This window comes from Candoia aspera, chromosome 4 (genome assembly GCF_035149785.1).
Source record: "Candoia aspera isolate rCanAsp1 chromosome 4, rCanAsp1.hap2, whole genome shotgun sequence".
Classification (NCBI taxonomy): domain Eukaryota; kingdom Metazoa; phylum Chordata; class Lepidosauria; order Squamata; family Boidae; genus Candoia; species Candoia aspera.
This window is the reverse complement of record NC_086156.1, coordinates 34,655,888-34,764,715: the sequence shown is the minus strand read 5'-3', so window position 1 is coordinate 34,764,715 and position 108,828 is coordinate 34,655,888. Positions and strand designations below refer to the sequence as shown.

General features: G+C 43.9%; 8 protein-coding genes across 14 annotated transcripts; all 8 read left to right on the top strand.

Annotated features, from left to right (window-relative positions):
• Nucleotides 1–6,451: 6,451 nt before the first annotated feature.
• On the top strand, nucleotides 6,452–9,076 carry HOXA9 (homeobox A9). The gene is made up of 2 exons (XM_063303799.1): nucleotides 6,452–7,361; nucleotides 8,501–9,076. Exons 1-2 carry the CDS (start codon nucleotides 6,827–6,829, stop codon nucleotides 8,737–8,739), a joined length of 774 nt encoding a protein of 257 aa, XP_063159869.1. The 5' UTR covers nucleotides 6,452–6,826; the 3' UTR covers nucleotides 8,740–9,076.
• A 7,858-nt stretch (nucleotides 9,077–16,934) lies between these two features.
• HOXA7 (homeobox A7) lies at nucleotides 16,935–19,512 on the top strand. The gene is given in 4 exon segments (XM_063303812.1): nucleotides 16,935–16,980; nucleotides 16,983–17,087; nucleotides 17,090–17,476; nucleotides 18,647–19,512. Coding segments are annotated over 4 exon segments (828 nt in total). The 5' UTR covers nucleotides 16,935–16,943; the 3' UTR covers nucleotides 18,946–19,512.
• A 2,098-nt stretch (nucleotides 19,513–21,610) lies between these two features.
• HOXA3 (homeobox A3) lies at nucleotides 21,611–71,491 on the top strand. 7 transcript variants are annotated; one of them, XM_063303802.1, is made up of 6 exons: nucleotides 21,611–21,867; nucleotides 34,498–34,594; nucleotides 49,205–49,383; nucleotides 54,229–54,310; nucleotides 66,971–67,589; nucleotides 70,082–71,491. In XM_063303802.1, the coding sequence occupies exons 5-6, from the start codon at nucleotides 67,088–67,090 to the stop codon at nucleotides 70,837–70,839; spliced, it is 1,260 nt and encodes a 419-aa protein (XP_063159872.1). In that variant the 5' UTR covers nucleotides 21,611–21,867; nucleotides 34,498–34,594; nucleotides 49,205–49,383; nucleotides 54,229–54,310; nucleotides 66,971–67,087; the 3' UTR covers nucleotides 70,840–71,491. The 7 variants fall into 7 exon arrangements, with proteins under 7 accessions (XP_063159872.1, XP_063159870.1, XP_063159873.1 ...); XM_063303800.1 differs by lacking the exon at nucleotides 21,611–21,867 and adding an exon at nucleotides 31,818–32,240; XM_063303803.1 differs by lacking the exon at nucleotides 21,611–21,867 and having other exon boundaries at nucleotides 33,684–34,594.
• On the top strand, nucleotides 24,801–28,649 carry HOXA6 (homeobox A6). The gene is made up of 2 exons (XM_063303811.1): nucleotides 24,801–26,507; nucleotides 27,922–28,649. The coding sequence occupies exons 1-2, from the start codon at nucleotides 26,048–26,050 to the stop codon at nucleotides 28,179–28,181; spliced, it is 720 nt and encodes a 239-aa protein (XP_063159881.1). The 5' UTR covers nucleotides 24,801–26,047; the 3' UTR covers nucleotides 28,182–28,649.
• On the top strand, nucleotides 29,904–33,286 carry HOXA5 (homeobox A5). Its single transcript, XM_063303810.1, has 2 exons — nucleotides 29,904–31,137; nucleotides 32,304–33,286. The coding sequence occupies exons 1-2, from the start codon at nucleotides 30,495–30,497 to the stop codon at nucleotides 32,552–32,554; spliced, it is 894 nt and encodes a 297-aa protein (XP_063159880.1). The 5' UTR covers nucleotides 29,904–30,494; the 3' UTR covers nucleotides 32,555–33,286.
• On the top strand, nucleotides 45,378–47,660 carry HOXA4 (homeobox A4). The gene is made up of 2 exons (XM_063303809.1): nucleotides 45,378–46,060; nucleotides 46,536–47,660. The coding sequence occupies exons 1-2, from the start codon at nucleotides 45,445–45,447 to the stop codon at nucleotides 46,865–46,867; spliced, it is 948 nt and encodes a 315-aa protein (XP_063159879.1). The 5' UTR covers nucleotides 45,378–45,444; the 3' UTR covers nucleotides 46,868–47,660.
• A 5,058-nt stretch (nucleotides 71,492–76,549) lies between the features above and the next one.
• HOXA2 (homeobox A2) lies at nucleotides 76,550–78,806 on the top strand. The gene is made up of 2 exons (XM_063303796.1): nucleotides 76,550–76,972; nucleotides 77,682–78,806. The coding sequence occupies exons 1-2, from the start codon at nucleotides 76,597–76,599 to the stop codon at nucleotides 78,452–78,454; spliced, it is 1,149 nt and encodes a 382-aa protein (XP_063159866.1). The 5' UTR covers nucleotides 76,550–76,596; the 3' UTR covers nucleotides 78,455–78,806.
• Nucleotides 78,807–83,120: 4,314 nt separating this feature from the next.
• Nucleotides 83,121–86,187, top strand: HOXA1 (homeobox A1). The gene is made up of 2 exons (XM_063303797.1): nucleotides 83,121–83,977; nucleotides 84,466–86,187. Exons 1-2 carry the CDS (start codon nucleotides 83,329–83,331, stop codon nucleotides 84,819–84,821), a joined length of 1,005 nt encoding a protein of 334 aa, XP_063159867.1. The 5' UTR covers nucleotides 83,121–83,328; the 3' UTR covers nucleotides 84,822–86,187.
• Nucleotides 86,188–108,828: the final 22,641 nt, after the last annotated feature.

Genomic DNA, 108,828 nt, shown 5'->3' with positions numbered 1-108,828 from the left:
AGATGAACCAAAATGGAGACGCTGTTCATATTTTATTGAAAGAATAAAAAGATGTGGAATGAGTTTTCATAAAACAACAGCAACCACCACCACCAAAAAATAAACAAATAAATAAATAAACTGGTTTGGTGGCTGCTTATTCTCAGAATCCTACTTTTAAATCTTCAAGAACTTCTACAATGAAGAATAGTTGGACCGAGCAGCCTGCAATTACTTTAGGAATCTACTTGAATACTACCTAGACGGTCGTGATCTGTCTGGGCCGTATAGCAATGGTGCAGTAAGATTTGTCAGCTTTTGTTCAGTTTTATGACTTGCTAGTATATCTGGATTGCAGCCGTCTGGGAGGAAGAAGTGGTTTTGGTTGAGCAAGGAGCTGTAGAGGACTAAGGAAGCTGAGAATCCTATCTCTGAATGTAGAGAATTATTATTATTATTATTACTATTATTTCATGAGTATGACTCTCATTAATTTGGTAGAGTCTCTGAGCATGAACTCCAAAGCAGAACCTAAAGGACTAAAAGGAAAACAGTGTGAAAAGGTGAGCACTGAGGATTTGGATCTTAAACTTCACTTGCCTGTGTTGCAGGTCTTCTGCCAGGATCCACCTGGCTGCAGGATGTGACTAGGCAGAAATGTATATAAATGCATATTTATCAACTCTAAAATCCAGACAATGAAATCAATGGAGTGGGGAGGAGAGAGAGAGATAAGGAAGTAGGGTGGGGTTGGTTGGGGTGAGGTTGATGGGAATTTGAATAGTAGCTTCCAGCCAATCATCTCCTCCTCCTCTCTTCCTCTCTTCTTCTTCCTCTCTTCCTCCTCCTCCTCCTCCTCCTCCTCCTCTGCAAAAGCAGACTTTAGATCCGATCATCTTTTTTTTATTATTTGACTATTAACGGCAGACTTTTAATCACTCCCGGCCTAACTCCCCAATCTTCCTTTACTCCTCATCGCGCACCTCTTTTAAGTTCTAAACGATTTTGCTTGTGCAAAAAAGTTTCTGCCGAAACGATTAAAAAAGACTCCATGATATTCATAACAAAGAAGTTTGGTAAGTGGAGATGGCGGGCGGATGGTGGGAGAACGGGGGGGAGGACATAAGGAAGGGCTGGGCTCTAGTTACTGGCTTGTATTTATTTATGTACTGGGCAGGGCTCCCCCCTTCTTTCTTTCTTTTTAATTTTTCCCCCCTACCGGGGCTCTTTTGCTTAAGGGAAAGCGGCCACGGGGAACCCTGTTAATTAGAAAGCTGAGAACTGGTCGGTGATTTAGGTAGTTTCTCGTTGTTGAGGCTGAACATTTCTCTCTCTGCAGCACGAAACTGCCTTCATCACTTCAGTTTATAATCATCAAATGGGTCTAATCCCAAACAGACGCTTAAGGAGGATAAAAACATTGCCTTTAACCACCGAAGGAATCCGGGGGGGGGGGGAGGAATAGGCACCCCCCCCCACGCTGTCTCCTGGAGGCGTCAAGTCCCAACGCCATTGTTTCTTTCTGCGCGCCGAAATGCTGCTTCCAATAAGCCAAGGTGGGGGGGCATTAAAAAAAACCGCATGGAAGAGACCCTCAGGGCTAGGCAGGATCCGTTCGCTTCGGATTTCTATTTCTAATTGAAGGGGGATCCTTCCCCCAACCCCAGATTCCTTTCAAGGTCAGGGGCATTAAAGAATTATTATGCTGGTCCTGTTGGAGGAATCCACTCGATTGCTTGTCCTTGCAATGTACTGCTGGCCCTGGCTGCAGGCTGTGCTGTAAATGGGACAATATTATCGCCTTTCCTTTTTATAACTCTACCGATTTCAGTTCGCTTCCATTTACGGGAGGGAGGGAAGGAGGGAGGGAAGGAAGGAAAAAATTGACAACGATTTTCAGCCCAGCTTCTTGCAACTGTTTGTCTCTCGCCGTCTGTTCTTAAGCTATATTGCGTTAAGAGGTGCTCGCGGGGGCGCGCGCGCACTTCGACGCCTCCCTGGCTCTCCCCGACTTCCAGCTCGGGTCTTCAGACCCCCACCCCCACCCCCACCCCTGCGTGGCAGTTTGTCTTTTCTCGCCTCCTTCCCAATTCGGTTCGCCGTTCTCTGAAGCGGGTAGGGGAATGGGGCCTCCAAGGCGCGCGCGCGCGCGCACGCACGCATACACACACACACCTGGGTCTCGGCAAGGTGGAAGGAAGGCAGAGGGCCCCGAGAGGTGAGAACGCAGCGATTTCTCGAGGGTCGGCAAGGCCTCGGTTACGATCATTATTGGAATGGGTCCGGGCGCCTGCATTCCAGTGAGGCGGCAGAAGCAACAGCGACCTCGCTCGGGCTGAGGCGGCGTGCCGGCCCGTCGCCTTCCCTTTTATGTCCGGCAGCCCCGCGAGAGGGAAGGAAGGCGCTGCGGCGTCTTGTTTACATCCCGTACACCCGTTGTTTACCGCTAGTGTAAATGAACAAGACCTCTCCCTTGGGTATCAGGGGTGCGGGGGAGCGAGCGGGCATGGGGTTGGCAGGAATAGGCCGTTTCTTGGTCTCTGTTTCGTCTCATCCCACTTTTAATTATGAAATACCTTTCAGATCTCAGACTTCAATTAAAGGAGGCCCGGAGGTGGAAATCCGATTTTTGCTTCATTTTGTTTTCCTCTATCTTGTTTGAAAGCCGGGGCTTCTGCCCTGTTTTAACCATTTTAATGAGAGGCTCACAAGTTAGGCAGGCAAAGTTTTTCTTGCCTATAATACATGCATATGTATAAATACACAGACACACACACACACACACAAACCATATATTATCCAGATTGGTTATGAAGCAATCATAGATTCATACCTACCCACACACACACCCTACATACACATATACATACATAAACATGCACAGTATAAACATGTGTCGGTGTGAATGCAAATATACTTTGAACTAGGAATCATACTTTTTAATGAAATATATAAACAGGACATGGCTCCCCACAATCCCATTCAAGGGCTATTCTTGGGTGTATATGCCCTATACCTCTTCTCTACTGTTTGATAAGTTCTTATTTACTTGCTGTGGCCCCAAAAGTCTCAAAGCAAAACTCCTGAACTCCCTAGAGCACTGTGCAGTTAGGGCCTCCTGGAAACTCTTTCTCTAAATCCTAAGTGCTTTTGGATGGGTGTTGGAGAAAGTCTTGTCTCCCTGTATGTGGAGAGGGACAGGAACGGGAGCCTAAATATAGAGGCATCCAACCTCTATTTGGAAGCAGTAAGTTTATGAAACCTCTTATCAGTTGGCAGACTGTACTAAGAAAAAGAGAAGAAAACAGACCTCTATAACTCAAATGGCCATATGAAAACTTACTTTCGTTTGCACTGTCTGGGAGGCAGGTTCAAATATTTTGTCTTTAAAAACTAATAGATATTTTAAATGGCCCAGTGCTACTCCATGGATATTAAATAGGAAATCTGTGCACACTTGCTGAGGTGGAGCCCGTTGAAATCAGTGGGGCTTACTTTGGAGTAGTTATGCATAGGGTTGGGTGCTAGATTACGGAAAAAAATGGCTGAGAACTAGTATTTTAGAATTAGGAAATAAATGTCCCAAAACACTCTCTATGAATTCCTATACTCTACATGAGTGGATTGTGTTTAATGACTGCATGCCTAAACACACTTCCTTGGAAATAAATCCCAAATATTTTTGTTCAGGGTAAAGAAAGTCTGTTAGCTGCCCGGCACCACATTAAGTAACTTAATACTTACTTAAAGGATAATAGAATTATAAGTAAAATCAAACCAGCCAGTTTCATCCTGTTTCATATTGTTAGTATATTAAAATTATCCAGATTGGTTACGAAGCATATTTACGAAAATATAGATGTTACTGAAATAAAACCTCGTCATAGAGAAGAATACGAGGAACATAACATTAGAAGTGTCTGCTTATCCTTCGCTATACATTATCCATTTCTATAATTTCAAACTGAAATATATCCCCTTTATCTACATTTCTTAATTGCAATTGTTCCACAGCCACCCATTTAAAGAATTTATGTAGACTTTATTCTTTTATTATAAATAAAACTTAATTCTTCTAGTTCTCATTTAAAGAGGTCAATGAGAAATAAATAACTGTAGCTTCTAAAATGCAATACAGTATAGAATATAAATATTGAGGAACCCTGCTGTTAACATTATTTTTTTTTTCTTCTAGGAGGAAGTTCTCTACACACATTTCACAACATCAGACTCTAGATTTTAAACAAAAATTAGGTAAGGCTTCCATGTGCATACATACCCAGAGCATTATATGAGTATATGTATAGGAGAGAATGAATATATATATATATTCTCTGCTAATTTTATACACACACTCATTCATTCATGGCCTATACCCTGTCTCTTGCTAAGACAGCCATAGAGTTCAATTATTTTGCTATAGAAAAACCTTTGTCTGATTTTAAAATAACTTTGGGTGGGGGTAAGATGGCCAATAATACCCCCTTGAAACTTTTTCTCTTCATATATGCAACATATTAATTATTTCTTATAATTTCAAGATCTCAGGTCAAAAAAATATATGGCTGACCGCTAATTTTAAGAGTTTTTTTTTCAACTTTTAGCCATTGGAGGGTTTTGAAAAAAGAGCAAAGAACACTGAGGCATGTAAAACAAATAAGAAACATACCTTTTGCGTGCTGAATATTCACACATGAATTTAATTAGCACACAGTTCCCCCTACTCTCTGAATAAGTCTTTTTCCCCCAAAGCATTTTTTTTAAATAGAGGGGTTGTAGAGATCTTCTTTTTCTTTCCTTCCACTGTTGAGTCAGGTTCCCCACGCCAGGGGGAAAAAAACGGGGAAAGTGCAGGAACCCTTCGAAGAAGATAATGGATTCAAATGTCAGAGACACCCCGCATTTAGCCCTTACTTTAATTCACAACACTGGACTTGATCTGAGGACCGAATCACCTTTTTCGTTTCGCGGGGTGGGGGGTGTAACCCTCCGCTCAGTCCCGAAGTGCCAGGTTCTGTTCAGAAGCCGCAGAACATACCAGGAAAGAAACAACCACTTATATCCCAAACCCAGTGGCTTGGGACTGAGTTCCTGGTTAAAAAGCCCAACAGGGAAATGCTTCAACCAGGCGAGAAAGGCGGCTTCTGTTTCTTATGGCTTCCTTTCATTCTTAGGAATGAACCATAGATAGAGACACAGATATTATATAAATATATATGCCGCAGACATCCCAGGCGATCGATATGCGTGCAATACCCCCCCCACCGCGCATACACACGTATGGTGGGTATATGTGTTTGTATATCTATAACTATCTCCCAAGCGCACAATACACCCGTCCCACATAACCTTTCCGTGCTTCCGTCCTAAGGAGAAGGTGTCCTTACACTTCAGGAGGAGGCTTACAAACCTCGGGGCGTGGATTCTTCTTGCAGTCAACTTGATCGAGGGTGGGGGTCTTTATTTCCTCCGCAAAAAAAGTCCGGGTCTTGCCTTCAGTTTACGCGCGCTCTCTCGCTCTCTCTCCCCCTCTCGCCCTCTTTTTCCCCCTTCCTTTCTCCTGTTTAAAAACGCGTCCTTTGCTGGCTTGTCCACGTGCCGGAGCCCGGAGCCCGAAGCATATCTCTCTTCTACCACCACCCTCCAACACACGGAGATGTCAGGGATAAGATTGCGGAAGTGCCATAGAAATAAAGAGCCAGCCACAAATGCGTGTGTGTGTGCGTGTGCGTGTGGGAGAGCGAGAGAGCGCATTACCTCCCACACACCTGCAAGTTACCTAACCTTACTGGCAGAAGATACAGGGATCGATTGACCCCCCTGTCGAAAAAGTTATTTTTTTTATGGGGGTGGGGGGGCAGGCAGCCCCCCAGCTTCCTAGCGCGTCTGTCGGGAGCTCCGGCGACTCAGTCCGCCCTGTGACTCGGAGAAGATCCGCGTCCGAGGCGCCTCTGAAGAGGAAGGTCTCGCTGGGGGCTGGAAATCGCTCCCGCGCCTCGCCTCCGCTGCTGGGGCGCCCGAAAGTTGGGAGCGGAGCGTCTTTCGGAAGGAGCCCGGGGTTAGATTTGACTTTTTCCTGCCAACCCCGGTTAGCTCTGAACTCTGCGGCGCGCTATTATTTACAGTGAGTTCCCAAACTAAACACAATAGTATAATTTAACCTTTCCAGGCACTCGTAAATTTTTACGGCTGTGAAACAGAGCAACGCAAATGAATATGCCCGTAGTTACTGACTTAATAACAGCCCGTGGCTCCCGGAACAATAACTCCTTATGAAATATAATAAATATGTATTTAAATACAGATTGCCGCCAATGTTATTTTCTTTCTTTATGGCTTAAACGATGGTATAATTTTATGTGAAGGTCTCCGATCACAAGGAGAGCAGCATGTCTACGCGGTGCCCTCTTTCTCTCGCTCCCTTTCTCTTTTCCCAAGGAACAAGAACCATTGATGGAATGATTAATTATGATATAAAATAGTCCACTTAAAAAGAGTGATCATAACAGACCCCCTCAAAATAGTCTGATCCTTTTATCTCATTTGGCCACAATTAAAACAAACTTTGCCGTACAACTTGCTTATTCCTTTGCATTAAAAAAAAGCATATGGCTTTGCTATAAAAATGATGACTGGAAAACACTGACCCATTAATAGCCTGCGGACTGATTTATTCTTTATTGTTCTGCTGCCCGGGCACGTGACACCCGGCAGCCAATGGGCTGACAGGCAGCCTTCAACTTATTAGGTGACTGTACTACTTCGCAAGGACCAAGTTGTTACATGAAATCCGCAGTTTCATAATTTCGCCAGGGCTCGCCTCTCCTTTGGCTCGGCTGGGGCGGCGATGTCTTCGTCGGGGGCGCTCAGCAACTACTACGTGGACTCCTTCCTCCTCCACGAGACCGAGGAGCTGGTGCAGTCGCGCTACGCCTCGGCGCCGCTGGGCCAGCCGGCCAGGCAGGCGACCCTCGGCGAGCACCCCGAGTTCACCCCCTGCAGCTTCCAGTCGAAGGCGTCCGTCTTCAGCACTTCCTGGAACGCCGTGCACCCGCCGAGCGCCAACAATGTGCCGGCCGTCTACCACCCGTACGTGCATCACCAGCCACCCGACGGCAGGTACATGCGTTCGTGGCTGGAGCCGATGCCGGCCTCCTTGTCTTTCCCCGGCTTGCCGGCCAGCAGGCATTACGGCATTAAACCTGAACCGCTCACGGCCAGGAGGGGTGACTGTACCACCTTTGACACGCACGCACTCTCTCTGACTGATTATGCTTGTGGTTCTCCTCCAGCTGATAGGGATAAGCCAGCCAACGACGGGGCGTTCTCGGAAAACAATGGCGAGAGCGAGGCAAACGGAGACAAACCCCAGCTGGATCCAAGTAAGTGCACTTGCTGCAGGGCCCCGCTGGACTTGAGGGGGGGGGGCGAGCAAGAGAGCGGGGGGAGGCAGGGTCTGCTGAGGCTGGCTTCTGAGGCGGGATCCATCTTGAGCTATGCGGCAAGGGCTGGGGGGGCAGATAGGTAGGTAGGTAGGTAGGATGGGTGGGTGGGGGCTTTTCTGGTCAGAGAGGGGAGAGGAAGTGCTGCGGCTCCCCGGAGCTGGGGTGTGCGAGCTCCGGGGTGTGTGTGTGTGTGTGTCTGCGCGGGCGTGCGCGCCTCTCTTTCCCTTCTCTCTCCCTTCATTCTCGGAGTCAGCAGACACAGTAGGCATGGTAGGGCAAGACCGTTCACAGAGATGGTCTGATTCTCAGCTTCAGCCTGCCTCTCTCAGTGTGCACAGAGTGCACAGTGTGCAAGGGAGCGTCACATGCACGGTTTTCCCTGGCTGTGGCTTCCGCTAGAAGGCTGGATAGGAAAAATCCGGGTGGGGCAGGGGAAAGCGGGGGAGAGAGCGGCGAGGGAAGGAAATCCAAAACATTGGGCGTGAGTCTGTTTTCTGAATCTGAATCTGTTACCTCACAAAGCCAAGAACGCCCAGGCCAGGGAAAATTCATCCGCTTTCTCTCCCGATTTTTGAGAGGAACACACCCACAAATCAGGTTCATAGGCAAGTCCGGTTTATCATTAAAAGCGGAAACATGGGTAGGTTCTTTTGTCCCCTCGTCCCCACATACAAGTCAAGGGAGGTACCAGAGAAGGTCGGAAAAAACGGACCCACTTGCAACGGCCCCTCTGTTCTTATGGGTTGTCCACCACCATCTTTTTAATAGCTGGGGGGTGGGGTGAGGAGGAAGGAAGCGAGAGCAAGGACTGACTGGGTGGGGAGAAAGCCGGAAATGCCGGCTTTAAAATTACACTCTGGATAAACAATATGAAGGAAGGTGGCCGCTGACATTTCGCTGCGACTCCGTATGACTCTCCAGTGTGTCCCAATCTGAAGTCTGTTGCCCCTGCGAAAGAAAGAAAAAAACATGGGAAACTAGCAATATTTGGTGTGGGTAGCGATTGGGTCAGAGAAGTATACCCTTGTGTGGGAAAGTCTTCGCTTCCTTCAACCTGTAGTGTCGTTCCCCTGCAGATAACCCAGCGGCAAACTGGTTGCATGCGAGGTCCACCAGGAAGAAGCGGTGTCCTTACACCAAACATCAGACGCTGGAGTTGGAGAAGGAGTTTCTGTTCAACATGTATCTCACCAGGGACCGACGATATGAAGTAGCCAGGCTCCTGAATTTAACCGAGAGACAAGTGAAAATCTGGTTTCAGAATCGTAGGATGAAAATGAAGAAAATTAACAAAGACCGAGCGAAGGACGAATGATGCTGGGAGGCAGGTTTAATGGTGTGTCAAAACAGCGAAATCCGCCCTCCCCCCCACCGCGGTCCTTCAACGCCACACAACGCAGTTCCCCTCCCCCACACCCTGAAACTGTGTCCAGGCCTCACATATTTTTATTTTTCCATTGCCATTTGTTCTTGGTCAATGCAGCTCTTGAATGTACCTCGCCAGCGTGCAGAGAGACCGCCGTGCCCCGGTGCTATTTCGGAGGTACCGTGTTTTTTTCCGTTTTTCTATTCATAGGAAAGCAAAGGAGGGACATTACCGCACCAGGGTGATATGTTGCTTTGTCTAAATCTACCTGTCAAGAAAGAAAGAAGAGAAAGAAAGAAAAGAAAGAAAAAGAAAACTACCTTTTAATGCACAATTCTTTATGGACTGTATAGGTTAGTTGAAGTAGTTAAATTTATTTGCTTGTCGCACAGCAGAGAGAGGTCTGCTGTAATACTTGAACACTGTGTTTTATTGTGGTATTATATTTGTGACTCAATTTTTGTGCTTGGGTGCTGTACCAGATGTGATTGTGTAAGCTAGAATACAATTTGAACTCAGGTTGTTTATTATAAAGATTGCATAGAGTATAGCTCTGTAGTGTAAGGACGGAAGTCTTTTTTTCTGTACCATTGAACAGTTAACCCTGGATTGTACGGGATAAAAATTATGAATCGTTCATTTCCTATCCTAACTTTTAAACATAAAAGAAAAGCAAATATTAAGTGGAATAAAAAGGAGCTTATTGGTTCCTCAGTACCTCTGAAACCAGTCATTTTAGTAGGCACACTATCTATCTATCTATCTATATAGTACAGTTTTCGTCAGTTGTATATATATAATCTATATATTAAAGAAAGGAACCCTTAATAATCAAATTAGCTTGAATATTGTTTTTGCACCCGTGAGCAGTTCTCAGATATCGGAGCTATACCTATATGTGAAAAAGGTAACTACTACCTATGGTTTACGTTTTAAGATTAATCAAATAATTTGATTCCTATTGTAATGAAGTTTAATTTTATTGATAATAAATTATACACTAAAAAAACTACCTTTGGTTATTGCAGATGTGTATTAATTTTTTTTAACAACCTGAAATTTATGTTTATGCAGAAGCTACACTTTGTATATTTTGCAAGACTTACCTCGTGGCTTACTGACCAAATAGTTTTGTCCAAAATGATATTTAACTTTTTTGCTAAATAAAAAAAAAGTATTGATTCTTTTATATTTTTGTGCTGTTTTAAGATTATTGTGGGCACTGCTCCACAAGCTCAGCCCAATGATGGCATCTCTTCTGGTGAGCAGCCAGCAGCGTAACCTTGATTCTAAGCCCAGTTATTCAAAATTAAGTCCCTACTCTTTTAATGGCACTTACTTCCAAGAAATTATGCTTTGCATGTTAGGAGCCCATGAATGTAATTGCCTATAAGTCAGTGCATCATTTTCCTGACATCACAGCATTAAAAATGCTGCCAACCCAACGGACTATTGAAAAATAATAGCCAGTTCGCTGGAAGTCCTCAATTCTTGATGATGCATATACAAAAGGAGGCTTTATTTAAAAACAACACAAAAGACCAAGCAGCTTTGTTTGTGACCGTCTTGTCTTCTTCAAGGGCAGAGAACAGTGCTGCTCCCATTCCTGGTTTCATTTTGAACTATCATACAAAACCAAATTGGTTCTCAGAGGCAAATAGCTGTATAGCACCTGCATGAAATATCACTTTGTACCTTCCCAGAGAATGGTCTCCCTCTGTAAAAGGTCCCGTTTGCACCTCCATCTACAATGTCTCCCAGAATCAAGGTGTGGTTGAATCCAAGGAAAGATACGTGTTTATTCTGGTAACAATGAAAATCAGATTCTAGTATGATTCCCTCAGTGGCTGTTTAAGCCCAGTCCACAAAATGTCGTTCTACCAACAGCTTGCTGGACATAGTCAACAGCTAAAGAACAAATATGAGAACGGGTGGGGTGAAGTGGTGGTGGGGGTTGGATTCAAGCCAATAAGCAAGACAAGGAATTACACTGAGATGAATGCCAGGTGACTCTCAGGGAGGCAACCAGGAACTAGTTTTAGAATCCACAAAGTACTGCACTTGAAGAGAATTTTGCCCAGTACCAGAAACTATTGGAATGCCCCACTTCCTTTCAAAACTAAAAACACAAGGACACCCTCCCAGCTCGCAAGTCTGGGATGAAGACGGTGTCAGCAACATGCGGGCCACCGAGGGCAATAAAAGAAAACGACGGCTGTAACCCTTTCTGGGTGTAAAGGCCCGGTGGGTGAAAGAGAACCCCGTCCGGGTCTCAAGGTCTGTAAAAGCTCCCCCCACCCAGGAAGGCCCGGGTCGGGGTCTGGCTGGCTGTTATTTTTTGTTTTTGTTTCTGGCTACGCCTTGAGTGAAAATAAAAGGTGGGAATTATCTCTGAGCTATGCTTGACAAGTGGAAAAAACGGGATCGGCGTTGGCGACGAGAAAGGAAGACAGGAGGGGCCGGAGGAAGCTGGAATTGCTGTCTGTCCGGGCCGTTTGGGATGCTGGGACGCCCCCTGTTGTTGCGGACGGGGGGACTTCAAAGCACCAGCCTTCGGAGGGCCTAATAAACGGCGGGTCTGCAAACTGTCTGGAATTCGGTCCTTAATGAGTTTACAACTGTCCAGCCGCAATTAAGTTTTTCTACAAAAGCCCTTTCATTTGTTTTGTCTGGCTCTTTTAGATAAAGCGGGACTGCGGAAATAGCCTGCCTTTATGAGTCCCCTTCCTCTGAAATGTCGGCGGAACGGTAGACGTTTATCTATAATGAATTTGCCGCCGGGATCTTTTCTTATAATAGCCAAGGCATGGCGAGGCGAGGCAGAATATTTAAAACGTTTGCGGGGCAGGGAGCGCCTCGGCTTTTACGCATTTGTAGGAGTCCTGCACCTTTTGGATCCTTTGCAAGGGCCAAGAAGCAACAGCAGATGGCAGTGTTGTTCCATGGAAACGAGAGCGATTCCCTAAAAGCCACGGGAAGATTCTAAAATGTCGACTTTCTAGAAGCAGCATATGCGGGTTTGAATCTGCTGATTGGATTTTAACAAAGGACAAAAGTGCTCACTGCCTATTTACCCCTAAGAACACCTTAATGCTTAGAAAGGAATGTAGCAATGCTGGGTTGGATGCAGATTTAGTCGTACCAAAAACAGACGCACAGTGGGAATTTAAGCCGGTTTTGATTAAAAATGGATCCAGTTATTCATCAGTATGTCATTTACTGTCAACCTTAACTTCAGCACTCGGCGCCATTAAGTTGTTGTTGTTGTTGTTGTTGTTATTTTACAAATGTATCAAAGATCAGATTTTGTGTTTTTGTGACTTCAGACTTGTGAGCAATATGTGATATATATGTGTATGTGTGTGTGTGTGTATATACACATACACATACACATACCTATAGATGTGTACACATACAGACACATCTATATGAATATACTTTACAGGTATAAAAATGGCTCATTTCAGCACGATAAAGAAGCTGAAATGGGTTCTGTCTCTATGGATATATGTGAGTATGTATCATCTTTGATGAGATTAAATCTTCAAGTGTTAAACCTATAATGAAATACAAATACATTTGTGTTAAGAACTAATCCATAATTTAACTGGCTGTGATATGCACAGATAGATATGCACAATGATATCTGTATGCAAATACAAATAATGAAGGCAAATATATTCACACAGTACAATCATTTACACATCCTCAGTCCTGGGCAGGCAGCAAGCTGTTCCATGAAGTAAGCCCCACTGAATAACTAGGGGTTTACTTTCAAGTAAATATGCCCAGTGTGGTCTTACGATGATGTGAGTGTTTGCCATTTTATTCCATCAGAATGCCCTAACTGGACATTTAATAGAGGTCCCCGATAGGTGTGTGGAACTGAAACCTAAGCAGACTGCCCCATGCTTATTGAAAGCATAGGAGCAATATAATAGCTGCAGGGATTCAAATCCTTGGAAAGCCTCAGTGGATGATTGAAAGATTGCATCATTGGTACAAGCAACCCTAAGTAGGAGCTTAAAGGCCATATTTCCAAGCGCAACAAATAAAATCATTTTTTTCTAAAAAAAAAATGAAACACAACAAAACAAACCCCCTTTAGAGGGATTTTAGGCAGTCCCTATGGCGCAAATATCTTTCTGTTCTAATACAAGGATATCTTTGCTCAGCCTCATTTACATTCCCCAAACGTGATTCTGCCCGCTTTGGGGGTCAGGCCGTCCTTGAAATGGCTTTTTCCCCCCCCCCAAAACCAAAAAACTGTACTGCTAGGATAAAGCAACCAGGCTGCAATTTTTAATTTGAAAATTATTTACCGGCCACTGAATTTTTCAGCAGATGTCTTTTCTACAATTAAGGGCTCTGTTCTGTCCTAAACAATTTCGACTCGGTGGGACCCGATTTAATTACGTTATGCAAATGCTCACAAGCTGACATACCACCGGCTGTACAAATGTCTGTACATTCTTATTCTGGGACTTTTTTTTGTTTCTTATATTTTCTGCTTCTTCTGATCAAAAATTAATACCTATTTTTTTGCTTCTGCTCTGGAGGGCTCCATTTATTTTCATTTAAGCCGAGCGAGGCACACATTCCGGCATCTGAAAGCATGTTTAGCTGTAATAGGTCTTCAAAACGTAAGAAACATAAATGCAATGCATCAAAATGAAAGAAAAATATGATATTATTGGGAAAATGTTGAAATGTACATCTCTTTCACACACACGCACACACAAACCCATCGTCAAAGGAGCCATACAGAACCAGCGAAGGAAGATTTAAGCGCGGAAGGTATTCTGGTTTAATTCTATAATAAGAATCCAGGAAGGGAAAACAACCAATTATATCTGACGTTAAAAATAATGGAAGCCTATAGAGGGAATGCAACGTTTACATTTAATAGATGCTCCTAGTGGAAAATGAAATTTATATGAACGGATTACGACCTATCACAATTTGTAAATGCAATCCTTATTGTTAAGGGTATGCCTTTCATATAGCTTGCTGATGTTATCCTGAACCACTTCACCTATGGTGAAATGCAAAACGGAAGTTAAGTAACTCATATAAACTCGTAATTGAACAGCCAAGGCTAATTAAGGAGAGGGAAACCCACATACTGTATGCCAAATAGCAAAATCAAAGCTGTGATGGAACCCAATCAGTAAATATTTTGCTTCCTATTGCAGAAAACAACCTTAAAGCATTAGCAAATAGTTATTATTTTGAAAGGGCACGCTTTCGTTTTAACAAAGATTTCCCAGAACATAACAAAGCAATTTACGTCTTTCTATATAACAGAATATTTTTGAAGGACATGGAGCTCGTTAGATAGAGAGGAAAACATAGGAGGTGTAGGGGCTTTATTGGAAAACACAGAAATAAATGAAATGCAATAAGTTATAGATTATTTATTTATTTTCTATCCCGCCTTTATTATGTTATAAATAACTCAAGGGAGCGAACATACCTAATACTCCTTCCTCCTCCTATTTTCCTCACAACAACAACCCTGTGAGGTGAGTTATAAGACAAGGATCGTTGTGGGCTCTGTTTGTGCGTGTGTGTGTGTGTTTATGCGCACCTCTAAGCAGGTTTTTATAGAGAATGCAGCATACAGAATCTCCTTCTTTTTGAACAGCAGGAAATTTCCGCATTCATGCGCCAGAGCCAGATCGAGGCTGAAAATGGAAAAAGCGAGAGCTTTTCAATCATACTTCGGTGGCAAGCGGGGAGCTTCACTTTCGACCTGCTTTGAAGCTGATGGGGAGGAGAAATTCGCACAGAGAGGATTAGACACCGTCTGTTTAGAAATCTCCCTTTCTCAGGGTGCGTGTGAATTCACCTATTACTACTACACAACTCTTGTGAAAAATTTCGAACGTTTCGAAAAAAAGACTTTAGAAAACGCTATCTTTTTTTAAAATTAGTATTATTATTTTTAAGGCTGTCCCCCGCGGAACTGAGAAACCAGCATCTTGTCTTGGTCTTCCCTGAACCAATTTAAGGGGGGCTAGTTCCAGAGTCGTCTGCAAAGCCCCGCTCTGCCTTATCAGGAGCCGCGCCTCCAGGGCCGCTTCTGCTTGCGTCTTGCTCCCACCTTCCATCTTGCGGGCTGTTCCCGGAGAGGCATTTATTGGTTCAATGTTGTGGCCGGCCGGCCCCTTCTTTGATCTCGGCTGCCTTTGCAGGTTCCCTTTGCTTTCTTCCCACTTCTTAGCCATTTCGTTGGCTTTTTAGGGTTGCTTGTTCGTTTGTTTGTTTGATTTGACAAAGATTTTCCAGGAAGGCGAATGGGGGGCTGCCCTTCCTTTGGTTTTGACAGCCATCCTAGGATGCGGATCAAAACTGCTGGGGCGAAAAGGGCCCAAACAGCGCGGCTGCGGACTCCCTCCCTTAAGCGAAACGCTCCAGGGGCAGAGGACCTCATCTGCGTCCCTGTGATTATACTACTAGGATCATCTTTTCAGCCCGCAGCCCTATCGTACGATGGCCTCTGTTGGTCCTTTCACTGGACCGGCCGGGGCGGTGGGGCGGTGGGACCGAAATATACCCTCTCAAAGTTCCGTGAGAAATATCGTCAGGGGCGTTTCTAGCGCGTGAAAGGCTTTGTAGATAAAGGATACCCGATTCCATAATTTAAGGGGAGAGTTTCCGGGGCAATTCCATTGTCTTTCTTCCAGTTTATGGTGTGCAATAGAGCAGGGCAGTAAAAGATGCCTCTGTGCAGAATTCTCTACGGAGGAAATTCATTTTACTACCGGGGAAGGGTGGGGGGAGCAGGAGACACACCACATCCTCCCTGGATGGGCTGCGTGTGTGTCTGTGTGTGTGTGGAGCGGGGATTCTTAAAAATTAAGGAGTCCTGTTGTCCGTGATCCGAGGGGAGGGGACATTGCCTTCCCCCAAGCACAGAAGATCCTCGAAGGATCTTCACGTGTTTCCTGAAGAAGTTGGGCGCCGGCGGGTTGTGGACAGAAGCAGGGATTTAAAAAAAGATGCATTTCAACGTCCTCATCCTTACTCGAGGAGATTCCCCTTCCCAAAGGTTCTGAAAGCCCGTTCATTTTATTTGTCACTGCAAATACGTTTTTAAAAAAATCGGGGCGGTGCTGTTGGGCAGAGCAGGCCGGCTAATAAAGGCGCTTCTGTGTCGTAATTCCCGCAAGAAGTCTTCTGATGTAGCCTTCCCTGGAATAGCAGGCAAAATCAGGCACATGAAAGGCCTTGGAAGATATTTACCAGTCCTCTCTGAAAAACTTGCGAACAAGCTAGGATCCGTTCCCGCCCCACCGACCCTTTTTAGGCAGGGAAGTTGGCAACAGGAGAAGAGAAACGGAGGAGCCTGGGTCATTCCTAACCCGCACACAGCCTGTCAGTATCTCGAGAAATCTGCTGGCAAAATAGGAAGGGCAACCATTTTTACCGAATCATACAAACCCATCAATATGCGCGCACACAAAGAGAGATGCACCGACTGAAAGCCACCGGGTGCATGATGCTGCTTCCTTTTTTTGCAGGAAAAAGAATGCGGACACGGGGATGGCGATGCGCTTGTGCCCAGGTTCACTAATGCGCAAGAGCCCACCGGGCAGGAGAAGGAAAGCCCGTGTTTGTAGCTAACCGCGGGGGGAGGTACTATATTAACGGGGGGTGGGGGGTTGTTTTGTGTGGGTCCCTGTGCGTCCTTTTCCCGAATAGGACGCGCCGAAAGGCTGCCCACGACACAGAAACTAGAGGTGGGAAACTCCAAATCCAGCCGATAGTTTCTTTCAAGCGGTGGGAAGGCAACTGTCTCGGGGCTGGGGGAGATTTAAGGAAAGCACATGACGACACCGTCACCCCCAGCCCAGTTCGCAGAAGCGGAAGAGAAGGGTGGGCGAGGGCGAGGGCGAGGGCGGCCGGCCTTAGCTCTCCAAATGCCGGGCTCCCGTTGCCTCGTCACAGCCCAAGCCAGCCCCGTTCCTCGGCGCTCCCTCGGCTTCCTTCGGGGCCGCCGGCCATGTGGCAGCCCGCCCGGGGAAAAAAGCCCCCCGACTGCTTTCGGTCATTCGCGAGGCACGGCTGTGATGCTCTTCCCCTTCCATTATAGGACCTTGTGCGCTCCCCTGATCTCTACCACCTGTGATGCAGGAGGAGATTGGCGGATGGGGTCATATGACTGGTCACGTGTTGGAGGCAGCTCGGTCCAAAAGAAAATGGGGTTTGGTGTAAATCTGGGGGTGTAATGTTATCATATATCACGCTACCTCGTAAAACCGACACCGAAGCCTACCGGACAACAAATCACCGGTCAAAATTATGAGTTCTTCGTATTATGTGAACGCTCTTTTTAGCAAATATACGACGGGGGCTGCTTCTCTCTTCCAAAATGCGGAGCCTACGTCTTGCTCCTTTGCTACCAACTCCCAGAGAAGCGGCTATGGACCAGGCGCTAGCGCATTCACCTCCTCCATGCCTGCCTTGTACAATGTGAACAGTGCCATATATCAAACCCCGTTCTCTTCCGGATACAGCCTGGGCTCTGATGCCTACAACCTGCATTGTTCCTCTTTTGATCAGAACATTCCCGTCCTCTGCAATGACTTAACCAAATCCAGCTGTGAGAAAGCGGAGGAAAGCAACCTGCACAGCCAGGCTGAGAGTAATTTCCGGATATACCCCTGGATGAGGTCTTCAGGTATGGGGAAGGCGGGGGGACCGGGCGGGGGAGACCAAAAGCCGTGCTCAGAGACATAAAAGAACAGCCCGACCTGCGGGCGAACGCTACGCGACCTCAGGCAGGCGAGCCAAGGCGGCGCATGCAAACTTCCTCGCCAAAAGTGCGCCTGCCTCTCCGCTTTTAATTAGAGCAGAGGCGCCATTGCGCAAAAGCCTGTGGCATTGTATGTAAATGAACCTCATAAAACTTTTTATTGCCCAATTAATGAGTTCGAGCCTCGTAAATTTATCTAACTCCTCTTCGCGATGGAACTGGAGCGTCGGGCTGAACGCCGGGCTGCGCCACAGGGAAAACAGGCGAGGGCGGCGAAGGGGTCCGGAGAGCACGCCTGGAGACGGGGCGCCTCTCTCCGCCCGCAGCGGCGGCGAAGGGGAATCTCGGGTGGGAAACGGGGCGGCGGACAGAGATGGAGGAGGCAGCAATGACTGAGAAGCCGTCTCTGCGTGGATTGGGCTAAAATGTGTGATTTCTTTCCGTTCTCGAATTTTCTTTGTCAGAAAGGTATGACCCTGTTATTGGCAGGCAAGCGGAGGTTCTTGGTGCTGCGCGTCCTACAGACCAGGGGGAGGCGAAGACCTTCTTTTAACTTACCCTGAATAGAGTTGCGAGCAAGCCTTGCACCCCAGGCACTGCCTAGAATGCGACCTAATATTCGGAGGAGTTCCGCTCAGCCACTTTGCCTCTGGCTCGGATTCTTCTTTGAGGTTATGGATTAAAAACCTAGAATCCGGCCCCCAGACCTTTAACGAAGGTGCCTTCAGTCGGAAAAGCAGAGCTGCAGTCCCACGGAACACGGCCGAGTTTATTTCGGAGGTGGCAGAGATTCTAGGGGAGAGGAGAACTATAGACTCGGTGGGGTTTACTTTCAAGTAGGGGCTCACTAGGGCTTACTTGCAAGAAGACCTGCCTAACCCCGCGCTGTTGATAGCCTTTGGGGCCGGCAGGGTATTCATTGTATCTGGCAAAAAAGGAGGCGGGGGGCGAGAAACAAGTCGGCAGATCACTCCCTTATCTGCCGACTTGTTTGTAAATTCGGAGTTTTATTCAGGTGGATGGTCTTCCTTTCCTGCCTTTTCTCCCTTAACGTGGATGGTCTCCGCCCCCCCCCCCGTCTCTCCCTCCCTTTAGGTCCAGATCGGAAGAGGGGGCGTCAGACTTACACCCGGTACCAAACCCTGGAGCTGGAGAAAGAGTTCCACTTCAACCGCTACCTGACCCGCCGGCGGAGGATAGAGATCGCTCACGCCCTGTGCTTGACCGAGAGGCAGATCAAAATCTGGTTTCAGAACCGCCGCATGAAATGGAAGAAGGAGCATAAGGAAGACGCCGCTGGAGGCGCCGCCGCGGCCAACGAGGGGGCCCCCGCCACAACCCCGGTGGAGAAGGTGGAGGAGGAAGAGGAGGAGGAGGAGGAAGACGCGGAATAAATGCCGGTGGCAGGAGGAGGGGAAGGCTCACCCGAGCCTCTTCTCGGATGCTGCTTGCACGTGACAGCTGTAAACGCTCTCCTGAAGCTTTTTTTGGGGGGGGGTTTAAAAAAATAAACATAAAACTACCCTTGTTTTTTTTAATGGCCATTTCCACTGTAAGAGGGGCTGGGGAGAGGACAGGAGGGGTAGATCTCTTCCATTACCTCTCGACATCCCCTGGATTATTCTCAGTCTAAATTGCAGAGTCGCATTCTCAGGCCAACATCTGGGCTGGATTGGCTTTGGGCATCCGAGCTTGTCGTCATTTATGTTAACAAGTGATAAACGACATAGTATTAATATTTTTACTGATATTTGTGAAAGGAAAACGAACCCAACAATGACCTGTTCTTTGCACACGAAAGGGGTGGAAAGAGCGAGCGAGAGAGAGAGCGCGAGAGCCCCATCTAAGTTAGCTTCCAAATAAACTACCTGACTGCATGGATCCCAAAAACTCCAGAAGGGAAAAGTGCATTAGGCTTAATTTCAGACTACCTAATTTTTCACTAAAGTTCTATATACTTCCAAGCGGTTGGACTTTCTGCTTATTTGTTTAAATAATTGGGGTGGGTGGGTTGGGGTGGGGGAAGAAATTCTAAAAAAAATAAATAAACCACTACACTCAACTGCAGTGATTCGTACTACCTATTTTGAAAACTACCTATTTTCTAACTCCGCCTACCTATCACCAAAATTGTACTGTACAGATGAAAAGGGGCGAGAACAGTGTTGGTGGGAGTCGCTGATGGGACCTGAAGGTTAGGGGAGACGTTGTCAAGCAGACACTGCGAGGCCTGCCTCGCATGGATCGAAGATTTGGTGCGGAGTATTGATGAATATAATTTAAAGTTTTTAAGACATAATATATTTATTGCAAGGCTGTTATTAAATTAAATATGCTGCAATCTAAGCTTTCTTCTCAAGTCTTCACTAGCCCGAATTTTATGAGATAAACCCTAATTTTAGCCATTGTAAAACCTGTTTCATCTTTTCTTTCATATTGCACTCCTGAAGGCTGATTCTGTGTCCATCATTGATTCTGCTTGATGCAATTAAAAAAAAAAGTTAAGCGAATTTAAGCAACAACCACCTGCTCTTCCACCAGTTTCTTCCCTCACCCTATACTCGCTCAATACAAAAGGCTGCAACTTTCCTACATTTCAGACAACTTGTGTATTGGAAATGTTGGCTGTTTCTTCTGTCTTGAATTCCATCATAAACTGGGAAAATCTATACTGGACCGGGTAACTTTGTAGCATGATAACATTAAAAAAAAAACTTCTGTATAAATGAATTCCACCATTAAAGTTTTGGCTAATCTTTACTCATAACTTGTACGTTACAAATGTGTTTTTTCCACTCTGCTCACTGTGAACGTTGAGGTATTTCATGTTAAAATTAGAAGGGGCAGGGAAGCGCGCGTGTGTATATGTGTGAATTATCTTTGAAGTTTGCTTTCGTGTATCACCCAAGTTTAATTGTGTTTTATGTTACACAGAAATAAAAATGCTTGTTGACAGTGCATTGCCTTTCTTTGCAAGCAAAGAATGTACGTGTGTATGTGTGCATATGTCCCACTGTTCATTATTCATATAATGAGATATAAGACATCTGAGCAAACGAGGACGGTGCCATCACTACTCCATTGCCTGGAATAAAAGAGCAGCAGAAACTCACTTGCAGAGTAATTGACCACGATGAGAGACTAACACGGAGCTAGACAGTGGCTTGGCTCTGTGGGCACAATCCTGATGGATTTCACGTGCAGCTTCTTCCATTGGAACTAGCAGTGATAAATAGATCGTGTTCTACTTAACTTAGACATCTAAACTGGTTCCATGAGTCGGGCTTCAGTGGGGCCAGGATTATGGTCTTGGCTGAAGCTTCTTCACATAAGCCTAATTCAAATCTGGGGCTTGTAGGCATCTTCTCTGCCTAAATGAAAACCCGCATTTCGGGTAGGATACAATTGCCCGTAGGGATATTCTCAGATCAGAGGTCTGAATAGGGGCAGAAGGCAGAAGTAACAAAAACACAGCTTCTGTTCCGTGGTGTATCTTCAAATACTTTTGAAATATTTTCCTATTTTTGTTCTTTGCCTACACGATCCACCCCCATTTTTTTTTAAACTGAAGCAAGGCAGGCTGCTTTCAGATTGAAATTATAAGGAAGGAGGTAAAGGATAAAATTCGTATGAGTGGAAACCAGGCCAATGACTGCTACTTTGTTTGGCTCTAAATGTATTTAGCATAATTTCCATGCAGAAAGCGGAGGAGGATTGTCCAAATGGTGGGGTCCTTTAAAAACCTAGGACCGTCTCTCTGGTAAAATGGCGCCTTCCTAAGTCCTGCCTCTTTCTTAGTGATGAGGAAAAGGCCATAAATCCGTTGTTGTTTATGAAAATTTACAACTTTGCAATACAACTTTACGAGTGATTCGGGTTCTCCATTGGTTGTCGACGGTCATGTGGGTGGTAATCGTGAACATGAACTTTTTTATAATTTCCCTGGCGAGAATAGAGCTGCATTCTTTTGCTCTGCTCTGTCCTGCTTCGGATCTCTCTGCCTTTTCAGCCCCACCCCCCCTTTCAGTCACCCACCCGGGTTTTCATTTGTCCTTTGTAAGTCAAAAGCGAGTCGAGTGGATGGAGGCTGGGTATGGGCAGTCGCCTCGGACGCAGGTCTGGAATGGCATTTTCCAGCTCCTTTGCCGGAAGGTGTGGCATCTTGGATTCAAAGCTGTGGGGTGGCAGATTTTCAGCTCGCAACCCGGCTAATTTCCTGCTTCTCCTGGCACCAAAAGGAAGGCAATTCGTCTCCGCCGCAGCCAAAGCGACAGCTGTCAAAGTAGCAGGGGCTCCTGCCAGCCAGGACCTACAAGGTGAGAAACGCAGAGAAGCGTGTGAGCAAGCAGACCTGGTTAGTTACGCGAGGTAGCCTGGCGTGGCTGAGCCTCTCTCTGCCTCGAGCAGAAGGTCGACTTGCCTAGGAGTGAGAATGAACCAAGGCAACCCGGGGCTTCCGGGAGTTTGCCTGGCGTATACAAATCAGAGTCGGCTCCAAGTGTCATCCTGACTCTGTTACTGTTCCATTGGCTGCATTAAAAGGCTGCCGTTGGAAAGCGCAGTGGGTTTCTAGAAACCCTCTCGTGAGCGGCTGCATTCGTGAAAAGGCGGATTTGGAAGACCCAGAAAGGTGGTGTCTAACCCACGCGGGCTGGTTTGGTCCTGGCAAAGGTTTAATTTGCGATGGACGCTATTAAGAGGTTGTGTTTATTTTGAGGTGCGTGTAAGGAATGAAAATAAATTGGTGGACGGAGGCGGGTCCTCACGTGTTTTAGAATTTTAGGCGGTGATTAATTCCGGTGATGCCTTTAGAGGCAGACCTGAACGCAATATTGTGGTGCTGCTCGTGTGCACGGTGGAGAGGCAGGAACATAGGAGAGCGCTTTAAGAACCCGAACATTTGTTTTGCCATTAATGATACATGGGGCGGGGGGGAATTAAATGCTTTAAGGGACCTTTTTGGGCATTGCTTAATGAAAAAAAAAAATTAAGAATAAATTCTTTTAATAACTGGAATAGGTGACAAGATGTAATGGCGAGAGTTATATGCGATATTTTCGGAGAAGCAGTTGTGCGTGGTTCAGCCAAAGCAAGGTGGTTTCTTATCCATTTGTAAAGAGGAAAATATTTCTGACTGTGCAGCCTAAAACGTGTCTCTGTTCTGATATTTATCTCCGCCGTTGAGGATGATTAGCGACTTTCTTGAATATCCACAACGATAGGATATCATTTTCAACCCCTTCCCAGCCCGTTCTCCGAGTTGATAAAGAATTACGTGTGCATTACATTGCAGTATCTGCTTGACTACAGCTGCAGTGAATGTCGGATTATTTATCGGCAAGAGAAGCGTGCTCAGTACTGCCACTCTGTGGCCCTGGGAGGTACTAGGCGCTGAGAGGGCCGGGGGCAGCCACCAGGTACATAAATAAATAATGAAAAAGGATCTGATAAATAAATCACTACCGAATGGGTTGCTCATCATTGGTCGGAGCGTATCCACACACGGAGACGTCATTACCCTTTTCCAGGCGGTTTTTACGCTTTAAATGTACGCAGGGGAAAGCAGAGGCATCCTTGAAAATGTGATTGCGCTACCTCTTTAGCAGGGCGACCAAGAGACGCTGAGTTTATCCCACGGGGGTTACTAATACACGTCCAATCTAAACAATGGCTGGGATTGAGAGATCTGTTTGGATTAGAGGCTGTTAGCTAAATCTTGCTTCTCCTTACCTCCGTGAACATGAGAAGAATCTGTAAGTGGATTTGTACCTTCACAGAAAAGGAGCTTTTAAACATAAGAGGGCTACTGCTGCTGCCACCCCCCCTCCCCCCGCACCTGTGTTCTAACTTTGTTTGACTTATGGCTTGGGCTGAATGAAAGAGGAGAGGGGAGGGCGGGGGAGTGGGAGGCCCTCATTGTTAAAGTGGTAGTCACACGTTTTAAATCAATGGAGGCTGTTATTTGAAAGATTCTGGAGTTTGACATGTTTTGCTGGGTGTTTTTCAATGGTCCACTCAAGCTGTTTGCCTTGCTTCATTAAGAAAGTATCTCGGAGAATTTGTCTGGATTTTTCTGGGAAGGTGCAGACTTTGGCAAAACTTCTGTTCAACAGATGTGTGTCTCCAAACATCTAGATGGAAGGGGGAAAGTGTACTATTAATACAGTTTCATTTGCTGAACCACAGCCATTTTTTTTCTTTTTCATTTGCTCTAGTTGGTGTTCTGGTAACTGTGTGTAGATTTTATTCTTTTTCTGTTCTGAATTACGTTTGCTGTGGATTTAAGAGTTCAGCGAGAATTCCCTGCTTATTGCATTAAATCTACAAATAATCCCCTAATGTACATTTTCCCATATCTACTTATACTTCTGTATGTTGGGCAAATTGGCTATTGCTAATGTAAATGAACCAATATCTAGCTATACTGTATTCTCTGTAAAGTACAATAAAAAAATACTACCTGGACTCCATTTATAGGAACTTTCGATTCTATGTATGCTGATGATTAGTATAAGGCAGCGCTCTCTCTCTCTCTCTCATTTCTTTCTTCTCTCACTTTCTTGCATTGTAAAATATTTAAAAAGAACTCATTTTTGCATTTACTAATGACTATTCTCCATTTTTGGGAGTATTTTCCATGACACCCCGACAATTATATGTATAGATCTTCATTTAGTGGGGAAGAAAAAAAAAGATTAGGAAGTTTTTTCAGAGACAAAAAAAATCCATTGTTGGAAGGGTCTCTGTGAAACTCCTGTTAAAGACCAAAAGAATGCTGGTGACTAGAAGGGGGTGGCAGCGGTGCGGTGGCTATTTTAAATTACTGCTGTTTTATAGATACAGGAAATAAAAAATAGCCAACAGACCAGAGGCCTTATGGTTTTCAAGCCAACAGAGAGCCAGTTATTAAAGTGGTAATTCAGAAAGTGGAAGAGCATCTGAGAAATGACAGAAACGATTGGCACAAAATATGGGGCTTTAATCTTATTCCTATTTCCTGGGAGATAAGACCAAGATGATTCAACGGAAATCATTTCGGTACTTGCCAGCCTCCATATTAAAGTCCTCATTGCTTTCCCGGTTTCTCACTCCCTGAAGAGTTTTGGAACTTCAGGCCTAGATATTTTCTCCATTGTATTTTGAAATTACTGTCATGTTTGCAGATTTCAAAAGAGTGTATCTGCCAACGCTCTTTTTACTAGTGGGTTCTTTCTTTCTTTTGGCTAATTTGGTTTTATTGGTCTTTTTTTTTTTAAGAAGGGGTGGTTTAATTGCTCCCCACCTTCCTGTGAGATTCATTATAACAACAGACTGAAGTTACAAAGATATCATTTGGCGAGTTAAAAGACTAACAACGGGGAAAATTTTTATTGGAATAATTTCCTCTCTTCAAAGCAGCGGCTGGCATCCTCAGAGAGGTTTCCTTTGAAATACCCCCACTGACAACAAATAAAGAGCAGCGACAACAATTGTGTTGGAGAATCACCGTTTCCTGTCCGGCTCATAGCCGAGGATTAAATTAAATTAACTGCATTACATTATCTGGATCATCTTGACAAAAGGGATTTTTTTCCTCAGCCATTCGCGGGGATGTAGATGCATGCACACACTCTCCCACGCACGTATACACGCGTTTCATTACCAACGGGGAAGGGAAATCATGCAACTCGGCTGAATTACTGTTGCCCATTGCGTTGTGCCAGAAAATATTTCCTGTGTCTTGGGCGGCTCCGTTTTACTGCTTTTGACTCAGTCCTGGAGGTAGACGGTTCACTGAGGGGGAATCTCTTGTTCCCCGGTTTTGTTTCTAAACCAGCAGATCCTCCCTTCTGGAGACGGTTGGTCAACTTCCCAGTTTTAAGCGTTTCTTAGACACCGCCTGTACACCGCCCGGTTTCTTTGCTTTCCATTCTGCGGTGGGGCCGGGACAGAGACCTCAAGCTCCTGGCAAGAGGGTGAATGAACTGGCTACCCCTGGACAGACCGCGGGTTTGGCAAGTTAACTTTTCGAGGCTGCCTCTTGGCCCCCAGCGGTCAGCTGCCCGGCGCCCGGGGTCTCTCCTTGGAGTCATTCATTCCTTTAGGTGGGAATACCCAGCTCGACCTACAGACTCACCACGAGCACCCACTTCCTCTCCGGGGGTTACCCGAGGGCAATTCCTCCCCCCACCCCCCTCCTCCGTTTTGGCGCTGAGGAGGAGAGCTGCCGGTGGCCAGTTGCCATCTGCTAGGCTCGGCGGCGGCGGCGGCGGCGGCGGAGGTGTGTGCGGGGGAGGGGGGTTGTTTGGAACTTTGCTGGCTCGGTAGCGGCGGGTCCCAGGGGAGAAGGCCGTCCGCCGCTCGCTCATTGGTCGCCGCGCCGTCAGCTGGTGCGATTTGCTGCTGTCGCTTTTGGCGCTCGGCCATCCAGAAACAAACCACTCGCATGACTACTAATAGTTATAGCCAGATGTACTAATACACAACAAATCACGGTCCGGGATCTGGGGAGCGTCCATGAGTTCCTATTTCGTGAATCCCGCTTTCCCGGGAAGCTTGCCGAATGGGCAGGAGTCCTTCCTGGGGCAGATCCCCGTCTACCACCCCGCGGCTGGCTACGAGGCTCTGAGGCACTTCCCAGCTTCTTATGGGGCCGGCAGCCTGCAGGAGAAGCCCTACACCTCCCCTTGCTTCTTCCAACAGTCCAGCCCCAACACGGTCATCGCCTGCAACCGGGCATCCTATGATTATGGAGCCTCCTGCTTCTACTCGGACAAGGGCCTGGGCGGTGCCTCCTCGCCCCCCGGCAATGGCAAGCCAAGGGCCAGCAACCCCGGGGACTACTTGCCCTGCTTTGCCTCTGACCAGCAGTACAAGCCCGAAAGCGGGGCAGCCAAAGCCCTGAACGAGGAAGGCAGCGACCGGAAGTACACTAGCCCTGTTTACCCTTGGATGCAAAGGATGAATTCGTGCACTGGTAAGTCCCTGGGAGGCAACCACAACCACAGATCGGAGGTGGGGGGAGAGGCGAGGATGTGGGGAGCGGAACGGAGCCTTGTTTTCCCTTTCTCCTTCTTGGGGAGAAAGGTCGTTGGGCGACGGGCCATCTTCAGACCGTCTAGGATGAGCAGTGGAGGCTCAAAGCCCAGGGAGCACCTGGGACTCTTGTTCAGGTGCTCTCCAACCCGCCTGGTTGAGGGCTACCTTGACGAGGAGTGCCTTTTCGAGGCCGAGTCAGCACATCAAGCCTGCAATTGCAGTCTCACATACCTGGAAGCAAGCCTCGTGGAAATCAGTATTAGCACCCTTCAGAATCAATATTTTCTTAAGCACTGGAGGGCTGCTGTTGCTGAACTGCTCATCATCATCATCTTCATCATCATCATCCCAGAGCCTCCCCTTTCCATCAGAACCAAAGACTGATTCCAGGGAAGAGCTCTGACTGCTCCATATATTTGTGAGAGTTCTCTTCCCCCTCCCTTCACCCACCTCATTAGTGTGTAAGAGTGAGCTATTGAATGCAGTTTTCTAGTAATATCTGCGCACACACAAATCATCTAATGGGCTGGAGGGGGTGGGAAGAAAGAAACTTTGATCAATGGCCGACCTCCCCCCTTCAATGTATCAGAATGTCATTCTTTGTCGTTCTTCCAGTGGAATTAGAAAGACTGGGAAGATTTTAACAGTGAAGCATTAAAATTAAAAGCTTTGGGGGAATTTCAGGCTGTTCTCATGAAAACATTAACACCATTCCCTTAAAGCAGCATACCGTAATTTAATTTAACTCTACCTCTGTGCTCTATTTCTATTCTACCTTCTTAAGAACACTTGCTTCACAGTAGGTTTTATTGGAACCATTGGGGCTCGCAAATAAATGTATTTAGATGCTGGTGTCAGTTTAGTGAAGGGGCCAAGCCAAGCATCTTCAAATTTCACCTGTTTAAATTGGGAGAGAATTAAGAAATAGGATTGCTGATTCCTTCCTTTGGAAATCATGCGACTGAAAGAGATTTCAGTTTGGTCACACCAAGCCGAAATCCTCTTGCACGTCTGGACGTGACCCAGACATACATAAAAGCAACTCTCCTATACCTAGGCCTATTCGCATATTATCTGAGGGAAATGGCCAAGTTGAACACAATCTCACAGTTCCTTCCTGTGATTAAAAAGGAAAGCTTCTGCCCCCAAAGATCCCAAAATTTAAATAAAAATGATAAAATACCTTTACACCAGACCCGGTGAGCATGAGGGGAGCATGAGCTTGTCTCCTAGTTTAGGAAGGGCGAGTAAACGAGGAATATAGCCCCAAGCGATTTTTCCAGATTTCTTTGTCAACCGGAAGCGTCCAGGAGGGCCTGCTTACCGGCCGTTCTGTGTGTTTGCTTCCCTAGGTACAGTATACGGGACGCACGGGCGACGGGGCAGGCAGACCTACACCAGATTCCAGACGCTAGAGCTAGAGAAAGAATTTCACTATAACAGATACTTAACCAGAAGGCGACGGATTGAGATTGCAAACGCTCTCTGCCTTACCGAACGACAGATTAAAATCTGGTTTCAAAACAGGCGGATGAAGTGGAAAAAGGAAAGCAAATTGATCAATTCCACCCAGCCTGGTGAAGAGGAATCAGAGGAAAAATCAGGGGAGTAAAAGCATGCTTAAGGAAAGTGAATAAACCATCCATTGATAGCTTTTTCTTCTTCTCCATGCCTCCCAGTTGACACACACACACACACACTCACTCACTCACTCACTCACACAGAGCCCTACACATTCCTTGGGTTATTGTTCTTTTTGTTGTTGTTGTTGTTGTTGTTGTTGTTGTGATGCAGATGTTCCCAACGGCTTAATTAAAATATATACATATTTATATATCTATATACATTTGCAGTAAACGGTGACTTTCTTTATCAGTGGAATTACCGACAGTAGAAAAACTTGGTAATCATAGTCAGGTTTCCAGACTATAGATTTAGGTGCTTAAATGCTTCTGATATGAGCAAGTGTCTTTATTTCCCTTTTTTTTTTTTTTTAAAGTTTTAAGTGTTTGTATGAAGGTCTACCATTTGATGGTCCGGCTTCAAGGCAAAAGAAACAGCCAGACCCGGGTTCATAGAGAGCTTCGTCTGCATATTTCCTCTGCTAACCCGTAGGAAATAGTTGCGCTTTGTTCTACCCCTTTTCATCTCAGACCTGCACCCATTTGTTTGGCAGTAATATTGATTTCACTGGGACTATTTGAATGATGCTGGGCATGGCATCCTCGTGTGATTCGGAGAAAAAAGGTGGAGGGGGGACATTAGCACGTATGCACGATTCCCAATATATAATTAGGACTTTTTAAAGAGATAATGGAGGAGGGAAACTATAATAAAAAACCTTGCAGTGCTGTTTCTCTGCTATATATTTTTATTTTTCTAAATGTCTAGGAGTTTGGCTTTTTTTAATAATAAAAATTCTGCCTTTTTAAAGGGCTAAAAATATTGTATATATGAGTGATAAAAAGGAAGGATAGGCTTCTCTCTTGACGGGCAGATTACTAGGGTCCATATAATCATTTAATATAATTGATCATGAAGTGTATTTTTATTTTCTTCTTCTGTTGACCTAGTTTTAAATTCCATTAAGAGAAACCCCAGTCCTACATGTGTTTTTTTCCTTTCAATTTTTAAAAAAAAATATTTTAAAGGAAACAATTATTTTGGGAAAACACCCTCCCCCCCATCTAAAATAAGAATGCAGCTATTTCATACTCATTGTGTGCTAGAAGGTGAAGATGAAGGCTTTATTTAGTAGTAGCATGAGAATATATTATAGTACATTGGTGCCACTGTGTACATGTAAATATGGAAGCATGCTTATTATTTTTTGATACTGTGAAAAGCATAGCACTTGGACTATAACTCTGACTCGTCATAATAACAAAAAGAATAATTCACATCCTCCTAACTAAACACCACCACTATGCTTACATTTATGAGAAGAAATGCGGTGGGGAAAAATTGCATGCCCTTAAAATGCTCCTGTTTTCTCTGTTTCTCTGCATCTCTTAAAACCTCATGAAATAACCCTGTATTTTACAAAACAATACTGCAGAAGACCTCTGTTGAACAGAAATTTGAAATCGGCACTGATTTTAAAAACACCTCAATCGGTTGTATTTTTTTCCTTCGTCTTGAAGCTGCTGCCCAGTTACAGTTATTACAGAGATTCATAATTCCTTATTTTTTCTCAATCAGTTTTTTTAATTGTGAATTTTGGCCCCCAGCTTCCAAAGAAAACTATGCTGGTTTAGTTTACTTTACCCTAATTTTTGTTTTGATTTTTTAAAAAAACATATCTCTACCTGAATGATGGAGATAGATATATTGAAAAGGATCTCATACGTAAAAGGTGCCTATAGTTTCCCCAACAGCTCGCATTCTTGCTGTTTTTCTGATTTAGAGCCTAGCCCCTAACAATTGGTACTTACTAATGGGACTCAGAGAGAGATGTCATAATTTTGCTATAATGGGCTGTAACCTCGATTCGACCTCAGCCCTGCAGCAGCCCCAGGCTGAGAAAGGTGAAGCTCTAGCGAGTCTCCAGAGGGTGGCGCACGAGGCCGACTGACAGTCGGGAGCTGGCAGCGGGCTCGCGCTCCAGGCGCGCGCCCCAGCCCTCTAGCATCCACCCAACTCCCCCATTTAGTGCGCGAGTTTACCTCTAGAGGTCATCAGGCAGGATTTACGACTGGACAACAAAAGCACGTGATATGAAGCCGTACCCCATATTTGGGTGCCTACGTAGGAGGGAACCAAGTACATGTCCCAGTCATTTCCATAATTCATCATAAATTGTGCAAGGGTGCTATAGACGCACCAAAAAACGAAGCAAAGAGCCACAAATCAAGGCCCCCCGATTAAAAAAAAAACAGCCAACAACAACAACAAAAAACCCAACAACCCCCAACAACAACAACAAATGAGCTCCTATTTTGTAAACTCATTTTGCGGTCGCTATCCAAATGGCCCGGAGTACCCGTTACATAATTATGGAGATCCGAGTGCCGTGAGCGAGCAATTCAGGGAATCGGCCAGCATGCATTCCGGCAGGTACGGCGGCTACGGCTACAATGGCATGGACCTCAGCGTCGGCCGCTCCGCTTCCAGCCACTTTGCGCCAGGGGGGGCCACGGAGAGGGCTCGCGGCGGCAGTTACCCCTCCAGCGCCAGCGCCAACGCCAACGCCAGCGCCGCCACCCCCGACGCCAGGTACGCCAACCGGGCGGCGGCCGCTCACTCGCCTCCGCCTGACTCGCTGCCGTGCGCCGCCGTGGCCGCCTCGCCTGTCAGCGGCGACGCTCATCACGGCGGGGGGAAAGCCTCCGCCGTTAACTCGACCACCAGCACTTCGTCCACGTCCAGCGGCAGCGGCAGCAACGGCAGCGCCAGCGCCAGCAGCAACCACCTGGGCAGAGAAGGGCTTAGCGCGTCGCCGGGCGCCCAGGAGGACCCTCCCGCCAGCAGCGAGCAGGCGACCTCCCAGCAGAACGACCAAAACCCAGCGCAACAACCTCCCCAGCCCCAGATCTACCCCTGGATGAGAAAACTGCACATAAGCCATGGTAAAAGCATGCCCGGTTTTCTTTATGTGTAACCTAGAGCAGCAGGTCTAGCGGCAGAGGGGGAACGGGAGCCAGGGAGCCGAGGGGCGCAAGGCTGGCAGAAGAGAAGCGGGGGGGACAAGAAAGTTCCTTCTCCTTCCACGCCGCGCACTCTCCCACCCCCGCGCGCGCCCCGTGCCTGTCGGTCTAGCTGCGTGTTCAGGTGGTGTCTCTCTGGAGGAAGCGACAACCTCTTCCCACCCCCCACCCCTGGAAAGAGCCGTGCAGCTGAAGGCCAGTGGAGGATGGAAATCGGGGTAACGCGAGGCAGTCCCTCCTAAGGACTCTTCCCAGGTCTCCGGGATGGGCGTTTGAATGGAAATGGTGGGAACGAGCGAGCGAACCAGCTTGAATAGTGCGTGTCAGCCCTGGTAATTTATGGCGAGGACCTTCCAGTGAAAACACCGTTACTAATTATATCCAAAAAGAAGTTGAGGAAATAGTGTGCGTGCGTGTGGGTGCTGGGGGGGGGGGGCGAGATTTCTCTGGGAGAAAAGTAGGGGCGCCTAGAAGGAAGAGTCTCGGGAAGCTAGTTCTGCAGTCCTTCAGGGAAGTCATTTCCCCTGAAGCCGGGGGACTCGGCTGGAAAATAAAGTGTGTTTGAAATGAGAAGTGGCCTGGGTCTGGGACCTGGCTGAGGGGGCTGGTTAGTTTTTCTTGCGGGCAGAGCTAACGCCACGATCCTAAGCAGATAATCGGGAAGTAAGTTCTCTAAAAAGTTAGGAACATTTCTGTGCAAGGCGTACAAAAGATGTCAGGGACCCGGCTGGGGAACAGCTGCAGGCGAGCCTCGTGCCTTCCAGCTTCCAGGCTAAAACTGAATGGATCAGCCCTTGATTAGGAGAGTCAAAGGGGAGTCTGTTTAAACTTCACCATGCTTGAAATTAAGGAAAGAGACTTGCGGGTTGGGGGGGGGGGAGAGAGAGAGAGAACTGAGGAGGAGGAAGAGGAGGAGGAGAGGAGGAGGTACTTGTTGAGCCTTTCCCTCAAACCAGCACACGAACGAGAGAAAGAAATCGGAGCAAGAGAAGATCGGAGAGCAGGAGCCAAAGTGAAGTGGGAGGGTATGTCCCTTTTGCCAAAGTCTATACCAGTTCCCTTATGACTTTCTTTTTCCCCTGTTGCAGACAACATAGGGGGGCCCGAAGGGAAAAGGGCTCGGACTGCTTACACCCGTTACCAGACCCTGGAGCTGGAGAAAGAGTTCCACTTCAATAGGTACCTGACCCGCAGGAGGAGGATTGAAATAGCACATGCCCTTTGCCTCTCAGAGAGACAGATCAAGATCTGGTTCCAAAACAGGCGCATGAAATGGAAAAAGGATAACAAGCTGAAGAGCATGAGCATGGCAGCCGCAGGAGGAGCCTTTCGCCCTTAAGAGCAATGCCAGTCCCGCTTCTCCCATCCCCCCACCCCGGAGAGGGGAAAACGATACAGATACAAAAACACCGCAACAATCGAACAGTGTTATAAGCGCTGACCCTGCGTGGAGCGTCAGTCGCTTCGTTTCTCTTTCTCTTCCCCACTTTCTCTTCCTCTCCGCCTCTCCCTCTTCCACTGACTTGCTTAACTTCCCTAGGAGAGCGAACCAGCCCTCTGCTGATGTATCTTTTAATCATGAGCCTGTTTAATTGAGCCTCCCTAGCGCGTGTTACTGTAGATCGGCTTCCCGTGCATTTCTTTGTCTTGAATAGCTTTGTCTTTTTAAAAAACTGTCGATGTTTTAACTTATTTATATGAAGCGAGTGGTGTTACTTGAAGTAACTGTAAAAACGGGAAAACATAGCCCTACGCACACACTAAAAGAAAGGAAAGGAAAGGAAAGGAGACAGGTCCCTCTCCTTCCTTCCTTCCTTCCTTCCTTCCTTCCTTCCTTCCTTCCTTCCTTCCCCTCACACTCAATCCGGTTTAAACCCAGTGTTTTTCTCTGTGTTGTTGCCCTCGCTGTGCTTAACCATGCATGTGTGTTTGAACGTGTCAGTGTATGTATAACTCCAAGCTGTGGCCAAGATTTCCAATCAGAAAAAAAAAATACTACCTATCTAATTCCTGTGTCATTAATGGCTGTTGTAGAGGTGAAATTATGAAATACAAACTGAACGTGTCCTAACGTGTAGTGAATAGTGAATCTGTGACGAAAACTGTGATTCCAGACAGTATGTCCTTGCTGTGCCTTTGTATATGACTTTTTGCACGAACTCTTTAAAAATGGCTTTTATTAAGAGCAGCTTCAGTAAAGTATAGGGGTTTTTTTGGGGTTGTTGCTTTTGTTTTGTTTTGTGGACAAAGTTACAAATAGAGTCAAAGTCTGGCTGTCTGAACAAAAAAAATGTGATCTTTTTTTAAAAAATGTGGATTTTTTTTTTTTAAATAACTGACTGGAAAAAAAATAAACTTTCTATTGTAAGGGATCTTTACCCCCCTTTCTTTCTCCTCTCCTCTTTTTCCTTTTGAGGGGGAGCTGGTTTGTACCCTAGAGGAAAGTTATATCTTGTTTCACATTTAGTCTGGAGACGTTTGGTCTGGAGACTAAAGTTGGAGAAGAAACTGAGCCCAACAGCCCACGTAAAACTGGAACAAAGCCCCTGGGTTGCTTTCTGGCTTGAATGTTGTACTGTATAACAAACCCAAAGCTGATTCCTTTTTCTGGGGTGGGAAGATACCCCACTGTCAACTTTTTCTCTTAACAAACAAACAAACAAACAAGCACTTTGCTTTCCTCAACTTCATTTCTCTCCCAAGAATCCGCTTTAGCTTTCTGGAGGTTTATCCCTGAAACCAAGGAAAGCCAACCTACTGGACAATCATAGAGACATTCCCCAGACTTTTAGACCCATGAATTACACCTTCCTTTTCTTTGTGCAATCCTAACAGATGTTGGGGAAAGATTGTCTTAGATCAAATCAAATAAATATGTATTTCTTCGTTTGGCTTTGCTACAGTTAATTTTGCTAGAAATATAACACTACTTACCCAACCCAGGGCTTCAATGGTTAATGCTTCTGAGTTCCTAAGAGTAACTAAAGATCTGTAGGTTTACAGACGAGGTACATTGAGATCTTCCCTTAAAAGTTATAAAGCAGTAAACTTTATAAGCCCAAGTTCCGGCTATATGACATTTGGATGCCAAATGAATAGGGTTTTGTCTATGAATTAGATCGTAAAATCATCCATAGCACAGACAGATAGGCTCACTGGCTATAAAAAGTCACGTGGTGCCATTAAAGTAAGTTTTATGGTTCTGGGGAGTTGTCATCCAACATTATATACCACATAACATATAATCACACTGATGCTGGACTTCATTTGACTCTCTTACAGGCTACGTGTCCCTCCTGGTCATTCAAATTGTCAGGGTTTAGGTACAGAAGTATCTCTCCCCAAGTTCTCACATACTCAGTGAAAAAAAGCTCTTAAGGTAAGTTCTCTGCACACGTTGCTTAAGTTTGTTTGTACAGTAGAGAACTCGGCTGTTGTTTGCGTTGCTCCTTGTTTTAGGACCTCACAGTATTTTGAAATAGCCCTATAATCTCTTCAAGGTGCCGCTTTAAAGACAGGGTGGTTTTTCCAACCTGCCCCAATTCCTTTTTAATTTGAACTTCTCCACAGTTGGGCTGATATATATAAGAACAACAAACTTTATTGTCATCTCAGTCCAGAATCAAAAATTGCAGTCTCAAGCTGGCAGATATATATATCCAAGAAAAGCAGAGTAAGCATCTTTGGCAGAGATGGATTTTGAGGCCTAACTTTAATTATGTTGGCTAAAGCAAATGATAATGACTTCCTTTGCTCCATGAAGTTTTTTTTTTTTAGTTTCTATCAGCTGTGTTTATGGGGGGAAGAGTCCGCAGGCCAATTTAAAAAGAAAGAATGGACGGTGGGTGGGGAGAAACATGGTTCTGGCTATAAGCTTGTTCAAGGCTTAACAACCCCATCTTTATTGGGGTGTCTGATGGAATATGTTCATCTAGGTGAAATATTTGCATATAAGAACAGGAATGGGGTTCTAGTTGATTTTAAATATCAGATTCTTTGGGTATTCTCTGCCCTCCAGACTTAGTCACACTTGCCTATGTGCACCTCGTATAAGGTACACAATTTGTTGTATTTTCTGTGATCTTAATATTTGTACATTGTACACAGTGCATTGTGTATTCCCCACTCTGACCGTGCATTCTTTTTTGTCTTCCTCCTGCTCCTCTTCTTCCTCCTCCGATATGAGCAAATTGATCGTAACTTTAGACTCTGCATGCCACTATACCGCTGGATATTGCTGAAGACTGTCTAGGTTTATAGGACATAACAAACAAGCGCATTTATCTAGCTAGCTACCTTTCTCTTTTCTCTGTTCTCTCTCTCTCTTTTACTGGCTAGCAATTGTAGGGGTAGGCCCCCAGCTGCCTGTTTATTTCAACATCCTTTTTTTATTTAAGCAGACACTTCTCACTAGAGTGTGATTACTCAGCAATAAAGTTTATGGCCAGATTTAGATCTAAGTCTTTGAATTTCCAGGGTTGAAAGAAAGCATGAAAGAATTTTTTTTTTTTTAAGTTTCCCTTGCCTGCCTGCCTGCCTGCCTGCCTGCCTTCTACAGTATCGTATCATCAGAACCTGAAAATTTTTACTCTTAGAAATTCAGGCATGCAACCGATGGGGAGACAGTAGTAGTTGTTTAAAACAAAGCAAAATGAATTATTTTGCAAGTGAGTAAGGACTGGTGTGTTTAAAGAGAGGGAGATAGAGAATACCTAACTTATGAATCAGCTGACTTCTGTACTAAAGCAGCCTAAGAATTACCTGAGATTTTCACAGATTCCCTTCCCAAACTTCTGCTTAAGTAATAATTCAGCTGTTGGTCAGTATATGGGTCATACCAGACTATTAGAGTTTCTTTCAATTAAAATATTAAATGGGGTTTTATTTTCTTCTCTATGTTTTAATTTCTTTCTGCACATTATACAAAATTAAAAGCAGTTTGCATCAGTCTTAAAGACTCAGTGGTGTCTGACAATACAATCAAAGCTTACCCTATTCTGGTTGCTGTTTAGAAAGAGACAGAAACTCTTTGCGAAGTGAATAAATAATATTTGAAGATCTGGAAACTTCTATCATTTTTAGGGTGACTGTAATGATTAATACATGCACCCAGAATCATATAGGTTGTGCATGCATGCATGCGATCTGTCTTCACACATATGAGGTAGAATTAGTGGCATAGAATGTAATGTTATTTGTTTCCCATTTTATGCAGTGTTTTTTGTCTGGATTTCATGGTTAGTTTAATAATGATATGCTAACTTTTCAATAATGTATAGCAAGATTTAGAATGGGGGGAAAATCCATTATTTTACCTTTGTATCTTGCTTGTTTTCTTAAGAAAAATTAAATGGGAAGGCCACATGGGTTTAACTAGTGCAAAATAGCTAAAATACAAGTCCACAAACCCAGTTACAAAAAAAGCTAGTTCTATCTTTTCTGAATGGTATTGCTCTCTGCAGGGCTACTGATGGATTCCTACACATTCAAAAGTGAAAGTCCTAGAGGCCAAGGGGATATGACTTCAGATAAAATGTTATTCAAGCCATAGCGCATTATTTACGTCAGCTTAAATGTGCTGTGTTAGAGGTTTGCTGACCTTCTCTGTTTTAAATACATGGGAGAAATGATGTTTAAGCCAACTGAAGCCAGGGGAAAGAGCTTGATTCCTTTGCCTTGGGTTTGTTTTAAGATTGCTATGCTTACTCCCACACAGATGAGGAAGGAAGTCCTTTCACAGTCAGGTCTTAAGAACTGAATATGGTAGTCAACCTTAAGACTATTTACAGTTAGGGAACATAATTCCATGACATAAGAAGACTAAATGTTGTTCAATATCTTTTTTGCTCAATATTTTTTTCTATATCTACCTACCTCCTGAACTACCCAACCACTCAGTCAGTGCTCAGTGGAAGGATGGCTGAATGAACAGACTGATTTCACAGAGAAGGCAGGGAAGCACACACAGCTCTATCGAAGGGGTCTACAAACCAGCGACCCTATGCATTTCTACTTAGAAGTACAAGCGTCCTTAAATTAAATGGGATTTACTCCCACACAATTGTGCATAGTAGCCTACAGATCACAATAAACAAAACTAAATTATCTAATCCACCTAACACTGAGGGGAGTATCTCAACATGTGCAGGAGCAGAAAACTTTTTTCTCCAAAATGATGATTTTTTAAAAATCTGACTACCTTTCTCTCATTTTATATCAAAGCAGCAGGTTGAATGCATTCATCCATCAAAACGTTTATTACTCCAAAATAGAATAACCCAAATTTAAAAATTAAGAAGTTCATCTATTTTGTTAAAAGATAAGTATCTGGTATGACAATAACTGCCCTTATCGCTGTATTTTCTTCTGTTAAGAATAATACTTTATTTTCCTTCACTTTATCAGCAGCTATTTATGGACATTAGAAAGGCCAATTTTATCAGCTCAAGTGTTTTTGACTTTAGCAAGGTAACTATGGAGCTTCGCTGTGCTGAAAGCACAAAGATGGCTTTTGAAATTCACATGACATTGGATCAGCATGCACCTTCCGTTCAAAGCCTTGTGGCAAAATTATTAGCTCCATTTGCAAGAGAAAGATAAATTGCTGATATTTTGTATTGTTTCTATTGAAAAGTTTAATATTCAGAACATCAGCAAGTAGAACTATTGAACCAGATCTTCTTACTTGTCTTTTTCCTCACTTCTAACTTCCCCTCCCCTTGAAAGAGCAAGGCTGTTTCTCAGGGATATAATTCAACTTTGCAGTTTCCTATTAACTCTGACCACATATACTTCTGTTTTTGAAGACCTCTTCTTTGGATTCTCTAAAATCCAAGTAGCCACCTTACTTTCCAGTATTTCTCTCAAACAGGATTTCTCTGGGAGCAAAGGGCTCCATCTTCCTTGCTTAGATAGATGCAGTCAATGCAATATAATCACAAAGAAAAAGACATCATACTGTATTTTGCAAAAGGTTGTCTCTTCAGAGCCGGGGAATCTGCTCCTCTTGTCCCGTCCCCCATCTTCCACAATGGCGTTTCAATAATAATATTTGTTATGAAGGTTATTGGGTAATTATTGCAGTTTTGTGAAACAGTCCTTGCTCGAGGTGAAGTCTGTCTCTGGATAATAAATGGCAGCTCTTGCAGTTCATTGCCAGGTTAAGTAAATGCAGAAAGGAAGATAAATCTGCACACTCTGGGACTCACCAGCAGAGCTCGCTTTAGACCAAGTTCATAGTCAATTCGCTTTTCCTTGGGCAAGTTTTACAAATCCACTGGATCAGTTCTTCAATGTGTCGTTGTTAACATCACTATTTTAAAAAAGAGATAGTAAAATGGTCAAGATCCTTAATATTATACAACTGGACAAGTCTATTTCAGAGCCAGAATTTACCCATCTGTCACAGAAACCACATCGCTCCTTTCAGTTTAGTCTGCCTTCTTCAGTGGCAGTGAATGGGCTTTGCAAAGTGATTTTAGGTTTTGCTTACAACGATTGACTTTTTTTTAGGGCTTCTCCTTTTTCTTCTTTTTAAGAACACCATATTCCTCTAAATTCTTGGGAAAGCTTAATGGGAAAAGGAAGGCTGTAGAATCAAACAAGAGCTTAATCCTCCTTTAAGGAGATAGAAGCTACATCGCTTTTGTATATCTTTGTGATTAGGGCGTAACTACTCCGGGTCAAAAAGCTGAGGGTCAAAAGTTTACATCTTGCACTGCTCTTAGTCATGAGCCCAGACAGAGTTTGATGTCAATGTTATAGCCAAGATCTTGACTATCAACACAAAAGATAAAATAGCTTTGAGTTAAGTGTGTATCACAGTATGGACTCCAGGTGAACTCTAGCGGTTGAATGACCTCAATTATCAAGGGAAGGATAGAAAATTCCTCTTTTCAGAGACGAATACACGTTGTATTTCATCTTTAATTATCAGGCACAGACTTTCCCTGAATCAGGTGAACAGGATGCTAAGACACACATAGCTCCATTCTTCTGCACAAATGCAGTGTGAATTCTAACCAATTCATTGATAGAATTTCCACTGATTTTAATGAGTCAGAGTTGTGGCCTCCATGAAGAGAACTGCAGCTTATGAAAGCTCCTTCTATCCTTTGAATACTTGAGTCTTGATTACAGCTTTCCCTAATTTTGTGTCCTCCAGAAATTTTGAGCTACAGTTGCCGTAATTGTTCAAATGCATGAGTGTCACATTAGAGAAAGCTGCCTTTATATGAGGATTTTGTTGTAATGGACTAACAGAGCTGTTTCTTTGAAAACTCTTCATTTCCAATTGTCTTGCTACATCCCTTTTGGAGAAAGAAAAGGTGATGCATATGAATATGTAAAGGGGTCTGGCAAAGTGGGGAAATTGCGATTGCCATGCACTTTCTATGTCCCAGTATACCCAGAAAACAAGGTACAGAGAACAAGACAAACCTTGTTCAGTCCAGTAATAAGTGAATTTTGGGGTGGAACATCTGGAATTATGTGTGCAGTTTGCTCTTGAAGCAGCAATTTTGTAATTCTATTTTTAATAAGTCAGAAACTATATTTCCATCACTTTGTGCATGCATGTAATATGTACATGTATTTGTGTATGTATATATCCCTTCAGTGAAACTCTTTTATTTAGTATTACATTTAGAGAAGAATTTCCTTCTCCTTCCAAGCAACAGAGAAGGATGATTGGAAGGATTTATTTAACCTGCTAAAATAGGGTCACTTTTAGCACAGTTGCTCCTTGGTTTGTTGATTTCCAGATTTTTGTGATAGATTTTCTGCTTTATATATGTTGCCCACAGTTGTCTGTTTTAGTCCTCAGGAATGTAGAATATTTCCTATGAGATTGAGTAAGGTACTATCGATACATATTGACTGAGGAGTGGCTCCTTTGAATTCAGTGTAGCTTACTTCTGAGCAAAGGAGTAGAGCTGAACTTTATGTGGTGGTTTGGTTTAGAACTGGAAAAAGTTGCTCCGTAAAGAGACGATCACAGAAAGATGATAAAAAGACCGATCTAAAGGAAGAAAATAGTTTTTAAACAAAATATATCCATGTTTTCACTATACAAATACAGCAGAAAGTTTATTCTGTTAATACAAACTGTTCAAGTTATAAGGCAGAGGGTGACAGAAGTGTTGAGTTTCTAGAAATTTGGCAATTTGTTTTGATTTTTTCTTGGTGTGTTTCTCTTGGAAATTTCTTCTAAAATACCAAGCACTCTCACTCTCTTCCATATCTTAAATTTAGAGGAAGATAATCCTCAGAAAACGTTGTAAAAAACACACCTCAGTTAGATATAAAGTTACGGAGGAACCCCCCCTCACCAAAAATAACCCCGATTGCCGTGTTTGCTCTTTCTCTTTTGGGTTCAATGGCCTTACTCCCAGATAACTATATATCGGAATGTTGCCTAACATAAAACCACAAGGCAGAATATGAGCTGAATATAATTTCTCTACCTGCAGAAAGTGATAGTTATCTTTGGACTATTTCTTTTCTTTGAACAACAGTTACCTTGATGAACTAAAGTTTTGTAATTGGTGGCAAAGAGAAACCTGCCTTTCCCTTCTCTTCCCCACTTGTACCATTGCTCTGGTTTATCTGACTTTCATTAAGGTGGATTTTGAAGGCAAGTGTCTTAACTGGGGGGGGGGGGTTCAAATACCCGCTGATGTTTTCAGGAGTTTTCAGCATTCTTTTTCAAATTAAAAAATATTTTGGAAAGAAAACATTTTTAAAAAGCGTTTTATATTTTTTGGCTACTTTGAATGGATTTTGAGCAAGAGAGAGATTGTATGTTTGTGCGTATAATACATTTATATGCATACACCATTATTTCCACCTAGAGCTCAGCACAAACTCACTGGTGAAGTAAGGTAACCTGGCTCTCAGTCTTTCCAGTTGCTAAGGGCAATTCTGCTGCCCCCTTTTCTTTCTTTTTGTCCGAATCTTCAACACCCAGATTCCCCTTTAAGAATAACTGTTAAGAGAGGACAGAGACCAGAAGCAGTCAAGCACTTATGATGAACATTCATACAGATACCTAAAATGTGCAGCTAGCATCTCTTCCAGTGTCAACATCCAACTGCGTGAGGCTGAGCTTCAGAGAAACTTGGGCACTCTGATCAATTCCTTTTAATGGGCTTTTTTGATTCTAGAAAGTGAAGGGCAAATATAGTCACCGCATTTCATAAAGTGTACATTTTTCTCATAGACAAAACGTTTATTTTATTTACACACACACACACACACTTCAGCAGTCTTTCTCATTTAGGAGTACAAGATTTGACCAAAGCTTCACCCCCCAACCAGCCTTATCCCCCCCGCTTTTTTTTTTAAAGACACCCTCGAAGACCTCGTGGAAAAACTAAGTCCAAGGCCGAGGTGAACTTCAGGTCAACGCGTCTAACAAATATGAAAATGTCGCTTGGTGAAGGGCACGCCTTGTTATTTAACAAAGACTGTCAATGTGTAAGATTAATAAGAAACAAAATGCGCCCGGTGTCACTTTTCGGTCACTTTGAAACTTGGGGCAGGGTTGCATTGAACAAGGAAAGCTGGGTTAAATGTATTCAAAATGTATCAAATCAGAGGCAAGGCACGGTGCCGGGTGCCGCTTCCCCCACCTAGTTCAGTTCGTGGCCGCTTCTTAGCCCTCTCTTCCTCTCCTCTTCCAGGCACGTGGGACAAGACAAAACGTTTACTATATATATATATATATACACACACACAGAAAATACACACACTTTTTGCCTCAGATACGATCTTCTTTCCGGAGGCAGCGGAAGATAAATCGGCAATTTTGCTCCTCCTAGATCGGATCTCGGGAAAGGCCCCTATAGTTTTTATTCGTTTCCACTTTAATGTCTGTGAATTTTCCCCCAGCCCACCCCAGCCGCAGCTAGAACTTTTGACCCGGAGGTGCGGGGCGCTCTCTTGTCAGTCGAATCCTCCCCACCTCCCCCAAAGAGCGCGCGCGTGTGTGTTGCCGGGAAGGAAGGTAGTCAATGCTGGCTAGGCCAGGTTTCTGGGTTCAGTATGCGTGGCTGCGGAGCGGAGCCATAAATCTCTGGAGGCATTGGGGCGGGGGGCGTGCGAACGGCCACAGGAGAGATAATCCTCGGTGGTCTTGGCCCGGCTCTTGTTTATGATAGGGAAACCGCCGAGACGAGGAACAGGCCCATCTCTGGAGCCTGAGAGAATCGCCTGAAAAACAGGCGGCGGCTGATCGGCTTTGGTCACCTTGGAGATTTACGGCCACAGAACTCCACAGCTCTCTCGTTTCTGTGGAGCTAAGCAAAAGGAGGCACCCAGTGGAAGACAGTGCAGGGAAGAGAATCGGGAGCGCTAATCCTAAGCAGCCCCTGGGACGTTCTCGACTGGTCATACTCAGCAGACAGAAAGAAGGTACCTGCTTTCCATGCTTTGTTGTTGTTGTTGTTGTTGTTATTATTGAAGGAAGCTGTTTTCCAATAATTCTTGTCGCCCTCATACGCGGGGGGGGGGGTTTCTTTCAATAGAAACCGCTACTGCTTAGGGGTGCTCCTTGTAACTGCAGACTTGCTGCGTTCCAGCTTGAGCCACAAACGGGGCCTTAACCATGTCGACTCAGCCCAAGCGCTTGTAGCTGTTTGTACCGATAAAATATTGAACCGCCCCCGCCACCCCGCGTGGCGACGTCCACACTTCCTCCCCACCCCCATTTAAACCACAAACCAGGAGTGGAGGCTGTTGGATTAAAAAAAAAAAAAAAAACCTTCCCTGTGGGATCCCCCGGTTGGGACTCCCGCGTTGCCTGCAAGAGCTTTATGGCCTGCCCCAAGGAGATGACATCCGATTGCCTTCCACGGATAGAGAGGATGGAACATGCCAGAGAAAGCGCTTCATAGAAGGTCTACTGGAGATGATAAAGGGAAATTGCCGTGCCCATTAATAGAGAGGGAATATTTCTGATATTAGCTAGAAACCTGGGCAGTGATTTTATAGGTCAGAGCTAGCACGTTAAAGAAAAGGGCAGCAGGGAAAGGGCTGCGGTGGGTGATAGAAAATGCAACAAAGAAATTATTATTATTATTATTATTATTATTATTATTATTATTATTATTAAACACCTCTTAATGGAAGAATAAACTCCCATTAAGAGCTGCCCCCACCCCTGCCTAAAGAGAGCTGGTTACAGGATTTTAATTTAGAAGCAATCATTATCCTTTTCCACATATAGATCATGGAAGGTTAATAATATAATCACAGCAATCCACATTTGCAGTGAAATAACCAGAGTGATTCTGATGTTCTACAGATTAAGAAATCTGATGAAAACAATGTCAAACTGGAAGGTAGACAAAAGGGTGGAGCACAAGTTATCCATGAGATAATATTTTAAAATGCTGCTTTTTAATGATACGCTTTTTGCGGTATAACCCTATACCTGTCCATTTAGGAGAAGCTCCCATGGAGTTCACTGATTAATTCCAAAGGAAATAGCCATAGGGTCGGTTCCCTATTGTAACGAAAAAGGAACAAGGCCTCTCTCTGTGCTTATGAGTGTGTTAAACAGATTTAAAACATCCTAGTTTAGGCAGTTGCTTCCATATTGTTTTGTTTTGTTAAGGGACCCATTTTCAACAGTAATAGCAGAGATCAAAATTTTTTCTCTCATCTGAAGACAACAGTTTTGACATTTGTGAAAGGTGACAAGGCATTCAGCTTTTCTTTAAAATCACTAGGTTTGGAGATATGGAAAGTCATCAAGGAAAACAGGGTTTCGGGTAATTTCCTGAATTTCTATGCTTCTTTATTAATTCTTGCAGGAATGTTATGACTTCATCCTTTTTAATTGCTCCTCTAATTTACTGGATTTCTGTTTGTTTGTTTGTTTTGTCTATCAGCGTTCATTTCATATCTGCATCCCTAGGTAATGATCTGCCACTCCATATTTGTCAAGGGATGCTGGGTTTTTAAAATAACCAAATTACAGTAAAAAAAAAAAAAGCATATCTGAAAGCCCTGGAGAAGTATCTGAAGGAAACAAATAGCTCCTTGCAATTAGCTGACATTTGTTTCTTAGGATCAAATGAATTCATTGATTGCTCTGCTACCATTCCTTATCCTTTATTAATATTCAAACATTCACTGAATACACCATGCTCTGTAAGATATTCTTTATGTTTCAGAAAGACCTGAGTTTCACATCTTTAGCTGACTTGACTGCCCTTTCAAAAAGGGGCAGGGGAAGTGGAGAGAAGATACAGGGAAAAATCTTTGGCTCCTGTCATAATACTCAGTCCTTAATTGCTTTGCTGGCACAGTTGTGCCTCCTGGAAAACCAACTTCTGCAGAACGAATTTTGCACTAATACCAAAAATCCACCCATATGATTTATAATATAGATCACCTTTGACTCCCTTCTCTTGATCGGATACGGGGTTTGAAATCTCCAAGCCAACTCTTAGTTGGTGGAATTCTTCCTTGTATTTCTCCCTAAAAATTATAAAAACAGGAAAGGGGCATTCTAGAGATTATGGCTCGAGTTTCCATAAGGAAACCTTGTGGACCCTTGAAGGGTAACCAATTTGCAATCAAGTGAACTGTGATTCAGGAAAAGCTCCTGAGCTAATAAATTGGGCCACCTTTCAGAAGCCACAAAACTCTTGGCGGCTGCCATTTGCAGAATCCATCTTGGGTGACCCTCTTAAAACTTAAATACAGATCTGTTGCTGTTTTCGGGGAGGGGTGAAGAACCAGGAACGCCGAATTAGGAGGTCCTTCCTTCCTTCCACGTTTTACCGGATAAAGTCGGACCAGATTCCTTCTTCCCTGCGAGGGGAAGAGGAACACAGGCCATCCTGGGCTTCCTCGGCAAATCTTCCTTCCATTTCCTGATCCGGGCTCTGTCAACCGCATAGCAATTGGCCCTGCCGGTCAGGTGGTGGGGGTGGCAGCGGTATGTGTCTGTATACGTGTGTATGTGTATGTGCGCATCCGAGCCCGCGCGTGTGCTTCATGCTTTTTGGGTGGGAATTCGAGAGGGAGGGGGGAGTGGAGGCCCAAACTTTGGCGGCAGGCGCTTGACAACAGCGGCGGGAGGGGGGGGAGAGAAGAGGAGGAGGGAGAGAGGAAGGGAGGGAAGGAAGGAAGGAGGAAGGGGGAGGAGGGGAGGGGCCTCCTCGAGCCCAGAAAAACGACAACGCGAGAAAAATTAGTATTTTTGCACTTCACAAATTAATGACCATGAGTTCGTTTTTGATAAACTCCAACTACATCGAACCCAAGTTCCCTCCTTGCGAAGAATACTCACAGCTCGGCGGCGGCGGCGGCGGGAACAACTACCACCATCCTCACTCCCACCACCACCCTCACCCCCACCCCCATCATCCGCAGCAACAGCAGAAACTACAGCAGCAGCACCTGCGCCAGCCTCTTCCCGATTTCTACCAGCGGCCGGGCAGAGAGCCGGGATACCAGCCGCCCCCGCAGCCCCCAGAAGCACGGTACGCCACGCAGCCTCCCCACTACCCTGAGTCGCCTTATAGCTACAGCAGCCTCAGCGGCCCTCCGGGGCAAGAGCAGCCAGCTCCCGGAGCCTCGCCACCCCCTTCTGCGCCGCTGCCGCCGGCTTCTTCGGCTCCTGCCCGGAAGGGCCATCAGGTGGCCCCCCAGCCCCTGCTCCAAGGCCACGGCCCACCACCTCAGCCCCAGCAGCGTCCGTGCGAAGCGGCTCTAGGGACAGCTTCCGGGGGGAGTCCCGGCTGCCCCCTTTTGCCGGACAAGAGCGCGCCCGGCCTGAAGGGGAAGGAGCCGGTGGTGTACCCCTGGATGAAGAAGATCCACGTGAGCACGGGTGAGTTGGCCTCCAGGGAGGCTGGGGACAGAGTGCGCGCGGCGAGGTCCAGGAGGCTGGGCTAGGGCTGGACTCGGATTCTGGTTCACGCGGGATGGAGCATTTCCTAGTTTTAAAGCGACACCCGGAAAGAAGGGCAGCGAGAACCCCTTTTGTATGCGGGGCCCTTGAGCGAGAGATTTACGAGACACCAAACTGTTAGGGCACTAATTATGGCTCCCATAAATTCAATAGCCCTGGCAGTGGCTCTGGGCCGAATGTCTTTGAAGCTTTCCTTGAATCCAAACGCCCGCCCGTCACCATTTTTATTGACCCCCAGTTGTCCCCTCTTGTCAAGAGCCTGTGAAACCTTTTCTTCCCATTTTAAAAAGGAGCCCAGCGTTGAATTTATGATACAATAATGATAACGTTCCCTTGCCTTCTTCTTTTGTGCATCTGGGTGTGTGCGCGTGTGCCTGCGTGTGTGGACGCTCAGTCAACCCCAGTTACAATGGAGGGGAGCCCAAAAGGTCTCGGACTGCCTACACGAGACAGCAAGTCCTGGAGCTGGAGAAGGAGTTCCATTTTAACCGCTACCTGACCAGGAGGCGACGCATCGAGATCGCGCACACGCTGTGTCTCTCTGAGCGGCAGGTCAAGATCTGGTTTCAGAACCGGAGGATGAAGTGGAAGAAGGACCACAAACTGCCCAACACCAAGATGCGCTCCTCCAACTCTTCTGGCCTGCACCAGCCCACCAAAGCCCCAGCCCAGCATCACCCACCGCCCCCCAGGAGCAGGGCCACCTCAAACTCAGCCTCGCTCTGACGGGCCCCGACTCACACAGGGAGGGACACCACCGCCCCTACCTGTTCTCGCCTCTTCTTTTTCCTTTTGGCCTGGAGACCAAGCAATTGCATCATCCGTGCAGAAAAGAGCCGGTGTGTTCAAGCCAAAAAGTAAATAAGCTCTGGACAGTGTTGATCCTCTGTAAATATGTCCTTCTTCTGCCCTCCATGTTCTTTTTTTTAATTTATGGAAGACTGCCTGCACCATATAATGAGTTGTGGATGGACCCAATGCTTAAAAACCACCCTTTGTATAGATGTTTGAAGGCAACAGAATGTTGATAAGTGACTTTGTGAGACTTGTGTAAATCCTAGGCTTGTGTTGTTTTGTGGAATGTTTGTTCCAGGACTCTGGGATAGAGGCAGAAGTAAACCCATCTGATTTCACTGAAGTCATTTGGAAATTAGGGGAGGAGGACACTCAGCGACCAACCAGTCTCATCCCTAACTGGCTGACAAAAGGTGTTTTCCATGTACCAAGAGTAATATTTTTTTAAGTGTAGTTCTTACTCCACTTGTGACATGTTAGTCTCCCTAATGTTGCATTTATTATTATTTTTAAGAAAAATGCACCAGTATTGATATAAAAGCTCAGCCTATATTCATGTCATGTCACAGTCCAAGTCTATGAACAATATGTGAACTCTATATGTACGCATTTGTGAAAGTGTGACATGTGTGTGTGTATATATATATATATAAATATATAAATATAATGTCCAGTGCTGTTAATAAAGAATATACTGTACACAAATAAAATTAAAAGCACTAGACACACTGCCAGAAGCGTGCATTTGCCAAGATCTGGGCTTTGGTTGATATGCTGTAGTGCCTTTTATTTAAACATGTAGATATATTGGAGTGTCTAATGTACATACACAGGGGTAGGGTTTGCCATTAGCTGGTAAAGGCTGAGTCTTAGTATTCTAGCTGAATAGCATCATTTGGGATCAACAGCCCAGTCCAAAACAGATTTGATGGAAGGAAGTCACGCTGATTTCCAGGTCATTGGTTTTCACACAGCACCTGAGCCTTAGGCCCCTATGAACCCAAGGAGGTGGAAGCAAGTCCTATTGAAATACACTGGACTAGGGTGGAGATTATGGGTTAAGCAGGCTGTCTGTAAGGTACCCAACTTGTGGCATGCATCTTCTTAAGCAGGCAACTGCATTTAACTGTGACACCTATGGGTACCCACCCATCATGCAAAAACAATTCAATCTTTTTCCATTCTTGTTCAGAGGCTTCGTCTTTTGTGTGTATATCACTATTCCTTGCTCTATGCAATCAGGAATAGAGACTACAACTGGTTAAATACACTGGAGGGAATGATTAATATTATTGCTATTATTATTACACAGCCATGCTTTACATCATATTGCAACTGTATCTTCCTTTGTTCATTTGTTAGTGGTAGCAACTTTTCTTCCAGTTTTAATAATACACCATTTCTTGGGGACTATAATAAACTGGAATCCTTGATGCTAAATAATGCAGAGAGAAAGAGAGAGAGAGAGAAGGGGGAAAAGGCTGTGGGACCAGGAAGATGGTCTTGCTATAACAGTTTTATGTCTGATTCTTTAAATGGTTTGATTGTGCAATGGGCACATGAAAAATCTCTAGCTTAAAGATAACTTGAGGTCCTATTCTAAGTGGCAAAACACATTTGGGCCTTAATTGCCATCTAGAAAAAGAGTCTGCTGGTGGGTGGCAAATATATATGGTGTAATTAAACTTAATTCTTTTTTTGTTAAATAGCTTTCACTGGTAGACTGGCCTTTGCAGAGTTCTCAGGGAAGAAGTGGCAAAATTTAACTCAAATATATGAGGATTCTTTTGAGCTGGGGAGGTGTCACAATATTGACAGCATTAAAATGTCAATATTGATATGGAAAATAAATTCCAGACCAAACAGAACAGCCAAAACTGGGTTTCTCTTAAAACTTGAAAAATTGCCTGGCCTGAATTCTTCAATGAAATAAAAGAGAATAGGACAGAAGACATGGAGATTTCTCTCCTTCCCCTTTATCCTGAGTGTCTTTGTCTAAAGTCTTTGTTCGGCATGAAGATTTTATTTCTGCTAATTTACAGAAACTTCCAAATTAAGAGGAATCTCAAGATGTTTAATCAACTACATAAGCAGAAGCTTATGGATCCTCTTTTACTTCCGTGGTCTTATGCTGGATGCCCCCTTTCCCTCCCCCGTCTTTCCCCATATTTTTTTTAAAAAGCTGAAATGAAATCACCCTGAAAATAGCAATTTTACTGGGAATCATTAATCACGTCCTACAATAAATACTTCTTTGTAATTCAACAGCAATTCTGAAAGGCATTCTCTTGGAAAAGGTCTGCGAAGACACGAAGGATTTTCTTGGGGAAAATGTGTTCATGTATAAAAGACACAGTCGCTTGGCTGTGCCCCGAAAGTGTATACTTTCTGGGTGGAGTATCGAACACGGGCGGAAAAATACATATGGCCGATTGTCATCGTTCAAGGTAATTTTTAAAAATTATTCTATGGATTTTTTCTCATTTTTTCTTAAGCATGTAGTTGCACTTGGGTATGGGGGTGGGCTTGGGGGGGGGAGGCTGTGTTGTTATAGGTTAGTGCCCTGGATTTCTACCTTAGATGGCCTAATTAATGTTACAACCATTCCAAAAACTACAGGGTAGGAGTTTAAACCCTACTATTGTCCTGCCTGCACCAGAGCAATGAGGAGAGTTCACCAAAAGGACAAATTTTCTATCCCATTAATTGTTTTTTTTTAAAAGAAGCAGACTGACCCATCAAACCCTTGACCTTTAAAGGCAGTATTCTTTCTAATCTGCCTCTCGGACCTAAATATGCTTCTCTTTCTTGGTCTGCTCCACCTCTCTCTCTCACACACATACAGTCACACATCTTTGCCCTGTTATAAAGGAAGCGGATTCTAAAATTGACTGTTTCTTTATGTTGCAGATAGGCGAGAGAGAGGGAGGGAGGGAGGGAGGGAGGGAGGGAGGGAGTGCAAGCAACCCCCACCCCCCAAAACAGTCCAACATAAGCCTGGTGCTCCCACACAAGCCAGAGCAGGGTGAGGAGGCTGTTCTTCCTCCCCACTCCAATTTGTGGTATGCACCCGGAGGTTTGTTTATTTTTGTTTTGCTTTGTTTAATCACTGCTTGTGGAATTCATTCCTGGCTATGCAGGCTCTAGAAGGATGGCCTGCCATTTTAGTCAGCAGCCACAAGAAGATTAGGGTACTTGGCATGGCTGGCGGGAGGGAGGGAGGAGGGAGAGGATGGGAAGAGGAGAAGAAGGCTGAGCGTTTCCAGGGTTTACTGCTGGAGGTTGTTTGCTGACGCCTCCACCTTCCAAGCAAGAATGAAGGTGTAGACTGATAGAAGTACAGCCATCTCTTTTCTGGCTTTCTACTCTTGCCATCTTGTTTGCCCCCCACCCCACCCCACCCCACCCCTTTTGACCTTCTTTCAGTCCTGGACTGATCCCCCCCCCCCCCCATTTCTTCTCACTCCACCACTCCTGGTCCATTGGCTGGGATTGCAGAGCTGGCCTGAGGTGGGATTCCCCCATTCCTCTCCCTAAATAAAAATTAAAGAAAAGTGCTCTTTTGTTTGCTTAGCTTGCTCCCTACAGAAATATACAAAACGATCAATATCATCACAGTGACACCATTACACGAAGCAACCTTAGTGTGAACCAACTGGAAGACCAATAAACAGAACTAGGGAGCTTTCCCATGCGATTTATGACAGGCACAGAAGATTATGTTTCCGACTGTCAAAAGGAGTCCTCTGCACTACTTTTCCTCTACATTTGCACTGCAAGAGAGAGGAATGGAGGGAGGACAGCTGATAGGGAAGTTCTAACTCAGCCTTCCCACCCTGGTGCCCTCCAGATTTTCTTGATCCCAGCTTCCTTGTTGAGAGGTGCCCGGTTATGGAAAGCTTTTTTAGCCCTTCACAAATACAGCTTCTGCAAAAATTTGACTATCCTTAAGAAGGTGAATGGGTTAAACAGGAATGGGTAGCGAAGATGACACTACTTTTAAGCAGTGTGGAATTTTGCAGATTTGTTTGAGCTGGCCACCTGCAAAGGCATCTAATGCTCTTCTCATTCCATAAGGAGCCTTCAGACAATGGATAGGAGGCCACTTCTCTTAAGCTCATACTTGGATCACAGTTGAACCTGCTGGCCACCAACAGGCCAAAACTAACTTAGTCTCCTTCCTGATAGGGATTTGGCACAAAAGAACCAGACTGTGCTAAAATCCAGCTGAATTCAGTGGGATGGATCCTGACTAAATTAGTCATATTTAGTTCCAAATTACATGAGGGAGACATTGATTGACTTGCCCCATTAACTTCAATTGGACCTGAGTGCAGTTAAAGCCATTTCCACTCTACTGATTCTAGCATCTTCTAGCATCATCCAGCCATGCTGTAATGACAGTATGCCTGTTCTCATTAATGATACTAGCAGAGTGATGGCTTGAAATGGCCTAAGGCCACAATCCTATACTCACCTACTTAAGCCTGAACTTAGAGGAACTTGACTTGGCTCCTGGCAAGTAAGAATAACTCTGCTGTAATTTAGTCCAGCTCCAGCCCAATGAGGCTTAGTTGCAATCTGGGTGGTTGTTACCTGCTGGCCAAAGCTTTTCATACCTTCCATATCACGTTTCAGTGGAGTGTTGGCATTCCACAGTGTTCTCTCTGGATTTGACCAAAGGCGGAGGCATTTCCCTCCCTAGAGGGGTGCCATGTTCCTGCAGGCTGCACAGTTAATCTGAATTTCATCACCCTCTGTATCATTCAAAGAAATACCGATAAAAAGGGGATTATGAAGCGCTTGATAGCCTTTCTTTTAAGAGCTTGGCTATCTGGTACTCCTATCATCAACACTTCTGCCCGGTGTCTTGGCTGAGATAAAAAGCTGGGCTTCCAATTATGCCCCTACCTGCTACTGACAATACAAATTCGAATCCCAGTGACGGGTGGGGTAGGGTTGCCTGTTTCATTCCCCCCGAGTTTGACTCTCCCCCCACCTCCTCCCCGCGTTATTGATGTCCAAACGACCTCCTCGAAAACTGAAAAACTGTCAGAAAGCGGAGAGATTATAAGGGCTCCGTAAGCAAAGGAAAAGCTTCTGCTAGGATAGATAAAGGTGTTGCCTCTGTTCCCGGAGTATTGAAATTTTAATCTGAAAAGGGGGGCGGGGGGAAAGGGGAGAAGAGAAGGACGTCACGTGACCGGTTAAATAATTAATGCCGGTCTCCAGCTATGAATCGGTGGCCGTCAGTTCTCACTGGTCGAAATGATTCTTTCCGAAGTGAAGGGCAACTTCCTCTTTCTTACCCTCAACTCTTCCACCCCCAATCTTCTCGTTAAAAAACAAACCCAAACCCGCAACCTTTCTGATGTATCTTTGCAAGAGTCCTTAAACTTCTTAAGCAAGCAATAAGGGGGAATGAGGAGGTTTGGTAAGTACGTAGGGGCCAGTCGTGCGCCTTGATCGCCGTTCATTGTTTGCGCTGGCTTGCTTTGTAGGGCAGTTTTACGAAAGGCTTAAATCTCGCTGATAAACGGCTTTGGTGGTCAGTTCTGCCGTCCGGGCGATTCACCCTCCGCCTAGGCGAAGCTGAGTTGATAACGTGCTTCTGGCCCTCATTCCCCCTGGGGAAGGTTGCCTGCCCCCGCTCGGGAGGGCGGTTTTTGGTGACTGATTTTAAATTTTCCAGGGCTTCATAAATCACCGGCTTCTCCATCAGGGCCAAACAAGAAACGGGAGATTGGGCAGCATGCATCGTGAGAAAGGGAAAGGAGATGCGGGTGGGTGGTAGTCCACTTCGAAGTCAGGGAGGGAGGCGTTCTTCCTGACTCTTAGTTAAACCGAGCGATTTTCTACCGAGTGAAAATATCGCGATTAAGGGTCGACTTTGGGATAACAAGAAGTGCTTATCTTCGGGTAAGAGCCCCGGGCCTACTTTGCAGCTTTTGAGGTGGAAAGAAGTCTCCTTCCAACCGCTCTGGCAGTCTAAAATCCCACTATGGGACCCTTAGTCACTCTCCAATACACGCAGTTTCTGAAAGGCAGGGTGCATATTTAATAATAAATAAATGCGCGCAGGGAAAGAGGGTTCAACCCAATCATGGCAACTGAGATCAACTCTGATGGTTTTACAAGGCGATGCTTGCTTATTTATTTAAAGGAGATAATGGAAAAGTGGCAGAAATGGGGGGGGCGGGAAAATATTGTAGTAGCCGTGAGCACCCTCAGTTTTTGAGGGGACATCTGACACAACCCACCTGCAGTTCCAGAAAGCAAGGCTCTTGTTCAGGCAAAAAAATAAACCACGCAGCAAACGGTTATGGCTGCTTTTCTCTTTCTCAATGGCTGTTTAGCACCAAAGATGAAATTATGCTACTCATTAACAAACCTTGCCTCTATCAAAGGACCCCAATTTACCAAACTCCAGATTCTGTGGGGCAAAGTTCTCCCCAGATGGAAAAGAGATTTTTTTTAAATTTGGGAAGAGGTTCCTCCGACCAGAAGACAGAGCAATACACAACACTCATTTTTACTAGCCATGTGAAGAAGGATCAGTATATGTCTTTTAAAACCTGGTGATGATACAACCAGAGGATTGGAGGAAAAGAAGGGACAAGCCACTCTTTATTATTACAAAAGGCTTGAAGAAAACTTACTATCAAGGTCAACATTATCCACAGACACTCATTTTACTAAGGGACCACCAGAAGACACATACAGGATTATTTTATCTCCCCTGCTCCCAACTTCCCACTTTGTTGTTGTTGTTGTTGTTGTTGTTGTTGTTGTTGTTGTTACTGTTCTTGATTCTGAATCAACTTGAGACAATATTACATTGTTCATTGCTGGTAGATCAGGCCCCAATAGCCAAGGATGCATTCATGTTTGATAATGGTAGAGGGTTTTTTTTAGCCATTTTAAACAAAGATGAACTTTGCCAGTAGTACCTCATGTCTTTATTTGATTAAATGATGCTAAACAATGATTTCCCAGAGACTTAAAAATGCATGTTTCTCATAAGAAGTATATACAAAAAAGCAGAGCTCACTACATACCAAGCTATCTTTCAGTTTCATTCCACGCTATTGCAAAAGGCATTATTATTATTATCCATTTCATTTTACTAATGTTTATGCTGCTCTAAGACCAGAATATTGATTTGATTTTACTAATTTTGTATCTTTTAAAGTTGCTAAACAGTCCTGTCTCTTCTCTTCACTTGAAATTAATACCTATAGCCTCAATAATGTTTTATTTTTAGTTAGCTGTTGCCTGTTCTTTGTTTATAGCACTCTGGGACACCGGAAAAAACGACATAAAGGAATATACAATCTGGAAACAATTCTGTCCCATGGTTGGAAGCACGAGGAGGTAAGGACCTTGCTGGTGGAGGTGGGAGGAAATGAAATCTCTTGCCCAAGAGTTTAAAATAGTTTCGCGTTGCAGAGAAGAGGACTCGGTTTGCCAGTGCTTGTCGGAGAGGTTGCTGCGAGTTTGGGGTTTGATAAATAGCTAAATCGGTTGGAATTTTCTTCACTGCGGTCTATTCATCTTTCTTGGTCCGTGAATGCCCGTCTTGTTAAACAAAGAAATACACAGAGCCTAGTAAGAACAGTTCTCTGAGTGCCATTCAAATCAGGCAGCCTTGCACACCGGCTGGAAAGCGCCAAAGCAGCAAGGGTGTTACTGGATATGCATTGGGGGTGGGTGTCAAGATATAAGACTAAGTTGATGATTAAAAGGGTTACACCGATGGACTGTTTATTGCTCTGGAGAGTGTTTTTCTTCCGTGGTTCTCCAAGGTGTCTCGTAATTTTAGAGTGTTTGGGGTTTGTAGAGGGGAGAATAAACACACTTTTAGAATTAAAAAAAAAAAGTGGGAATATTACCAAGGAGTGCTGGTAACTCCAAGGAATGTGGAGGATCACTTTTACTTTTTAAAATTCCTTGGAAAGCCTCCGGTCTATACACTGCCGAAGGTGAAAATGGAATAATTGAAAACTATTCATTGCAATCTACTTTTGAGGTTAAAGTTTGAGCTCTCATTTCATTCAAAGCTCTGCCGTTTTTAAAAAAAAAAAAAAAGATTGTTCTACCAGGATTACAGACTGAAGTATGTGGATAGTTATTTGATTTTTCTGCTAAAATTACTCAGATCTGAGGCTGAATTAGGTCGGTACCTGTTAAAAGGCAGCCATAAATTACAAGGGTTTGTCGTGCTGATACATAAGAGACTGTTCAAGTTCTTCCTTTTAAAGAAGCCCTAGAATCTTGGGTCTTGGCTGTTTCAGAACAAAATATTATATTTCACATTTCAAAGTATTTAGAAAGGGGGAAATTAAAGATGTTTATTACTTAAGTGCTTGAGATTCAATACACATTATTCCAGACATAACTTTAAATGTTCTAACTTAACCTTGTAACAGATCCTATTTATGTATTTATTTATTTGCACAAAATTTATTCTTCCCACATTTCTCTAATAGGAAAATACTCTATCTGAATAAGTGCAGTTAGATAATAGGAGTCAAGATGTATGTCTTCCAGGACTGAAACAGATTCTGCAAATGGAACCATAAAAATAAGCAACACACACATACAACCACAGCCACAAACTCTAATATAGAAATCTTGTTTCTTTTCAGGTATAAATGTTAAAGTAAAAGTTAAAACAAAAACAAGAACCAGCCTCACACACTACTCATATTATATGTGTAAAATTTTAACGCTGACGTTAAAAAAAAAGAAATTTATTGTAAATTGGCATCTGACTATTCCTCAGAGCTAACTGAATTCACCATAAAAAGATACGTTTCCCCCCCCAATTATGTGGAATTGGAAGCATGGTTAGTGAGAAGAAAAACCCACTTGTTTCTGAGGCTTCACTATTGTGGATGTTTACTTGACAGAAAGTCCCACTGAAATCAGTAGGACTTATCTCATAGTTAATATGGTTATGATCACTCTTGGTTGCTTTAGCTCACATAGAGGTGAGGAATCCATCATGCTTGGATCCAAAAATCGTAACCATTTATTTGGAAAGCAGTGACCAAGGACATCAGTGCCTTCCTTCCTTTTCTTCCAAAGAACCTTGTTTGAGATCTCAGCTCCAATCTGTTTCTTGTTTCTCCAGCCTGGATTCTGTGGCTGTATGCACAAGTTTATCTTCACCCCATCTAAATCCCAAAATAAAATGTAACTTTGTTGGCTCTCCCAAAGTGTTCAAACTTCCAGCTCCTTGAGGTGCAGAAAAACATCATGGGGAATTTCTGCCAGCAAGACAAAAAACTAGGCTGCCAGGAAGTTAACTTTTTTTTTAATGGAGTCATACACATCTCCAGTGAGTACTGGAGTTAATAGTTCAACAGCAGTTTTCACATTAACTCAACACCAAGAAAGATCTTCAAAGAAAAGAGATCTTTGAAAAGGAAAGGAAGCGGCACTAGGTAGGCCTCTAAGGTGAAGTTGCACCCCAAATTTAGGATGATCATGATTGCTTTTGTGATTTCTTTCAGCTTTTGACTCCATGCAAAAACTTTTGCTTGTGACCAAGGAAGGTTTGCTGTTTTCCATGAAGCCATTAATTTCAGCTTCATTGTTGCCCCAAAAGTTATGAGGATCTCTTTTGACTGGGTAGAAACATTCCCTTAAATAACACATGAAACCCTCCTGAGCAGAAAGTTGCTCTTGGTAACAGCTTACCTTTTGCCAGTAGAACTCTGAATGGGCCATCATGGTTGAGTTGTAGAAAACTACAAAGCTAGCTTTTAAGGTTGTAAAAATGCACTGTAAATGATGGCAGTCTTAGACAACAGTCAAAGGGTTGAGTTCTGCTTTTTTGAAGCCTTAATCCTAGGCACACTTACCTGAAAACAAAGCTATGAAAGTTGCCTCCAAGGAAAATGTGTTTGAGGGGCATTTTTTTATTGACTTCAGTTAGTTTGGGTCTGCAGCTTTCCGAAGTGTGATTCTATACTGGTTTACACAGCAGTAAATGAAACTTACTCCCAAGTAAATGTGCATAGAATTGCAGCATTGTAGACTTTTGCTCTCTTTTTAAGACAGTCCATTGTTATTAAAATGCCTATTGATACTTTAAAAATATGTTCCTTAAGAGTCAGTGAAGCTGAATAGCCAGTCTTAGAGTGCTCTGACAAATTGAACAAACTTTATTGAATCCATGCGCTTCCACCTTGTTGTTGAACATGTTTTTTCTGGTGTAACACACTTAAAATTAGGTTAAAGTTGAAGGAACAAGTCTGCTCATAATCAGACCATAAGCTGGTGGAGGGTGTAGATTTCATCTTCTCACACATTATAAATTCATAACAAAGAGAGGGACTAGAAAGAGGGAGAAACAGCTGGGGGGGGGGAGCATTGAAAGAAGCAGGCGGCAGTGAGCTGATTCTCACGGACTAGTTGAGAGGAAATCACTTCGTAAATGCAAAATTGGAGAAGGTATTCTGGATTAGAACTACCAAAGTGGGCCTGACAGTAGAACTAGCTTGTCTCTTCATTAAAACGATTCAACATCTCCTTGGTTAGAAGGCACTATGAAAATGAACTGTGCAGGAGTAAAAACTTTTAGATCCGCCTAAAGCTGAAGATCATTTCTTAGGTTCACTCAGAGGACTTCTGTGAGCTTCCTCTTCCTCTTCTTCCCCCCACCCCCGAAGTTCTCCATCCCTGGACAGTTATATCATTATTTTGTCTTAAACATTTCATCGCTCAAGAACCCTGTAATTTTGCACATCACTCAAGTACTTGCATAGGAAATGCGTAAGTGCAGGTTGAACAAGAAGGTCCCCAAAGTGTTGGTGAAATTCAGAACCACCACCCAGCAGGCAGACGCTCTCCTCCTCCTCCTGGGCCATTAACAAGGACAGCAGTCCAGTAGTTTCTACCAGAAGGTCCTTTGTCAGGTAATTGCAAGTCTTTGGGGTCCCCACAACAACTCTGCTGTTCCGTGTGGGTGTTGAGCAAGCCCCATTCAAAAGGCATACAGAAGAGGCTGTGGGATGGCTGATGGTCCTCCTAATTTCGCAGATGAAGTTCATCTGCTTTGTGCTGGGTGCCCTTTCCCCCCACCTCCGAAGGGTCGCCAAAGAGGTTTCCTCCTAAAGGGCACTTGATTAGCCTGTCGGTTCCACGTAATCACGCCCTATGAAAGTAATTCTTCTTACCTTCCCTCTAAAACTTACGTGAAAAAAAATCTTAATGTGTGGGTTGGGAGGATAATAATAAACGTCTCCAGCTCATGGTTTTCCCCCTCCCTCTTCTTAAATGCCCTTGCTTAAAGCTTAAGAGGAAAGAAGGGAAAGCAAACACATGCTCTCTCGCGCACACACTCACACGCGCGCACGTACACACATACACCAGAGGCTCGCGCTTCCAACCCTGGTTCCTTCAGCGATTCCCGATTTCAAATAAAAGGATTTAAGTTGACGTATGACCACGTGAGCACATAATACAGCGCATTATTGTGCCATTTGGAGTGGAGACCCGGACTGGCTTCGCCTGCGATTACGCTTCCCCAGTTTCGGTTCAGAGCAAGGACTGCTTTCTATTATCCACCGCCGATCCCCCCCCCTCGCCCCCCAGCGCTACGCTCACCCTCGGACAGCCTCCGTTTGGGCTACCGCACTGGATCCTGATGGAAAGGTTGTTGCCCGGCTGTTAGGACGAAATGCTTCGTTAAAAAAAAAGGGGGAGAGAGAGAGGATGGATTTTACTTTAAGGTATTTCCGCTGATTGTTCCTTGCGCGCGCGCGACTTCTGGCGGGGCGAGGCAAGGCGAAAGTCAGGGGGAAAGGCTTGGGGGGGATACGGGCAGCCGTTCACTTCGGCTTCGTCTTTGTTTCCCTGGGCTTGTGGGGTTGGGAGAGGGAGCCTTGCAACGAGCAGAGAACAGCACCCCCCACCGCCTCCGGCCCCGTACTCGGAAAGGTTTAAGGTTCCTGTGGGCTGTTCCAGACTGGTTTTTTGGCTGAACGATATAGGGGTTCCTTTTAAAAACCGACAGATGGAGGAAGAAGAGAGACTCCTTAGGCGCTGTTTGTCTCTTAGTGCTTATTATATTCTTCAGATTCATGTGTGTTTTGAGCAATATCAGGAGACTGTGATCCGAGTCAGATATTAAGGGTCTTTCTTTCTTTCTTTCTTTCTCTTTCTTTCTTTCTTTCTTTCTTTCTTTCTTTCTTTCTTTCTTTCTTTCTTTCTTTCTTTCTTTCTTTCTTATTCTAGACTGCAGTTGGATGTATATGCAATTCAGCTGCCATTTTATTTATGATGCATGCTGATACTTTTGTTTACGGGTGGCCCACTTAGCCTGTGCTGGGAAAACCTTTACCAAGCTCGCCTGGAAGCGAGGTGTGCCTCCCCCACCCCCTTCCGCTTGCACCTTCGCCCTTCTCTCAGAGAATGGAGGAAAAGCGTCCATCCATCTGTGCGCCATGATAATCAATGAGACTCTTTGCTGGGCGTACTTGCTGGAGCAGGACGCTGGAAAGCAGAAGCAGATGCGTGCATTCCTCTCTTCCCTAAAGGTCTGCATTGGCTAACACTAATTCCTAACCAGTTGTTCGTTCTGTATTATGGAGGGAAATGCCCCCTAAATAGAATGGGGAGAGGGCACGAAAGCCCTCCTTGTGTTATACGAGGGGACAAATGTTAGATAAAATTGCATCCACCACTGAGTCCCAGCACTGCAAAAGGTCAGAGTGCTGACTGTTGATTTATGTTGCCAGTGGGCTGGGGGCAGTGTGCTCGCCTCCACTCTGCTATGCTTTCCCCCTCCTTTTATTGGCAGTTGCAGTTATTCAATTTAGGATTAGACTTTAGGTACATAAAGATTGGAAGTATCAAGAATAAAACTTTCTTTACCAAAATGGTATGGATATTTAATAGCAGAATGTGTGTGACTGCATCTCTCTCTCTGTATATATGTGTATATGAGAGAGACATACGTGCATATACATGTGAGTGTCTGTTTGTGTAAATTAGCTCTCCTTTTCTGATCTGCTAAACAAGCAGGTCCCCAGCATATCTGTGCAAAATAAACCATTCATAGGCCTTCACTATGTATCTATCTCTGTGTATCTGTGTTTGTGTGTAACTAAACAGAACTGTTTGGCAATCCATAATAATATTTAAAAGTAGCTTTTTCAGAGGCGGGAGGGAAAATTAGATTTCAAATAGGCCAGACCCAGCTGGGAAAAAAGGGGGGAAGCGTTAATTTTGGCTCAATTATTTTGTCATCATTTTGTATGATTTATGGCCCAGTTCTGGAGGATTTTGACCCAGTTAAAACAGTCATAAATAATGGTTCCCAATCCTGAGACCAACGTGTGTTTGTGTTCAGGAGTTAAAAAGGGAACAGAGTTGAGTAAATAGAAATCCAAGTATCAATGGTAGTGATATGATAAACAATATTAGAGACATGTTTATTCATCAGATTTAGAGCCTACCTTCCAGGGCTGAGATTTTAAACGCTGTTCACTTCAGGAAGTGAGTCCCATAAAATTAATGATAATAACTTCCAGGGAAAGAGTTTGTAGATTGGAAGTGTTAAGTGCCCTGCAGTTTAAAAATCTAGGATCATATTTCTCTTATTATTGAACAATCTTTCCAGTACTTTCTTGTCCCACTTATGGAGTTTTGAATTATTTTATCTCTACACACACCCACGTGCACTTTCTAATAAGGCATGCTGAGATCTTTTTTCCTATTTGCTGAGCTGTTTGGGAAACTTGTCGATAATTTTTTTCCTTAGAGAGAAAACGTTCATTTCCAAACTTTGCTGTGTAAATGCAAGGTAGCTTTTCTTTGTTTGTGAGGAGCAAGCCTCTTCCCTACCTTGCTTAAGGGCTTCCAGAATGAGGGGTCCTTGAGCCCTTTGGATTTATGCTGCTTTAGGTCCAGTTGCATAAATCCAAACAGAGTTTGGCTTTTTAGATGGCAACAAGGGAGGGGAGATTAAATTAATGCAAAGGTACCTGTATAGTGTGGTGGTAAAGAGGGAGAAACCCGAGAATGAGGAAAAAAGATTTCTGACGCTCCAGTAGAGCTAAGGAAAGAGACAAAGAAGAGGGGATCGGTTATAGAGACCATAAAGCTAATAAACGGGAGGAGGAAAAGAACACTGGTGCCTATTAATTGGGTTACTTTTATTGGAATATTCAGGTGTTAAATTCTCCCTTTTCTTTAAATCTGTATTTGCCTTCAAGGGGAAGAATCTTAATATCTGCTCTTCAGGCACCATCCTAACGAAATATTCTCGGAATCCGGCAAGGTGGACAAAACACACAGCCGGCTATTGCCTGCGTGATTTTTGTGAATTTTTGTGACTTCAGGGGAAGACGCGCAACGGGTTGAACATCCAGTTTTCTTCCCAAATTCTCTCCGGACAGAACTTCCTTTCCCCTGTTCTGCCCAGAGGGTGGGTTTTCTTTTCCTTTTGTGGAGGGGTGGCAAAAGGTGGTGGTGGGGGAGAGAAGGGTCGCATCAGCAGTTTCCAGAAGAAAAGTGTAGGGCTGATCATTGACAAAAGCGCGTTTTCTTCCACGCCACTGTCAAGCGGGAGGTGGTAGCAAAACGGCTGACCGGTGAATTTTGGTCCCTGCTGTCCCCCCTCCTACGCAGCAGCTCAGCTTTCCGCCTTTCATGTGGAGCACTCGCAATATGCTCTGAGGAGCAAGTGTTTTCTGTTGGGGAGCTCTGTTTACAGCTTGGGCACATGAAGCCATAAATCTTGCCTCGCCATAAATGACAAAAACCATTGGTATGCATAACAGGCCACCACGGACTGAAAGTACGTGTGTATGTGTTTGTGCGTGCGTGTATAAATCTCCGCTTTCCCCTGTTCTGCTTTGTTTGGGGTTTAAGGTGACAGTGCAATTTCAAGACGCTTCTTTGTATTTTCCACACCTTTGGTAACGAAGGCCTGTCAAAATCGCACCTCGGCTCTTATTCCAAACTGCCTTTGAAGGCCCTGCGCGCCAACTGGCTGATTTTCTGGGGCAGTTTAAAGCCTCGCTCTCCAGGTCCGAAAGCGTTTTTTGTTGTTGTTTCTTTTTTGCTTTTGTCTTGTTTTGTTTTGTCTCTATCCACCTCCACCCCCGCGCGTGGGGGGTGGTTATTGGAAACGTGAAACATTCTACTTACTGATGTTATTTTAAACCTCACACTACTTGGGCAGGAGAATGGCTGGAAAGTGCAGGAAGGGAAAGAGGAGGGGGAAAGGAGAAGTGGAGAAAAGAAAGGCGAAAATAACCTAACACACACACACGAGGAGGAAGAGACAAAAAACAAGGAAAACTAAAGTTACCAAAACAGCGGCGCTGATCAGCATGGCCGTGAGTATTTTGTTAAATAATGCGGATTAAATCACGGGAGAAGTAGGCATGAAGTGACAGACTAAATCCTTAACCCGGTTGTACTTCAGAAAGTCTTGATACCCTTCAGCTGAGAAATTAGGTCTCCCCGTTTTCAAATAGACATTTGCTCCTCCGAAATATTCCTGGGGATGAAGACTGGCAATTAGATCCTAGCCTTTATTTACCGTGGCTTTAGCTACCTTTAGTTACGTAGCGTTTAGTTACCTTTACTTGGAACTAGGCACTTTAATAATTACTGAAGTCCCTTTTGTCCCACCGGCTTGGAAGGAGACAGGCAAGTTTATTTCACTGACTCTCTAACCGGGCGGTTCTTTCTAAGAGTAATTTTTAATTTCCTCTGAACTCGGAGGAGGCAGATTCTCTTTCCTATATATTAGCTGGTCGTTTTGTATACGAATGGTTGTGCTGTTTCCTCGATGGTGTGTATGTGAATGTTTGCCTAGGGGAAGGGCAACCGGAGAAGGGGGAAATGGGCATCTAACTGTGGTCACCAATCTAGAAAGCTAGTACCCTTTCATCAACCCGAAATGTCATTGTTTTAATCTTCTCTTTGAAGGCGCTGTAGAGTTTGCCCTGGATGGTAGACAGATCAGAAGTCCACGCATTATTGTGTGTGCTGGGGGTGGTGAGGGTGGGTGTTTATCCATATGTGGCATAACTTCCAGATTTCAACCCACGCCTCCCCCCACCCAGAATTCTCTATATTATTCACCAAGCTGTTGCCCTACTGGTGTGTGAAACATGTGTGTGTGTGTGTGTACACACACACAAGCACACACACACCCTCAAGGGTCTGGGGAGAGCGATGGCCTTTTTGTGAGCATCCTTTGTCTTGATTAGCATAATTTTCCTGGCCTCTAATGCCTCCCTGGCCCTCCACTCTTTCACTCCCTCTTTCTTCCCACTCCCTCCATTCCATCTCGCCCACCCCCACCTCTCCTGCCTGCCCCGGACTTCCCGAGGCAGCTGCCTCCTTTCTCCCAACTAACGCCCCCTTGGGCGTGCAAGGTTGCATAGGCAGCCCTCTGGCTTTTCCGAGCGATCCGGTCCAGGGGAGAGTTTGTCCGGGGGGTAGCGGGCACGACTCTCGTTCGGCGGCCCAGGGGGTGAGTTGGGGGGCGTGGAGGTCGGGCCGGAGCGAGGTAAGGACAGGGCTCTCCCTCCATGGGAGGCAAGCCGAAGAAAGATCTTCTTGGGTGTCCCCTCCTGATGGAGGCAGGGCTCCTCCCGTTCTGAGTCGTGGGCTCATCCTGGCAGAGATGGCTTGAGCCGGTCCCATCCCGGAGGAGCTGAAGACACTTAGTGGTCGGGGTGGAGGGGGTGAAGTGAAAGGGGGAGAGGCTGATCCCCGGGCTGGCAGGGAACGACTGTCGCCGAGCCTCCAAAGACCAATGCTAGCTTCCTCCTCAGTCGTCAGAATTAAGGTAAGCAAGCCCCAAATACGCGGCTATCAGTGGTGAACGCCGGAGTTTATGTCCTGGTTGATTTATGACCAGAGACTTAAATCTCGGTTCAAGAAGAGTTCACAGGCTGGAGCTTCCTTCCAGGCAGTGACGGATAGACCCTTGCACGTCGAGTTCAGGCCGGGTGCCCCTCTCCCCTCCACTTTTCTTTATCTGGCAGGAAATCTCGGGCTGCCGAGAGGAGGCCAGCAGCGGGGAAGTGGGTGGGGAATGTGAACGGGTCCCCCGCGTGGACCACGACTTTCCAGGAGGGGTGGGTGGAAGGGGAGACCAGACAAGCGCAGAGAAAAAGGCTCCAGAGCTGTAGTCTGGTCTGCCAGCCAGTTCAAGAGGGCACTGAGGCTTCGGGGTCCAGCCCGATCGCTTTCCGCAGGAACTCCAGAAACTCCTGTGCAAGCACCGCTTTTCCTGCCGGGTGGATCGGGCCAGTGTGGTGGTGATTCGAAGGCTGGATTCTTTGTGTGGGCATTGGTGGGTGGGAGTCAGTCTTTCCACGAATGCTTTGCATTGCTTCTGAGGTTTTAGGAGAAAACCTCTCCATCGGAATATTTTATTCCCAAGCACCGATCTCGGTTCTTTTTTAGTTACTCCCAAAGTATTCCTGAGCCAAAGCTGCCATCCTATGCAGGCTTCCCAGAGAGTCAGCCCCACTGGCTATGATGGGACTTCCTTCTCAGTTGAACAAGCGTGAGATTGGGCTGGAAGGTTGTAATCCTGGCCATGGACACATGAATAACGTTCCCTTGAATTCAGGGGGAGCGGATTTTGGAATAAACCTGCATCAAGTCAGGCGTTATGAAAAACCTGAGGCATCAACTGCAGGATGGCAAGACAAGTGTTACTAGATACGCGACACTTTGAAGTCACTGGGTTTGGGGACAAACTTTTTGGTGACTGAATAGTGCTTCTATATGTTTCCCTTCACTGGCTGCTTCTTGTGTTCTCCTACACCTGCATTCTCTTGAAACAAGCATGTACCTTTGGTGAAATAATTCAGTATAAGGTGTGATCCTGTGCATTGATGGTTTTTTTCCTACTGACTTTAAACAGGAGCTATTTTGCATGCTTCGGGCACATTGTCGTGAACTGTTTTTTGCTTGCACTGACTATCCGCAAGCAGGAAGGGGGTTGTGCGACTGCCTCACCCCAAAGTCTCTTTTGCTCATTCTTCCCTACTTGTAAGAGTTCTTTCTCACAAAGGGCAGAAGAACAAGTTTTTAAAAGTGGAATAGCATGGAAAGATATTAAACCAACCACAGGGAAGTGGCCATCATCTTACTGTTTCACTGAGTTCAAACAAATGAACAACGTTCCCAACTTGCCAAAAAAAAAAAAAAGGAAAAAAGTGATAGAAGTTGGAAACTAGGAAGAAATATTAGGAAAGAGACAGCAACACTCAAGCTCCCCAGTCCGATTCAAAATAAAGTTCTGGAGTTTTAAGTCAATTTACTTCCAAACCAGATAAAATCAGTTCCCACCAAATCTAAACTGCTGCTGAAGTTCATCTTCTATATTTTTCAATTCAGGTTGTTCATAATAACTTCTAAAAGACTTGATCGTCATTTTTAAAAGCAAGACAAAAAAAAAGAGAGCTTCACCCTCTATCCAAAGGAAGCTGCCATCTGCAAGAGGTTTATTAAATTAATCTGTCTCATGTGCCTTGTTCCTAAAGAAACTTGGGTGAACTGAAATGCAAACTCCTGCAATTAATTTGAGTATGCCTGTGAGATGATAGTGTATAATGTTTCCCTCCAGCAAGATACCCTGGCAGGCTACTGTTTTGACTGGAAGCCTGAGCTGAGAATGTTTCTGAGAATATGAGGACCTCAGAGAAAAGGTGCGGAAGTGATAAGTTTATAATGGGTGGTTCAGCTGGTCTGTAAAAAGTTCTTCAATTGCAGATAAGGAGTCCTCTGAAAGCCCCCCTCCCCCAGCTGATTCTGCTCAGACAGGTAAACATTGTTGAGTGAACAAAAAAGATTTGCCTGGGTTGTAAGAGTGTTTGTGGTTTTGTGCACCCATTCGTCTCTCTGCATCCAAATGACCCCCATACATCAAATGACATTGCAGTCTCAGAGACAGAACCTATTATGGCTGAGTTAGGAGGAAGGTTCAAGCTGTGGTCATGGAGATGGACATCAGCGGGTGTGTCTTTCCCCAGATATTTGTGGGTATAATTCATGAAGAGGGGAAAGGGAAAGATGATGATGATGGTGATGGTGATGATGTCAGCCAGGTTTGATACACCCTCAAATAATTAGGACGAGGTCCTGCAAGACCACAAGCAACCAAAGGGACAGGCCTGAAACTTCCCCCAAAGGAGAGCTAGCTGGAAGATCATTTCCAACTGTTACGTTTGCTACATGTGGAGACTATTGGATGACAGAGGCCAGATTTGTGTCCCTGTCTAAAGTGGCAGCAGTTAAAGCTAATTTATGCACAGGAAGTTGGCTGATTATTAAACAGAGAAGGCTCGGGATATCCCCAGCCACTGTGCAGTTTCATCACACGAGGGCCATTATGGGTTGCATTTATCAAATCCTTTGGTTTCCTAGCCAACATTTCACGAGTTTGAACCCCTCCAGCGCTGGATTGTTGAGTCACCCTTCGTGGTGAGCGTTAGAGATGCATGTATTGATTTTTCTTTAAAAGACATTGTATCCAACCCTTTAAGTAAGCTAGGGCAAGATTTTTCTTTTCTTTCAACAAATAAGGGAAGCAGCATGCTATTTCTCGAAAGGAAAGCCTAAGCGATGCCTCAACGCCCTCCATAGTTTTAAATCGAATGTGGAAAACAATCTGCTCCAGCTCTTTCTTATCTGAGGGCCATTTATTGCAGGGATCGATCAGAGCCCTTTTTATGGGAGAAACGATAAAACAGCAGTTCTCGGCCTGCGTGGGGATGTGGGTGTGTGCGTGGTTAGGACTCACCCAATTCCACCTCCTCTTAGATCTGTAAACCACACAATCTGGGCTGCCAGTAAATCTCTGCAGATCTCTCTCTCTTTCTCTCCCCGCTCCTCCTATCGAAATTCTCTTCGCCTCCAGGCCAAGTCATGCTGCTAAATATTGCTGACCACTTTTTCTGTTATGGCTTTCATGTCACTTAGCTATTGAAAGTAAGATGGATTTGTACTATTTCTCCACTCTCCTGTGCTTTCCCTACACCCTAGGTCTACCAGGAGAGGCCATTGGAGGAGAAACGTCACGTGACAGAGGGGTGCCAATGTTATTCTTTAAGGGTGTCAAGACCCTGTCAGTTTGTGAAATAAATATTGGGAAACAACGAAATGCAAAAAGCGACCTACTACGACAGCTCTGCGATCTATGGCGGCTATCCCTACCAAGGAGCAAATGGTTTCGCTTACAATGCTAGTCAGCAGCAATATCCTCCACCTTCTGCTTCAGCGCTGGTGGAAACTGAGTACCATCGACCTGCATGCTCTTTGCAGTCCCCCGGCGGCGGCGCCAACAGCACCGTGTCCCACCACAAGGCCAATGAAATCAGCGAAATCAGCGAGAGTTGTATGAGGACCATCACCGGCCAGTCTCTCCCGCCCCCAGTCCTTGCAGAGCAGCCCCAGCAACAGCCTCTGACCCAACAGGCACCCCCACCGCGCCCTCCTCCACCCCCCTCTGTATCACCACCTCAAAATGCCACCACCAACCCAACCCCGGCCAACGCCACCAAGAGCTCCATCTTGAACTCGCCCACCATGTCCAAACAAATCTTTCCCTGGATGAAAGAGTCACGGCAAAACACCAAGCAGAAAAACAGCGGCTCCAGCTCAGGTAATGGAACTGGGGAGGGTTGGCTGGAGAAAGCAGGAGGGTCCAGTACTTACTAGCACAAGCAGCTGATCCACCACCACCAAAGTCCAGCCAAACTTCTTGGGAGCCCTGCCTGCCAAGCATTTCATGGTGTCAGGAAAGAGATGGAAATTTCCCCAGCTATTTCATTGGGAAACTGAACCTGCACAATCTCTTGAGATCACAGGCATTATTTTATTTCAGTTGTGCATACACACACACACACACACATCTCCAGAGAGTGGGGTGATGAGAGGCTCCAGTTTGCTTTATGGTGATCTCTGTTCAACTCTGATAAAGGAATGTGAAGTTCCTTTGCTTCTCTTTTCAAGCTTGGACGCCTGTTAGAATCATCTTCAGCATTCCATACTCCAGCCTCTCCTCCCCCTTTGGCAGCTATTAAACCAGAGCCAGATATGTACAAGTCCCTGGCCTGTCTTCCACCAGTGTTAGGACTTTTTTTGGCCTGATTCTATTCCAGCAATAAGCCAGTGACCTACTCCTGCTGAAGTGTAATGAGAATAAAATAGCTCATCATGATCTTCAGTCAAGATCAATGCTTTGTTTGATATTCATAACCTCCTTTGATTTTTAGCTCACAGACTGGCAACCTTGTAAGAGTGGGAACAAAGCTTAGGCTTCTTTAGCACTCTGCAGGCAGGTCCATAAATACATTATGGGTGGATTATAGTGTTTATCAACAGTGTTATTACATAAGTAAACCCAAATCGATGAGAAAAGTATTAGCGTCCTTCTCCCCAGGCATTTGGCTTCTACTTACCACTTCCTTCCACAATTTATCTTGGGCTGAGAAAGTAGATTCAAAACATTTTTTGCAAATGTTTTCCTCAATGCATTTCTAATGCTCTTACAGTGGAAAATCAACCTAGGCAGGCTTTATTATTCAATGTATTCAGTGCTCTATGCTTTATATTTATCTACATATATATTATGTAGTTTAGAAAACCAGCTTGAACCCATATATCTATTCAATTAGAACACTAGGAGTAGCTGTTTCAGCCTAAATGCTTGTATTCGGAAATAACTACCTTTCCGGTAGATATGCTTCAGACTGCAGCCTTATCTCGTTAAGTTCAATGGCTGGAAGCTTAAGTACATAAATTAAGCTTAAGCACATAAACCTTGAAAGAACAATTTATACACTTCTAACCCCCACCCCCCCAATCAGATTTGAGAGTAGCGTCAGCAGTGGTATCTTCACTAATATATTGTGCAGAAAAATCCAGGGCATTTTTGAAAACATCTCAGTATTCTCCCTCCCTGCAGGCACAGGGCAATTAAGTAAATAAATATAAACCGTCTTACCCTTACATGTATTCTGCAATCATTACTTCAGGCAGGCCACTTTTACATTCTAAGGACAGGCAACAAAGTGTTCTCCAGCCGATTTGAACTACATCTCCCATAAGTCCACTGCACTGCTTATGTGAGCTGAGCCTGATGGGACTTGAAGTACAAAGCCTCTGCTGGGCATCAAGTAGTATATCCCTTTATAGTCAGTCACAGATCTGGCCTTGTATGTCTATTTCATTCTGTTCATTTTGATGGGGCTTTAGGATTATATTTTGATTTTATTGACATAAGGTATCTACTGTATATTATTGTGCTAATTACATCTTGAAGCTTTATGGGTTGTTTTGAAGATCAGCCACATTCTCCTTACCTCACTAAAGTTAGATTCTTTCAGTTCCTTTCAAATGGAATAGATTTTCTTCTTCTTGAAGATCCACATGAAACAAACAGCTTCAACTGGACACTCATTCGATTAGTTGAGAATAATCCAACTCATTTAACAGGCAACTTCTGTGTTGTGGTTTGGGGTTGATGAAGAATAACGTCAAAGTCTTATGTCTTAATTTGTGGTGTTCATCTTTCTTGTAAAAATTACATTTCTGGAGAGCTGTTATTTCTAGTAGTTTTTGTATGGTTGTTTTTCTAGAAATGGTTGCCTCGGGCAGTTGTCACCAGGTCAGGGAACAATAATGGGATGGAAGAGGCCAGAACTTTCTTTAGCCTGGTGGCCTTCAATTCTTATGATCCCCACTCTGCATTGTTGTTCTGTCTGGGGCTATGGAATTAGAAGTCAAATATATTTGGAGGGCCCTGGGTTTGGAAGGACCTGTAATATAGTGTCAGTGCTCTTCTTCTTATGATAGCTTGCTAGCCCACATTTGGGGGAGGACACTGACCATTCACCATGATTGATTTAACACTGGATGATGGACTGGAACAGCATCACCTTCTACTTTGACTCAGGCAGCAAATGGCCTTTGATCAGCCTTCCTTCAATTTACATACATTTGCTATTATTTTGGGCAGAGTGAGCAATCCAGTTCTAACATCAGATATCTCAGTGTACTTGCAAATTTAACAAGTAGTAGTTTATTATTAATTCTGGTTATGGTATGTTAGGTATCGTCCTACTTACTTTGTTCTTTGTATGATTTGTATAGGTGAGAGTTGTGCTGGTGATAAAAGCCCCCCAGGGCAAGCTTCTTCTAAAAGAGCTCGCACGGCTTACACCAGTGCCCAGCTGGTAGAACTGGAAAAGGAGTTCCACTTCAATAGATACCTTTGCAGGCCACGAAGGGTAGAGATGGCTAACCTGCTAAATCTCACAGAAAGACAGATCAAAATATGGTTTCAGAATCGCAGGATGAAATACAAAAAGGATCAGAAGGGCAAAGGCATGATGACCTCTTCTGGAGGACAGTCCCCCAGCAGGAGTCCTGTCCCTCCAGCTGCTGGAGGCTACCTGAATTCTATGCATTCCCTCGTCAACAGTGTTCCATATGAACCCCAATCACCACCATCTTTCAACAAGACTCATCCGAATACCTACGGCATCCCTACGCCATATCCGGCTCCTCTCAATAACTGCCCGCCTCCTCAAAAGAGATACACCGGAACTGCAGCAGTGACGCCTGAATATGACCCCCATCCTCTTCAAGGCAATGGTTATGGCAATCCACATATACAGGGAAGCCCCGTTTATGTTGGGGGCAATTATGTGGATACCATGGGGAATTCGGGACCATCCATCTTTGGTCTAACTCACCTCCCTTCCTCTGCCAACATGGACTATGGTGGGGCGATGGGCAACAATCATCACCATGGACCTTGTGATCCCCACCCCACATACACAGATCTTACTTCTCACCATCCTTCTCAGGGAAGAATTCAGGAAGCGCCCAAACTGACCCATCTGTAATATACCATTGGTTATACAGTGAATCTTAAAAGCTTCCCAACTTTTTTTTAAGAAATGGGGAAAAAAACCAACTTTTAAATCCTCCCCCCCACCCAACACACACCGTTTTATTTGCTTCTGGGTTTTGTTCTGATGTGTTTCCTTTTGGTAAAATGCGTTTTCCAGTTTATGTGACGTAGCAATATTTGTTGCTTGAATTGCTCTCTAGTTTCAATAGTGATATTTATCTCCTTGAACTCTTGCCTTGTGATCTCGCTTTGAGAGTATGCATAGGCTTTATACTCTTGACTTCGACTCTTTTATCAAAACAGGGTATTATGAACAAATTTTCTACACAGACAGTTCTTAAATGTGAATTTGTTCGTATGGAATCAGTCCCACCTGGGAAACATTTTTTATTTTAATTGCACTTCTTTTAGATAACAAGAAAAAAAAGGCGCTTGAACAGGGGCTCCCTGAGCAAAATGATTAATACGTGTATGTCTTTCAACGTGTGTATGCTGGTGAACTTTCAGATTTATTTATATTTTTTTGCAAACTTTGAATAATCTAAGTGTTTAAATTTTTTATTTATCCCCATCTGTTCATATTTATATATATAAAGATATTAAAAAAATAAACTTCTGTACCCTGAGTATTCAGGAGATATTTACCTGGCTGTATGTTCAATGGCATACGAAGAGAATAGCATTTGAAAAAGGAACCAAAATTCTTTTATTTAAAAAATAAAATAGAAAATGCAATAACATCTGGAAAACAACAGGTCAGGGTAGGAAAGGAAATGGATGCCTGTAGACTAAACTAAGTAGAAAACGGGTAAGCCCGAATTTGACAACAACAAAGAATAATTGATTTGTTCTGAAAATGATACATTCCTTGCTGCTCACATTCTTAAAATTAAATAAATAAATAATTTTTAAAATTCTGAATAATAGAGATTTAAGATAAGATCATTTGATCGCCATCCCCCACCCCACCCCCAAAGAAAAAAGGAGCGAGAAAGAGGACATTGGGGAACGATTGAGCCCCGTGAGCGTTAAATGTTCAAATTCCCAATGGCCAACCTTTAATTTTGCCCCCTTCTTTCTTCTGCCTGGGTTTTAAAGCTGCCAAAATTTAAGTAACTATTTCCAGAAGGCACACACGCTCGTCTGTTGCCTTAAAACCTAACAAAGCCTATTCTAGCACCTTAAAAAGCTGGTCGACGAAGCGTCAGTGTCCTCCAGTCCAGATGCGGTGGGTGTTTTCCTGAGTCAGCGCTTGTCTAGCGACCTTCCCAAAGAAAAGTCGGACGCGCAGGGCGCTAAACTGTTCCAAGCTGGAAAAGGTCCAGGTTTGTGACTGTGGCTGATGGTCGGAATCTTTCTCTGCAGGTGATTTTTGGGATCGTAGCCCTAGGTAGTCCCGGTCTCTCCGCTTGGCTACGGCTGTTCTCCTCTGCAGCGTGGACGCCAGTCCGAGACGGGCGAGGTGGGGGAGAAGCAAAGGCTGTTTCTGGAGGAGCGCCTTCCTTGAGCGGAGCTCAGGTGCTGGGACTTCTCTCTGGAGGCCGCAGGCTGATCCGCCGCCCGGGTGCAGGCTGTTCTCTCCTCGCCCTGTTAGGCGCTTCCTGTTGGGAAACGCGCCGGTCCTTCTCGCCTCCGCGCGAGGGGAGCCCTTGGAAACGATCGGGGGTTTTCTACCCCCACACTTTCCCTCTGGGGGACAAAATGGACAATCGAGGAGCAACGGTGGGCAAGTTTTGTTGTTTTCCTAAAGAGGCGGTTTTGAATGAGAGTCCGCTGACTTAAAACGAGCACGTGGGCTCATATTTGCTGTGGCACGGATTCAAAGCACATTTGTTTACAGGCAGATACAGTTTATCATCCCAGTAATGAAGAAACGGATTCCGCAACAATAAATCTGTTCGCGCTGAGAAAGAGCTGTTTCTTACAGTCTCCTCCAAGAACTAAGCTGTTCTCCTCTCTGGTTATAGGAATCGAGGAACTGTTATCATTCCGTACATCTTGCTAATCTAATTTCCTTTCACATCCCCGTCTTTCCCGCTCTTTCTAGATCAGAGACAGAAGGGGAATTAGAAAAAAAATCTATATAATATCCGTGCACGTATATAAGCCCCCCTAAACACACGCGTACACACATTTTCTAAACAAGCGTTTGATGCACCCCTACAAGATCATCTGTGCTAATAAACATGGCGATTCGGTCGACGGAACCCTCCCCCTTTATTTCCAAACAGAGAAAACACGTTTATTTAAAGACATGAGGTTTATCCCCTGTCTCGAATTTATTTAGGAAGACCCCAGTATATACATGCAGGTCTGCCTTAATATGAACAAGGAGGTAGGATACGCCACCACATGATCGAGCTATTCTGTTTAATCTCAATAATTTTGCCACCATATTGGTTTCCCTTTCTAAAATATTATCAATCCTCTTCATTTTTTCACCCAAGAATCTCTCTGGTTTTTTCTTCCCATCATATCTCTCCTCCCTTCCATATCTGAAAAGCTTCCAGTGGCCAGTGACTGTGCAGTTATACGCTATTCCGCATTCTAATTTTGCATTCCATACTTACGGCATTTTATCTTCGCTTAACCACTTTCCACGTATACTTACAGCTGCGGCTCCAGACTGAAGAGGGATCACCACATCTATTGAAAAAGCAGAACTGTTTAAAAGAGAGTTATGAGGTGGAGGAATCCGTTTGAAGCTCCAGAATGTAGCTTTTGGAAAAAGGATGAAGTGGAAAAGGATAGTGGGTGTTATTTTTCTCTTCAAAATTAATTGAAGAAAGAATGCATTATATCAATTTATGGCATTCGTGGGGCGAGAGCAAGAGAGAAAGCAAAGCCCCTGGCTGGAATGAGGACAGAAAAACCGACCCTTAAGAAGACATATAAGAGAGAGGAAGTGGTTTTTTTCCCCCCCTTTCCCAGCTGATTTCAAAGGCATTTATTTATCCCTTCCCTTCATGCTGCATATATTTTATCTGCACGGCTCCTTACAGAAAATGTGTGTTCTGATAGAAAAACACAGAAATAAGAAAGGAAAAAAAATGCCATTTTTTTTAACCAACTGCAGAGAAAAGCTCTTTGTTCCAGGTGGTTTTTCTATTAGACTGCCCACCAAAAAAAAAAAAAAAAAAACCCCAACCCACACAAAAAACCAAAAACCTTCTCCATATCCTTCCCACACCAATTTAACTCACAAAGCTTCAGTGAACCGAATTGCCCCAGCCTCCCCCCTTGCTCTCCTTACCTCCTTGTGGGGTTCTTTTACACATAACATACAGAAGCTCGCGCACGCACACACACACAATCACACACATCCCAGCAACGCCTTTGCTGTTATCATCAATATTCCATAAATAAATAATGAAATAAAATCCTTAGGACTGTAGCTGTCTTCGAGGCAAGTTAAATAACTGAAGTTTCTATCCTTCACTGAGGGGGGTGGGGGGTGAGGTGGGATCCATTTGGGAAAATAAGCAGCAGCGTCCCTTTTGCTTATTTACTGGAGCTTCTCCCCCGCCCCCCCCCCCGCTTCTTTTTGGCTGAGCCACATTTCATCTCGGAAAGAGCAAGAAGCTCGAAATGTGTTCTTAAGGGCCAGAAGCTGTCAGGGCATTTTGGCCGAGAAGATTGATCGCGCCTAGGCTTCAGCAGAGCTTTGTTTGAAGTAAAGCAAGAAAATTAAAACAAAAAACTCGCCTCCAACAACATGTATATTTGTAAGGCGCCCTCTTTTCCCCCTCCCTCTCTCTTCTTAAATAACAGTTTCCGACCTGAATTTTATGTTACAGATTATTGCAATACCCACCCCTCCCCCCTCAAGAGCTCTCCTTCCATATTGGGGGATTTATTCTCTCAAAACGAAAAGGGCCTGTTGTTCCTTTTCGTTTTGCTCAGATGCGCTTCATCAGAAGATGGAGCAACCAGTTTACTAACTGAACCACTTGCGAACAATTCCCAGGATTAACTCAGAATCTTAAAATACTCAGAGTAGCATGAGATATATTTGGGCGTCCTTGAAATATATAGGAATGCCACACAACGCTCTTCTCTTCTCTTCTCTTCTCTTCTCTTCTCTTCTCACATAGCACTGGCGTCCTTTGCTTTGGAGGAGAGGAAATACCCTTTTCTGCCCCTTGTTCCTGAGTCTCCCTGTTCCTTCCATTGTCTCTCTCTTCTCCCCCCCCTCCCGTTTCATTTCCCGTTTTACTTGAGGCGATTGAAGAGCTGTTCTGTCCAAACCTTCGGCATTGTTGAATGAGCAAATCGAAAGAAAAGCAAACCAAAAGAAGGTGTCAGCCAAACAACCTTATTTGGTCAGGCGATCAGTTTTACCATCCTTCCAGCTCTTTGGTCCGTTAACATGACTGATAATAATTTTTGAAACTCTGATATTGAATTTTCACGTATTTCCTCGGCATCAGGACTACTTACCTGACCCGTTTTTATTGGGGTTAAAGGGAAACAATGAGTCAGCTGATTCCAATGTGGTTTATGTTAATACTCTGAATTGTTCTTGTGATCCGCCACTTTTTTTGTGAAACCTATGTCTACCCTCTGAGGGGCTGGTGGAAATGCATCTGATTTCACCGTCCAGCCAACTCAAGATTTATATCCATGACCCGGCCGGACTGACTTCTCCTCTGTCCCTGGAAGCGAAGCTCCTGGAGAAATTCCTCCGGCACAATGGACACACGCCAGGATCGGCGGCCAATTGTTCTCTGTACTGTACCGTCAAGAGAAGCGGAGGAGGGAGGGCGGAGAAATGCAGAAAGATGCCAGGTCTTGAGGAGGGGTGGGAAACCCCACCTTGTTCTGGTGCTTGTTCTAATTTTAGGAAGTGGTTATTCCTTTCCTTAGAAGTGGTGATGGGAAGAAACAGAAATAAAATGCAAATCTAAAGCAAGGCGCATCGCTTGGCAACCCTGGCCGGGTGCAACTTTCTGATGCGGTTGAGATGCAGAGCCGGCAATGTCAAAACTTTGAAGATTAATGGATTACTTTGTTAATGACTCAAGGCGTCAGATTGGAGGTGCTTAAATGATTTGTGAGGTGCGAAGCGCTTGCCTGACAGTCCCAAACAATGAGAGGGGAGGGCGCGGGAGGGGGACAAGCGGGGCAGAAGCCCTACAGGGTGAGCAGAGCCGCGGCGGCTGCGGGAGCGGCGGCGGCGGTAGGAGCGAACGACCAAGCGGCGACCGCAAGAGACGCAGGCACACAAACACTCACACACACACAAGCACAGTCACTCACCCCAGATATCATTTCAGATTAGGAGGCAAAAGGGGAGCGGGCGAGCGGCGGAGATAAGCCTCCTCCTAAAAAAAAAAAAAAGTGTAAATAATGCCTCTCCGGCCCCAATGAGGCGTTCCTTCTCGACTTTTTTGGATCAATCAAACAGACAGTGGCTTCTTTTGATTAAAGCCCAAATTGTCATTGGGCAGAGGCAATCATGTGACAGCCAATTCGGTCCAATTTCAACCTTGTCTCCATGAATTCAATAGTTTAATAGTAGCACGGTCCCCATACGGCTGTAATCAGTGAATTAGAAAAAAAACACCCCACGAGCGATCTTCTATGATATTTTTTTTCTCCTTTCTTTCTGCTCCCCCTCTTTCTTTCCCTCTCTCTTTCTCTCTCGGTCCCCCCCTTCCCCTTCCTGGGCCTTGCTCCCCCCTCCCCCCTCCCAGAAGCGCTAAATAAGAGGGAACTTTTTCTCCAAGGGGGCTGCGAGTTGAAGGCCATGAATTTCGAATTTGAGCGAGAGATTGGCTTTATCAATAGTCAGCCATCGCTCGCTGAGTGCCTGACATCTTTTCCCCCTGTCGGTGATACATTTCAAAGTTCATCAATCAAGAACTCGACGCTTTCACACTCGACACTGATTCCTCCTCCTTTTGAGCAGACCATCCCCAGCCTGAAACCGGGCAGCCACCCTCGCCACAGCAGCGGCAGCCGCCCCAAGCACAGCCCCAATGGCAACAGCGGCAGCCCAGTGCCAGCCGGCGCCCTCCAGCCTCCGGAGTACCCCTGGATGAAGGAGAAAAAGGCGTCCAAGAAAACCGCCCTGCCGCCTGCTTCGGCCTCCGCCCCTGGACCAGCTTGCCTGAGCCACAAAGGTCAGTTGAAAGACTTTGCTGCGCCATTCCGCTTCCCAAGGCTTCCCCCGGTTTGTTTGTTCTCCCCCACCCTCCCCGCTGCCATCGCCTCTCTTGGAGCGTTGCCTTCCTAACTCAAGGCGCTGAACCCTGAGGAAGGAAGCTGGTGGCGGGACCCACAGCAGAAGCAGCAGAGACACCGACCCTCCCTCGCCCCCACCCCAAGCAAAGTTTCTTTCCCCCTAACTTGTTTAGCGTGGGATGATTTATCTGAGTTGGAGGTGACCTCCTCTTGTCTCGCTGTCCTAGAGTTGGGATCCTTGACAGTAATGAAGAGTGATAGATTACTCTTGCTCAGCTAAGCAGCTGATGCATTAATTATAATTTGTGGTATGACTAATATCAAAGTTTGCTCGGCGAGGGGAAGGTTTGGGAGATGGAAGCGAAGCAGCTCCTCGAGCTGAGTGGAGAAGGGGTCCCGGAGAGCAGGCGCGCAAGGGGGCAACACAATGGCTTTGCTGCATTCAAGGGCGGCCATTTTGTTGCAGTTGAGGTGTTTTTACGCTCTGGAGAGAAGGCGAGCGAGCGGGAGAGGCGATTTCCCACCGCCAGTACCACTCTGTTCTCACCAGGCTCGGGTGTCCTCAAAAGGTCCAACCAGGAGCGATCTGTCCCCCTCCACCCCCTCCATGGCATCTCTTCTAACTGTGGTTGTTTTCTTCGTCAACAGAATCTCTGGAGATCTCCGAAAATGGTAATGGGGGCTCCAGGAGACTCAGGACTGCTTATACCAACACGCAGCTTTTGGAGCTGGAGAAGGAATTTCATTTCAACAAGTACCTCTGCAGACCGCGAAGGGTGGAGATAGCCGCTCTCCTGGACCTGACGGAGCGGCAAGTCAAGGTCTGGTTTCAAAACAGGCGGATGAAGCACAAGAGGCAGACCCAGTGCAAGGAGAATCAGAACAGCGAGGGGAAATGTAAAGGCTTGGAGGACCCCGAGAAAGCCGAAGAGGAGGAAGAGGAGGAGGAAGAGGAGGAGGAGGAGGAAAAATCTCTCTTTGAGCAAGCCCTCAACGACGTCTCAGGCGCCCTTTTGGAAAGGGAAAGCTACGCTTTTCAGCAGAATGCCCTGGCTCAGCCGCAGGCGCCCCCAAGCCTCCACAATGGAGAGTCCCAAACTTTTTCAGTTTCGCCTTTAACCAGCAATGAGAAAAATCTGAAACATTTTCAGCACCAGTCACCCACTGTTCCCAATTGCCTCTCAACAATGGGCCAGAACTGTGCAGCTGCTCTGAACAATGGCAGTCCGGAGGCCCTGGAAGTCCCTTCTTTGCAGGACTTCAGCGTTTTCTCCGCAGATTCCTGCCTGCAGCTTTCTGACACCGCGGTCTCCCCCAGTTTGCCAGGATCCCTCGACAGTCCTGTAGATATTTCAGCCAACAGCTTTGACTTTTTCACAGATACGCTCACCACAATTGACTTGCAGCACCTGAATTACTGAGAAAGGACAGACCTTCATGCGCCAAGGGTTATACCTTCTTTTTCTTTTTCCTATCTCTCCTTAATTTTTGTTTTCCCTTCCCCCTCTGATTTGGTTTCTTTCCCTTCCTCAGTATTTTCGGTTGTCCCGTCTGATGTGTTGGAGAACTACTCTGCCGTTTCCCTGTGGCATTTTAGTTGTGTTCAGTTTAACCTAGCCACGTTCTAGGTCCTTCTATGAAAGCAATATATATGGCCTGTAAGAAAGTGATCATATCGAATTTGTATCTTCACTTTCTTTTTATTTTTGTATTACATTAGGGTGCGTTGTCATAAGTATTTTTGGTAGAATAAATTCTTGTTTACTACAAGCACCTTTTTTTATTCTCTCTCTTTCTCTCTTTTCATGGATAGCACAAGGAGTCGCCCCCTCCCTTCCTTTGGTCTGAAATAAAACCAAACAATTTGGTCACAGACCTCTGTTTTTTTTTTGTGAGAAAGATATTTATTGGAACAGAAGCTAGCTGAAATCATTTACCTCCCTTTCCTCCCCATCCCCCCAAATGCAGTGTTACAATCCTTCCCGCAACTTAGAATACCTTTGACCCTTATTAAAAATAAAAAAAATTCCCCATTTAATACATATCACATATTAGAATAAAAAAATACAGAAAAACTGCTTTGGTGCTATTAAAAACACTGTGAGTTTGCCTCACACATGCATATATATGAGAGTATTTTGCAAAAGGAAAAAGCAAATGCTCCTAGGAGGATTGCTGTATCTATGCAGACAGATCGAAATTTATATTTATATATTAGTCACTGTGTTTATTCTTTTATGCGAACCGTATCTTGGAAGGGAATGGTGGTGCGGGGAACCAACAAAGGTACACTTCTGATGGATTTCCCAGCGGTCCAAAGGTCCCAAGAAAAGAAATCTAAAAGAGAGGAAATCAAACAAGCCATTTGGTAAAAACTAGTTATTCACTGTGCAAGGCATATAAATGAGGGGTTAAAAATTGGGCTTAAAGAACAAAAACTCATGCTGAAGGTGGAGAAAAAGGCGTTCTCATCAAAGCTCAGTCCGAACTCAGTCGAACTAGGTTAACAAGTGTACATTTCAGAAGACCTTTTAGCTATCCCACCAAAGCACATAAAAAATGAAGAGGCCCATCTTAAAGTGCTGTTAATTGAAGGTGGTGTGTGTGTGTGTGTGTGTGTGTGTCCTCTAGTCCAAGTTAAATCCAGCTCATTCGTACAGGTTGATAGTGTTCTTTGTGTCCTACAAACTAGCAGCCTGTGATAGCAGAGGCAGTTTGTTTTCCTGGTGTTGGGTGTGTGCAAATTGCTCTCTCCCTTTCCCTTTGTAAGGATGTGTGTACATATTTGTGTAGCTACACAGGCGTAGAGGTAGGAAGAAAATGGTTCAGGCTTTGCAGACAGGCATTTGCTGGTGCCTCTGCTCCGAGTGTGTTTATTCTGGTGGCAGATTGCTTCCCTGTTTTGCAACCCATGTAAGTGGGGTGGCGCTGAACTGCATGGGTAATAGCTGGAAGGACTGGATGCAATTCTTCCTAAACTCATAAATCAAATGCTTTCTGTGAATGAGAATGTCATCAAAGAGATCAATTGCAGGAACACATGCACAAATAAAATTCCTCTTACGTATTTGCTGGGGTAGGGGATCCCCGTCTAAAACCATTAAGCTTGGAGGCGGCTGGTCATAATTCATTTTTTATTGCTCTGTTAAAACAACTGCTTGGCTAAGCTTCAGGTGCACCTTTTTTCCCTCCCGTTTGCAAAACATTTCCTTCGGAGAAGCACGTTTTGGTTTTCGTTTATAGACGCTTTACTTTACAGGCAAGCCAGCAGGTCTGTTAGTTTGGGGAGCCTCCCGTTCCACCAACAAAGAAACCTGCGGCACTTATCAGCTGCACCGATTTCCCCCCGAGACCAGAACTATGCTGAGCCATACAGTTCTCATACACAAAAGGGGAGAGAGGGAGAGAAAGAAATCCTAAGGGTACCGGGAGGTAAAAGTTTTCGGGGAACTCTTGGAGTGCCCAACCATCTAACAAACGCAACAACCGAATGGCTTTGCTCGTTCCGAGAACAACCTCGTAACAAAGGCGGGTGGGGGGACGACAATCAGGTCTTTAACTTCGCCTGCCTGGGTGGAAAAGGCCCGAGAGGTGAAAGTTTGGAGGGGTCTCTGGCCGCGTGTTCGAGAGTCCAGTTGGAAACTTTGGTAGCTGCGTCCCAGCGAGGGACAACCCCGCTTCCTTTCTCTCCCTCTCGCCCCCTCCCAACTCGCCCCCTTCTGCACTCTGGCAAGCGGGGAGGGGGGAACTGTGTTGGCCTCAGAATGCAGAGCTCTTGGGCAGAGACAGCCTGACAAAGGGGGAACGCTTCTTGGAACAATGGCGGAGAAATAGAGAGGAGAGGGTTGAAGAGAGCAGCAGGCAGAGGAGAGGAAGAGAGAGGGATAGAAAGAATGTTTGCAGAGAAGGGATGGTTAGCTAGAAATTGGGCCAAGAATAAAACTGTTCCAACGATCTCTTAGGGTTGGCGTAAGGAAGAAGGCCTATTTCTATTTTCAAAGGCGATTAGATTTTCTAGCAGGGAACATGAAATCTGCCTGTACCTATGTTCTTTTCTTTCAGCTGTAATGTAAACAACACCGTGTGCCAACTTCACTGATCTGGCTAGTAGCTCCATTATTATCCACTGAATGTGCTTCCAATTCGTGGTGATTAAACTGTGGATGTTATTACAAATCTTGAAAATGGGGGTGGGGGGGCGCTTGTATTTGCAATCTATGTCTACTATAGTCCTCCCACCAGCTAAACTTTAAAGCAGCAAAAATGTTTTCTTTATTCTTCTGTTCCTTAAAGAGAGAGACCTGAGTGTAGACAGCAAACTTCCAAAGGCTTTTTTTTAATTAACTGGTAGCTGCACACCAGAATTTAGCTCTGCCTACAAAAATGCCGGAGACCGTCTTCTAAAACAATTAAGTGTGTCTTTACATGACTCATAGCTAGATTCAGCGCAAGCTTACATTTTGATCAACTTCTCCTGGGTCTTAACTTCTGTTCTTACCAAAATGGGGACATTAAGTTAGCAGAAGATCTAACCTAGAGATGTAGCTTTTTAGAAAAGAAAATGGAAATCTAATAAGATAAAGACTAGAATAGTATCTGGCAGCGTGAATGGAGTAATACTAACTAGCTAACTATTTAGAATCCGTGAATCCATTAATGCTAACTTGCTAATAAACGTGGGTTAATTCTAACTCGATCATAAGCATACAGGATGTTGGAAAGGAGGAACGCGCAAGCATTGATGCTTTTGGCCTCTTTGAAGCAAAAGTCCCCAGGCCTTTTTCATGTTTGTTTTTTTTATGCCTGGCAACACTACAATTCCTCCCTTTCTGTGAATATTAAGTCTCGGTGAGAATTCCTGTCTTTTTTTTAAAAGACAAAAAGTTTTTTTTTTAAAGTCCCCTCAAAGAAAATTGATCCTTCGGCCCAGTTCTAAACTCACTGAAAATTCGGGGTCTCTCCCCTTCCCTGACTTTAATGGCATCTTTCCAAGAAGGAACTCGTGTGGGTGGGTGGGAAGCAGAAGGCAGAGAGAGGGCCGTTGCTTGGAACGCCGGCCCTTTTGTGTTCCCTCGTCCTCTGCCACAGCGGAAAGAATACAGCAGCGTAGTGAGAACGACTCCCGGACCGTTGTCGCCCCGCAGCCCCTTTCCTCAGTCTCTTCCCTTTTAATCGCGGGGTATGGCCAGCCAGTGTTGGTATTTCAGGGAACAGCCTCCTCAGTCTCGTGTTTTCAAACCGGGTGTGTATCCAATGGGAGGGGAAAGGAGGGAAGGAAGAGGCAGGCGAGGCCGCGCGTGATTGGCAGAGGGACGGAGGTCGAAAAATGGGGAAGAGACAGGGAGGGAGGAGGCCTAGTGTTTGCACAGGCGCTCTGCCTCTTCAGCCCCTGAGCTGGGGAGAACGGAAGACCGCTGCCAATGGCGACCTTTGTAAGCGCTTCCTTTCCGCACCGAACGGCGTCAAGCACCAGCAGAAGCGCCTCTGCCTCAGCCCAGAGCCTTGACTTCAACCCAGTCGCCTCCCTCCCACAGCCACCGCCCTTCCTGGGCATTCAGGGACCGCGTCCGCGGCGGCAACAATGGCGCTGCGCCTTATTTCCATGCAAATAGCCGCGGGAGGTTGGACTAAGCGCCGTTAACTCTTGCCGGTTCGCCCCAGGCTCGGGCTGTCCTGAGCTGAGGGGTGATGGCGACTGGAGGGGGGAGGGAGCCCGGCTGCCCCCTTACTCGGATGACCGCCTTATCCCTTCGAACCAGGCGGGCCTTTGGGCTTCTCCCAGCACGGACGCTCTATAGCTGGGAGAGGGTCCCGGAGAAGTGGCGACCGATCTGAGGGCGAGCGCCTTTGCCTACCTGCAGATCCAGGCTCTGGGTCCTTCAATCCACGCTGGAGCAGCCCCCTCCGGCGGCTGCTCGGTGCCTTCTGCTGCTATTGCTGGTGCCGCGGCGGCTGCTCCAGGTTGAGCGCCTGGGCGCACACTGGCTCGCTGGCCCAGCAATCCAAGCCCAACACGCTGGCTGAGAAGGGAGTGGGAGGGAGGGCGGCGGCGGCGGCGGTGTCTGCGCGTCACCTTGATGAAGGGGCGCTCAGAATTTAAATGCCACAGCCAGGGTGATCCATCACCAGGAAGGAACAGGGCAACTTTGGCAGCCGGAGCAGCCATTGGCTGCCGCCCTCACGTGGTCGCCGCCTCACTGTACATTCATATCATTTTTCTTCTGGCCCCCATGGAGGAAGTGAGAAAGTTGGCACGGTCACCCAGGACTTCGAAGAGCCGGTCAATCGGTGATAGATGGACGCGGCGAGGATGAATTCCTTCCTCGATTATCCGCCCATCCTCAACGGCGAGTCCACCACTTGCGCCTCCCGTGCTTATCACCATCACCGCCACCACCACCACCCCGACCATGGGATTACAACCACCTTCCAGTCGTGCGCTGTCAGCGCAAACAGCTGCAGCGGGGACGATCGCTTCCTGGTGGGCAGGGGAGTCCAGATAAGCCCCCATCCCCACCACCAGGCTGGTACCGCCTACCAACATCACCCCAATTTGGGGATGTCCTTCTCGCATCCCAACTGCGGGTCCGGCTATGGCGCGCAGAACTTCAGTGCGGGAGGCTATGGCCATTACCCGCTCAGCCAAGAGGGGGAAATCAGTGGGGGCTACCCCCCCTGCGCTCCTACTCTCTACTCGGGAAACGTCTCTTCCTCCTTGGTCCAGCACCCCCAGAGTTATGGTGGGGGCACAGCCGGCTCTGCGCAGTACATCCACCCCTCTTTCGGAGAGGAGCAGCAGAACTTAACTCTCACTAATTTCAGCCACCCCTTATCTCCTCTCCACTCCACCCACCCAGAAAGCTGCGCTTCTCCTTCTTCGGAGGCTTCTCCACCAGCCCAGACTTTCGACTGGATGAAAGTGAAGAGAAACCCTCCTAAAACAGGTTAGTCCTCACTTGCCCGGTTAAGTCACCCTGGACTTTGAAAAGCTTTCTGAAGACGGACCTGTCTGTCTCAGGTATCAGAGGGAAAGGGGTGCTTGGGTCCTGAAGGCAACAGGTTATCCTAAAGTGGACATCGCACTCTGCGATTGCACCGTCGTGTTAAATGCTCAGGCTGAAAGGTATGTGCTCCTCACTGGCTTTGAATCAACCTGGTTTGCCTGACCTAATTAAGTTGCTCTTATCAGGCGAGGTTGGCAGGGTGATACCCAGAAGCCAAGCAGGCTGAAGTTAGTCCCTACTAATTCAAATAGGTCTTGCTACGGAATAAACATGCATAGACTGGCCCAGAAAGCACCTTCTTTCGCACCCAGCAAGTGCCTGTAAAGTTTGTCTTGGGGCCATTCCTCGATAAATGTCACCTATCACTCAAGGCCTTGAATGCAGCAGGCTGGGATTGTGTGACTTGTCCCTGTTGTTGCTTTTTTCAGGGAAAGCTGGAGAGTATGGTTATGTGGGTCAGCCCAACACAGTTCGCACCAACTTCACCACCAAGCAGTTGACAGAGCTGGAGAAAGAATTCCACTTCAACAAATACCTTACCCGAGCTCGCAGGGTGGAGATTGCGGCCTCTTTGCAACTCAATGAAACCCAGGTCAAGATCTGGTTCCAGAACCGCAGGATGAAACAGAAGAAGAGGGAGAAAGAGGGCTTGCTGCCCATTTCTCCGGCCACGCCAACTGGAAGTGAAGAAAAGGCAGAGGACTCCTCCGAAAAGTCCATCTCATCCCCGTGCACCCCCTCTCCTGCTTCTTCTACCTCAGATACTCTGACTACCTCAAATTGAGCCCCGCAGGTGCTACTCATTCTTCACTCCCTGGCCCCCTATGCACACCCCTAGAGTAGTTGATGGTATCCCAACCTTACTTTTCTGAAGACTGGAGTGGGATCCCCCACCCCACCCCTCTCTCACCAAGCTGGGTTCCAGATCGAATCTTTTCTGACTGGCCTCCTTGAGCAACTGACACCCTGATCCTGAAACTTGCTGGAAACAAATTTCACTGGTTTTTCTGGGACCTTCTCCCAAATTGGTGGGCATAATCCAGGACTACTCAGTCACCAAGGGGAGGGAGAAATAATAGAAAGGGACTTTGTGGTGTAAACCCAACTGATACCCTTGAGATTTAGCTAAGGCTAATTATGGCTGGATTAGGCCCCAACAGTTCAGGATCACAGCCTTATTAACAGACTGAGGGTGTCCTTAATTCAGCGTCAGGCTTTTCCTCCCCTCAGTGCTAAGTACAAGGATTTATTTATAGGTGTCCCATCTCTAGACTATTTGTGGGAACAATCGAAAAGTGATTATCATAATGATGAAGTTGAGAGACCAGAATCAAGTTGCCAAAGAACATTTCTGTTAGCTTTCCTCCATGGTAGCGACAAAGAGGTTCACAATTCCAAGAAGAGATGCACTATTGAAAGCGTTTACATGACTTCTAAAAAGTTCATGCTTTAATTTAATGTAACTGTTTTTTCGTGTGTATGAGTTGTTGGTTGTAAATATTTTGTCCAAGAGATTTATCTTTTTACAGATTTTCTAGAAATGTTTAGATTGATTATGAATTTAAAACAGGGTGGTTACATTCTCAAAACTTGATTCGATTTTATAGCGAAAAATGAAGTTGTCACGATCGAAGATGTGTTCAACTCAATCAGATACCTCAAAAAAAATATCATAGACTAGTATTCTTCCTTCAAACGTGTTAGATAAGAATGTTGAAATTGCACTAGATTTTTAAAAAAGAAACCTTGCTTATTAAGGTCTGCCCACCCCCACCATTTCTTTTCCCCAAATCTCTACTGGGTTATTCCTGACCCAAAATTATTATTCAGAAAACGGAGAGACCAGGCCTGCTCCCGACTTCCCATTTATCCTTCCTTAGATTTCTCAGCCGAATTTCTGAAGGTGGTAATTGGCCCAAACGAATGTATATTTCATGTGATTTGTGTACGGAACTTTGCATGATGCACAAAGCTTTGATGTACTAAGTTAACACTGAGTTCTATCAGTTGTCTTTTGTGATCGAGTGCTTCTGATATTTTCTGTACAATCATTCAAGGTTCTGAGATTCTGTTGGGAAAAAAAAAAGAGGATGGAATCCAGAGCGGGATTTTACGGGTCCTAGAAATCTCTGTAATAAATAGACTCCTATAGCAGGCTCTTATTTGCTTTGGTTCTTTATTGGAAAGGGAAGCCTGCGGATAGTTCATGCCAGGGGGTTTCGACAGATCAGCCCTTACTTTCTCTCCCGCATTTGATCCAAGCTTCCAGGACCTCAGGATTAAACCCAACAAGATCAGTGGTGAACCTAGAGAGAACTTGCTAATCTTTTACTAGGAAAAAGAACGGTGATGAACCCAAACCCAGCTTTTTTGGAAACACTGCGGTGGGAGCTTCCTGGGTCAAGTGCTAACCTTTTCACCCCGAGCTGCATATTGACCTATGTGTAAACAAAGTCCTCTTCAAAAGCAGAAGCTGTCTTCAGCTGGTCTTGCCTTGCATCACAAGCCAGCAGTGAAGAGAGTCATATTTCCTTGTTCCTGCGGATCCAAAGAAGCCAGCTTCCCCCGCTGTTCTAAATCACCAGAAAGATCTCCCAGGCACAAACGTTGGAAGGCGAGCCGGGAGCGGGCGAGCACCAGCGGGGGTGGGATGGGGGGAGAGTTGCTCTTCCTGGAGTGCCACCCCAGGCAGTCCTGGAACCCCGGCCAAGCTCCCAGCAATTGGAAAAACTGGTTTGGCGGGGCGGGAAGATAGCAGGCACTTGCTGAAACACCCAGGGAAAAGTACACTTTTTATTAAAAGTCTGTAGAGTCAATTCACTCGACCGACTTCCTTTCTTTACAATTCCTATCACTCGTAGCATAAAGTAACATAAATATGGGCTCGTCGTGAGAAAGAATGCCAATCACCGCTTGCATCTCACAGCAGCTGGTTTCGGTTTGAAAAGTTGTGTTGTTATTATGATTTCCATTTTAAAAAATGCGGTCCTCTGCAGCTTCTTCAAGAAGCTTTTAGGAGTCCTGCCCCAGCCAAAAAGCAGGACAGATTTTGGGGGAGCGCGCGCGCGCCCGAGCGTCACCGGCCTTCTTCCTCCCGCAACGTCAGTGCGGAGAAGCCTTGATCTGCAGCCGCTCCGGCCCTACCGTCGGGCAAGGCGAAGCCCCGGGAGAGCTGAGCCCGTCTCCCAAGGCTTTCCGCCACTTCCGGGCAACTTCAAAGCTGACGGAGACCTGGCGTTCCTTTCACCCTTGGCTCCCTCCACCCCCCGCAGCTCCTCTTGGCCTCGTTGCCTGCCTTAAACTTTCCCCTTTTGTTGATTAGAGTGAGGCCCCAAAGCTAGACAAATGGCATTCTGCCAAAGGCTTTCAAGCGGCATCTACATGCCAATGGGGAGGGTGAAGAAACCTTTCAGAGCTCTGGGGCTAGCTAAATGCTGCGACCACCTGACTCTTCCACAGCCTTTCTCGACGTGGCTGGAGAAAAGGAAGAGAAGAACAAGAGCCTGGCACTAGCTGTTTTAAAACGCCTTTCAGCAGCTCCAGAGGCGCCTGTGTCCTGCCTCGGTGAGGGTGGGAAAGAGGGGTCCAGAGAAGGACTTTCGTATTTCAGAGGTTTCCTGGGCCACTTTCTTTGATCAAAGCCTCCCTCAATCTGGCCCTCCAAATGTGCTGAACTGTATCTCCCATCACCCCAGCCACCACCCGGGTGGCGTTGGGATGGAAAAGGCTGGCCTAGAGGATATCAGGTATCAGAAAGCTCCTAAGGTATTAATAAAAAGCATTGCTAGCCAGGGACACTTACTGGAGCCAGGACCACCTTATTTATGGGGCCATCTTTCAAGAATAAATAACTCATTCCCAGGTACACCTGAAGGCATTTATCCCTGAGTAATCTCTGAACCATAATTTTCCAGGAAATGGGAAGTTATATCTCTGGAATAAATCACTTAGAATAGAACTGACTCGAAGCCAATTAACTGCAGAGGAAAAAATTTGCCTTCTCAAAGAAGTGACACAGATTTCCTCAAGGTTTGTTTTAGAGATTATTGATCAAAAGGTCCATCAACCAATTTGAATTGCTGACATCTCTCTCTCTCTCTCTCTCTCTCTCTTTCTCTCTCTCTCATTCACTACACACACACACACACACACACACAAACACTAAGTAGTGTTACTCCCAGGAAAATGTGTATAGGAATTGAGTTTAGTTGACTCACTCAATATCAGTGTGGAAAGTTAGAAAACTGCTCCACTGGAGAAGAAAGATTATAACGTTTCCTTTAGACAAAGTAGGAAGGTGTATTTTGCTTAAAAGAGAATATGTGTAATCTTTGACAGTGATCCTGTCAGTGCCCATTGCTCCTTCCCAGTCCACACAAATAAATTAATGTGATTCAGTTAATTGATGGATTAGTCCCAACCATTAATTGATAAATACCCGTGAATTGATTAACACTTCTCTTCTTTATTGATGATAGAATTTGGGATAGGTTCACCCTCACCTCCCCATTGCATGCCCATAAATAAAATGTATTTCTTTAAAAATTGCCTTTACTCATCCAATTGGGATCCATTAGGGTTGACTTTCTTTGGGGCAACATAGATCCTTTTTTTAAAACCCTGAAGCCCATTTTTGATGTTCACTCTTAAAGTTTGGTTTCAGAGGCTACACTAAGATGTTTTCCTCTAGGCAATCAGATTGAAAGCAATCAATATTTACTCAGTCTGAAAAAGGTTGTTGAAAAGGCAGCGAACAACAAACTGCTTAGCTGCTCACCCCCAGTTTAATCTCAGGTTCACCGAAAGTTCAAGCAGAAATGAATTCAGTGATGGGTCACTTTAGAATGTGTCCCAGTGGTTTATCTTACCTCACTGCTAAAGGCAACAATTATTTATACATACACAGATACAGACACGTGACTGCACAGTTTTCTTCCAGCCTCTTGTTCATTATTCTGAAGATAACCATTTTATCTTTATTTTAAAAAAACCAAAAACCTTCAGTTGTTCAGTTAACATCTTTCTTCCTCTTCTCTTTGTCTTCTTTCCATCCTCTTCTTGTTTTTGCTCAGCTTTAATTTTAGTGAAAATCCATGCCAGTTTTCAAAACGATAGAAAGATGCACCATTTCTTTACAGCAAAGTCTTTTAAAAAGATAAATAAAACAAACTTTTTTTTCTGGGAAGTGAAAGTCCTGTTGATGTTAGGAGGTTCTCTTGAAGCATTTTTATTTTTATTTAATATTCCCACCAGGTTCTGCAACCGTGTGAATATGAAAGACTTTGTTTTTCATGTTTTAGTGCTTATAGTGCATTGGCTTAACTGGGTTGAGGACACGTGTGTATGTATATGCACGCCCCAGCAAATTTGAGTTCCAAAGCTCGCAGGAAGGGACCGTGGGATTCCGTAAAAACCGAGCATTTGAAGGTGCTGCACGTTGTGGCTAATTGCAACAACTCTTCAGAGGTCAGAGTTCACCTAATCACTGCATAAATGCATTCTTAATGGGAATTTATTAGCCTCTTTCTAGTGGCAGATCACGTCTGAGGGAGAATCTAACTTTCATTAGCATATTGGTTACTAGAAACGGTCAGACATCAGCCTGGTGGCTTTGCATTTTCTGAATTATTGAGCATATTTAATAGTTCTGTTTATTCTAATGCTCTAGTAATGCTTACAGTGTCCAGAGACTTACACCTCCGTAGAAGATAAATAGATGATAGACAGGCTGACAGACAAATCTGTTACTCTACGTGTTTATTTGAGAGGAAGTTCCACTCGCTTCTAAGCCTAGGCTCAGACAGAGACAGATCTGGGGTGTCTCACTGAGACTGTTTTCAAAATTCATTTTGGTAATAAAATATATGATTTCTTGGTGACGGTGTTTATATAAATACATATCTGCAAAATAATACCCCTTAAGAATAAAAATAAAACACAAGCAGCAATAACGTACGCGGAGAAACTGGAAACACTGAAAAGGTAAGGAGCGTGTGCATGACTAAACGCTGGGTGAACACGCCTGGTTTTTGGACACCTACAATTAAACCAACAGCAACTCCGCAACCTTCCCTTTGCCTCCCTCCCACCTGCCCGACATTCCTGTGGTCTCCAGGTATACCCCGCGGCTGCTTTCCACGGTTCAACTCCCCCCTTTTTACGTCTAGGGCTGGTGTGCATCTAACCTCTCCCGGGTCCTCTTTCCCCCGTCTCAAATGCAGGAATTCGGTGGGAAAACTTGGGCTCCACCGAGGAATGCTGGTCTACCTACTGGAATCGGGGCTTACAACCTGCTTGCGAGGCCCAGCCCGGGACTTTTAATTCATCCCAGCTGCCCCGTTTGCTCGGGAGCTGCCGAGGGAACGCGAGCGAGGTGAAGGAGGGGGGAGCAGAGAAGCGGGTCATCTGGGGCTTACAGCGTCTCTGCTCTGGTGTTGATGCTGAGCAAGACCTCTGGGCCAGCTCCGCCTTTAGCCTCCCTTTGCCCGGACCCTTAACGCCCGGACTTAATCTAACCCAGGCCTGATTACCCTGGGACTTGCTTCCAAAGCCGCGCATTAAGGGCGGGGGTGGAAATCTGCCTGAGAATAGAAACAAGTATCTTCTCTGCAAGGCACTGACAATTCAAGAAAAGCAGATCCCACTGCGCTTCTTGCGCTGGAAAACATCCGGAAGGGATTCCTTCCACAGAAAAGCAGAAAACTGCATTAGGTGTCTCTGTGCGTGTGGAGTAGAGGCCGGGGTGAGGAAACTGCAGCGAGAGGAGACCCAAAATAATGTTTAAACGCTTGATCAGTGCGGCGTCTCCGAAGAGAGCCAAGTAAGTCTTTCACACACATTTATGGCTGGCCGCCCGACTATCTGACGCTTTACTGTCATTCACTTAACGGAACGAAATCGGCTTCCCCCCTAACTTCTTCTCGCAACCAGCTAGTCTATAGGGCTCAGCAGAATCAATTTCTTACGGGTGGAAGGAAAAACTGACCGTCTAGTAAAGTCAGTAGTTGGATCCGGAAGTAATCTGGAAGATCAAGTCCTGCTCCAAACTGCTGTTCCCCCTCTTTAGCCATGGCATCGCAGGAATAGGTTATAGACTCCAAACTATAATATCATATAGCTGTAAAGATGGGACTTCTTTACATAATTCCTCCCTCTCCCTTCTTCACGGACGAATCCAATTTTAGGCAACGTTTCTAAACCGTTTACTTGTCTTGATTTCCAATAAAACGAGTGTTTCTTGCCTTCTCTATAATCCAGAATTGCAGCATTTTCATAAATATGAATTACCCAAAATAAAATGGCATGTTATTTACAAATTTAAAAAATGGTATTGCTGGGTAACAGAAAAATAAAATAAAATGGGGATTGGAATATGGAGGTATTCTTAAAATCTTAGAAGCCTAAAGAATGGCATTCTTTGGGTACCGGACTGAAACAGAGAAGGAAAGAAGATGGTCTGAGATGTTGCTTGGGCTGAATCTGCTTTGTAGAAGGAAAATAAAAAATAAAGCAGCTGTGTTAACCGTCAAGTACCAACCAAAAAATAAGACAATGACAACAGGAAATACTGAGCTATTATTTTTTCCAAGTTGCCTGTTTTATATTTGTAAATTAAGTAGATGTTCAGAAATAAATGAATAAAGAAATATATCAAAAATAACAGGCTAACACCTTCATTGTTCATATAGCATCTGTATAGGAGTAGCTCCTTGTTTGGGTATTTAATCCAATTTTACAGGCTTTCAGGATTAGAAGAATGAAGCCCATTTCTTGGCAGCAAGTGGCCAGAGCATTGTTAGACGGCTTAGCCCCCCAAAACACATATCTGGTGTCATCTGGACCAACATCAGAGGAATATACACATTCCACCAGTCTTGAAGTTAGTATCTTTGCTTTCCATGGGGCTTAATCATATCCTATTGAAATAACAGAGACCAGCCTCCAGCATCCATGAACAGTGTGTTCTGTGCCTTTCCTTGATAAGAAAAGAACAGTGTCATGACATCCATTGATATGGACATATTACTTTACAATTGCTGCAAAAACACCATTGCTTTGATTAAACCTAAGTTAAAAAAGAGGGAACCAGAAGGACATTAAGGAACTCCCTCCCCAAACAGGGGGCTCTTTCCAAGTTAATCTTCCAGACTAATCTCATTATACAACTCCCAATCCAAGAGACTCTGTTATGTTTGTGCTGGTACTTTAATTTACAATCAATGTCTGATAGAAATCAATGGCAGAATGCCCTTGGATTTCATAGCTGTGATTGGCAGGTAAGCAGCCCCACTTCCTTGCATTTTATTTGTTTCTCTCTCTCTCTCTCTTTTGCTTTAAGATGTAATACCTCTTATTCAAAATATTTTACAGTGTTGATCTTGTGTGTAAAATCTTGATTCTATTCTCATTTAGCAGGTGCAGAACCCAGAAAGCAATCTAGTTTAAGAGCAGAGAACAACTTCATCTAAGTTTCCAAGTCCAGATGCAGATTTATGCCCTCAGGATAACCCTATCACTAGTTCTGCAAATTGTAAGAGACAAAGACATGAAAAAGTGATCTCAGCACATTGCTCCCTTCCATTTCAATAGTGGGCAAAAGTCAAGAGATCCCATTTGCAAGTCAGCAACCAGAGAATCTTTGTTTAAATTACCGCCTCCCAACCACCCCCACTTTCTCTCAAAATCTCTGTGAGGTTACATAGGTCTAGACTGCAAATAAGAGATGAAAGAATTGGATCATTCTCCTATTAAAAATAATTTGAAATGGTGGGATACAAGGTCCAACTATTTGGTATGAAATTTCACTGGCCAAATTGACAGTTATTAGTGATAGTGGTGGTGGTGATGGTAAAGAATCTATGTCATGCCTGTGAATCTTCTGGACTTACGGCAGCTTACAGTAACTACTAAAAGAGAATAAAATGTCACACAATAAATAAAAGTAACACATTACCATATGTCACATGAACAAACCAACAATATAGTAACTAAGAATAAACAAATAACATCTGAATGAAGATGGCAAACAGTCATTCTTGAAAGGCCTTCTGGGAGCATCTGACCTTTAAGTTTCCAGAAGGCCATCAGAGATGGGGCCAGTAAATCTCTAGAGGGAGGCTGTTCCATCATGCAATTACCATGAGAGAAAACTAATGCTTCCTGGGCTCAGTCCCCATCATTTCATGGATTTGGGGAACTGTGATCCGCTTCTCCCAGAAGAATCTTCTTGGATGAGTCAAATCCAGCTGGAGAAGGCAGTCTCGAAAATTCCTAGGTGCAAAGCCATAGTAAGCACTTTGAATTGCACCCAGAAATCTTTTGATAGCTGATGCAGGGCCAGCAAGATAGGTGTAAAATGATACTAGTGGTAAATGCAAGTCAGTAGGCAGACTGCTGCATTTGGGACCCACTGAAGTTTCCAAATAGTCTTCAAAGGCAACTCCTTGTAGAGTGCATTCCTGAGGTCTAATTGGTCACAAGGGTGTGAGTCATTGTAGCCAAGTTACTCCTGCTCCAGAAAGGGATGCATCTGGTGCATCAGCTGGAGCTGGGCAGTCCCTCTTGGCTATAACCTTCACCTGCCTTTCTGGTAGTAACTGTGAGCCCAGGAGGACTACCACATGGCAGACCTACATCCTCAAAGGTCTATGAGAGACCTACATCCTCGCCTCTGTGAGAGACAAGTATGGACTGACATGTTCTTGGACTATAACTCCTATCTTCCTTGACGATGGTTTGAAAACTGTAGTCCAACCATATGTGGACATCCAGAGGTTCCTCAAGTTTGATTTTAAAATACAAATTGATTGAAAGATGAGCTAAAGAGAGTGGGAGGGATAATTGGGTAGATAGGGAAGAAACAGTTTACATAGCCATTTTATTGTTGGATGGTATATTTACTTTTATACAGTTTGTGTTTAAAGTGGTGACATATTGTTACTATTCCCCTGGGATATCTTTAAATAGGGCAAACCGTTCCAATATGAAGTATAATTATATCTGTGCTCTGGACAGGATGAATTTGTAGACTTGCCTTTTCAAAAGCGTCAGATCCATGTGCTTTCACTCAACCCTGAGGAATCTGAAATAGCCAACACTTTTTACTTTTAAAAGAGAGGGACTATTGCAATAGTTTCCCCTGTACTCTAGAGCCAATTTGTATAGAATGAATATAGTACTGTTTATGAGAACCAGTTTGGTCTAGTGGTCCAGGCTAGGAACCCAGAGATCGTGAGTTCTAGTCCTGCCTTAGGCATGAAAGCTGGCTGGGTGACTTTGGGCCAGTCACTCTCTCTCAGCCCATGATGTCAGGCTTGGGCAACAAGCCAGTTGGCCAATTCCTGTTGCAACCAACGGATCAACATTCGGACCCTGTACCTGTGGGAAAAATGCTATGAAGAAAAAAAAGAGAATATAGTACTGTATTGAATCTAATGTGGGAGTAGTAAATTATCACTGGTTTAAATGGTAGCTGTGAAATGCCTCATATATACTTCATGTATCAATTTCATATCTTTCCCTCTCCTCCTCCTCAAAATCCTGCTTATCTAAAACCTTGGCAGCTTCTTAAAAAGCATCTTACTCAATCACTCATACTTCTATTTCTTCATCCTATTAATATATTCATTGCCCAAACTGGAATAACTTTTCTTCCTTTCTTTCACCAATACCTCGGCCAACTGAGCACCCTAGGGAGAAGCTTTTGGATGCTCTCAAGATCTTGTGATAGGATAGGAGCCCCTTCTGTGGTTCCTTGGTGACAGATGCTGGTATTTGCAGAGAGGTCAGTAAACAGAGACTTGGACTGGACATTTTCATAGCCCCAGATGTTTTTCATCATTTCCTATCAAGCTACAACCAAACAAAGATGCATCTTTCTTCACACAGTTTATCTTCCTTCAATTTCAGCCTTCTTCCAGCTCTGGCACTGACATGACTTAAGAACAGGCAGGTGGAGAAATTCGGCAAAACCATCTATAATACTTCTTGGAACAAGACCACCTCTCTCTCTCTCTCTGTGCTATCACTTGACATAGCTATTGCTCTCTGCCAATATTTAAATTATGGGATAAGGAAGATGATCCTGAATTGGAATAGCAGAGATATTCCATTGCTATCTACTACATGACCAGAATTAATAATTCATGTTAAAATACTCTTTCTTTTGTTAAGATCACAGGTTTGATCTTCAAAACTTTACATGTATATATATTTCTGGCATATAAAATCAGGCACTAATTGAAACCATGCTCTTGGGTATAACAAGAATCCTAAATAATAATAATAATAGTCCTTAGGGGAAACTTCTGAATTTGACAGAAATAAAAAAAATAAAAGTAAGTCCTTTACAAAATACTTTCTGAAAGCAGATAAAAGCTTGTCGACTGAATATGAGGCAGAACAATGCCTCAAAATTATGCATTCATAAATTAATTGTGCTTTTCTTTGGCTTCAGTCCTATATACATACATACATACATTCCGTTCCATCACGTCCAATTCTTGGAGACTCCCTGGACATGTCCCTGCAGTTTTCTTGGCAAGGTTTTTCAGAAGTGGTTTGCCACTGCCTCCTTCCTAGGGCTGAGAGAGAGAGACTGGCCCAAGGTCACCCTCCTGGCTTTGTGCCTAAGGCGGGACTAGAATCCACAGTCTCCCAGTTTCTAGTCTGGTGTCTTAAACACTACACCAAACTGGCTCTCATATACCTATTAACTGAAAGTAAAGCCCAGTGAATTCTCACCTAATTTCACAATTATTGTCTTTCCTTGTGGAAGAGTCTTACTTTTTTGATGCCCTTATCAAGGAGCTTTAGAATTTCTTTCTAATGTTGTGGGAGTGTTTAACTCACTCTTGTGGAATGGTGAAGGAGCTCTGTTGTTACTGTTGTTTTCCGGTTTTTCTCCCTCTACCCCTTTATCATCTCCCTGGCTGTCCATGTTGCCTGACCTGATTAAGCTCATGAGAAGAATTTCCTAGTTACATCTCCTTTTGACCTTCAACTGAAGCATAGAGAAGTGAGATGACTGCCTGATGAGAAACAGAGTATTTCTTGTTCCTGGAGAACAAGAACTAAGGTAGCTGTAAAATGTGCAGTTAGAAGTTTTTTGTCTTTTGGAAGAGAGATGAAGAGCTGTTTTCTTTTCTATTAAACTGAGTGAGAATACTTGAAAAATGTAAGTGCATGTTGGCAAAGATGGATATGGGACTAGGTGAGCAATGGCAGTTGCCTGGTGTTACTGCTTTTGGGAAAGGAAAAGGAGTATTTCAGAGCCACCAGGCAGTATGAGTATGGAGAAATTTCCAACACATGGATTCCAGGTTCATGAATTTCACACCAAATACCAAAATGTCAAAAGCTGGCCTTTGTCTGCAAAACTTTTAAAACTTGTATAGGCAGACAATATTTTTGAAGAGTTTCCTTATAATAGCAGGATAAATCTTTAATTTATAAAATTATAGGAGGAAAGAATTTTTTCCCCTCTTGATGTACTTTTTGGATGCATGTATACAACTGCCTTTGTTGTATCTTTACATAGATACAAAACCTAAGTATATTTAATCAACGTTAGTGGAATTTACTTTTAAAAATTGGTCCACAGAACCACAGTTGTGGAGAAAACAGATGCACAGGGACACCACACAGTCTCATGACATAGTTATCATTATCATCATCATCATCTATGGACAAAGATTTCAGCCAGGTGTAACCAATAGCAGATTCTCATGTACTTCAAAAGCTTGGAATTTGTGAAAACTTTCCCTTCCCAAACTAATCTAACAAGAATTTAGTAATTGTTGTCTGAAAAGTCTACTTAGAGCAGTGTCACCATGTAACTAGCTGTAATCAGCTGTGACTAGACAGTCTTTTTGTGTAAATGTATGTGTACCTTAGGGAAAGCCAGCTGATACACTATTAATAGAACTGGACATGGACTTGCCATTTTATAGCATACCATTCCCACTCCAGGGCACAACACCTTGATTTGTCTCCAAGGAGACTATAGCTTTGCATCTTTGGGGATTTCAGTATTAAAAAAGAAACACTTCCTAGGTATGTTAACAGATTACTGGGCTTGATTTCTGTTTGGGGCACAAACCCTAGAGACACATTTTGCTGGCAGAGGTCAAGATGTAGATGTAGAGATCCTGATAGTGGAATGAGAGCTGACAGGCTCCTACAAAGAGATCAGAAAGATGAACTCCAGAGCAAGTGTCATAAAACCAAGGGAGGCCATCTCTTTGTTGTTGTTGTTGTTGTTAGTTGTCACTGTTTCTGCTTATTTAATAAACAGACATCTGAATATTATAACATACAATAAAAATATAATGTTATTCTTGATTTTCAGATGTGTTTCTGAATACTTGGGATTGATCTTCAAAATCACCTCCTTGTTCAAAGTGCCAAGAACTTTCTAAGAATGGATAGTATCTTGGCTGACATGCTACTGAGCTAACTAGAAGCTCCTTGAAGGGTTCCTACTTATACAATGGTTGATGAACCCAGTTTTCCAGATAATTTGATTAAGGAATTCTTTGAGCATGGCAGCAATAAAAAATTGAAAACTATACCTCTTTAATTGCAAAAATTACATCTAGTCCTTCAAGACAAAATCCAGTGTAAAATGTACTATGATATAGGAGGAAATGCCATGCATATCTATAATTGATTGACTGAGAGATGTGCAGAATGATAAATAGAGTCACTTAGATAGAAATAGATAGAATTAATTTGGCATTATAGCATGTACATGCAATATATTTCCTCATTCAATTTAGCTATTGTTGAAAAATTTCAATATATGTGCATAAGATAAGAGGTAGATTTGAAATAGTTTTGTCTGAAATGAGATTTCATATATTGATTATTGGAAAAAGAAATCATAAGCTTCAAAGAATAGAAGTCATTATTTTGATATAATATGTATTTTGTAAACTAATTTTAGAGATTTTTTAGAAATGGAAAATAGCTTACACATGACTATATCAGTATCTAAAGCTTTTTAAAAAATTGTTGATATTCTGGTGTAGAGATGTTTTATCCCCAACTTCTTTAAATCTGATTTTAAATATGGCATAAGTGTGCAATATTGGAAAGCCAAATACTATTGCATTTTATTGATCTAACAATCTACACTGTACCTTACATAGGGGCTCACTGCTAATAACAATGTATTGAAAGCTCTGCAACCTCCTTAGTTAGACATGCCAAGGAGTAAGACAAGATTTGAGACTAACATCTCATACATGTTTATTACAAGGGAAAAAAAGGCAGTATGATTGACTTAATGGAGCTCCCTGGTAAACGCATATAGTTCACAGCTTGAGGCAGCTACTCAAAACTGTTGAAGATTAATTCATTTATAGAGAAGGTAGCCATATTTGCTGTGCATTAATAGAATATAAGAAGTGCCTGCTGAAAATAATCTGTGGTTTTTGTTGCTTCAGAAATAGTACTTTCTTAATAAATTTCCTCCTGCCAGCTCCTCTCACAATGTCTTCTATTCAGTTACTCTGGTTTCTCTTAGGAAACTATAAATTACTATTACAATCTTTCCATTCACCTTCTTCTATAAGGAAAAGATATGTGTGACCCACAATGGCATGTGAAAGCAGGCTGCAATGATGAGCAGCTCCCCCAGGAATCCAGCTTTGTTATCCACACATTAGTGTTGACATCTGAGGCAAAGGTCCATGGGTAGAAGTCTACGTATGAAAGTGCTTCTGCTTCAGACTCCATGTTAACATGTGAAAGTTAGTGTAGAGCCACAGGTGTAACTCAGCACCCCTTTCTACATGCTTTGCCCCTTCATGCAAATATAATGCTTCAAGGAATAGCGCTCTACATGCAACTATACTTGGGGTATTGAAGCTTCTGCCATTATTGAGCGGAGCTAATGTGGTGGCATGGAACATTTGGGCAATGACAGAACCATACAAGTTTTCATGGATCATCTTTTGTGAGGAAAAGAAGCATGATGAGAATTGAATGGAAGTTGATCTCAGACCTGTGAAGGACAGGAAACCCAGAGATGAGGTTGTTTCAGGATAAGCAATAAACTGGGGAATTAACATAAAGGAGAGAAAATTAATCAGAAGGTAGGAATTCCTAGTGACTAGATCTTGCTTCTTAAGGGCTAATTAATACTATCTGTATTATGTATGTTATTATATATGTATGAAAGACAGTTAAAACTGGAGACAGTGACAGTTACAGTCTTGCTCGTAGTTGTGTTTTCAGACTCTGAATGAACATTTTTAGGCATTGGGTTAGGCTTTCTGCCTGTGTTTTTTTTAATGATAAAATACTGCCTTTGCTATTTCTGAACCTTGGAATGGACTTAGACTATACTTGCTGCTGCTTCTCTCCTGTAGCTCTTTAGTGTTCCTGATCCTGGTTTGCAGACCATATTCTTTGCACCCATTTGGATTAGACACAGAAATGATTAAAAGAAATTCAGAAAATATCAAGCTGTTATAAGATAGATCCAAGGTTTGAGCCCAGCTGAAAACTATCTATATATGATAGCAGTATTTGCCCAAGAATCTTTACAAGTCTAAATACAACCATTCTAATATGTGTGGACAACCATTGTTACTGAAAAGTCTTAGAATGCAGTTATCAAGTGGTATAGGCTTAATTTCTTAGGGCAAGTAGGTTAGTAGACACTGGGAATGCTATTTTATTGTTTCTCTCACAATGTAGAGACACCATGCACATCCTGATCTTCTGGGCTGATCTTATGTATATATATGCAGGGCACTGGATTGGGGAAGGCCAAATTAAGTAGTGGCACCAAAACAAACAAACAAAAAAGATGTTAAGAAACAACTGATAGAAGAAATATGAAATAGAAGAGAAACCTAAAGGGTAATTCAGACTGGAACATTTTTAGCTCACCTTTCTTTGGAGGAGCTCAGAGTTACTTCTATGGTTTTCTGTACACTTCATTATCACAAAACTCTCTTGGCTAAAAGACAATGACTGGCCAAGGAAAGACCTGTACTTGAGTTTTCCTGATTCTAGTCTTGCATTTGAAATCAAGGTATTTGTCCAATTTTTTAAAAAAAGAAGTTGGACTATAGAATTTACTGGCAGGAATGGAGTAGACAGACAAGGGAGTTATAACTAGTTAACCTGGGAGTTGCAGGACTTACTGGTCTGCCTTTGAGACCTGGATTAGATAATCTGGAGATCCCTGTGCCCTATGGACTATAGTTGCCATAAGCCTTGTTCATTGGTTCTGCTGGTTAGGACTGAAGGGAATTGCAGATCAACAAACTCCAGGAGTTGCTAGTTTGTCTATCCCTGATCTAAATCTTGCCAGACTATTTATGATGCTTCTGTGGTCACTGCAATCCTTTGTTTCAGAAACCCTCATGGGGATGAGATGACAAGGGCTGAACTTGACACATTGATTTAAATTAAAATCTTAAATTTAAATCTGGCTGCCCATTTCTCTCTCTTATATAATTTAGCTAAATCAGGGGATCAAGGAATGCACAATTTTCAACCACAACATGGTATATAAGTTATGAAAGCCTTGGATACAACTCCAAAAGTCCCTTCAAAATTGCAGCGAAACTAATTTTCAGTGTTACAGGAGAATATTATTAAATATATTAGGACAATCATATTCACTAATGTCTTAATTAAGTTATATTAAATTCTTAAAACATTTAAAGTTTTGCCTTCCCCCAACCCAATTTTAAAGGTATGTGCTTCTAGTTATAGATATGTGTGTGTGTGTGTTTGCTGGGCAGAAATGCCTTTTCAAAACACTCCACTGAATTTGTTGGCAGAGAAATTGGACAGATGAGTCTCTGTATATCTCTAAATTTCTCCAGAGAAAATTCTCCAACAAATTCTCAAGGGCAGGACCTTCCTGCAATGGTTGGAGTAGTACTACCCCTGAAAAAAAAAGTTTGTGATGTACATTAAAAAATGGGCACAGCTTCAATCGCACTGTAGTGGCCACCATCTTGACTTTTTTTTACTATACCCTGTGGATACCGCTGGGCCAGCTTCTATGGAATTCAGCAATTTGGGCTTCAAAATGCCTAGAGGAACCTAGATGCTCTTACCTACAATAGATAAATGCCCGATTAACACTGCTAATAAAAATGACAAGCCAAAGAAACTTCATATCATGAAGCAAGCATAAATTTGTAATTAAGAAATACAGTGAGTTTGGAGAATCTCACAGTTCTAAAGAGAATTTATTCCAGTGAAAACACTCAGTGAAACAGTACTGAGGTACAAATGTCTTCTCATAATTCTTTCCACTGCATATGTTTGTCAGAATAATAATTAACTTTCCAGTTTAAAAGGATGGATTCCTCTCATTGTTCCCCCTTAAAATCATCTTTGCCATTTGTAATGAACCTAGAAACTGTAGTGGATCTCCCCACCCCACCTCACCCCACCCCACCCCACTTCTTTTTGGCATATTGCAAATACTGTAGCTGTTTTGTTAGTGATACAGGCACTTATATTATCATGCATCTACCGTAACATGAGCTATACTGAACTTTATATAAACAGACTTTAGGATAAGTTTTCAGGAGTTCCATGAAATGTTCTTCTAAATTGCATCTCAATGTTATGATTATGGCTATAGTCATCACTGGAAAGCATCAATGTTTTAAGTGAGATAAAGGTGATTTAAAGTGCATTTGTGACTCTGGCAATGAGTTGACAGCCATCTTTAACCAGCTTGACCTGGGAATGACCCTGAGCTCAGCTGGTGAGAAGATAGTTCGGTCTATTATGGGATAAAGTATCATATGTCTGACAGGAGGCAGAGACACCTTATTCACTCACAGCTGAGTAAGACCGCAAGGCAGAATTTCATTTCATTTGACTAGCAAAGGGTACATTTTATTTATTTATTTATTTTGCTTTAGTTCATTTAACAATAAGTATTCTTCCTCACAAATCGAAAGACATTCACATTTGTTAAATGTTTATTTCTAACCTTAGACCAAAATAAAGGATCTCAGTCCCAATTGCATATAAGCAGGATAATGCACAATGATAAATTAACATGGACATACATCTTTCATTTGGCTTCTCCCTTCCCATGTGGCTTTGACTAGTTATCTGGGTCTATTAATGCAGTCACTCTCAGCAGTTTGTCCTACACAGCATATATATTTTTGTCATGCACAACCATTTTAGAGACGGCATAAAAACGACATTTTGAAGCCAATAGTATTAGTAAGAGTATGATTTGTCCAGATGCCTGTCTTTAATTACTGCATTGGTATGTGAATTCTCTCCAAATGAGTGTAAGAAAAAAAAAATCTCTCTGTCATTTCAGTGATGTATTTCTTATTAATTTATAACATTTTTTTCTTATAACCTAAGGTTCTGCATGTTCATTTGCCAAAGAGTTCCACCAAATTCTTTGTAAATCCACATAGGAGACTGAATCCTTAGAGTTCAGTCCTATGCAGATTTACTCACAGAGTAACTCTATTGAGGTAAATTGGGCTTAATTTATAGGTAAGTAACAGAATTGCAGTACAAGACCATTTCTATTTTTTTAAAAATTGCCCTGCTGAATTACATTTTATGAAGAAACACAACTGATTAGAATGAGAAGGAGATTTCTGATCTGATGTACTTTTCTAGGCATTGCTCTATCTTTCAGCTCACCCAGCTTCATATATTATCCAGGCTGCTATTTAAACTTTAGATTTTTCATTATTATCACTGTTTTAGCAAAAAAGTAGAATTAATTATTATTTATATATGAGATTTATCTATTGCAGTGTTTCTCAACCTTGGCAGCTTGAAGAGGTGTGGACTTCAACATGGCTGGCTGGGGAATTATGGAAGTTGAAGTCCACACCTCTTCAAGCTGCCAAGGTTGAGAAACACTGATCTATTACCTTAATCTGGATGGCCTCTAGTCCATGTCGGTCTTCCTATTTCTCTCTCCGTATTGGTGATTACTTTCTACATCTCTGGCTTTTCTTTTATTGGGATCACTGGTTTACTATATAAGAAGTAATCACATAGATCAGGAGCACTGACATATACAATAAGTAAAAATAGAGAAATTTCTCCCCCACTCCAAGAGAGGGAGTGGTGGTGGAAGTCATGTAAAACCCTGTACATGGGAGCATGATCCCAACCTCCATATTTTTTTGCTCTGGCAGCTTATGGGAAAATGGACTATACATACCATTGTGATAGATCAAGCACATGACTAAGCAAAGCCCACCCTAATTCCATGACCCCCCCCACAAAGCAGCATTGTTACAATGGTTGATGCATACACTCTTTTGGGTCATTCATATTCTTTTAATTCAGTATTAATACCATAGGCTTTTAAAAATGTGTCTATACCAGTAAGCACATTTAAGAACTGTAACTTCCTTCATCATGCATGCCCAAGCATGTACGTAATTAATCCAATTTAAAATCTGGATTGGTTCACCTCCCTTCTTTCCAGAACCTTATGTGATAAGATCTCTTTATACTGTGTATAAGGCTGGTTTTGATTTGGTACAGTTGCTTCCAAAGAGAAAAGGATATTAAATAGATCAGAGTGACTTCATTAAATGGGTTCTGACTACGAAATTAATGTGAGGCATTAGAACAACTTTGAGGTAATAACAGTTCTGTCAAATGCAGAACCGCAGGGAGCATTATAATCTTGCCATAACTTGCTGCAGAGATTTATCCACTCTCCTAGCATAGTGATGCTGCTGCTTCTTAACTTAGAGATAGTGGTTTATGTGCCCAAAACAACAGCTTAATATAAAAATGGCAGCACTTTCTCCAAGCGAATAGAACTTTACAGGCCAACACATTAAATGAAAAACACACAAACGAATGAAAAATCTAGAAATAATGCTCCAAAGTGGTTTAGGATTTAGGAACCCCTCCCCCAATCTAGCTTCATAGGTCCCATGGCATCATTAAAGTGGTGGTGGTAGAATTATGTTTTGCTATTCATTTTTTCCTAGTTGTGCCTTCTCTTTGCATCTATGCCTTGAGATTATTTGAGAAACTCAGCTAGTGAACAGGTTTGTTTAAAAAGTCATTCAAATCTGATTTACCATTTATGGAAAGCTGCATATTGATATAGAAACACACAATCTAGGACCACACGTGGTGCTGAAAAGCCTGGACTATGGGCCACAGAGGCCGCCACAAGTTGTTATTGGATTGTAAATGTTTAATATATCAGAAAGAGAAAATTATTAAATATATGATAGAGAATAATCATATAAACTAGATTCACTTTTAATTTCTTTTCAAGGGTGATGAAATGAAATCCAATTCATTTTTGTCCTAGACTCATTCACTACTTTTGAGAAGGTTCTTTGGCATACCATCTGGGGCCAAGGCTGACTCTCTGCCACGAAAAAGTGATGCACTTGTTTGTATGGAACATCCTTTGCATTGAATTCTAGGTACAATGCCATACTCACTTTTCAATAAAATGAAAATCACTTCAGATTTCAGAGGTTGATGTTTTAACAAGCTGGTTAGGAAGCTCCAGGCCTTCTAGCAGTGGTTCTTCCCCCTTCTGTTGATCCCTGCACCTTCCTACAACCTGTGTGGCCTAAGTAGCATAGCTGTGCAATGGTTCATTGCATTTTGTTCAGAGTAGTCATTCACATTGCTAAGGATCTTTTGTCACCTTACAAATTACTAAGAATTAATTCATGAATAAAGAAGGGAAAGTGGCAAGGTTTGGAAGCCATTTATTTATCATGCCTTATGCTTAGAAGCAGCCTATTAAGAAAGCCAAGATGCTGTTCATCAGTTCCAGTGATGTTCTCCTGAAATTTCATCTGATGAAGGGGAGAATACCCTTAGAATAATAAGGATAAAGTCCTCCTTGAACATGCAATTCTTTATGGCCCATCTCCATAAAATTACACCCACATCAAAGTGACCAAGGCTATGCTTTTGAGAACCTTAGTTAACAGTGTGAAGATCTGGCTTCTGAGGATAACCTGGCCCATGCAGGAAGGTCTCCCTGCCTGTATCCCTATAATTCTAGTGAACGACTGATGTGTTTGGCAAGGTTCTAGGCAATTCTGCAAAGGTGGAAATAATAACTTGGATGATGGTGTGTTCAAAGTGGAAAGGATCTCCCAAGTCCTGGGATCCTTGGAGATGAGACATCAGTAGTCCTTTTAACACATGCCATGTAAAAAGTGACAACAATTTGGGGTGTACTAAATTTTTTGATGGGCCCTTGTGCTCATTTTGCTCCAAAATACTCCTTCAAATGGTTTGATTTAGTTTTAGTGACAATTCCATATCACATCTCTGACTTTCTATACAATCCTATAGGCACTTACACAGAACTAAGCTCTACTGAATTCAGTGGGAGTAACTTCGAAATAAACAAGGATTATACTATAAATTGCACTCAATTAAACTAACTTCAATATTAGATTTGCATTCAAAAACTGATTTTGGTACTGGTTATCTTGCAGCTTGATCAGAATTCTGCAAGAATTGGCTTGTTACATCAAAGTGGCATAATCTTGAAAAATGTATCACATTTCTGTTTGTTTTGAATTGTAATTTGAAATATTCTTAAAGATATTAAATTTAAGCCATGGCATTGGGAATTTTTTCTGCATGACATTTGCTTGTATCCAGAGTTAGAAAATTCTTTATAAGAAGCTTCTTTGAGCACTGTGTTTGATCCAAGCACAGGTTTTGAGTTTTATGTTAAATATGACAAGAAACCTATAATAAAAACTCACAAAACTGGCACTTATAACAGCCAGGCATAGAATATCTTTCTAAGCAAAGATCCCATTTTAATGAGTGTTTAAAATGGATTTTCTTTTAGTGCCTTTATTGTGATAATATGGGCACACATTTTAACTGGCAAATAATGATAATCCCTATTGAGAGTAATATGCCCATTGTTGTCATAATGGATCTCCTTTCACACATTTAACAGCTTGAAGGTGCACATTTTAGGCACCATAACTTACCATAATTAATCTTTATTACACCATTACTGCCATGTACTCATAAAACGCAGAGCCCATGTAGGAATTTATCACTTGTATTAATGAACATGCCAGAGCCCTGCTAAAATTGCAGTTGAACTTGTTTTTAGAGACACCACACACAAACAATGAGCAGGACAAGCCAGCTGCAGGACTTGTCTGCTGCGTTGTTATAGCAAAATGTACCCATGTAATAAGGCTACTGGAAAAGCTGTTGCCTTCTGCTTTAAAATTAATTAGTTTCCTAATAAGACAATATTAATCTGCCAATCAAACTCCGATCTTGGACATTCAGAAATTCATTACTGTCTTCAGCCAAGTATCTTTTTACTAATAAACATCACATTTGTTAGGTCAACCAACTTCTTCATTATGTCTCGGGAATAATCAATCTCGTACAAAGCAAAAAAAGGTCTGAAAGGGTTTCATTCTGGCTGCATTATAAAGATCCCATGCACAGCTCAACTAAGAAGGATGTGGACTGCATTGTCTGGAGCAGACATTGTAGTTTTGGTCTACAGTACGTTCTATAGGTATTCTAAGCTAATAAAAGAGGATATAGGTATTCTATAGGTATTCTAAGAAAAGAAAAGAAAAAGAAGAAAAGATAAAGAAGAAAAGAAAAGAAAAAGAAAGAAAGGAAGAGGGGGAGAGGAACAGAAATGGAAATAAAACTAGAGAGAAAAGAAAACCAAAAAGGATAAAACGATTTTTGTTATTTGGGCTTGTTGGGTACCAACACTGAAAACGGACAGAAAGTAAATGTGAGTGTATGTAGGATTTGGGATCCCCCCCCCTCCACCCCTTTCCTTCAGTTTTGGAGCCTGAGTGAACATCTTTCCCCAGGTGGTGAGCAATTTTTGGGAATCATAACCTATTCAATATAGATTTTACCAGTCTGAGCCATACTGCCTTGCAAGTATGGATCCAATTCCTGATTAAAGATGTTGATTTTAAATAACTAGAATTATACACAGCCAGAAATTGGCTCTATTTCAGAGTAGTTGCCACCACCCATGATAGCTTTCTGGTATATGTAACCAGAATACCTGGTTTTATATTAAACCTGGCCTGCCTCTAGCAATATGGATCTCGGGGAAACACTCATAGAATGGTGAAGTTGGTGCAGCAAACAGGGGGACATTTTTCACATGACACCCAACTCTTTGGGGTGATTCCCAGAGCTCCTTCTGACTGTGCCACCGAATTTCACCAATATAGTTGCCAAAGTGGGCAAGGTGTTTTCCTGATTTATTTATATTTAATTTAATCAATTTATCAGCTGCCTCAATTGCCGAATCAGCTTTAGGTGGCATACAAGAAAAGAAGCCTTAAAAACAGAAAGGCAACAGTATAAAAAACAGATACATCAGACCACATTGGGAAACAATAACACCATAAAAAAGAAGTCAGCAAATGGGGTTACAAATCATTCTGCCCTGGGGCCTGCTGGAAATACCAGATTTTTATGGCTCTTCTGAATGCCAGCAGAAATAATTTAAGTGGGAATTGAGAACTGCAGCGTAAGCCTTCAATAGGCTGAACAGAGTCAAAAATAGCAGCAGCAGCATCAACAAAGAAACCTCCTCTCCCCCACCCCACTTCACCCATCACCCTGGAAAAACCCTAAAACACCCAGGCCCCAGGCACAGGGGTGAAGCAAGATCACCTCCCCAGTTGCTGCCTCAGCTCCTCCAATAATAAAGAATGGCCTCCAGTCATTAAAAGGTTGCCCAGCCCTCTTCTAGATCCTTATTTTGTGTATAAGAGTCTGACACAAAGATATGTTTTCCAGGTATTAGTTTAATTAAAATTTATTATTTATTGCTCCCTCCCACCCACCCATCCAGCCATGCTACTTTTCCTCTAGATGCTCAGATATCTATGCGCTTATCTTAACCTCACAAAAACATTGTGAAGTAAGTTAGACAGAGAAATCAGGGCTGGTCCAAAGTCAGGCAGTAAAACTCTATTGGTGTTGGCCAACATGACCCAGGGCCTCCTCAGATGCCTCCCAACAAGTTGCTTGCTACTTGTGATATCTCCTGCCTCTAGAGTGCCATATAAACCAAACGTTAATAATGTCATTAATGGAAAATTAAGGTTGAATAAATGATGCTCAGTCTTTCCACATGTACTTTGGTTTGTGTAAGCATGTTTAACAACACAGCAAAGAGCCATGCATTACCTTAACAATTCACATCTTTAACATGGCACAAAGTTTTGCCTACTTGCCTCTACCATCTTCTGTGGGCTTTTTTCATATGACCTTAATTCAACAGAAGAAAAATAGCAATGTATTTAATATCTTTAATTACATTAATAGATATTACTAGTAAATATCTATTAGTATCTTTTAAAACATATTTGTGTTATTTCAAAATATTTAACATTTAATTTGCTATGAAAAGTATAAGATTTTTTTTTAACTTGGCCTTTAAAACTTAGCTGCAGTGGTCCAACTGGATGATAATTTGAATCAGATCCACTAAAGAACCATATAGGGTATGTGTATGTATGTGTATATGCATATGTATTTGATTAAAGCATTCTTAATGCATTAATCAGCTCATTAACCAATCATGTATTATTCTATTTTAATCAATTTAAATAAATACAAAAGTTAACATTTAAAATATGTTCAGGTAATGGAGAAGGATAACTACCACTTTTTATTGGAAAGACTGCTCCTGTCTGACATTTTTGTTTTTCTTCTTGCTATAACACAGCAGAATCAAAATATTCTGAAATTTACATTGTGCCTTGTCAATTGAAATAAACAAAATTCTAAAT

Bases quoted from the DNA above. Each gene is read 5' to 3' on its own strand.
- HOXA2 (XM_063303796.1), top strand. From the start codon at position 76,597: ATGAATTTCGAATTTGAGCGAGAGATTGGCTTTATCAATAGTCAGCCA. The intron at 76,973-77,681 runs GTCAGTTGAAAG...CTTCGTCAACAG, and splicing joins AGCTTGCCTGAGCCACAAAG to AATCTCTGGAGATCTCCGAA.
- HOXA4 (XM_063303809.1), top strand. From the start codon at position 45,445: ATGACCATGAGTTCGTTTTTGATAAACTCCAACTACATCGAACCCAAG. The intron at 46,061-46,535 runs GTGAGTTGGCCT...GTGGACGCTCAG, and splicing joins GAAGATCCACGTGAGCACGG to TCAACCCCAGTTACAATGGA.
- HOXA5 (XM_063303810.1), top strand. From the start codon at position 30,495: ATGAGCTCCTATTTTGTAAACTCATTTTGCGGTCGCTATCCAAATGGC. The intron at 31,138-32,303 runs GTAAAAGCATGC...CCCCTGTTGCAG, and splicing joins AAAACTGCACATAAGCCATG to ACAACATAGGGGGGCCCGAA.
- HOXA6 (XM_063303811.1), top strand. From the start codon at position 26,048: ATGAGTTCCTATTTCGTGAATCCCGCTTTCCCGGGAAGCTTGCCGAAT. The intron at 26,508-27,921 runs GTAAGTCCCTGG...TTGCTTCCCTAG, and splicing joins AAGGATGAATTCGTGCACTG to GTACAGTATACGGGACGCAC.
- HOXA3 (XM_063303802.1), top strand. From the start codon at position 67,088: ATGCAAAAAGCGACCTACTACGACAGCTCTGCGATCTATGGCGGCTAT. The intron at 67,590-70,081 runs GTAATGGAACTG...TGATTTGTATAG, and splicing joins AAACAGCGGCTCCAGCTCAG to GTGAGAGTTGTGCTGGTGAT.
- HOXA9 (XM_063303799.1), top strand. From the start codon at position 6,827: ATGTCTTCGTCGGGGGCGCTCAGCAACTACTACGTGGACTCCTTCCTC. The intron at 7,362-8,500 runs GTAAGTGCACTT...GTTCCCCTGCAG, and splicing joins CAAACCCCAGCTGGATCCAA to ATAACCCAGCGGCAAACTGG.
- HOXA1 (XM_063303797.1), top strand. From the start codon at position 83,329: ATGGACGCGGCGAGGATGAATTCCTTCCTCGATTATCCGCCCATCCTC. The intron at 83,978-84,465 runs GTTAGTCCTCAC...TGCTTTTTTCAG, and splicing joins GAGAAACCCTCCTAAAACAG to GGAAAGCTGGAGAGTATGGT.